The sequence below is a fragment of the Sorex araneus genome, chromosome X (assembly GCF_027595985.1).
Source record: "Sorex araneus isolate mSorAra2 chromosome X, mSorAra2.pri, whole genome shotgun sequence".
NCBI lineage: Eukaryota > Metazoa > Chordata > Mammalia > Eulipotyphla > Soricidae > Sorex > Sorex araneus.
In genome coordinates, this window is record NC_073313.1 from 58,952,295 (window position 1) to 59,088,658 (window position 136,364).

The window sequence follows — 136,364 nt, forward strand, 5'->3', positions numbered from 1 at the left end:
GAGTCCCGGGTGGCCGGCCGCGAAGGGGCGGGGCGGCGGAGCCGGCGCGCACGTGGGAGCCGCTGCTGCGCGCCCGCCTGGCCGCTGCTGCCTGCGGGACCCTGCTCGCACCTTGGAAGCCGCTGCCTTGGGGTGTGGGGTTGCCGTTTATAGGGGCGGGGCGGCGGGGGCGGGCTCAGGGGGCCCGGGAGCCAACGGGTGGCAGGGAAAGCGGTCGGGTACCCCCGCCCCCCCCGCAAGTGGCGCGCTGAGCTGGGGCTTCCACCCCGGCGGGACAGGGCCAGGGCAGAGGCCAAGGGCAGGTCAGGGGCCCGGCAGGGGGCCCAGCCGCAGCTCCCCTGGCCGGCGCCAGTCAGGCCCCTGGAGGCAGGGGGAGGGGAGGGGACGAGAGCCCAGGGCCCCCCCCCCCCCGGCCCCAGAGCGGCCTCCAGCCCAACGCACGGGCTCCCAGGCACCATCCTGCCCTCTGACAGGCCCGCGTGCCTCCAGCCCCACAAAGGGCCCCTCATCCCCTCGGCGCTGGACTCCCGCGAGGGCCCCCACTGAAATCAGGGAGGCGGGAAGAACGCAGCCACTGAGTCCCGCTGCCTTCCGGCCGGCTGGCAGCTCCGCACAGGCGGCTTGGGAGGCTGCAGGCAGACAGAGGTCTGACGCTGGGCACCCCAGGAGCCTCATTTGCACCAACCTCACAAAAGGCAGAGGAAGGGGGCTGGGAGTCGCTGCTCTCACTGCCTCGACTGCCCGGTTCCCCCTCCACTTCCCTTGAAACCTCTCACATCTGGACGCCCCCGCCGCCCACCAGCCTGTCTGCCTCCTCCGCCCGCTGCGCTACCCAGCCCTGCCAGGCCCGAGGCCTGCATACCTTCCATGGATACACGAGGCACAGACAGGGCGCCCGCTTGCTCGCACTCACAAGCGCGCAGGACAGGCCAGTAATAAAGAAAGAGAGCGCCCAGCTAATCCCCGGGTGATAAGGCTGAGCCAATGCAAGGAGGTGGGGGAGGTTCCTACACGCATGGCTCCATGGCCCTCCTCGGCTTCAGACCCATCGAGAGCAAATAGCAGAGTTGAAGGGAAATGTACAGCAGATAAGATAAAGCTCAGACAAATTGATCAAAAGGTTAAGCCTCTGATAGATAAATGGGCTAGGGACCAGAAGACAGAAGGAAACGCAGCCCGGATCAAACATTTGGGGGCAAGTCTGGGCAGGAGGATAGAGTGGGACATGGCAAGAGGGGCAAACAAGGTGAGGGCAGACACCCCGTCCCGCTTGTCACTCAAGACACGAGGAAAGTGTTCAGCTTGAGCCCCGCCCCCTCCGGCAGGGGCACTGCCAGCCTCTGCCACTTAACGGTGGGAGGATGAGCTGTCCGCCAGGGCCTTTGGGAAATTCGTTTGGCAACACACATTCAGACCTGAAAACAAATCTGCACCCTCTGGGGACCCAGGTCCAGGGACGGAGCAGCAGGCAGCGGCCAGAGAATCTGCCAGCACGGTGGGTGGGCATTCCAGCTGGGCAGGAGAGCAGGTCCCAGAGTGGGCAGCCTGAACACTCGGCCCTGTGGGATCCAGTGGGTCACCCGCTGGGACGTGGCAGCCTACAGCCTGCACCCCGGGTTGAGGAGCGCACTCTCAGCCCCCACCTCTTTCACATATTTTGACCCTTCATCGGCCCTCCCCCCATGTGGCCTCCGCCAGGCAGCCTTCCAGACTCCTGGGCCAGCCGGGAATCTTCTTCCCTGAGGCTCCAGGCAGGAGGGGGCCCTTGCCTGGGACAGAGCCCCTGGGCCGAAGCTCTGCTATCTTTTCTCTCAAAGGCAAGAAGTGGGCTGCTGCTTGGCCACGAACGATTTGGGGGACCCCCTTCAGACTGCTGCAGCTGTGGGGGCACCCTAAACTGGGCAGGGGCAAGGGACCTCAGTGGATGCGCCATGGATCAGCCCCGTCTGTACTCTGGCCAGCAGGAGTAGGGTGGTCCACAGACACTTGCCGCCCCAGCCCTGTCTGAAGAGGGCAGTGTGGCTGGAGAGAGTATCGCCAGCCCTGGGAGGACTGCCTGGAGGAGGTGACCAGAGAGGGATTGGGAAGCAGAGGGGACAGCGGCAGGCAGACGGAGCTGGGCGGCACCTCCTAGCCCAGCCGGTCAGCCCTTCCAGCAGGAGAGCCAGCGCAGAGGAGCCGGGTTTCCATCTCCAGAGGGAGCGCTTGGCGCCTCGTGCCAGAAGCGCCCGGCGCGCCAGCAGCAGGACAAACTCGAACCTGTTGCCACCTCCGCACTGCAGGGCTGAGCGCAGCCAAGCCCCCCTCCCCCGACCCTCCCGGGCGAGCGCTCCGGTACTCGGTCCCCCGTCGGCTGCTCCAGCGCCAGCCCCGCCCCGCCCGCTCCCAGGGCTAGGGGACCCAGGTTGCGTTCTCACCGGTCCACCCGCGCCGGGCGCCCCCATCCCTCCCTCCCCACCCCCGCGGCCAGACCGGTCTCCCAGAGGCCACGAGGTGGACAGGCTCCCGCGGCTGGCCGGACGCGTCCGGAAAGCGCGCCCCACCTCCACCGCCAGTCCTGCCATCTCCCCTCACCCCCCACTGTGGGCTCCCCGCCGGGCCAGGGGGGCAGGATTGGGGCTGTGGCGGCCAGGTCACGTGGCCATGAATACAACTCCTGGCGACAGCGTGCCTGTCACATCCCGAGTCTTTTCCACGCTCTGCTCCCGGCCCCGGCGCTTCTTCCTTCGTGCGCGGTCTCCTGGCGGGGCGGGGAGCTCCTCCGAGGCTGGGGCGGACGCGTGCCCGGCCCGCCGCTGGCCGCAGGCCCCCTCGACCGGTGCAGGGCCTGACACGCGCCGCTCAAGGAAGAAATGTGTGTGAACAAAGAAGGCACGAGTGAAAGAAACCAATTGTTGCGCGAGGGAGCCGCGGAGGCGCAGCGCTCCCGCACGCCCCCAGCCCATGCCACACAGGCCCGCTGCTCGCCTGGTCCCGCATCCCTCCAGTGGCCTGCTGGGCCTCCGACCCCCACTAGCTCCCAGAACACACCCCCACTTCAGGGCCAAGTTCCCCTCCCCCTTTCTCACCTAAAAGAACCTCCGGGCCCTAAATACCTTCCTCAGTCAGGGAAGCGGATAAGTCAGTGCTGGGGAGAGCCAAGGTCTGTTTAGAAAGGCACAGGGGCTGCGATGGCACTACTGCCTCGGGCAGAGATGCTCCCTAAAGCTGCAGCCTCCTGAGGTCTCCCCAGCCAGATGTGGGGGGGGGGCAGGGATGTGAGGGGAGGCAGGGGGAGGGAGACCGGAATCCAGCAGGTGTGAGCGGGTGCTGGGGTTCAGGGAAGCTCCTGCGAGGAGGCAGGAGGGGTGTGGCTAGGAGAGGCATAGTGGTCGGGCTGCTAGGTAGTTGGGGGGGGGGTGACTGCAGAGTCTTTGGGCTGGGCACGTGGGTGGGAAGCTGGGGCTGGGGGCCTGGAGCCGAGTGGGCAGGGCAAGGACCCGAGGCGAGTGTGTGCACACGACTGGGTGTGTCCTCCGCATGTTCGGTCTGCGATGATGCTAGCCCCACGTCCGAGGCTGCTGGGGCGCGCGTGGCTGTTCCCGCGTGAGGGGCAGGGAACGCGCGTGGCGGGGGCCACGGGAGCCATGTACTGGGACGCGCCCGAGCGGGTTTCTCCGGGGCCAGACTTTGGGGGCGCGGGGTGGAGGAGCGCACGTCGGAGGCGGCCAGGCCGCGTGGGGGTGGGGGTCTGCCGTGGGCTCGGCTCACCTCCGCTGCCCTCCGTTGGCCTCGGCTCCCCGCGCCGGCTCCGCGCCTCGCGGCGGGGAAGTTTCCGAAGCTCTGGCGACCGGAACGGACCGCGCAGCAGCCACCGGAGCCTCCGGCGGCGGCCTGGCCTGCAGCTGAGCGGCCGCCGCGCGTCCGCCGCCGCTGCCGAGCGCAACTCCGGATCCCGCCTCCGCCGCCGCCTCCCCGCCCCGGCCGCCGTCTTCTCCGCCCCCAGCCCAGGAGGGGCCGTGTCGCCCGTCGTGCGCGGGGAGCGGCGGGACGCAGAGGCGGGGACCCCGGCCCAGGCGGGGTCTGCACGCGGGGCGAGCTGCGCCACTGAGGTGGGGGCATGCGACCCGGACCCGGGCCCAAAGCCCCCCAGCTTTCTCCCCATCTCCCGGAGCCGACTCGGGGGTGTCGGTGCCAGGAAGGGGCGGCGCCAGCGATGGGGGCGCGGCCGCGAGGGGGCAGCCCCAGGCCCTGGCTGGCTTCGCTGGGTGCCCAGCAACGATCTCCTTTGCTCCCTGCGCCAGTCTGCTAGTCCCAAGAGACTCTGGCCGTGCTCTGGCGAGAGAAACTGAGGCAGCGCGTTGATAGTGCTCACGTGCTTGCGCGGTGGCAGAGCTGCTGGCTGCTGGCCTCAGCGGGTGCGAGCTGGTGCGCGGCTTCCGTCCTGGCTTCAGAGCCCGGAGGGAGCCCCAGCTGGGTAGGACGAAGGCTGCCAGGATGGGTGCTTTGGGGCTTCCCAGGGCTGGTGGGGCACTGGGGCGGGGTCGTCCCTTCTCCACCAGGCTGGCACGATCCCGACTGGGGCACGGTCGGATGCCAATTGCTCTGTGGCCGTGGGGCCGCCGGACTCCGGCGGGCGGCAGCGGAGAATTACCCCAAGTCATTTCCCTGAGGAGTGGAGGGGCCTTTCCCGGCTTGCTGCCTCTGTTTCCCACCCAGCACTTCCATGGCAGCGGGCGCACCACCTGGGCTCACACGGTCCCCATCTGTGGTGTGTCTGCCCCACGGACTCCAGCTCCAGAGCCTTTCAGGGACTGTGCCAGCTGGTGGCGGCATCTGCCGGGCAGACCTGGGATGCCCCGGACTTGCCTGCGCTTTTGCCTGCCATGAGGAGCAGAGCTGCGGGGGGGGTTCCGGCAGCCACAGGGGAGGCTCCCGAGCCTTGGTGAAAGCAAGCACATACTTAGTGGCAATGAAAGGCGGGTTGGCTATACCCTAGGCTCCGCCTGGCTCTGCTCAGGCCCTGCCAGCTTCTGATGAGATCTCTGAGTGAGGGGCTTGCAGCTCCTAAGGGCCCCCAGCCCATCACCTTGACCACCCAGCATGTCAAATGCTTGGTAGGATATCCTGGGTGCCCAGCATTGATGGTCTGCGGGCTGGATGAGGGCGTGCCTGTCTCTTGAGACTTCTGGAAGTGCTGGCCCTCAGATGCCCACTGCAGCTCCTGCCGGGGTCCTTATCCGGGCATGTTTAATCTCAAGATTCCATGGCAGTCCCCAAACCTGCCTGGTAGCTGAGGTCAAAAGCTGAGCATCCCCTCATGTAGGGACAGGAAGTGGGGGGCAGAAGCTGGAGGAGGGGCACAGAGAGAAACGAGCTTGCCAGCAGCGCTCGGTTCAGGCCCGGTAATCTGCTTCTAAGCCCCGTGGCCGGCACGAGGAAGCAGAGCATCTGGTGCATTACAGATGATATAATCTTCCGAGAAGCAAGACCGAAGGGGGTGAGCAGGCTGGAAGAGCCACCAAGTCAACGCGGGGCAGAACACCGGGAGCCCGTGAGGAGTCGCTTCTCTGCCCTGATGACCCCTTCCTGCTCTGCCATACCAGGAATGGCCCCCACACTCCCAGCAAGCTGCCTCCTGGGGTGCCAGGGGAAGGATCCCCTTCATCAGGACACCAGGTGGGGGGCAGGCTTCTCCCTCTGTCGCTACTCAGTAACCCCCACACTGCAAGCTTCAGCCCCAGCCCCACCTGCTCCCCTCTACCCAGATGGCCCCACAACAGACTGCTCCAGCTGCTATCGTGGGATGGGAGTGCTGAGAGAGGGGAGCCCTTAGCCCCCAGTCTGTAAGTGTCGCGGCAACCCCTCTGTGGGGCTTAAACTGAGGTAAATAGACCCCTCTAACAGTCACTTGTCCAAGGGTATGGCGGGGTTGTGAGGGCCCGATGGACAGGGCCCTCCGTGGGTTCGACATGCGGGAGAGCTGACTGCCCAGCACTGTGGCCATGCGGGACGTGACGGGACAGAGCACTCTCAAGAATTTCAGCCTTCCTTGAAGAAACTGAGGCCCCCACACACAGCCTCCATGGCCACATGGTGACCTCCATCCTGGCAGCCTGGGTCTGAGGGTGGAGATGGCAAACAGGCTTCATGGAGGACCCTGCCCATCTCGGAGTCCAGGTCCACCTGCCAGGGGGACTTCGTGTGAACTGGCCCAGTTGAACCCCTGCCAGTCCCCAGGCAGCACCCCATCCCCCTTTCCTGCCACAGTCTGCATGAGGGAGGAATGCTGGGGGCATTTCTGTCAGCTCTATAGGGGTTTCCGTCTGAATCTAGAGCTGTGCTTCCGACCACCGCCCTGTGTTACTTGCTTCCCATGCGGGTAACTGACTTGTGTCTCTGAGCTCCTGGTCAGCCAACAGGGCTGCACAGGTGCAGGGCAAGCCCCGGGCAGAGTGTGGCAGGATGAAGGGTGCCTCACGACACTGGGAACCCCTCCAGGGGACTGGGCTGGGTGGATTGTCAGGGTCATGTAACAGTGACCTGGGTGTTGCAGGTGGGAAGGCAGTCCCCTTGGGTAGCCGCTACGGCCCACTGCCTTCACAGTCACTGGGACCAAGTGCCTATCAGGCGTAGAGGCGCAGCCTTCAGCCAGCATCCTGAGGTCCCATTGGACTCTTCATGGGGGGAGCAGCTGAGCAGCTCAGAACTCCATCTGTCTCCTGCCACCAGGGAGAAAAGTTTTCAGAAGTAGTCATTAGGTATGGAGGCTCGGGGTGCAGTTAGCTCTTTTCTTCTGAGCAGGCCCCTGGGTCCCTCCTGCTAGTCCCTAGATGATCTCCAAGTTTCCAGGGATAGTGGGGGCCCCGGAAGTGGGGCCACCCCTGTGCTGGGCTCCCTTCACATTGTTCAGTATCTCCCTTGCTTTGGGCGAAGTTTGCCCAGTGGGCGTCAAGACTCCTTGGGGTTGCTCACATGGTTAGACAGGAATCCAGGTGCCCCCGCAGCTAATGGTCCTCCAATCCCGGCCTTCTGCCCAGGGCATGCCCCTGTCCTGTGTGGTGCTCTTGACTGCTCCCTGGGGCAATGGCCGTGCCACCAGGATTCCCTCAGGCCCCCCGTAGCTCTGGCCACTGGGACACCTCAGTGCCTCCAGATGGAGGGGCCCACTTTAGGAGCTGAACTGTCCCCTCCCCAGTGGCCAGGCCTGCCCCTCCTCCAGCTGCACATCTGGACATACACTTGTCCTGAGGCTGACAGTATTGGGCACCCCACCCTACAGCCCTCGTTGTGGTCTGAGCCTCTGACACGGTGTCTGTGCCACTTCTGCCCTGTAACTCCTGCTTTGGCCCAGGCACTGCCTCCTAAATCTTTCTGAGGGTTCCCCTGAGGCTCTGGCTGTTGAGCCTCTCCCCTGCATCCACCATCCCCTTCCCAGTTCAGCCTTGGGGGGACATCTAGTTAGGTCCCTCTGATGGCTGAGACGGGTGACAGGAACCCACATAGCTGCCACTGTCCCTGCACCCTGGGGTCATGCAGCCCCATGGGCACGCTCAGCGCACCTGCTCTGATCCTGGCCCTGAGTCAGGCCCCTGGGGTGCTGGCCTGAGGGATACCCTGTGCTCCAGGGACCCTTAAAATCATCTTGCTGTCCTGCTGCCTGCTATGGTGGTCCCGGGCCACCCTCTTTCTCCCACTGCCCCTCTACCAGAAGACTAGAGGTCCCTGGGGGGAGCCCCAGGAGCTGGTGCCCCCCAGCCTGCCCTCTTAGGAGGGGTGGGGAGGAGGACGAGCTGCCTATGGGGGGCATGAGGGGTGGGAGGACAGACCTGTTCCTTACCCAGGCAGCCCACCGGGAGCCCACAAGGTGACACATACACTCGCATCCCAGGGCAGGTGGCCCGAATGAGACTGGCCCGTGAGCTCATAGATCCACGCTCCCGCCCAGCCACGGGCCTCGCTGACAGCACTGGAAAGGTGCTTTTGTTTGGAGAGGGTCATTGCAGGTGGCAGGAAGATGAGCTTGCACTGGAACAGGGCGGGGGGGCTGGTGGAACTCAGATGGACCCGGAAAACCAGTGCCGAGGGGGCCACCAGTCTCTGGCACACCCCAGACTGGAAGGAGGTGAAGTCCTAAGGGTTCTGAGCCACCCGCTTGATGCACTGCATGCCTGCAGCTGTGCCTGTGCTCAGAGCCGCTTGATTCTCGTAGCCTGAACAATTCACTGCCCACACTCAAGAAGGAGGAGAGGAACATCCTGACCTCTGCAGGACTGGCTCTGAGAAACTCTTATTAGATTCTTGCTCTCAGCTAGAGGTAGACCCAGGCTCAGCTGCCGCTCTTGTGGTTGCTTGTGGTTTGAACCCAGGAGCGGGAGAAATTGACAAGAGCTGTGAGGTGTCCAGCTGGCCTCACTACTATTGTGAAGTGTTTCTCCCCCAGGCTTTGCACCAAATGTATAGCCCCGGCACTGCGGGTCCCCTAAGGACTGCCTGGGAAGTCCCCGGGCAATAGCAGGCAAACAAAGAAACAGGCTCTTTCCTTTTTCCCTTTTTAGTGCTGTTTTCCTTGCTGCTTACAAATTTCCTATTGTAGTTTAATTTTAATTAATTTCCATATATTTTAAAACGTATTCTTGGGGCTGGAGTGAAAGTAGAGCCTGTAGGGCATTTGCCTTGCACGTGGCTGACCCAGGTTCGAACCCCAGCATCCCATGTGGTACCCCAAGAACTGCCAGGAGTAATTCAGGAGTACAGAGCCAGGAGTAACCCCTGAGCATTACTGGGTGTGACCCAAAAATATATATATTCTTACAGTACTCTCTTCAGAGCCCATGCTAGCGTACAGCAGAGATGGCGGCAGTCAGGGTTCCCTTGCTGGTGATGCCAGAGCCTGGCAGCCCCTCTCGCCCCTTGGGAGTGATCCCTAAGTGCAAAATTGGGAGTAAGCCCTGAGCACTGATGGGTGTGGTCCCCAAGCACAAATAAACCAGAAATTAAAAATTTCCCTTTGATTGTATACAGGTGTGTTGATTGGTTTCCTACCGCTCAAATTTTTTTGGTGATTTTTTTCAGTGTCAGCTTCTACTTTGAGTCTATTCTACTCTGTGGGGATCCAGTTCTTTTCCATTTCTGGCCTGGGATAGAGTCTATATGCAGCGAAGGATCTCTGCTGTCTCTGGGTGGAGAGTCTCATCAACGTCCACTGAATCCTGGGAGTGGGCAACTTCTATATCCTTGGCCATTTCTCAGCAGTGGTTTCAGGGGTCGAGGAGTGCCTGTGTGTGAACAGGGCTTGTTCTCTTTGTCAGGGGTTTTGCAGCTCTCTCAGTACAGCACTGTGTGGCTTTCTTGGGGCATGGCCCATGGTCCTGCACTTTCTGATTTGGAGATAAAACTTTAGTGGAGTGTTGGAGGCAGAGAAGGCAGCTCAGAGCAGGCACTTTGGCTCGTTGGCTTTTCGAGTCCTGTTAGGGAAACGGATGGGTAGCCGCAACCCCGCCACGTATGCCTGCTTGGAGCACCAGAGCATCAGAGGCAATTTGGGAGGCTAGAGAACTTTGGCACTTCCTGAAGAGTTGCTGGCTTAGTTGACTCCCCTGCCCGGTGCAGACAAGCATGGTGCTCCATAGCCCACAGTTGATTCTTCAGGAATGACATTCGTTGAGACCCTGCTCCGTAGGGTGGCAGTCCCCATTGTGCATCCCAGCCAGGAAACTGATGGTGAGTTCCATGGACTGAGCTGCACCTCAGCTTTAGGGGGAAAGCGGGATTTTGTCACCCAAAGTCCGGACTGAGTGAATGTGTTCGATTGGTTCCCGGGGATCATCGACACTGGGCGCTGGGGGGCAGGGGGAGGAAGTTAGGGCATGGAGAGCAGAGAACCATCCCAAAGTGAACTGCCTTTACAGGTGACCCGTAAGAAGGCAGGAGAGGCACAAGCTGGGTTGCTGGGTGCCAGGGGGCACGATGCAGGTAATGATAGTCCAAAGCTGCTCTCCACAGGATCCCCACATGTCTGTTAACTTCAGGGTCTCTCTCAGTCCAGCCATGGAGCCCCATTTCCTGGACCCCCTAACTGACCCAGCGCCTGTCTGGCCTCTGCCTGCGGTCCCCCCGCCTTCCTGCTGCCTGGAACATGATGTCTAGTTCAGGGTCACTGGGCACCCCAAGAGCCCCACTTCAGCCTGAGCATCCCTGGGGTCTCCGGGTTCTGAGCTCTCTGGTAGCTTCCAGGCCCCCGGACCATGGTAAGGGAAGGAGGAGCAGGGATCTGGCCCCACTGGGTCCCCGGGAGACCTGTAGCCATCATGACCCCAGGAGAAGCTTCTGACTTAGTGGGGGAGCAGAGGGAGGTGCCCCCATCATGGCCCCTCACCCACTACTCTTGGCTCAGCTCCAGGAGGGCTAATGTGGCTGTGGGCATTCTGGGCCTTTCACAGCCACCCCTGCAACAGGGACAGGAGCTCTTGCAGGCTGCTCCAATCACCCCATCCCCTGCCCTCATGGCAGCTACGGAAGCTCAGTGAGCCTCTCTTCCCTTCTCACTCCTTTTCTCTCTCCTCTCTTCTCCCCTCCCTTCTTCCCTCCTCCCTCCTCCCATTCCCCCTTCCCTCCTCCCTCCTTCCTTTTCTCCCCCCTTCCATTTTGCCTCCTATCCTCCTTCCTTCCTCTCTCCTCCATCCTCCCTTCCTCCAAGCTTTATGGCCTACAGGCACCCCTCGCGCTGCATCCCCCTAATCTGTCTATCTTCCTGAGTGTCTTGGAAGGGTGCTGGGGTGGGCTGGGGTCCTCTCCAGGAGAGTCCCTTTGAAAAGACCCCTTGTCCCTTCACCGACTGTTCCCAGGTTCCAGGAAGTAGACACATCTTTCAGGAGTCACTATTCCCTGCCTCTCCATCATCATCCCACCGCCAGACACCTCCTGCCCCCAATTTACTTTGGGTTTTGGCCCACACCCATGATGCTGGGGGCTACTTCTGGATTGGTGCTCATGGCTGACTCCCAGAGGTGCCAGAATCAAACCCAGGGTTCCTTCATCCCTCTTTGAACCACAGCCCAGGCTCAGGCACCCATTTCTGGTTTTTAGGGGCCCCTAGCTAGAGCACAGCTCTCTGCGGAGGCTAAAGAATCTCTTTCTCAGAGGAGGGCTGACTGTCCCTCTCCTGGGAGTGGGCTGGACATGGCCATGACAGAGCGGTGCTCAGAGTGGCACCAAGAGGTCTGGTGAGTGCCCTCAGCACTGTCAGAGGACTGGCACAGCTCGGAAACCGGATGCCAGTCAAGTGGGGCTGGGTTGGGCAGGAGACAGGGGTCTAAGGCTAGAGGGTGTGTGTGTGTGTGTGTGTGTGTGTGTGTTTGGACCACACCCAGCGCTGCTTGAGGCTTACTCCTGATTCTGTGCTAAGGGATCACTTCTGGCAGGACTTGGGGGAACCATATGAGGGGCCAGAAATTGAACCCCTGTACTATCTCTCTGGCCCAGCCTGGAGTTTATGATTTGTTTGGGGGGGCTGGAGGGGGTGCCACACTCCACAGTATTTAGGGGTCGCTCCCTCTGCTGCCTGGATGGAACCCAGGCCTCACCCAGACAAAGCCATCTCCAAGAGTCTTCCAGAGCCTGCCCTCTCAGCTGGAGAAGCTTCTGGAAGGGATTGCTCTGTCCACCCTGGAGTGGGCCTGGGTGCTTAGCTCATCTCCCCCACCTTCCTCCCCCTGTCCGCTATAGCCGTCCTGCCTTCACAGCTCAGCCAGCGGGCGGCCGCTTACCTTTCTCCCTGCTATGGCCTTTGTTTTCCCAGGAGTTAATCATTGTCCTTTGCTTGCTGTTTGCTTAGCTTCCCATGCACTTATCACTAATTCAACCCTCAACTCGTCCCGGTGTGTAAATGTTCTCTCAAGACGTTCAAACACACCAGGCATTCGAGCGATCTCATGCACGAGAAACTCTCTGGTGGCCGAGCCCTCTGACCCTCACGGGCTGCTGGGCTCCCGCGCCATCTCCTGGGGAGCCCCTCCTTATGCACTCCCCCCATCCCTGCCCTCCCTCCCCCCGCCGCCGTCTGCCGGCAGCATGTGACTGCAGCGCTCATGTCCACTGGGAAAATGTATTCCAAAGGAGCAGGCTGGCACGCGGGGGCCTCGGCGCGGCCTTGAGCGGCGGCCCCCCTCCCACCCTCGGTCTTGCTGCCATTATCTGTAGGAGCCCAGGTTTGGACCGGGGTTATTCATTAATCCCTCACTTATTCATTCAACAGACACTGGTTTAGCAGTGACTCTTAGGAACTCTGTTTATCATGGAAAATGTCACCCAGAAACAAAGGAGAAGAGATGTTAATGAAGGCCAGGGTGTAAAGAGAGAGAAGAAAAGTGCCTGATATAGAGGCAGTCTGGAGCTGGGCGTGATGGGATGGAACCTGGGGACACTGGTGCCTGGAAATGTACACTGGTGGAGGGATGTTGTTGGAACACGGTATCACTGCACCCTAATCACGAACAGCTTTGTAAGGGTCTATCTCACAGTGATTCAATGATTAAATCTATTTTTTATAAAGGCAAGGGCGCTCTGGCCACTGTCAACAATTTGCACTCCCACTCCCCTCACCTTTTCTTTTGGAGAACCTCGTATTTGGAAGTAACGAGGTTCCTAGAAGTTGCAAAGACCCGTGTGCTTCTGCTACTCCCCTGCTCTATCTCCTCTCGGCGCTCAGGGATGACTGATGATCGCCCACATGTTAGAAATGGGACGTATTTTTTGGAAAGCAGCTTGCCCAAGGAGCGCGTGTGCGCTGGGTCTCAGATTGCCCACTCTTCCTGGAGGCTTTCCAGGACATTCCAGCTGGGTCCGTGCAGGGCTGCAGGCTGCTCCCAGTCTCTCCCAGCTTCTGGAGTTGCTTCCCCATTCTGCAAGGCCCTTTGCTGCTCACAGCTCTGGAGCTGGGCCCCTCTGGTGTGAGGCCACCCACCACTGGAACCTTCTGGAACATCTTGTTCCCTTTGTCCCCTGTCCTCTCCCCTTATGTTCTCTGGGTATTGGGGTTGCCATGATAGTGAGCCATGACAGCTGGGGTGGGGCGTCGGGGAGTCAGAAGGCTCTAGAGATGTGTGATCCCTAATGACATTGTGGAGTAGACACACAAAGCCTCTTGACTCCACAACAGCACGAGGCACATACATGTCTGCTTGGCTAAGCCTCCATTAGGGCTTCTCTTGCAGGATATGGGGAACCGGCTTTGAGATTTAATAGCACATGAGCCAATAGAGTCAGGCTTGAAGGCAAAAGGGACTAGCAAAGAGAACACTAGCAAAGAGAACACTGCCCTTCAGGGTCGAAGAACAGGGAAGGCCCAATCGAGTCCCCAAGCTCCTCTTTCTCAGTGGCCCCCTACGGTGCTGAGGGCAAGGGTCCCAGGTTCTAGAAACCTGCCAAGGCCACCAGAGGCCATGGATACAGCACAGAGCAGAGCCTCCAAGGCTGGCAGACTCAGGCCTATGGGGAAGCATTCCAACTGGCCGCTGCAGGAAGGGAAACATACATTTAGGTTATGTCATGGTCCCAACTGCAGGTGTGGACTTCACCTCTTTGCTCCCATACAAGCACCAGGGTGGGCTGGGACTTCTCCCAACTGGATTGTCCCCAAACGCTCAGACTCCGAAACACTTGGAAATGGTTGAAGCTTGGAGGGCACCCTGATTCATGACCACAACAAAACCTAGTGCAAAGCCCCACCTGACTTCCATCCAGGTTTCAAGGCATCACTGATCTGAGGTTCTAAGAAATCAATACATGCAGTCAGGAAATGAAGCACAAAGGATGTCTGATGCACCGCTAACAAAAGAAAATATAATAAAAGGCAGAGTTCTATGCAAATACCAGATATATAGGGAAAGAACCAAATAATACCCCCAAAATGAAAAAAATCAAGTAATTGCGGTAAAATCTACAATGAAAGGGAGGGACTAGAGAGATCATTCAGGGAGTACGGTGCTCTCCTGGCATGCGGCCCACCCTGGTTTGATCCCTGGCACCACATCAGAACCCTTAAGCACTCCAGGGTATTCAAAGCCAGGTGTAAGCCCTCAGTACTGCTAGGTATGCCCCCCAATTGAAAAACCTTTTTTAAAAACACGGAGTGAAATATTTCCATTTCCAGCCATGAGAAGTCCATTTGCTCCTGCCTTTCTCTGATGACACTTAAAAACGCTCCTGAAGTCACAAACAATGCAAAAATGGAGGGAGGCATTAGATCCTTGGTGTTGGCAAACATCAAAATAGGGGAGAGGGTTCTTTGAGATTGTAGGGGGCTATTCTACATGCCATCTGGCTGGCCAGACAGCAGGCTGTGGAGGAGGCACCCTGGTTAGTCCCATCATTGCACTTGAGCCCAGGAAGGATTAGCCCTAGAAAGAGGTGATCTGAGACAGGCCACCTGGGCACTAGCCAATTTTATTTGCTGCCACCCCAGAGATGGACTCAGCCTGTCTGAGATAGCCGGCGTTCTCACAACGCCAACTGCAATCTTCTCCCGAGTAAGATAACATCCTTACCCTCCAGTGACTGCTAGAAAAAAAAATGTTGCAATTATAGTGTTTAGCAAACAAGAACAACTAGGCCCAGGAGGAGAGAAGGCAGATTCATGAAAAAACACCCAAACTGACAATAGAAAATGACCCACAGCGATTGCAGGCATTGGACTTCCAATATGAACCTTGAAGTAAACAAGAACACAATGTCCGCAGAGCTGGGCTGAGAGCACGGCAGAAACCCACATTGTAAAAAAAGAACAGGCTGAGAATGCTCCAGCTAGAGATGATGGAAATAAATGGATGCGTATAATAGAACAGGCGCTGCTAGAGAGACGGCCAGTGGACAGAAAGACGAGCCTGATGAGACCACTGAGAATAGAGCACAGAGAGAATAGGGACAGAAGAGGGAAGCCAGGGAGAGAGAAAGAGACAGTGAGGCAATCGCTAGGGTGAGTGTGGAATCGTGCTCTCAGAAGCTGTGCAGAGAAAGACACAGCAGAAGCAATACCAAAAGCCAGAATGCTCCAGAACATTCCCGAATGCAGGGCAAGCCCTCCAACTGTGCGTTCAAGCTGCTTAGGAAGGCCACACAAAACAAGAAAGACAAGAAAGAGAAATATCCAACCAGGCACATGAGGTTCAATCACTAACAACAGAATTGCTAAATTGTGAAATGTCGAGAGCTTTCTGCTTGAGGCTGGGTACAAGATAAGGTTACGGGCTAACACTGACTCACATTTACATTGTGCTGAAGAGCTGGGCTGGCGCAGTAAGGCAAGGCCTCCACAGGGGAAAACAGCAGCTTGTGGGCTGTAGGAGAGTTTATGTAAACAACTTGAAGACTCTATAGATAAGTTGACACGAATACAAACTTTTAGCACAATTTCTGATTCAAAATCAATATATAAAAATAAATAGACAACCCTGCGTTTGATCCTCAGCACTAAAAAAATAAAATAAAGAAATGGACAGATTTTGTAAATAAAAGAAAGATAATATCTGCAATAGCATAAAAGATGTAGTCTCCTGAGAAGAATATTGTGAGAAACAGGCAAGATAATTATGTAGACATTTATAATGGTTGGAAAGACATTGGAGGGAATATAAGAAACACACTGTGCTCTGTGCATGGGTTGGGGAATCTCATTCTCTCCTTCTCACTTTCTCACACATTATTTCAAATTTGTAGAGAGATCAGGAAAAGAGTAGGAACAGTGAAAGGGAGTATGTTGGGCCGAGAAAGGGCATGGCTGACCCTTGGCATACAGAGACCTCAGGATGAAAGACAGAAACCCTCCCCGATGATCAGGAAGGAGGCAAAGTCATCTGGTCTCACCATGTCTAGCTGCATCGAATTAACAGAGCTTCTCACCAGGGAATTAGGCAAAAGGCAGGGAAAAATACATCAGATCAAGAATAAATACATGAAGCCATCTCTACTCACAGATGACATGCTCTTAGAGGGAGAAAATCCCGAGGAAGCCACCAAGACTAGTAGAAAGAACAAACCAGGTGAGTGATGATACCTGGTCAAGGTACAGAAATCAGTGGTATCTCTCTGCACAGCAACGAGCACTCCAGAGATGGAGGAAACAGCTCTACATACAATGGTATCGGAAAGAATACATACTTAGGAATAAATTAAATAGAAGGACAAGGCTTATACAATAGTATAGTGTTGAAATGCATTAAAGAACATCTAGAGAAATACAAAGATGTCCCACGTTCATAGATCACAGAATTGTTAAGAGGGTAGCACTCTCAAAATCTGTTTAGAGGTTCCATGCAATACCTGGCAAAGTTCCGGCTGGCATTTTCCAGGAATTGACAGACTGATCCTTAACTTAATGGAAATGGAGTGGAAATGCAAGGGACTCAGAGTAGCCAAAACTATCCTGAGAAAGGAAGAACACAATCAGAAGACTCACATTCCTTGTGATGAAATTTAACTCTAAGCCATGTGAATCAAGACTGAGTGGTTCTGGAAAAAGGAGACACATCCAGAAATGTAACAGAACCAAGGGTCCAGAGATAAGCCCTTCCATTTAGGGTTAATTTTCAATCAGGGTTCCAAGGCATTTAAATTCGAGAAAGATTGGGGCTAGGGCAACTGGAGAGCAACGTGCAGAAACCCTGAAGTTAAACTCCTTTCTATATGATGCCATAGACAAAGTATAGCAGGTCAGATACTAAAAAAAAAATCAGAGACTACATTGAAGAGCTAAAACTTATAAAACTCCTAGAAGAAAACATGGGCGTCAATCTTCATGACCTTGGACCAGGCAGTGGTTTCTTAGATAAATTGGACTTCACCAAAATAATTCGGTGCTACAAGTGACCCCCCAGGAAAGCAAAAACTCAATCCAAAGAATGAGGGGCTATATTTGTAGAGCAGAACTCAGATAAGGAACTTTCATTGAAGATCTATATAAAGAACCTTTGCAACACCACAATCAGAAGCAAATGATTCCGTTCTAAAAGTGGACAAAGAGTTAAAATAGATCATTCTCCAAGGAAGATGTACAGGTGGCCCAGGGGAACACAGGCATCACTCGTTCTTAGGGACATGCCAGTCCGGTCACCAGAAGCGATGAAAGCTGGAAGGAAAACTACAGATAAAACCTGTGCTGGTGAGGATGTAGAGAAAGAGACCCCTCGTACACTGCTGATGGAAATTAAAATGGTGCAGCTGGCTTTGAAAAAGTTTGGCAGTTTCTCAAAATGTTAAACAGAGTCAGCATCGACATTGTACTATGTGCCTTTCTGTATACACACACGCGCATTTTTATTTTTCTGAATCTTTTGAATCAACCGAGTCATTATACTCCTTTATCTCGAAATACTTCTGTATATATTCCCTAAAAACAAGGAACATTCTCTTATCTAAGAACAGTTCTCAAAATCAGGAAATGAAAAGTGATGCTGGCTAGAAAGATCTAGAGACAATCGAGGGTTTTCCATTTCCCCCAATCACATCCTTTCTACATGTTCTCTCTAGAAAAGGGTCACGTCTGAGTGACTGTTTGGTCCCAGTGTAATATATTTTTATATCTGTTAGTCTGTGGTGATTTGGTGGGTATTTGTGCTTATAATGTTGAGATCTTTGTTTGTTTGAGGGGGTGGGTGATGCGCTTCAGTGCTTGTGGCTATTCTCAGCTCTGATTGGGCCGTGCTCAGGGGGCACTGGAGATGAGATTGGGGTAGACCATGTGCCAGACATGCACCTTAGCCCTGTCCTGTGTCTCTGGTATTTTCTGTGTCTCTGTCCTCCACTAGCATTTTGCAAAGGTTAATTGTTTTGTAGGGCATCCTGGGTGGGTGGGGGGGAGGCTGAGGTGGGCAGCCAAGTCTGCCCTGAGTTGTTGTCCTGACAGCTTTGGCCAGTGCATGGTTAATAGTGTCTGCCAGGGCCCCCCTACTGGCAAGTTTCTTTTTCTTTCATCCATAGGGGAGGCTTTCAGGTTTCCCTACATACGCCCTAGTCCTCACCAAACTCTCACCCATTAGGGTTCTCATCTGTGAGAAGTGTTGCCAAATGATGGTCTGCCACTGCCATTGTTTCATTTCTTCCTCTCCCCATTTACTAATTTCTTCCTCTCAGCCTGGGAGTAGAGTTTCCTTACTCTCTGGAAGCACAGGACATTCTAGGTTGATTCAGACTTTTCCTCCTTGATCCCTAATTCATTCTGAAAGGGAAGGGGCATTTTGAAAACCACTGGGAGGGGAAATTGCATGCAACAACATACACATGTGCAAATATACACATCTGTGCAACTGCATATCAGTATGATGTCATATCTGCTCTTTATAGCCATCTGTCCTCTCTCATCTTTCTGTCACCTGCTTCTGCACCATCCGCTCTCCATCTCCATGCTTCACCTAAACAGACACCTTCCCACTCCTTCATTCTGCCCCTGACTGACTTATTGTTGACTTGTTGCCTTTCAACTGGCCACAAAAATGTATGCATTTGCGCAACTCTGGAATGCTTGGAAAATACTTTCAGGACGGACAGCTCATGCCTCTGCCCAGAGAGACCTGCCCGCCGGAGTCCAGTATCTGTCTCTAGCTTGAGGGCGTCATCGGGGAGTGCATTCAAAGGTTACCGGGGCTGCTTCTCTTTGCATTTCACTGCGCTTTCCCCCTTATGCTGCGACTTTTTGGACTTCGCCTGTCTTCTGCCCCCTCGTTAGGCAGAGGGCCCGAGTTTGGGAGGGTTTCGCTTATTCTTGCTTTTGGAGATTGACTGTGCTTTGGAAGTTAGTTTGGACATTTTTTTTTTTTTTGCTTTTGGGTCACACCCGGTGATGCACAGGGGTCACTCCTGGCTCTGCACTCAGGAATTACCCCTGGCTGAGCTCAGGAGACCATATGGGATGCTGGGACTCGAACCCGGGTCGGCTGTGTGCAAGGCAAATGCGCTACCCACTGAGCTATCACTCCAGCCCCAGTTTGGACATTTTTGATGTCCATAACTGTCCTGATCTCCACTAGTCAGACTCACTCCAGAAAGCCCACTTGTGAGCAGGTCAATGTCCCACTGGGTTTACAGTTTGAGTGCGAGTGTGGCGCAGGTGCCGCCCTTTCAAGGGCGTTTGGCAAGTGGGCTCAGAAGTGCATGTGACAGCAAGTGGCCAAGAAGATTCTCCAGGAGGGCCGGTATGTGGCTCAAGGTGGGAGAGAACATCCCGTGCATGTGTGAGGCCTTCAGTTCAAGTGCTGGTGCCACACACATTGCCCAGCGCAGGCTCCCAATGGTCAGCTAATGTGACTGGAAGTAGGTCTGCCCCATCCCTGCACCACTATTCTAGGGCATGATTCTACAATGAAGAAGGGGGCTGAGGGAAGTGTGTCAGCAGGAATGGGCCAGACAGAATGATCTTCCTCATTGCAGGGACTAACTGGTCACCAAAGGTAACAGAAATTGAGAGTTGATCTTTGTAGGACGCTGGGGTTGAAGACGGACAGAGGGCAATGGTGGTGGGAGGCAGGCATTGTGAAGACACATACATGAAACTCTATCATAAACGGTACAGGAAATATGGGTGCCTCACATCAAAGAACATTTTATAAAAGAAGGGAAGAAGGAGCCGCTTTCCCTGCTCTGGGTTTATCTGCTGGGCACTGCATTTAAGACAGTGTGCTCCTGGGGCTGGCCAGATAGTTCAGGGTTTGCAGCACTAGCTTTGCACAAGCTTCGATCCCCGGCATCCCATATAGTCCCCTGGGCCCACCAGGAGTGATCCCTAAACACAGAGCCAGGGTAAGCCCTGAGCACCGCTGGGTGTGGTCTGACCCAAAAGATGGACAAAGGGTCCAAGGGACAGAGCAGACGAGGCCCTGTAGAAACCAGGGTTATGGCAAAGCTGGTACTGCAGGTCAGAGCTGGGCGGAGGTAGATTTTGAGAAAGGGTACATTTGGGGATCTGTGTGGAAAGCAGGTGGACAAGGCTTGGTGCTGTGTAGGATAACATAGCCTCAGGTAGTTTAGGTTTATTGGGTTACTCCCATCACAGTGCTCCCATTCCTCTGTGTTTATTTGTAGCTTCTTTCTAGTGTTCTGTTGACTTATAAATATTGTTTTTCTTTTCTCCTTGAGTCCTTTGCATAGTTTATTCAGAGCCATGTCCTTTTTGTATGAACACAGGAAAATTTAGCAAATGCTATGCTTTTGTAACCTGGGAGTCATTTGACTCTACATGATATTTTCCTCCTGGGCATCTGTTCTCTTAGCTAAGCTTCAGCTGCCCTTACTTCCTAGCACCCCCAAAAGCAGGGTCCCGCCGAGGGACGAGACAGACCCAGGGCAAGCTGTGAGTTGTGTGCTACCCTGGCATAGAGATGGGCCTGGCCAAAGTGCCTAATGCTTAACTATAAGTTAAGAGCTTGGTCATGGACAAATGCTATCATGATCCAAATAGTAATAACTAGATTTGGACCCTGCTAGGATAAGAAATGGTTAATCTGGCCTGAGTGCTGTAGTCTGAGTCTGTGGCAAGATGTTCCCAGGAGAGCTGCCTTGCAAGCCTCAATGTATCTCTTGCTATGTCCGTACAAATAACTAGTATTAAGATGTTAATGAGTGTTTGGACTAAGGAAAGGAGAAAAACACCTTAGGAGTCAGGAAGGGCTTTGGAAAGCACCTAGGTTGTGTTCCCTTTGAACTTGATAGCCCTCAGGAAGGGCTTTCTTATGATGATTTTGCTACCTTGCTGTGTGTAGCCTAGGGCCAAGGGGGAGAGAGAAAGGGAGGAGAGAGACAGATAATCCGGGCTGCAGTAGATCCAGAGAGAGGACGGAGCTAAGAGTGCGGGAGATGAGAAACATGGAAGATTGAATAAGTGGTAACTAATCAGCAACCATCTTGGTCCTTGTTCTTCCTTCGCCTGTCCTTGGCCAATGGCCGTCCCGATCCAGCCCATACACAGCAGTTCCAGAGCACCGAACTCAGGCAGTGGGACAAAGCCGCCCAGAGAGCCCGCGAGTGCACACGTCCCTTGACGTGCTTTAGTTTTATACAGTGCTGCAACAGGGGAGCCCCAGAGTAGGGGAGAGTCTGCAGAGAGGCTGGGAACTGGCTCCACTGCTGGGGAGAGCATCTGTACTTTCCTGGGGTGCACTAGTGGGTGGCAGCTGGGTCCCCGGATGCAAGCCTGTCAGAGAGCAGGATGAGTGGAGGCAGAGGGGCAGTGACCCCAGGAGTGCGAGGACGGGGTGGGAGGGTAAGTCGAGGACGGGGTGGGAGGGTAAGTCGCAAGCCTCCTTCAGGGGCAGCTGCACCTTCCTTTCCTCTCAGCTGGTGGATGGGTAATGGGGGTGGTGCATTCTCACACCCACAGGACCTTTTGACCCTCTTTGACCTCAAGATTAGCTGAAGCAAATGGTAGGGGTCAGAGTTCCTGGGAACTACATATGGGGCCCTCTGGATCGGGCCAGGGTCCAGGGACCCTACCCCCACCCCACCCCAAAGGGACAGGCCTGAGGCTGGAACCATAGCACAGAGGGGAGGGCATTTGCACTGCACGCAGCCGGCCCAGGTTTGATCCCTGGCATCCCACAGGGTCTCTCGAGCACTCCCGGGAGTAATTCCTGAACATTGCCGGGTGTGGTCCCCAAACAGAAAAGATAAAGAAAACAAAACCCAATGGTATATTCTGCCCACTGCAGCAGGTACCCATAGCAGCTGCCCCCCCGCCTACTGCTGCCCGGCTTCCCCCCTCCGCCCTGCTGGGGAACCGGTCCACAGTGGCTGGGGCCGGCACAGCAAGACTCTAGAGCCCCTGCCTTAGCCCCTGAGCGGCCTCCCACCTGGGCCACCCGGGGGTCAAGGCTGGGCCTCCTGCCTGAGAAGCCTCAAGGTTACGGCTGCCCACCGCCTGCTCGCCCCTTCCGCCTGCAGCCGGTTTGCCTGGTGCCCAGGCCGCTAATTACCCGGTCACCTCCAAGCCTGAATTTGGAATTCAAATGAAGCAGTTGATTTTCACCTTTTATTCTAACAGTGGTTCCAGCTCCATCAGCTCTCTAATGATCAATTTGCCTAATTAAAAAAAAATTGAGCATTTGGAAACCAATTCACCAAAGCCTCTTCCGGCTTGGTGTCTTTCCCGGGCTCACTCCTCGGCTGGGTTAGAGGTGACCTCTCTCTGGGGGCTCTTTTTCTTCTTTCCCCCATGGGAGATATGCCCATCTGTGAGCACTTCTCCTAGTGTGGATTTCCTGTTTCCTCACCCCAGACTTAGCCATTGTGGCGGCTCTCGGGAAGGTGGGGGAGGCTCTGAGCAATGCATGCTCTTTCCTGGAGCAAAGCTGGCTTAGGAAGGGAGCTCTCCAGCTAGGTAGAAAGGCCGTGGAATATTCTCGAAGAGAGGAAATGGAGCAGGAAAAGTGGAGGTGGCCTCCTGGCTCCTCTTGGCATCTGGCCCTTGTCCCTGGGAAGGTCACCCCACCTCCTCCGGTGAAAAATAGGGCAAGAGAGCGTGAGCTGCAGCCAGGTGAGGGCCGGCACGTTGATCCTGCTGTTTACTAGCTGTGGCCTGAGCTGAGCTGTCAGGCCGCAGAAGCTGCCCCCTGAGATGCTGTGTTTGCTCTAGAAAAACCCTCCACATTGCAAAGCTGGAAGAAAACAAGCCCCCACCCCCAGCTTTCTGGACCCAGTCCTCTGCGCCCAGGGATCCCTGATGCTTGCTCCTAGCAAGGCCCCAGCACTTACTTACCTGGCTTTCCGGATTCTTCTTTCCTTTCAGGACCTCCCTTATGCCCCCCACCCTCTGACGCCACTGGTTCCCTGGTGCTTCCCTGGCTCTTCCAGAGAAGATGGTAATGGTTTAATGGGGTCACCCCCACCTGTGAGGAACACAGCTCCTACTGGGGGAGGGGGCCTGGCTCTCTCTTAGCAGCCCAGATCTGCACTGCTCATCCGGCTGGAAGCAAAGTGGAGGGAACAGGTCCTGGGGAGAGCTGGGTGTGTGACCCCAAACTGTGTCAGGGTGAATGGATGAACACTGGCAGCATCGGCCCATAAGGCACCCTGAGAGTGGGGCACTGGTCTGCAGAGTCGCCTCATGGGGCCAGCATCAGCTGAGGTTGCGCTCCAGGTAGAAAGGGTGGGGTCTCTGGACCTCAGCTTCTCTCCACCATGGAGCTGAAAGTGGGGGGCTGGGCTGTGGGAAGCGGCCCCAAGGGGCTCAGAGGGATTGGGACTGGCCTGCTCCAAAGAATCCTTTGCTGGGAGGGGCTGAAGCCCCTCTGGGAAAGGGGTGACCCTTCAGTACCAGCCCACAGGCAGCATAAAAGGCGGCAAAAATGGAGCACCCTCCCCCCTGGACCTTGGGCCTGCCGGCCCCCGCCAGAGAGGAGAGAAGGGAGGTCAGTGCACCCTGGGTCCAGTCCAGTCCATTCCAGTCCATTCCAGTCCCGGGGTGGGGAGGGGAAGCTTCAAGTGGGATGTGAGTCTGGACTGAATTTTAATCACCCGAAAGGACCAGAGAAGTTAATGGTTGGGGGTGAGGGGTGGGGGAGGTGCGAGACAAGCCGTGACCGGCATAAACAAACCGTATCTTGAGTTACACCAGCGGAAAGGTCTGGAATGGCCAGGGAGCCCCAGGAAGTGGGGACCAGGCCTTCGGGTGGCCTCCTCACCCCTCCCTTCCAGATGTGGCCAGTTGGGGGTGTGAGCAGGCTGGGGGCTGAGCTGCCTGGAGGGCAACACAGGGGTGAGGGGCCTTCCCAAGAGAGCTGCCAGGAATGGGGGAGAACAAAGCCTTGGCAGAAAGCACCCCAAAAGAGCCTCCTGCTTCCCCAAAGCCAGGCTTGGTTGCCCTGAGCCTCATAGCTGCCCTGGAGACAGGCCTCACAACAGATTCTGCTGCAGAGGGTCGGGGTGCAAGGGTTTCAGGTTGGTGGGGACCAAATGGGCTCAGAAGGGGCTCAAATGAGCTCAGGAGGAGGGTGGCTGCCCATGGATCTCCGTCCTTCTAGCAATTTCCTCAGAGTCTGTGGTGCTGCACGGTGCGGCACTCTCCAAGGCACTCCTGTATGAGAAGCCTGGCTGATGGCCTATGCCCCCCGTGCCAGCTGGGCCCCAAGTCTCTAATGGGCTGGGGGATCTGGAGGAGCAGGTATTCTGCCTCCCCCACCACTTTTGGCTGCCACCAGCTGCACAGCAGCCGGCGGGCACCGCATCCCATTTCGGGAAATGGCCGCACACTGGCTGCCAGCATGCGCAACCATGGCAACCGGAAGCGGGGAGCCTCTTCCCGTCACCCCGCAGAAAGGGCAGCCTATTTCTGGGACCTGAGCCCAGTTATTTGCTAGTTCTGTATTTTGCTGAGAATTTCAATTTGGGAGAGTAGCTTTCAGGGTGCTGGCCCCAATCTGGGGGGCTCAGACGCATCTCCCAGGCCATGTGTGTGCCCCAGTGTTAGTCTCCAGTGCTCCACAGGTCTTTTCTGCTAGTACAGGAGAGGACAGGTGCTGGGAGGGGGTGCTTTCCCGGGGTGGGGTAGGGACCTGCCTCTACTCTGAGCTCCACAGATAGAGAAGGTCCTCTGAGCTAGCCCAAGGTAGGGGGAGGCTCTGTCATGGCGGGAGGGGGGCTGTCTAGTCCTGTTCGCCAGGTGAATGCGCCCCCAGGACTGCACACGTGGGTGCCGGTGCAGGCTACTCTGCCCCCTAGTGACAGGCTCCAGCCAGTGTGCTGGGCACAGAGCACTGGGTTTTGGCGCTTCGCATGGGCAGTGAGGACGCAGCTGGCTCCTTGGACTCAGTATAATGTTTCCCCAGCTCATCCTTGTCTTAGCATAGATCAGGATTTGCGGTGTCCAGCTTAAGGCAGATAAGCAGGCCACATTATGCTTGTCTATGCATCTGTTGGAGGACTTGAAGTCCATTTCCACTTTGGCGCTTAGGAATAAATGTAGGCACATTCGGGCCCCTCGCTTGGTACGGCCCTGCTTTCATTTCATTGGGGCAGACACAGCCTGGATTTGGGGGGCAGACAGAAGGGTAGAATTTTCTGGGAAACCTGGCAACTCTGTTTAACCTCTGCAGGGCCAGTCAGACTGTTCTCTGCAGTGACGGCACCATCTTCCAGTCCCCCTGCTGGGGCTGACTGGTCCACTTTCCAAACATCCTGCCCATGGCTCTTTAATGCAGACCCCTGGTGGGTATAAAGTGGCATCTCAGCGGTTTCCACTTTCATTCCCTGATTGCTAGTGATGGCGAACATCTTTCAAAAGCTTATGACACATTGTAGATGGTCTTCAGAGAATGATGCAGGCTTAGAATCCTGGTGGTGGCTCACAGTAATGCACGTAATTCATCACATTTGCAGCCCTGGGGTCAACATCTCTCTCTCTCTCTGTGTTTTTTTTTTTGTGGGGCACAATGGCTGTGCTCAGAGATGACTCAAATCTTTGCTTTTAGAGATCACTCCTAATGGTACTTGGGGGACTATGTGGGGTGCTGGGGATTGAGCCCAGGTTGGCTGATTGCAAGGCAAACCCCCTACCTGCTGGACTATCTCTCTGGACTCTGGTCCAGAGTCATTAGGTCCTCTGTAGTGGAGTGTGTCTTCAGATTCTGCCCCCCCATCTGGCAGTCCTAGGGGGCTATTCTTGACTGTATACTCAAGGGCCACTGCCCCTTGTGCCCAGGCGACTATGTGGTGCTGCTGATGAGCCAGTTCTCCCGCATGCAGAGCCAACAGCAGCCCATTGGACACCCTTTCTTTACCTTTTTATTGGTGAATTTATTGCTTGGGAGCCACACCTGGAGTTGTTCAGGCCTTACACCTGGCTCTGTGCTCAGGGATCACTTCTGCCAGGGCTCCGGGATCATATGCGATGCTGGGGATGGAACCTGGGTCGGCCACATGCAAGGCAGGTGTCCTGACTGGTGAGCGCAGTTTTTCAGCCCCATGTAAGGCTATTTCCAGACTCTGGGCTCTGTTCTATTCTATTGATCTATATCTGTCATCATAACAGTATCTCATTGTTTTAATTCTGTTGTTTTGTGGTAAGTTGGGTTTTGAGGCTTTTATTTTTTGCAGTGCTGGAAATTGAACCCAGAGCCTTGCAGAGAGGAGGTGAATGTTCTGCTGCCAGCTACATCCTTGGCAGTGGTTTCTTTGATTGTTTGAGGGCCGCATCTGGTGGTGCTCGGGGCTTCCTTCTGGCTCTGTGTTCAGGGCTCATCCCCTGGGGAACAGTATGCAGTGCCGGGTATTGAGCTAGGGTCAGCCGTCTCTTTCTGTGCATGGTACGGTAAGTTTTAAAGCCAGAAAGTCTTAAATGCTTAAACGTGGTTCTTTTTCTAGAGACCTTTGCTTATTTTGGCTCTATTGCAATTGTGCATGATTTGATCAGCCTGTCAATTTCTGCAAGGAAAAAAGTTGGAATTTGGTATTATCTTGAATTTAAGAGCACAGTTATGAGAGCGTGGCCTTTCTCAACACCATCAAGCCTTGTTTGCTTTGTATTTGGGGCCACATCCCCTGTAGTGTCTGGAGACTTCTCCCAGCTGTTGTGCTCAGGGGTTGCTCCTGATGGTGCCATGGGGCCATGTGCTTCCAGGGATTAAAATTGAGCCTCCCCTACCCCAGAAAAGCCTCCCTTGGAGCTCTCTCTCTCTCTCTCTCTCACTCTCTCTTGAATCACTGTGAGACACACAGTTACAAAGTTATTCACAGTTGAGTTTCAGTCACACAATGTTGCAACACTCCGCCATTCACCAGTGGATGTTTCTCCCCACTGCCAACTACTTTCCCTCCGCCTGCCTGCAACTATGTATCTCTTGGGCCCAACAACACAGAATTCTGCACTCAGGAATTACTCTTCCAGTGCTTGGGGCCATACGGGATGCCAGGATCCATGTGCAAGACCAGCGGAATCCAGTTTGCTCTCTGCCTTGGCATCTGCATGGGCTTAGCTGTTCCCTCCTGTGCTTCCCTTGCTCCATTCTGCCAGTCTCCCGGCCGTTGCGCTCACTTCGCCGGATACTGGCCTCCGCGCTTATTTGCTCACCCAGCAACTTGGACCTCTATCGACTGCCTGCCAAGAGAAAAGAGAAAACTTGATCCTTGGCCAGTGAGTAAATAGCCAACTCAGGGTCGCCAATGCGCTCGGGACCGAGTCCTTTCCTGCTTGTGTGTGTATGTGGGGGGGGGTCTCAAACTGTGAAATTTGCGGCAGTCGACTGGGTGCCCTGAGGGGACATCTCTGGTTGCCTGCGCCAGCCCTACCCCACAGCAGCAGGTTTCATCGAGTCACTAGTTTCAGAGGGACGCCTATGTCCCTGAACTGGCCCAGTGAATTCTCCCTGGGAGTTCAATAGTGTCGGGGATGAAGCCTGGGGTCAAAGATACAAATGTGGACGGGCAGGAGGAAAGGCAGGTAGCTTCTCTGGTATGCCCCCACAGACAGGGGAGAGGGAGGACAGAGCCCAGGAGATGGGGATGGGCGAGGACCGTGAAGCCATTGAGGAAAGGGGGAGCACTGGACTGGGATAGAATCCACCACTGCAGGCTTGGTACACTCAGGGGAGCCTCGGGGGCCAGCTGTCCTGCCCCCCCATCTGTTTAGACACCCACTGATCCCTGCATTGGAGGCCACATCAGCATCTGTCCAGAGCAAGTGTAAGCCTGTTTTGCTCCCACTGCCGCCGGTGACACACGGGCTCCATCCTGATGTTGTGAGAGCAGCGGGTCACCCCAGGAGAGTCCTTCCTGCCTCGCTAGCTTCTGGGACTCTGGTGTCTCTTGGCTGGTGATCGCACCCTCTTTCCTGCGTCTGTCTCTATGCTGAGCAGGGTCACTCCCCGACTTGGGCTGGTCGCCCCATATGTGTGAGAGATCATGGGGGGGGCTCTCGTCCTGGCCCCAGGCCTGGGAGTCCCCTACCCCCTATCCACAAAAGGCCCAACTGTGGGGTGCTTAAGCAGAAGCTGTGTTTGTGAACTGCCATTCACCCCATTGCAGGAGGGGAGGGTAGCTCTGGACAGTGGCTGCTCTGGCTGCTTCTCCCTGGGGACCCCTTTTCCCCACACAGTGCTTTATCCTGGATCACATAACTATTGGTGTGGTTTTTCATTTTATTTCAACGCATGAAATTTCTATTGAGGAAGTATTGTTTCCGGTACTATTGAAGTCATTGTTTTCCCACTGCACAACGTGGTCATGTTTAAAGCCTCAACCTCGTGGAGACCCAGTCTATCTCCCATCAAATACACTAGTCAGTAGTTTTAGATGTCTTCACCGGCTTGTGCATCTGTCACCACCGTATAATTCCAGAACATTCCACAACCCCTCAAACCTGCATGGCATCAGCGGTCCCCCTCCTCATTCCCCTAGTCCCCTGAGCCCTCCTTCCTGTCTTTGGCTTTGTAGCAGCTGCATGTGCATCTCGATCTGGGGTGACTTTCCTGGCCCCCTGCCCAGCCCTTAGCCCATCCCCTAGGGTTCAGATTCTCACCAAAGCTCTCACAGGTGCACAGAAATCTCCCGTTTGGCTCTACTGAGTCTGTTTCTGCTCAGATCTCTGAGAAAGGATGGAACCCCAACACAGCAGATTAGCTAAGGGGTCTTCTGCCAACTGTGTCCTGGCTGAGGAGGTTTCTACTTTCTCCCTCGAGTGTACCCCAACTCCCCAGGGGTAAGGCCTCTCTGGAGTCTGGGGGCGGAAGTGGGGGAAGTGTGTGGGGCACGAGGGGTGGATGGTCACTGTCAAAGTAGGGTAGACCCCACCGGTTTGGTTTGGAGCTGGTGACTGACAGCACCACACCCAGGATAGGAAAGGGGGGGGGGGAATCCAAGCTATTGGAAAATGGCTCGAGAGGGCACAGGAAGGAGACTGTGGGGGGTCTTGTCATGTTGGAGCCCGGGAAGGTGGGGTGAGAGGTCAAAAGGGGGACCTCCAAGTGCCAGGAGTGCTGTGTGGCTTTAATGTGCCCCCTGCTTCCATACAGCCAAGGAAATCCCTGGCCAAGGTGACACCTCTGGGGGGTGCCTTGGGGCAGAGTGTCTTCAGTGGATCCTCCACAAAAAACCCTGGGAGCACTGGCTTGCTCCTCCCCTGGAAGAAGGGGTCACTGCCTCCTACTCTGCTCTGGGCCTCTCAGCCCCCAGCAGCATGGGGCCGTGCAATGGAGTGCTCTGACTCAAGCCCGAGGGATGGGCCTGTCCCAGGCAATGACAGGTAGAGTCTGAGGGGGAGCCAAGGGCAGGCTAGGCACAAGTGGCTTCTGGGGGTGGAGGCGGAAAGGGAAGTCAGGTCTAGGGGGGCTGCTGGGCTGGCCAAGGCCCAAGAACACCATGGGAGGGCACGGAAGGGAGACCAGAAGACTCGAAGGACATCTGGCAGGACCTTACCAATTGTGGAGGCCCCCCACCCTGCCTGCTCCTCTGAGCTTCAGGAGGCTGTGGTGTTCTGGGCACAGAGGCCCCGGGTTTGTGGCCTAGGTGGGGAGTCCTGGTAGTGCCCGCCCCCATTTGAGTGACAGGTGGCAGGGAAGGTATACCCCACTTGGGGAGGCTGATGAAAGTGGCGTGCAGGAGGTATCCCATGACGTCCCCAGGCTCAAACAATCCTGTATCTGCTGAATCAGTCTGTCCATTCATCAGGCTCAACTTCCTTCTCTTCACCCCACACAAGGGTCTGGAGAGCAGGCCACCGGCAGGTGGGGAGGGGGCAGTGGAGGCAGGGGACATGTGGGGGAGAGCAGAGGGCAGGTGGGCTAGGCGGGAGGGACAGAACCCTGAGAAGCAGGTGCTCTGGGCTTCAGCGTTGGCCATGGATGGAAGCTGGGGGACAGTGAGCAGTGACCGCGCGGAAGGCATGACAAGGGCCAGCAGCACCTGGCCACAGACTGAGGGAGCTGGGAAGGATGAGAAGCAGAGACCCCTGGCGGCAGAGCGAGGGAGACCCCAGCTGGGCGACCAGAAGCTTCACGAAGCCTGTCGCAGAGGAGAGAGGCGCTGGCTGGCCCTATCATGTGTCCCTCTGTGACTGTGGGACCTTGGGGTTGGGTGATGTGCTGAAGTTAGGAGCTTCCAGTTGCAATCATCCTGGTGGGCCCAGAAGAGAAGAGGGGCGCAGAAAGGGAGACCTCAGGCGCTGTGGCCAGAGGATGGGGATGACAAGGACGGAGAGCCTGAAGCAGGGCTGTGGGGGTGGGGAGCAGACACTGGGGCGAAGGCTTTCTGCCCTCTCCAATCACAGTCCTGAATCATCAGCTCCCCTATCGTCTGGCGGCAGCTGCGTGTCCCTTTTGTCCTCTAGGTCCCTCAACTGGGTTTGGCGCACGGCTCGTGGAAGACCGCAATCTTGGCCGCCAGCGGGAGCCGCGTTTTCGGCACCGCGCTGTGACAGGCTGCCCGGGTGGGCGCTGGAGAACCCAAGCCCCCTGCGTGCTCAGCGGCTCCTTGTGGGCCGAGGCTCCGGCACGGCCGGATTCGGAAAGCGGCCCTGGCCAGTGCCTGGGCTTTCCCGCGAGTTCGAAAGCCCAGCAGGGGCCCAGCCTTGTTCTGCGGCGTTGCACTCACACTCCCGGGAGCCAGGGACCTTGGCGCGCCAGAGGCGGGGCGGAGGGGACGGCGCCAGTTCTCCGGGGCGGGACAGGTGACGTCTGGGCGCTGGCCACGGGACCGGTCTGTGCGCCTGCGCCCTTGCCCGCGCTTGCGCGCTCTCGGGTGGCAGCTCCGGCGCGGCAACCCGCGCCCCCTCCCCCCGCGCGCTGCGGGCCGGGAGGGGCCGGGCGGGTGGGGCCCGGTGGCCGCTCCGGCCTGGAGACCCCCAGAGCGGGCCTCGGCGCGCTGGGGGGAGCCTCTGGAGGCGCTGGGGGTGGGGGGTCCCTCGTTCCGCGGGAGGTGCCTCATGGAGGCTGTTGTCCCGGAGGGCAGCGGAGCAGGGGACACCCTCCGGGGCGCCGAGGGGCGGCCGCCACCCGAGGCCAGGGTGCACTTCCGAGTGACAAGGTTCATCATGGAGGCAGGTAACTGCAGCCGGGAAGAGGGCGGGCCCTGCACGGACGGGACCCCGGAGGCCAGGGCTGCGGGGCTCCGCTTGCACCGACTGGCTCCGGCTTCCCGGAGGAGCGGCCCGGCGCCCGGGAGCCCCGGCTCCGGCTCCTGCCTTTCCGCCGCGCCCCGTGCATCGGCCCTGAGCGGGGGAAGCCAGTTCTCGGACCCGAACAGTCCCAAGAGATGAGGAGGGAAGCGACTAGCACGGCTCGGAGCGGCCAAGCCCGGGAGCGCCCCGCACCTACTGCACGCCCCGTGTCCCTGCACGCGGAGACACTGCGGAGCGCTCGGTACCACCGAGCCCGTGGGAGCACACCCGGGGAGCCTGCTGCGGGCACCCCGAGCTCCTAGAGTGCCCGGCAACCTCGCTCAAGCGGTCAGGCAGTGAAACCGCCGCGCGGGCAATTTGCACGTTTCCCTGTCAAAAGTATCTCTTAGTCGCCACGTTATTTCCGACCTCTGCTACTTTGTGGCTACAATGTGTGCGGCACGCTGGGCGATCTGTCCCGAGAGATTACGTGGGGTTTGTTCTGTTGGAGTCCGACTCAGCCGAGACCGGGAACGGCCGCCCCAGCCGCCATCCCGGTGACTTGTACATTGCTCGGCCACGTGGCTGAGCAAGCCTGGCCCTGTCCCCTGGTGCCACCCGCCATCTGCTCAGCGCTCCGTGGAAAGCATGACGCCCCCTTGAGAACTTGCTGCCAACTCAAGATCACCAGCAGGACACCTTGGGGAAGGAGGGGGTCCATGTTGGGACAGTTGGGGTGACTGAACTTTAAAATCTGCAATGTTCCAAGCACTTTAGGAGGTCAGGAGCTGGGGTGGGGGTGGGGAATCAGCTCTTTACATCTTTTCACTGTTGTTCAGGCTACATGCTTATACTTGTTTCGGGCTTGGATGAATACATTTGCTGCTCCACATACGGTCCTGCTGTGGAGTTCTTTATAAAACACCGTCTGGGCTGGCAGGGTGGGGGGTGGGGGGAGGACCCCCAGGCACCTCCAGGAGTGATCACTGAACACTGCTGAGTGTGCTCTTCCCAAACTAAACTGAAGCCAAGTGATTGTGCATCTTCTCTTGCACAATCTGTGTGACCCCAAGTATTGGGCTTCCCTTTCCCCCTATACCACAACCACCTGTACTGGGACCTCAGCTAGCAAAAAGGATTTTATTTATTTAATTTGGTTTGGGGGCCACACCTGACAGGGCTTAGGGCTTCCTCCTGGCTCTGCACTCAGGGATCACTCCTAGAGGGCCTTAGGGGATCCTGTGGAGGACAAAGGATTAAACCCAGGTGGGCTAAATGCAAGACAAGTGCCCTATCCAATTGGACATTCTGGTCCCAGCAAAAGGGATTTTATTGAAGGATTCGGCATCCTTCATTTGGTTTTTGGACCACCCAGCAGTGCTCAGAGCTAACTTCCAGCTCAACACTTAGGTATCACTCCTAGCAGGGCTTGGGGGGACCGTGTGTGGTGCTGGGAATTAAACCCAGGTCGGCTGCGTGCAAGGCCAGTGCTCTCCCCGCTGTCCTGTCCAGGCCTGGGATTTAGCATTTGATGTAGGCAGTACCCCCCATCCCCAAGATGAGGTGGTGAGCCTGTTGCCTCACCCTTGCTCTCAGCCAAAGAAGAAAGAAGGCCCTGAGGTGACTGGAGCCAAGGGAGCCCACCAGGAGGCCACGGGTGATGGGGAAGGACAGAAAATCTCAGCCCTGGGAACCTGTGGAAGAGCAAGGGACACTTTGAGCTGAGCCCCCAGAGCCTTGTGACTAGCTCGGTGCTGAGTTTGGGGTCATCCAGCCTGGTGACCCCCAGGAATGCTGCATGCACCTTTCATGTCCTAGCTGACCTGTCTTAAGGGTTGCCCAAGGACCATTTGACCTGCCCGCGTACACCCTGCTCAGTGGGAACTTATTTGGTTTGGGTTTGGGGGCAGAAAACCAACACTAGTAAGTGCCCAGGGGTCACTCCTGGTGAGCTCAGGGGCCCCAGTAGGATCCTGGGATCAAACCCATCTGGGGCCGCCTGCAAAGCATCTCTCTTGCTGTGGCGAAAATTTGCTGGTTCTGGTCCTGTGGCCCCCAGCAGGAGCTGGGCATGGGCTTGAGCCCCTTATTGTGGGCACCATAATCAAGGCGGGGTGCTCTGCCCTGCCCAGCGGCTGTACTGTCCCTGTGCTTGTCAGAATCTGGAACTCACCTCAGGGCTCTGGCACCTGCCTCATGCTCCCAGCCCTTCTTGCTCCGGTTGCCTCATGAGCCGTGGGGGAAAGGCCACCTCAAAAGTGCTCGCTCAGTGGGAAGCAGGCACATACAGGGTGCATGACTGGCTGGAGTGGAGCCTGGCTTCGTGTCTGCGCTGCAGGTCGGTAACTTGGCGGACCCCGAAGCTTGCAGAGAACAGCACAGTCCACTGCAGGGGCTGTTGCATTGAGCAGGAGCCCCAGGGGCTGTGGGCCCATGGGGTCTGCGCAGGTTGGTGGCCCACCATGCGGGTGGAGGATACTGTGACTCCCAGAAGGCCGGATGTTGTGTGTGGGCAGGCAGGCCCGGCCCAGCAGCATTGTCCCAGCAGCCTGAGCGCCCCACCTGCTTCCCGCCTGCAGGTATCAAACTCGGGATGCGCTCCATTCCCATCGCCACTGCCTGCACCATTTACCACAAGTTCTTCGGCGAGACCCATGTGGACGCCTATGACCCCTACTTGGTCGCCATGTCTTCCCTTTATCTGGCTGGCAAGGTGGAGGAGCAGCACTTGCGGACCCGGGATATCATCAACGTGGCCAACAGGTAACAGCACAGCAGCCCCAGTGCCTGCCCGCTCGGATCCATGGTGGAGCTCCCAAAGAAGTGTCTGGGCCGGGGACTTGCCTTTGCAGCCAGGAGGCCCAGATCCTGAGCACCGGTCCTAGAGGAGTCCCCTGCAGAACCGCAGCGGTGAGGGCTCCGTGCAAGGGCAGTTTGGGCTGGGTAAGCCAGAGTGGTACAAAGAGCGGTGGGGAGTCCTGCTGTTCCCACTGAGAACATCATGGAGTCAATGATTTGTTCAGATGGGGCCAGAGCGATAGGACGGTGGGTAAATTGCTTGCCTTGCATGTGGCCCACCTGGGTTCAATCCCTGGCACTGCATATGGTCTCCCAAGCACTGCCAGGAGTGACCCCTGAGCACAGAACCAGGAAATAACCCTGAGCATCACCAGATGTGGCCCATAAAACAAAGAACAGCAGCAAAATGATTTGTCCAGAGTGAGATTCATCCATGAGTGACTGGGGGCAGAAAAGCACCAGAGAGAAGCATCCCCCAACTACCCACATACTCCCCAGCTGGGTTCTGTAGATCCACAGGCCAGAGAAGGAGTTGCCTGACATAGATAGTTCTGGAAGCAGTCAAACTTGTTCACCTGGTGTGGACATGGGGAGACCTGTGCTGGCACCCCTGCTCCCAAGCCATGGTGTACGTGTTTGGGACAGACGTGAGTTGAGGCCCGGGGAAGCCGAGAAAAAGTGACTTATGGAAAGTTACTAAGTGGCTATGCGTCACAGCCTTCCAGGAACTCTGATCGTTAGGAGAGAAAGCTCTGTGGTGGCTTTGCTTTTAATAAACAGGTAACAGGAACTGTACTCCCCACGGCCCACGGTCTGACAGGTTCACGATGTACCGCCAAAGGCGAGGATCAAAGCGGGCGAGCGATCGAGGGAGGGCGGCTGGAGTCCACTCATAATTGCCAGAGCCACAGCAGGGAGGCCCTGCGGAAGGGGAAATTGCTAATTAGACGTGGGTACAGGGTGGAGTTGGGAAGCGGGAGGTGGGGGAATTGAAGAGTGAGTGATGCGCCAAGGCATCGTGAGATGCAGCGGGAAATTTTGGTCACTGAAGTGTCAGTCCTGTGTAGGCGGGGCTGTTGTGGGTGCGGAGGGTGTAGGAAAGGAAATCATTCCTCTTCTGCATCCGTCTGCTGCTGCCTCGGTTGGATGCTTCCTGGGGGCCCCAGGTAAAAAACCTTTATCCCCGCAGGTGATGTGTAATGTCTCCGAGGTCAGGCAGCACAAGTGACTTGGTGCTAGAATGCCTGGCTGCTCCCTGGTGATCCCAAAGGTCCTCTTGGTGGTGCCATTTTACCGAGTGAGCCAGGTGAGCCCTTTGGGGCTCCCAGTTGGCCTCATCAGTTTTATTTTGCTCCCAGGAGCAGAGAGAAGAATCAGTTCCTCCCCTGGCCCAGGCCACGCGCTTGGTGTTTGCAGCACATGTGGCCTTGGTGGAACTTGGTGGCGCTGCGTGCCAGGGTGCACAGTGTCTTTTGATACTGCTCACACATGCACCACAAAGGTAGAGGCTCTGCAGCCTCCGGGGCCACAGGTGAGGCCCATGTACTTCCTGGATATCTGAAAACTCGTGGAGCAGTGGAACCCAGGGGTTTGTAGCTCGTGTGGGTCCAGGGGCGCATTGACTTGAGGGTGTCCCGCTGCCTCCCACACAGGTACCTCCACCCCGGAAGTGAGCCCCTGGAACTGGATGCCCGCTTCTGGGAGATGCGGGACAGCATCGTGCAGTGCGAGCTCCTGGTGCTCAGAGTCCTGCGCTTCCAGGTATCTTTCCAGCACCCGCACAAGGTACGTGCTGGGTCCCACTGCCACCTGCGGCCAGCCTGCCACTCTCACTCAGGCCTTAGCCCCTGACCTGGTCTCCCCCCACAGCCACTTCCAGTTTCTGCCTTTCCGTCTACTTGGCTTGGCTGTGGCCCCAAGCTGGGGGGTGTGTGAACTCCTGGCCTGGACGACCCATCTGCCGTGTGTGCCATGGTCAAACAAGGGTGGATTTGGGCCCTGCTGGGGTCCCTCTTCCCGGAGGTCAGTCCCCGTGGCGGTGCAGGCATCCAGCTCGCTGGGTGTGGCAATGTCCAGACAAATGTGTGGCTGGGGCCAGGCATGCACATTCTACTCTGGACTGCCAGGAGCATATTGGCCCCTAAAAGAGAGCCTCAGTAAACAGTGAAAGAATGGGAGAGACACTCCCCCCATCTTCAGGGTGAGCTCCTCGGGGAGGCTTGGAGAGGATCTGCAGAGACGAGTGGCGTGTAGCTCTGCGCATGTGCACTCTGCGTGCTCTTGCATTTGAATGGAAGTTTATTTGAGCCACTGGGGGTGCACCAGCAGCTGGAGGAAAGAACCCAGAGGACCTTCTGGAGATGAGCAATTATCTAGTTCCCAAGGGGAACATTGGAAGCTCACATGCCATGTCAGCCAGTGGTTTCTTGCTGCTTGGATGCCGATACTGTTGGGTGTGGTTTGGGGGACTTGCACGTTTGCCCCTGCAGTACCTAGGAAATAGCTCTGTCTGGGGAGAACTGGGGGCTTTTGTCTTGATGCTGAAATAGTTGTTAACAAACCTTGTGGCAATGGCCAAGTGCCAAATTGGTGGGTGCAGTGCTGTGTGGGCTCTGGGTGACCACAGGGTGGTTGGTAGTGTGTCGGATCCAGGCAAGCAGCAGTCTCTGGTTGAGCTGGCACGTGCTCTGGCAACCCCCATGGTTAGTGGCTCTTTCCCTGTCTCTTGAGAGTACACCACCTGTCCCTGCCACCCCCTGGTCTTGGGCACGGCCCAGGGCATGCTGGAAGAAAGTGGGGTCCCCTCGGGACAGAAGGGCTCTCAAGTGGCACGCACTGAAGTGGCAGGTTCCACCTGTGCAGGATGCGGTGTGGTGGCCTGGGTAGTGTGGGGTGGGTCACGGCAGAGTCAGGGGGTAAACAATGAGTCCCCAGGTCTCGGAGCTGACTGGCGTGTCTTTGCAGTACCTGCTCCACTACCTGCTCTCTCTCAAGAACTGGCTGAACCGCTACAGCTGGCAGCGGACCCCCATCTCTGTCACTGCCTGGGCACTGCTGCGGGACAGCTACCACGGAGGGCTGTGCCTCCGCTTCCGGGCTCAGCATGTAGCCGTGGCAGTGCTCCACCTGGCTCTGCGGGCATACGGGGTGGAGGTACCTGCCGAGGCCCAGGCCGAAAAGCCATGGTGGCAGGTGAGGCGACTGCTCAGAATCCCGATGGGGCACCCTTCCTTTCCCTAAGGCTGTTGAATCCCCCAAGGGACTGGCTGGGCTGTGCCCTATGCATCCAGGAACTCATGTCCGCTTCTTGTGCTGGGAAACTGCCATGAACTTGGTGGGGGCACTCCCTGGCTGAGATGTATGGAGCTCAGCCCAGCCCTTCCCCAAGCTGGGGAGAGTTTGCCAGACATCAAAGGGGTAGGTCCTCTCAGACATCACACAGGGGGACAGGGACATAGGGGTGGGTCAGAGCATGGTGGGCACATCGGTGAATCGAAAGGCCAGTGGGCAGCTGAAAGGGTAGATGGTGAGTGGCTGGTGGACACATGAGATGGATAGGTGGGTGACTGGGCACTGGATGCACAGCTGGGTAAATGGGTGGGTGAGTAGGGTAGATGAGTTGGGTAGGTAAGTAGATGTGTAGGTAGGTGAGGATGAAATTAGATGGGTAGGTTGGTAGAAGGGTAGGTGGCTTAGTTGGGTCTAAGGGTAGACGAGTCTGTGAATATGTGGAGAGATGGGTATATGTCTGGACGATGACAGTCATAGGGTAGGTGGGAAGGTGGATAGAGGAATAGGTAGGTGGATGGGTTGTTAGGTGAAGGGTGATGGTAGGAAGATAGAACAGTAAGTGGGTAGATGGGTAGGTGGTCAGATAGGCATATTGGTAGATGTGTAGATGAGTAATGTGTAGGTGAGTTGGTGGGTAGATAAGTAGGTAGATGGGTGGGTGGGTGGGTGGATGATGGTAGGTGGGCAATGGGTAGATCAGTAGGTGGGTAGAAGGGCAGGTTGGTAGGTAGGTAGAAGGGTAGGTGGGCAGACAGGTAGATGGGTAGGTAGTTGGAGAGTGATGGTAAATGGGTAGAGAGCTAGGTGGGTTGCTTGGTAGATTGGTGGATAGGTAGGTAGATGGTAGATAAGTAGATAGGTAAATGTATAGATGGGTAGGTATCTGGGTACCTGGGCAGATGAGTTGTGTAGATGGGTATATGGTTGGAGGGTGATGGTATGTGGGTAGGTGGTTAAATTGGCAAGTCAGTGGATAAATAGGTCTGTGAGTAGGTGAGTAGATTTGTTTGGCTAGGTGGGTAGGCTAGTGGATGGGTCTCTGGTTGGAAGATGATTGTAGGTAGGTAGTTGGCTAGATGGGTAGGTCGGTAGCTAGCTAAATGAATAGGTAGGTGAGTAGATGGGTTGTTGGGTAGATTGTTATGTGGTAGGTGGGTAATTATGTGGTCAGTATGTGAGTTGGTGGGAAGACAGGTAAGTGGATAAATTGGTAAATGGGTAGATGGGTAGGTGGTTAGATCTGTCGGTGGGTGAGTAGATTAGTAGGTGGGTATATGTATGGGTTGGTTATATATGGGTTGTTTGGTATATAGATTAGTATATTGGATAGATAGGGAGGTGGTTGAAGGGTGATGGTAGTTGGGTAGAGGGATAGGTGGGAAAGTTGTTAGGTAAGTGGATATGTGGGTATGTGTGTAGGTTGTTAGGTAGGTGGATAGGTGGATAGATGTATAGGCTGTTAGGTGGATAGGTGGGTAGATAGATATATAGGTAGGTAGATGGGTAGGTAGGTGAGGGTAATGGTAGATGAGTAGGTTGGTAGATAAAAGGTGGGTATATGGCTAGATGTGTCACTTGGTAGATGGTTAGGTTAGTCTAAGGTGATGCTAGGTGGGTAGATGGGTAGGTTTGCAGAAATGTAGGTGGATAGATGTGTGTGTGTTGATAGATGGGGAGGCGGTTGGAAGATGATGGTAGGTGGGTAGTTGGGTAGATAGTACGTGGGTAGATAGGTGGGTGAATAGGTAGGTAGATGGGTAGGTGAGTATATGGAAAGGTTGGTATATGGGTAGGTACGTAGATGATTTTTGGTGAGTAGATGAGTAGGTATGTAGATGATATTAGGGGGGTAGATTAGTAGGTGTGTGGAAGGTTATGGTTGGTGGGCAAATGGGAAGGTGAATAGGTGGGTAGATGGATAGGTTAATAGTGGTTAGGTGGTTATATCAGTAGGTAGATAAGTGGGTAGTTGGGTAAGTTTGCAAGTGGGTAGATGGGTAAATGGGTAAGTAGATGGGTATATGGGTAAGTGAGTAGCTGGGTAGTGTAGGTGTGTAGATCGTAGGTAGATGGGTGGGTAAGTAGGTAGATGTGCAGGTGTGTAGATGGGTAATTTGGTATGTGGGTAGTTGAGTGCATGGGTAAATGGGTAGGTGGGTGCATAGGTAGAGGGGTAGGTGGGTAAATGGGTAAGTGGGTAGATGGGTAGGTGGGTCATGTAGGTGAATAGCTGAGTTGATGATGTATTGGGTAGATGGATCAGTAGGTAGATAGGTAGGTGAGTAGGTGGGTAGATGGGTAGGCATGTAGATGGATAAATGGATGAATGGTAAAGGTGGGTAGATGGTAGATAGATAAATGAGTGGATGCTTAGGTGAGTCGGTGGGTAGATGGGTGAGTGGGAAGGTATAGACGGGTAGGTGGGTAGATCAGTAGGTGGGTATTGGTAGATGGGTATAGCAGTAGGTAGCTAGTTGGGGGGATGAGTAGGTGAGTAGCTGGGTAGTGTGGGTTTATAGATCGGTAGGTAGATGGGTAGGTGGCTAGATGGGTAGGAGGTTAGTTAGGTGAGTGCATGAGTAGGTGGGTAGGTGGGTTGATTGGTAGGTAGGTAGATGGTCATGTGGGTTGATGTGTTGATGGGTTGGTGGGTAGGAATATAGGTGGTTAGACGGGTACTTGGGTAAGTGGTGGGTGATTCGGTGGGTGGATGGGTAGGTGGGTAAGTGGGTAGGTTTGTAGATGGGTAGGTGGGTAGGTTGGTAGGTTAATAGGTTGGTAGATGGGAAGGTGGGTTGGTGAGTCAGTGAGTAGATGGGTGTATGAGTTGATGGTTGGGTGGGTAGATGGGTAGGTGTGTAGATATGTGTGTGGGCTGGTGAGTCAGTTGGTAAATGAGTAGATAGCTGGAGGGTAGATGGACACATGGGTATCTGTGTCAATGGGAGAGTGGGTATTTTGTTAGGATGCTAAATGGGTAGGTAGCTCGGTGGGTGGATAGGTGGATAGGTTAATGGGTTGGTGGGTAGATGGGTAGGTGAGTACATTGGTAAGTAGGTAGTTGGGTACGAGGTTAGGTCGGTAGATGGGCATGTAGGTTGATTTGTCGATGGGTAAGTGGATAGAATGGCAGGTGGAAAGATGGGTAGGTGGTTTGGTGGGTCAGTGGGTAGATGGGTGGATGGGTTGATTGGTGGGTGGTTAGGTGGGTATATGGGTAGGTGGTTAGTTGGTTGGGTAGATAGATGGGTAGATGGATAGGTCGGTAGATGGGTGGGTGGGAAGGTGTGTAGCTTGGTAGGTAAATTCTTGGGTTGTTGGGTAGATGGGTAGGTGGTTAGTTGGGTAAATGGGTAAGTGGGTAATTGGGTCAGTGGGTGCATTGGTTGTTGGGTGGGTTGGTAGATGGGTAGGTGGGTATGTTGGTAGATAGTTAGGTGTGTAGAGGTGTTGGTGGTAAATGGGTAGGTGCCTAGATGGATAGGTGGGTAGGTGGGTAGATGGGACGGTGCTAGACTGTAGGTGAGTAAATGGCTAGGTGGTTAAATGGGCAGGTGGGTAGATTGTTGGAAGTAGGTGGTGGCAGATGGTTTGAAGACCTCAATGACATCACTTATGCCTTCCCCCTTCTCAGCTGGTGGCAAGTAGGTGGAACCTCCCCCGGGCCACGCAGTTCTGGGGTCCGTCTGGGTAGGGTATCATGTCTGAGCCTTTTGTGTCAAGGTCTCCTAGATTCTCTGCATCTGGGGATCTGCACCCTTGCTTCTTCCTGCTCATTGTCTTACCCTGTTCTTGAATGAGCGTCTGTAGAAGCACTTCTCTGGCCAACCCCCAGTGGCCTCAGATCTTGATAGTGTCTACTGCTTCCTGAACTGAGGGGTGTCCCCATGGTGCCCTTCCTGGCCTGCTCCACCCTTCCTGGTGAGCTGACTGACCCGCCTCTGCACAGTTGAGCTCTAGATTCTGAATCTGGTCTGTTTTCTTTGCTTTTTCTGGGATACAGCCTTCCCAGAAAAGTCTGGAGACCCGGAAATTCCTAGCAATCCTCAGCCCAGCTGCGTGAGCCTGATGGTTCAGCACTCGTCCCAGTAGTGCTTGGGGTGCTGTTCAGCACTGGGGATCTGAGTTGGTGTCGGAGCCCCATGCACCGTCTCCGACCCTGGCCCAGGCTTGGCACCTTTGCTCCTTGGAGTGCAGAAGACATGTGTGACTGCAGTGTTCCTGTGGGTGGGGACAAGGGGTGGCACAAGGGCTGCATTTTTGTCCTCGGAGGGCATCTGGTGACTGTGTGGCCCCATGCTTCTAAACTTGGAATGCTCATGACTGTTGTGCCACCAGCTTGCTTCTGGGAAGCAGCACCCCTTTGGAGACGTGAGGGGCTGGTCAGGGGTCCTGGGTACAGGATGGCACTCTTGGTCTGTGGTGGGGGGCTTCAGCTCCCTGACAGATACTGTGTGTGGGCAGCCCAGCTCTGCAGCCTCAGGGCTCCCTGTTTCACACACGTGCATATCCCCTGCCCTTTGGCTGCCATTTGGGAAGAAGTGGTGATTGTCTTCCTGTGGAGGCTGTAACTGGGCAGGGAAATCTTCAGTCTCTGTTCCAGGGCCCAGGTTGTCACTTGTTCCATTGTAGACATGGGCTGGGGTGCTCAGCACATGCCATGCTCTATCCTGATCCCAGCAGAACTCTGCATCTCCCCAGGCCGTCTGCAATGTGGCTGCGTCAAGGATCCCGGAAAGGGGCCTGTGTGACTTTGTCCCTGGTCACCCCTGTGGAAGTGGCACTCCAAGAGTCCTTGCTTCCCCGTGGACCCTGGGTACCCTCATACTGGGCCACTTCTTGGCCCTGGGGGACCCCCAGGAATCAACCCTGATCTGCACCTCCAGGCCCGTGCGGAATCTTGGTTTCCCAGCAGCCCTCTGGCTCACCATTGGACTCTCCTCAGCATGTGGAGTCCCCAGCTTCCTGGAAGGTGGCTTGGGAATGTGCTTCCCATGGGGCAGGGCACAACCCGGTACCACGGCTGAACATAGTCCTCTCGATATAGGCGCACACATAATGCTTCCCCCAGGGTTACCCACCAGGCTGCCCGCCCTGAGATTAAGGACCACCCCCCCACCACCACTGAACTCATGCTGCCAGCCAAGACTGCTAGAGCAAGGCACCCCCTCCAGAAGCCATCCAGGGCTAGACCTGTGTTTGTAAGGGAAGTAGCTGCCGAGCGCTCTTGCTGGGGCTCCATGGGAATCCTTGACCACCTCCCAGAGGTCTGCTGTAGGCTGTGGAGTAGTCCCACGGGGACCACCTTCTTGCTCTCCCCAGATCCCCAGAGCCCCAGGGGAAGCAGCAGCCTATGTGGGCCTTCTGACCTCTGGAAAGTTCTATGCAGAAAGCCTGCGGTGGGTGGCTGGTGTGGCCCAGAGCGAGTCTAACCAGAGCTTGTTTTCCTTCTTCTTTCCAGGTGTTTAGTGAGGACATAACCAAGCCAATCATTGATAACATTGTGTCTGATCTCATTCAGATTTATACCATGGACACAGAGATCCCCTAAGGCCCTGCCCGGGACGCCTGGTTCCCCGAGGACTGGTGGGGACACTGGCTCTGTGCCACGGGAGACCATCACAACTGTTGCTTGCACTCTCCGGGTAGCCCCCGCCCCACGCGTGTGGTAGCTGTGCCTCCAGCAGGCAGGCTTTGAGCAGGCGGGGCTGGACCCCAGGCGGCGAGGCTGCTTTTGTCCTGTGAGAGGACCTGTGATCACATTTGGGACAATACATCATTGGAATGAGAATCTAAGAAACAGGCGGGCATGGCCCCCTTATGAATTTTTTTTAAAGAGCCAGATTTATAGAGAATGAAATATGCAGTAGATAAATTCTATTTTTGTCTAATAAAAGATGATCCAAAACTCATCTAAGATGCCTTGACTTTGTTCTTTGCTGCCCTGTCTTTGCTCTGAAGTGCCCTGTCTTTGTTCTGAGGTGCCCCACCTTTCTTCTGAGGAGCCCTGTCTTTGTTCTGTACTTGGGTGGCCTTGGGGGGTAATTTTTGGTTTTCTTTTATTTAGAGTCACATCTGACAATGCTCAGGGCTTAATCCTGGCTCTGCACTCAGGAATCACTCCTGTGGTGGTTAGGGGACCATATGGGATGGCAGGGATTGAACCCAGGTCCTCAGTGTGCAAGGCAATATACTACCTCTCCAGTTCCGGTTTTTGTGTGTCTTTGGGACTCAGTCTACCTGTTAAGTCCTCTGGGGTGCAGAGCTGCTTTCAGGCTGGGCTTAGTCCCTTCCAGAGGACGGCATGCACGTTGCGCCATTGGCCTGGAGGTGTGCCCTCTGTCTTGTTCCACTGCTCCATTCTCTGGACTTGGGGACTGCCCTGTTTGGCGAGTGAGCCTTGTTTTGGAAAGATGGGCAGATCTGACCAAGGTGGACAGGGGACATGGGGGCTGTCCTCAGACATTCGGAACCGTCACACCACCACTGCCAGGACACTAAAAGCTGAAGCTCCATGTTGCTCTTACATCCGAGAAGCAACCTGTCCAGGATCCCAGGCTGTGGGGGGACTGTGGTATTGTCACCAGCCCCCACATGCCCACACCCTCCATCTCCCCAGGTGCCGCCACTGGCACACACGGGGCCCAGACTGGTGAGAGTGATTCACATTTCTTAGGTGGCTGTCTGCACGCTGGCTGAATGGACTTGGTGTCAGGGGAGTGTCCCGGGGCACTAGTCTGTGGTTCACTCCTGTGGCCAGTGAGTCTCTACTTTCCTTCTGTGGATCACTGCTCCACATCTGGGCCACCTTCTCGGGCTGCTTTCAGGTTTCTGTATTGTACACGGTGCCTCTGCCATGACCTCTGGGCCCCAGAGGCACTGTGAGAGCTGTGGGTTTCTCCCTCAGCACCTTTCTGACCAACCTCCAGTGGCCCCAAATCTAGAAAGTGCCCTGCTGCTTCCTGAGCTGAGGTTGTTCATGGGGTTCCCTGCCTGGCCTGCTCCTCCCGTCCTGATGGGCTGACTGGGCTCCAGGTCAGGTCTGCTTGCTTTTATTTCCTCTGGGGTGCAGCCTTCCCGGAATATTTTGGAAACCCGGAGACTCCTAGCAATACTCAGCTTGGCTATGTGGGCTTGATGGCTTGGTGCTTGGTCCCAGTAGTGCTTGGAGGTACTGTAAGCATTGGGGATATAACCTGGACCCCCGGCTTGGCACCTTCGCAACCGCGGAGTGGACTGGAGAGGCCGTGTGTGACTGCAGTGTCCCTGTGGGTGGTGATGAGGGGTGGCAGAGGGGCTGCATTTCTGCTGTCTGAGGGCAGCTGGTAGCCTTGTATGCTTGTGTTTCTTCTAAACTCATGGTGCCACAGTGGACCTGTTTGCTTGGTGGTGGTGGAACCTTCCAGACCTGTCACTAACTGCACTTCTTCCAGGCTGTCCACTCCCCACCCCATGCCCTGGAGTTTTCAGAAAGTGGAAATACTAGTTTGGTAGACCCTCTTGGTGCTTGGGTTTCTCCATTCAGAAAGTTCTGAGTCACTTGTGTTAACAGACATGCCCCGCACCCTGGAGATTTGGGGTCTTCTATCTCTTTTCATGATCACGGATGCCAGGCTGAGTTCCTTCTTTGGATGAGCCTCAGTTTTCTGCTTTATAGGCTGAGTGGTTGGGACCCTGCTATCTCAGGGGGTGACCGCTTCTTGCCCCCCCTCTACCCATTGGGGTGCCAGTCCATGGCTCTGGGGACTATGATACCCATCTTCCCAAAACCTAGGGGCTAAAAGGTCCTGTGTCACTTGTCTGGCCACCAAGAGAAGATGTGGGATAGCCATGGGCTCCATCAGTGTAGACAAGGTGGGAAGTGGGTGGCTCTGGGTGGGTTAGGTTCATCTGATTTCTCTCAGTGCCCCCCCCATCCCCAAGATAGGGACACTCCGCCTCCTTCTATCTCCATTATTACAGGTTTCACAAGATCAGTGATGAGCAATTACTGAGAAAAGATGTCCTAGAAGCTTCTGAGCGTCATGTGGCCTGCCCAGCCCACGAGAAGGCACCCTTTCTCATGCCCACCCTCCAGATCTGGAACTGGCTCTTGATAGGTATCGGGTTAGGCTGAGGTCCTGGTGCCATGTGACTGGCATCCTGACCAGGAGGCCCTGACGGAAGGCTGGAGCCCCAATGCCTTCATTTCATAAATCGGGCCCCCTGATGGGTACCTTGTTACGGAGTCACCCCAGGCTTTTCCATGGGCCTGTGAGGTGGGCTGAGGCAGGATCCTGGGCAGGCCGTGATCAAGAGGATTCACCTAGGGCAGGCAGTGGCCACAGATGGAAGGAGCCTGGACGCAGCTGAGCCCGCACAGTACTGGAGACAGGATTCCAAGGAGAGCCAGCCAGCTGCCAAGCCACGGGCCTATAGGGTAACTCCCCTGTTTGTAGGGCCTGGGGTGCCGGTGCAGAGAGAGGGGAGAGGGAGGGCTCAAGAATTGGGGCCTGGGACATTGGTTTTTCATGGGACCAGAGTGGAATAGGGGTGATAAGGAGGGGGAGGGGGAGAAGGATGGTCCCTGAACCTGGCACAGAGTGGCCATGGCAGGTGCTGCTGCCAGACCGCCTGAGAGTGAGAGGGCCTACTGGGACTGAGGCTGGAGTGGCGATGAAGGCAGCAACTCTGTCTCCAGCAAGAGTGCCCCAAAGAACAAGTCACACGCATCGTGCAGAGCGGGACTTGAGGGACCTTTCATTGGGGTTTTATACACATAAATGTGGGTGTAGGCTTTAAGTTAGGAAGGCGCACTACACACTTGTACATTAGTTTGCATCTGTGAGCTTCCCCACGAAGATAGTTTTTGTGCATCTTTATAACAGGCAGATAAAAATGTAAAACAGATTTAATAACTGAACACAGTTGCCTAAGCCATTCCGGATAATATAATGCTTGAGAGAGAGAGAGAGAGAGAGAGAGAGAGAGAGAGAGAGAGAGAGAGAGAAAGAGAGAGGGGCTCCCACTGAGTCTGGGCTCTCAGGAATGGCCCAGGCCAAAACGAAACCCGAGCTTGCGTCGCCCCTTTCCTGACCCCAGCCCCCTGCAGAAAGGCCACCTGGGGACGAGACAGTTGCAAGGAGGCGCATTGGCGAGCAGCTTGGGAGCGCGGTAAGCAGCTGCGGCCGCCCTGTGGCCAGAGTGTGGCGGCTGGGAGAGAACGAAGAGAAGCTGGTCAGTGGCTCATCCCAGGGCAGCCTGAGCCACGCAGCGTGGGGTCAACCCAGCGACCTGCCCTATTTGTCGGGGCTGACACGAGGACATTGGGAACAATTTACAAATGGTAACATTCTCCATGTGCCTTTGGAAACAAGGATGGCTTGGAGTCATCTGCAGCATTTGAAAGGGGGAGGGGCTCTTTCTCTACCGAAACTCCCGTGCCGAGATGGGACAGCACAGCTCAGTGGATGGGCCACACCACCTGGACGCTCACGAGCGTGGGTGGAGACCAGCCCCAGGGACAATCCCGAGCACACCCACACCCCGTCTTTCTCTTGGCTCCCACATATCTCTCCGTGGCGACAGGCGCTGGTCCCAGCCACGAGGAGCCCACAGCGGCCTCCCTGAACCATGGGGTGTGTTCAAACAGTGAGAGGGAAGCTGGTGTGGCTGCAGACCCACAGTGGGCCCATTCCTCTTGGCTTCTGAGAGGAGCTCTGGGAGCTGGGGCGGTCTGGGTACCCCTCAGGGGAACCTGGGTGCTCACAAGGCCAGGACAGGCTTCTGCAGAAATTGCTGGCACTCTTGGCCTTCCTGTCCCGAGACCTTGGGACACACAAGGCCCACATAAGGACTTCTGCTGGCCTGTGTTGGGGAAGGGCGAGGCCGGGGTCGGGAGAGGGTGCAGGCACATTTCCCGGAGCCCCCAGAGCCGCCCCACCCAGACACCTCAGCTCCCCAAGGAAAAAGTGGGGAGCAGTGGGAGGTGCCCAGGGGCTGGGATCTACATGGCAGGCACATCAGCTCCTCTTGGGTTTGGGGGACCCCTCTTCCCCCTCTCCCGCATCCTGGTTATGGTTGGCACTTTCCCAGGCCATGGGGCCTGGCTCTGCACTGGAAGGTAGGGACGTGGACAAAGCAGCCCAGCAGTGGAACCCTGGGTTCGGGTTCGGAGGGAAGCGAAGGCAGCTGTAAGCGGAACTTCCCTGGCCCCAGCCCCTCGGGTGCAGCAACACTTCTCGGTTTCCCTAGAAGTGAGAAAAATGGTGCCGGTGCCGGCCGGCCGTGTCCTCTGGAGGCCGGTTTCAAAGCACCCGCGCCCCTCTGGCACATGACTCTGCAGGGGGCAGGGAGCAGCAGGAGCAGGGCTGGGATTGGAACCCCGAAGTTATTCACCCAAAGATCCTCTGGCTGTCCAGGTTCCTAGGGGAGCCGTGCCACAAGCCACAGACGCCTGAGAAGAGGGAGGGAAAGAGCATGCTGCGTGCTGGCACCCTCTGGCCACCGACTCTGGGTGACTGTCCATGTCGGTGGCACCACGAGGCTGGTGAGCAGCCGGGGGAGAGTTCGTGTAAAAAAAGCTTCCACAGAGAAAAGGGGGTACAGCTCTTCTCACGATCTCGTTTCTCCTCCTCGGGCCCCCTGGAAGAAGCCTTGATGGCCAGGCTTCACGCCAGGGTCTCAGAGCAAGGCCGGAGCCTACCCCCCACCAAGTGCGCGTGTCGGGGTGCGCGTGCCCCAAGCAGAGCTGCTCAGAGGGACGTTTCCACACTGTGAAGTGAGCTCCCGGCTCCGGAAGCAAACACCGACGAGGTAGCTGACTTGGTGGCACGCGTGGTCAGGTAGAGGCCACTGTCTATGGCGTTGTTGTTTCGGTTGGGGGATGGGGGTGGGGGGGCCCGCAGGCGCTCCTCGTTCTCGTCCACATCTGTGTCGTCGATGAGAGGGATGTTGTGGGTGTAGTCATTGATTAGAAACTCGGGCTGCGCCATGAAGTTGTGGATGGAGGTCTTGGATTGGGGTTTCTCCAGACCTTCGTAGAGGGAGCTACGGAACGCTTTCACCACCCGAATCTGCCAGGGAGTGGGACAGGCAAGGGGGCAGGGAGAAGGGACAGTCGAGAAGGAGGGAGGGAGGGAGGGAGGGAGGGAGAAAAGGAAGGAGGGAGGGGGAGGGGGAGGGAGGGCCAAGGGAGGAGGATGGGAAGAGAACGGAAGGAGGGAGACTCCATCAGTGTCTGGCCGTTGTGGGCAACTCCACCTGCATCCCCAGTCAAGAGCGCCCCTGGGTATCATCCGGCTGTCACGTGGTTTCTGCTTTGGGCCTCAGTTTCTGAGGTTTCCCCTGGCAAGGCAGGGGTTCCCAAGGCTGATCTGGGTGGATACTGGTGCTCAGTGATGGTCGGGGTGCAGGGACTCCCCACTCTGCTCTTCCCTTCTCTCCTGGAAAGTGCCTAGGCTAAGGGTACCTGGTGGCCCCTCCAGGGCTCAGCCAGGCCCCGCTGTGCACACTCCCATCTGGATACCAGTCTCCCTGGCCCCTAAACCTGGCAGCCATGTCTGTATCACATGGGGCCCTGCAGAGGCCCTGGACACAACCATTATTTCTGGAAACTTCTGCCTGGCTGTGCTGCTTCCCCAACTCCTTTCTCCTGTGTGATTCTTGCCAGAGACCATGAGCACTGGCACAAGAGTCCTCCCCACACCCCCATCGGAAAGTCGCCTGGCTCCGGAGTATACTCCCAAAGCCAGTACCCTCATGTCCTGGCCCACTGCCTCCTGCCTCAGTATCAACGTCTTCTCTCTCGCTCTCTGGCCATGGCCTGACCTTCCACCTGCTTCTAGATGCCAGTCATGGGGGAGCTGCTCCTGTTCCTCAGCCTGGGGGTGCGGGGAGCGGGACTAGGGGACTGGCAGCTGCCCTACCTGCTCTGAGTGCTGGGCCAGGTGCTCCATTTTTCCGGAAGGATTTTATCATTTCCTGTCTTAAGCATGGGGAGAATTTTCTCTGAACTTGGGGCTGCTCTTCTGTGGTGTGAGTGACTGGCGGGTCCCCCAGACTGTCCCCTATATAGCCAGAGTGTTTGGCCTTTGTAATGAGTTCTTTGCAGATGTTGTAAGGCTGTCTCGTCATTTGGGTCAGAAACCTGGGGGAGTCCCTAGACATCCCCTTCCAAGCCCAGGATTAAGACAGGCTGCTCCAGCTCCTGTCCTGGGCGTAGCCCTCACCCAGCTGGCTCTCTGCTTTGCATGTGGGGCACATCTTTGGGCCAGGTGAGCTGAATTCCCTACGTCCAGGCCTGGAAAGTTCCTTCAGGACCTCATGCAGGGTTGGGTGCATCAAGGTTCATCTGTCCACATACTCATCATCCACCCACCCGCTCACCTGCCCACCTTCTCACCCGCTCACTGGCCGCTCACCTGCTCACTACTCACCTGCCCACCTGCTGACCACCACCCACTCACCTGCCTACCCACTTAGCAGCTCACCGCTTACCTGCTCACTGCCCACCTCCCACTGCTCACTACTCACCGCCTACCTGCTCACCCACCAACCTGCTCACCGCTCACCCCTCACCCATCCACTTACCCATCCCCTCACCCACTCACCACCCACCACCCACCCACTCACTGCCCACTGCCCACCCTCTCACCTGTTCATCTCCCAGTGCTCACCGCCCACTGCCCATTCTCTCACCTGCTCACCTCCCAGTACTCGCCGCCCACAACCTACCGACTCACCACCCACCATCCACCCTCTCACCCGCTCACCTCTCACTGCTCACCACCCGCCCGCTCACTTGTTGTGTCTCCCCTCTGCCTCCAGTGTGGGTTCTGAGTTCGCCTGGTTACCGCACAAAGTAGGGGGCATGCAAGGAAGGAGCTCCCCTTTAGTTGTCTGTTGCTGGGGCTCTCAAGGTTCTGCTTGGGGGCTGGAGCGATAGCACAGCGGGTAGGGCGTTTGCCTTGCACGCGGTCGACCCGGGTTCAATTCCCAGCATCCCATATGGTCCCCTGAGCACCGCCAGGAGTAATTCCCGAGTGCAGAGCCAGGAGTAACCCCTGAGCATCACTGGGTGTGACTCAAAAAGGAAAAAAAAAGGTGCTGCTTGTCATCTTGGGTCACAAGTGAAGGTGACCCAGCCTGCAGCAAGTCATGTGTGTGAAACATGGGCCTCAGTCCCCAGAGGCCCGGGCGTGAGGACAGGGCTCAGGGTCTGCTCTTAGGGAACTCTGACGGTTCACAGCAGGAAGTCTGCGGCAGGGCCAGCTCGGGCCCCAGTCCTAACAGGGAACACTGAAGAGCCATCCAGGCCCAGCTTTTCCCAGCGCCTGCCCCCTCTCCCCACCTCAGGACTCAGCAAACCGATGACGCAGGCTTCTTCCAGATGATCCCTGTACAGATGGGAGGCAAAGGCCAGCAGGGCTCTTCCTTATCCCCAGGGCCCATCTGTTGACATTTTACACTGGGGCCCTCCTTGCCTGTCCCAGGGCCTCGAGATGCACAACCCCCTGGACAGAGTCCAGGAGAATGTGCCAGCAGTCTGTGCTCGTGCAGCTTCCTGAGGCAGCCTCTGAGTCCGCTGGTGGCCTATGGCAGGTGGGCACTGGGGAGGCTGTCTGAAGGCCCTAAACTCCCATCCTGCTCTCCTCCACTGTGTGGCCCTGCAGCTCCTCATTGTTTTCCACTCATGGGGCCTGTGCGCACCCCTTCCTCTCTCCTGTTCTCCATGTCCTGCTGACCCCCACACCTTCTGTCCAGCCACTCCCATGCCACCTCCTGACCCTCCTCAGCCCTGACAGATGTTTGCTATCACCCTTCACATGCGCCTCCCTGGCCCCTGCTCTCAGCATAGCATCCTGAGTAACCCCTGTGAACAAAACCCAGGCCGCCTTGTGTCCCCTCCACCCACACTGTGCCTCCCCCACTCCTCTTTCCCTTGACGTCATTCTCTTGGCCCTCTCTGCACCTTAGGACCTTTGCACCGGCTATTCCTCTGCTGAACCAGCCTTGATAGTGTCTCCTCTAGCACTCCAAATCTCCGCAACACATGTCACCTCCACCCCTAACCTGTCTATTCCCTTTCACTGTCCCACAGAAGGCCCCTGATGGGTCCCTGGGGCTCTCAGACAACTTGACAGATGGCTAGCAGAAAGGTGCCACCCACAAGGCCCACCCACACTGCCTGGGCTCCCTTTTACCCACTCCCTGTTTCAGGCCCTGAGTTCTATGCAAGTAGTGCCCATTCCCAGGGTACCTATGGCCCTGCCCTCTTATCTTCTGGGGAGTCTGGTCTCAGCTCACCTCCCTGCTGCCGCCAGGTCAGCCCAGGCCTGCCTTCGCCTATACCCTGACTCCAGACCCCCAAGAGCCAACAATCCCAAATTTGGGATGGCAGGGCTGGCATTGGGCCCCTGGGCAATGATAGAGGGCCCACAGAAGGGTGAAGGGTGTGGCCAATAGTGCAGTGCTCTGCACTTTCCCTGGCCTTTATCACTCAAGTCTGCGAGGCAGGTGGGGTGAAGAAGGGCCAGGACAGGGAGGGAAGCGGGGCCAGAGGTAGAGCCCCCTAGAAGGCAGAGAAGAGTGCGGGCAAGTAGAGCAGAGCAAACAAAGCGAAGGCTCCGGAACACCACGCGGCCAGAACCCCACCAAATCCTCCTTGCACCTCTATCTCGCTGCAGATTCAGAACACCAAAGCAGTCACCCCCTTTGCCCCCCTTGGAGCTCCACAGCCTCCGGCCTAGCCCCAACCCCAGCCCAGGCATCACTCTAACACGTTCTCAAGACAGCGGCCCAGGGGACCCTTGGGGTATGACTCCTGATCTGAAAGGGCCACAAGGTGTTTCCAAGGGCTCGAAGGTGCCTGAAAACTGGGGCAATGAACGAGGTTCCCTCTTCTCATCATGGGACTGGTTGGCAGCCGTGACAGATCTGCTGTGTGCAGTGGGACATGGCAGGACTCTGCCCTGCCCAGCGGGCCTTTTGGTGCTCTGAGACTAAAGAGGATCCGGGTGGGGTGATCCCACCTGAGGCCTGGGCTCTCCTCCAGGTTGTAGGTGCCTCCAGGGTGTCCTGCTTCTGCTTCAGGGCCAGGCCTATGGCCACTGTCCAAGTGTGTGCAGGGTCAGAGTCCCCCCAAATGGCCAGTGCTGCTGAGAACCGAGAAAGGCGCCTCACCCGCCATGGGCTGAAAGGCCGGAACAGCAGCATCACGTACAGGGCCACAGAGCCCGCCTGACCCAGTTCGGCCATGGTGGATGCAAGGACTTCGCATTGCCAGTGAAGCGCCCCACCCCACCCCACCTGCGCCACCCCTTTGGCCGGCAGCTCAGCGCCTGCCCAGTGCATATTGGTGAACTGAACAGAAGCCTGTGGCTGGCTGCATCCTGGGGTCCCGACACCCAGCTGGGAGGAGGGAAGCTGAGTTCATAATTTTTGTGTATGCGGTTCGAACCCAGGCTGGCTGACACACCAGTCGGGGGCGGGACTTCTCATGTCCCCAAACCCAGGAAGTTAGGTGGTGACCAGGGGCGGGGACCAGGCAGAGTGATGGAAGAAAGCCCGAAACTGGGTACAGTGGTGGGAATGGCAAAGGCACATGCATGGACATGGCAGAGGAGGCCTGGGGGTTCAGAGTCGCCATGAAAGGTGGGGCACACACACATGTGGCCCGTGGAGCCTCAGAGCACTGTGTCACGGTGCCCGCTGGGCTCCGTTCTCCCCACAAGCCAATGTCCTGGCATTAAGGCTTTGTGGGTCTCTGGCCTAGAGAGGTGAGGTTCTCAGCAGGACCCAGGTGGGACTAGGAGCACTGGCTCACCAGCTCCCGGGCACACAGGGCTTTCACCTAGGGCAGTATCAAGGGGTCATGGTGCCTCCATTTCCAGCTGCTTCTGCACAATGCTGGGCACTCTGCCCTGACCTTCTCCCTGCAGGGGGCAGGCCAGGGGTGAGCCCAGCCTCCCCAATTTGTCCGTGCAAATGGGGGCGCCAGTGACTGCTCAGGGTTCTCGCAGCTCTGAGTGGCTACTCCCTGGGAACCCTGATTTCACGGCTGGGTCCTGGCGAGGCTCGGGACATGTGCCCTGGTACTTACCGCACCACTTGCTCCTGGAGGTGCAGGGACAGATGGCTAGGAAGCGAGGAAGGAGAGAGAGGCTTCCCAGAGTGGGACATAGGGGGTGTGGGGGAAGAATGCAGCCAACAAGACCTTTGTTGGTCCTGGACAGGACACGTCAGAGCTGGGGGGGATCAGGCAGAGTGGGGGCTGTGTCAGCCACCTTTTCCCCAAGTCACTGAATGGTCAGATGGAGAGACAGACAGACAGGAAGTGCAGAGAGACAGATGGCAAAGAAAAGGAGGAGGGGTAGATCCACGTCCCTCATTTTTCTTTGTTCCTGGGGTGGGGGTGCTTGGGACATTCTTGACTGGGACCTCCTGCAGACCTCTGCGGTGCTGTGACCCAAAGCTGGGGGACACCCAGTGAGTGTACGGTGGGCTGGTGGGGGAATGGCCTGGGGTGAAGGCGCAGGGGACACGGCAGCCTCACCCCTTCCCTAAAGGACCGCTTAAACCAAGAGGGAGGGGCACGCCCTACTGGGGACCTCTCACCAGTTCCTAAAAAAAAAAAAAAAAAAACAAGAAGACGACGAATAAGAAGACAAGATGAAAAGAAAAAGGGGGAAGAAGAAATCACACAAAAAGCACTTGGCAGAGTCCAGGGCGGGGCCTTCTCGGAGATGGGAGCTGCCAGCTCACTGAAAGGAAAGGAAAGAGGTAGAAGCAGGGCCGTGGGCAGCTGTCCATGTGCTCTCTGGATCCCTCGCTCTGGGGCAGCCTATAACTTTCCCCTTGGTCTTCGTGAAGAGATGGGGGGGCAGTAGGGAAGCTTCTAGATCTCTGGGACAGCCCCCAGGCTTTCTTGACAAAGTCACCTTGCTCCCAACCCAGGGCAGAGGGGCCAGCCCCTGCCCCACTTCTTGGAGAAGGAGAAAGCGGTGTGGGACAGGTCAGGTGCAGACCTTCGGTCCTGAGACCTGTTTGGAAAGAGCGGAGGAAGTGGCGTAGTGCCAGCAGGGGCCCCAGGAACATGCACCGTGCTCTGCGTTCAGCCCAGGAGGATGGGTCCCCTCTAACGCCCTGTCTTGGGACAACACACACCCTGGGGACCTGCTGACTTTGGGAGCCACCTCAGGGCAAGTTTCAGAAGCTGCTGGAATTCCCCAGTGGACGGCGGCCGCGTTTCTCTGCTGCAAAGGATGGAGATCAGGCACTTGCCTCCCCTTCTGCCCCCCGAAGGCGCCCTGAACCCACGCACACCTGGTTGCCCGCCTGCACACACCCGGTTCCGGCCCCAGGCAGCACCGGAAGAACCCTTGGAACGGCACACAAGGTGAAGGAAAGAACCCCAGCGACAGGCGTGCTCAGTGAGCACGACACAGGATAGAGAGCAGGATGGGAGCCGTGCTGGCGAGGGGACAACATGTCATCGGAGACTATGGCTTTGGAGAGACACACCATCTGGGAGGGGGCTGCACAGGGCCACGAGCGAGCGGAGGGAGCGAGACTGGAAAAAAGAGAAGGAAGATTCGGGCGGGGGCGACTCTTCCCCACCCAGAGGCCATTTAAGAGCAAAGGGAAGTCAAGACTCACTGCCAGCGGCACTGGTGGGATTGGCAGCAGAGAGAATTACGGGAGGAGGGCTAGAAAGATTGGTTACGTCATGGAGCTGGCTGAGGACCGAGGACCGGCGGCGCACAGCGCCCTGAAATGAACCGCTTCTCTTGAAGGTACTCACTACCTCCATCTGTGGGAGAGAAAATGAGATAAAGGTTGGCTTGCACAGCTGTCCCCTCGAGGGGCCATCCTGGGTGCAGGTGGGCAGCGCCAGCAGCCTCGGGCCACCCCAACGCTCTCTGGGCAGCGTGGGGCTGGGCATGGCCGTTGAGGGCGGCAGCAGGGGTTAGCTGGGGTACACGGCACACAGTTAGCAATGTCCCCGCACTGCCCTGCATGGTGTGGCCCATGGCGGGGCACTCAGACAAATACCTGAGTTGGGTCAGGACTGGTCAACCTGTTGGCTGCCCTGGCACGCCTGAGGGACAGGACACGCCCCCGTTAGAAAGATGGACGGAGACTCTGCTCCTTGGTGGTCCCCTCCCCCAGCTCATCCATCCCAATGCAGCCCATGAGACTCCTCATCGAGGGGGAAGGGGTCCCCCAAAGCACCTCCCACAGCCCTGTGGGGTACAGGGGCAGCAGACATTCTTGATTTTTGCCTTATGGGCCACACCCAGTGGCCCTTGGGGCTATTCATGGCTCTGTGCTTGGGAGTAGGCCCTGCTGGTGCTCAGGGGACCATATGGGATGCCGGGGATCAAACAGGGTTCAGCTGCATGCAAGGCAAGCATGTCATCCCCTGTCCTCCTTCCCTCCCTCTTTATGTCTCTCTCTCTGTCTTTCAATGCTACGCCTGGCACTGGTCAGGACTTACTCCTAATTCTGCGCTTGAGATCATTCCTGGAGGTGCTTAGGGACCCAAATGTAGTGCTGAGATAGAATTGGGCTTGCCCTTGACCTCTGTACTGACTCTCTGGCCTGGCGGTCGCTTTTGGGACCCCTATCCCATTTGAAGGGGGTCAAAGGGGAAGTGGATCCTCAGGAGACAAGAACGCGAAGAGAGCCCCAAACACCTCCTGAGGCCACCACTGGCATAAGAGGCCAGGATAAGGGGATGAATCAGACCCAAGGAACTGGGCAGAGACTCTGGTGGCCGCCTGCTGTGGGAGCCAGTGGTCCTCTTTGAGGTTTCCTCTAAGAAGGCATTATTGGCCATGGGGGTCTCAGCAGGAAGCAGGAGCCACATGCTGTTCCTGCTCTGGGGCCTGGTTCCTTGGAGTGTTCAGAGCCCCCAAACCAAGATGAAGATGGACGGCATTGCCAGGCCAGGCTCTAGCCCCTTTCAGCCCCCACACCTCGCCTGAGCTCTGCCGCGTTACAGGGACGGCCCTGGCCATGATGTCCCAGATGGACATCCTCCAGCTCGTGGGTGACAAAGGAAGGGAAGAGCTTTCCTGGCCTTGAGGGACACCTGCATACAACGCTTGACACCCCCTCCCCAGACGCCCCCAAGCCCAGTGGCCGAAGCCATACGGATGGGACGGCCGCGCAGCAGGGACGTGGGTTTGCCGACAGCGTGGGCAGCAGTGACGAACTGGTTACTAGTCTGTGGGGTGGGGTTGCCTCCACAGGTACCCCATCAGCAGTGTCTGTGACCCAGGGGACTAGGTGCTGGCCTGAGGAGCGAGAAGTCTAGGGCGCTGCCTAGAGACCAAATATTTCTCTAGAAGGGGGCGGGGTGCACAGATAATGTGGGAGCCTTTGGGGGCTTTATTTGCCCTTTTCAAGTCCGTGTTTTGATTGGAAAGGAACATATGCTCAGAAAACCCTCGCGTTCAGACAGGTTCAGTGTTCCTGACTTTTGTTGTGAAGCCGATGGGACACTGTCACTGTCCCAGAGATGGGGCATTCAGAGAGGACATGTGAGCCCTGAGCGGGGGTGGGAGGCGGGCCCCATGTCCTCGAATCCATGTGGGCAGTGGAAGTGGTGGGGAATCCAGTGTCCCTGTGAGCACACAGGGGTGCTCCATCACCAGAGGTGGGCAGGGATACTAGAACAGCTCCCTCCACCTTAGGGTGCACCCCTGGAAGCAAACAGGCCAGCAGAGGGATAAAGCCCTGCCCCCCAGCCTTCCAAGAGGAGCAACAAAAGACAAAGTTTAGTTTTCTGGGGGCAGCCTGGTGGGACTCCAAGCTCCTCGTGCAGCTTGGGAGTGTCCCTGGTCTTCCTGCTCCACCTGAGGCTAAGAGCACAGACTTGGGATGTGGGTATCAGGCTGATAGGGACCAGGAATGCTTCTTCTGCATGGAGACAGGTGACATGGGTACCTCAAGGGACCAAACTGGACAAAGGCTTTGGGGTAGGTGGGAACATGGGGGCTGGCGCCTGGGGCTGTGGCTGGGGAGGTCTGAAGGGCGTCCCAAAGCCCTGGCCGCAGACTTCTCAGGCATCCCGGGGCGGGGGGGGGGGGTTGGGGGGGGAAGAAGCACTGGTAACCCTGAGCCGAGCCATACCACAAGCAGGCTGCAGGGGGCAGCAGTGAGCTGAGGCAGCGGCACCTGGATAGGGCTGTGAGGGGAGCCCATGTGGGCATGTGGCTGTGTCAGGTGCGTAGGGACACAGGGAATGGCCTGGGCTGGCTCCCAGCTACTGTTTGGGCAGTGACAGCGCAGGAGTCGGGGTTCCTTGCCAGGTGCAGGAGGTGGGAAGGATGGAGGGACTTGAAGCTGGTGGCCATCACTGGCTCCCCTGCCCAGCTAGGCCCAGCACCCTGGCCACTATGGGCTCTTTACCGGAGCAGAAAGGGTGTGGAGGGAGGGCAGGACGCCAGGCAAGCAAAGGGGAGCCGCAGGCCGTGAGCTGGGAGGGAACAGCAGAGCCGCCCGCACGTGAGGAAGCAGAGGGACGTGCGGGGTTGGCCCAGCCTAGCAGCGAACAGGACAGGCCCAAAGGCATACGGAGAGTGAGGATGGAATGTTCTGGCAAGGCAGTGGGCTGAGAAGAATTGGGGGCAGAGAGTGAAGCCAGGAGGTGCTCTGGCAGGGGGGCCGTGGCCCCTGGCTGCACTGCCGGAAGCCAGAGGTTTAGACGGTGAGAAGGACTGACCCTAGCACTTGAATCCATTTCCCAAGCAAAATCTTGCCACAGCAGCCACTGGAGCACCCCATGATCGGGAGCTCACCAGAGCCAGTAGAAACGGGCAAGGAGTCCCGAGGGCCACTTCCTGCCACTGGGTCAGGAGGCCCAGCAGGAGGAGGCCAGCAGAGGGCCCTGCACCTGACCCTCTGCCGCTCCTGTTCAGAGGCACCTCCCCGTGAGGGGTGGGGGTGGGGATTGGGGTGTCTCCGTATAGGCAGCCTACCTGCGTCTGGATGCGGTTGAGGCCCCGGAACCAGAGGATCTGGCCTCTGCGCAGCTCGCGCTCAGCATGGTCAATCTCCTCCTCGCCCTCCGCCAGCTCCTCATCCAGCATGTCGTCCTTGCCTGGCCCATGCCCCGCTTCCTTCAGGCACTTGATCTGGCTGCTGGGGATGGTGGCAATGACCTGGGCAGAGGCACAGGATGTGGGTAGAGTCAGGAGAGGCTCATCCCCACCACCCGTCATGGCCATGGTCCCTAGGTGCTGGCACACAGAATGCAGTGGCCATTCCTCTCTGTGTTTCAGGGCTACATGGGCCCTGGGCAGTGATGATGTGGGCCCGTAGGACCCAGATGGTGTGCAGGACATGCCTGGCCTAGGAGCACTCTCAGTGGACAGATGAATTTTTGGGGGGCCTTCCATAGCCCTTGATCTGAGGACTGTGGATGGTGTCACCAATAGGGACGCATGTGACTGGGGCAGCTGTCTAGATCCCGCCCTTCCTCAGGCCACCCCCACCCCAATTCTCCCAGAGCAATAGCACAGCCTGCAGTGTGCGTGCTTTGCACAAAGCAAACCCCAGTTCAATCCCTGGTATCCCGTATAGTCCCCCAACCCCCACCAGGAGTGACCCCTGAGCACAGAGCCAGGAGGAAGCATCAGGTATGGCCCCAAAACCAAATAAAAATAAATACAGTCCTTGTTTGGCTGTCCCAAACTGCGAGTGTGAGTAGAGCAATTTTCAGTGAGTCTAGAAAGGTCTTCGTGATGTTGTCTGGAGGGAGCAGGGGGGGAGGCTGGATAATGCAGGGTGAAGTGGGGTGGAGGGATCAGCCATGGATAAAAGTTGGGGGACGCTTTCTGTTTGTTGGCTTACAGAAGGGGGATTTCCAGGGCCTTGAGGCTGAGTTTGGAAAGGGAGCAAGGGGCCAGATAGGGCCCAGACAGGGGAAGTTGTCTTGTAGACCTGTAATCCTTCGCACAGAAGAGAGGGGCTTGCACGGCCATTCCACGTAGGTTCTCAGGCCCCCCACTGCCAGTATCGGGCACATGAGCTGACCCGTAAGCGAGGGCCTGACGTCTGGAGAGTGTCAGTGGCCCAGGGCACCCGGAAACAACGCACAAACTATCGTCAAAGATACTTTATTGCTACACACAGGAAGCGGCCAGGCGAGGCTGAACTCGATGGGTGACAGGGTGCACCTACGGCAATGCGGTGATGAGCTGGAAGGGAAGGTGGATCTGTATGTCCCATTCCCACAAGGCCCTTTTCCTAGGGCAGCCCCCGAAGTTCCGTCTGGTGCAGGCTGAGGCCACCTGGCTCACGGGCAGCAGGTCGCAGCCTGGAGGGCTCGTGGGTAAAGCCTGGCCGGGCTGGGCTGGGCTGCCGGTGCCTATTAGCAGAGGCAGGGCTGTGGCCGGCTGGCTGAGGGCTAGGCTGTGCAGCCTGCTGTCAGCACGGGAGGGACAGGATGAGAGGTGACAGCACATGTGCTGTCCCAGGTGCCTGAGAGAAGAAAGCTTCCAGAAGGACATTCAGGGACAGAGTGAGATGGGAGTGATTGGGAGGGAAGGACAGGAGGATATCGCCAGAGTCATGGCTAAATTCCCGAAGCACCAGAAGGAACTTGGAGCAAAGCACCCTGGGAGTTGGGGATAAGCCATGGAGCCCATAGGGGGCGCCAAGGAAAGAGACTGCGGGAGTCCCGGCAGTGGCCAGCAGGGGGCAGTCAGAACATCAGAGGTTCATCAGTAGCCTCGCCTAGCCAAGGGCCACGTATTGTGACCTGGGAGGCAAGAAGTAATGATGGGAGGGTGACAGCTGGAGGAGAAACGGCCATGCGGGGACCAAGACAGATATGGCTGTGAAGCTAGTCAAGGATCAAGCTCATGGTCCCTGGCAGGTGACCACAGACAGCACGTGGCTGTGCCTCAGAGGGAAGATGGAGTATTGGTGGATTCTGACTGGGGGCAGTTCAGTGCAGGCTGGGCTGGAAAGATCTAGAAGGATACAATGGAAGTGGCAGAAAGGGGTGATGAGTTATTGATGGTTCCGGAGCAGGACATCCAAGGGGATTTCAGTGGAGACAAAAAAGGATGAAGACTTCATCCTGCTCACATGGCTTAAGCTGGCTCTGCCACTGATGTCACAACTCAAAGAGCTGTGCATGGACACCATGAAAGTACAGGGACTCCAGGCGACAACCAGGGTGGGGGTGACAACTGTCAGTTGGAGCCTTGCGCCTGGCATGTCCACAGAGCTGTCACAAGGCCAACACTCACCTGACCCCAGAGCAGCTCCCCAATACCAACGAACAGACACCAGAGCCACTGCTCCGTGGACAGCGGGGAGCAGCTGAAAGGCTTCCCGCCAAACTGGACGATGATGATCTGTGGGGGGAGGGGAAGGACCCACAGCCTGAGCCCCTTCTCCTTGGCTCAGTGCACCCGACCTCCAGGCCACTGTCCCCAGCCCTGGAACTCTCCAGCCTCACAAGCCCTCGGCCTGCCTCGCAGTCCTCACTGAAGCCCCCCTGTCTCCAATGCCACCTGCCATGTGCTTCTTGGTACCCCATGTCCTAGCAGCCCCCCTCTGGGAACTGAGAGGAACAGGGGCAGCACGGTAACGGGACATCTCCAGAGAAGCTTTGGGAGCATGGGCAGCCCACCTGGATGGCAAAGGTGCCCAGAACAATGCCGCAGAAGATGGGGTTGCTGAAGACGCCACGGAAGACGTTGCGCTCTCCATGGATCTTGCGTGCATTGATCTCGTTGAAGAGCTGCATCAGCACGAAGGTGTTGAAGATGATGGTGTAATGCTCGGATGGCGGCGAATGCAGCGGTGCATTCCTCCCACTGTCGATGTCAAAGAACAGCTCCCCTGCAAGCCCGGGGCATCAGGCTGCGGCCACCATCTCGCCAGGCCGCCACCAGTGCCCCCAGTCCAAGGGCGGGGAAAGCAAGGAGGTCAGCTGGTTCTGGGCACCTGAGTGGCCTGGCTGGGCCAGCAGTCCCAGTGGCTGGCAATGGCACCCCGTGCCTCCTGCAGTCCAAGGGTGCCCACAACAGGGGCCACAAACCCACACACCTGCAACTCAGAAGCCCAGAATCAAGGAACAGTCCTCAGAGGCTAGGCAGGACACAGAAGGCTCTCCAGAAGCAAGGGGCCTGCTCACTGGCCTCCCCCAGCCCCTCTTCTCTGCCTTCCCTTCACCCTTTTCTGTCCCCCCACTTCTGGCTGAGCATTGTGCTCAGTGTCTCCTGGAGAAATGTGGGGTGTAACTCGATGGATGGGGCTGCAGACACACAGAGAGAGGGCCTTGGGGAGGGAGGGCGGGGTCCTCGAAGGGTTGGGCTCCTGAAGCCGGTGTCTGGGACATACCCACGAAGAGCAGCGTGAAGATGATGGTGAGCTGGTAGGCGGCATGGCCCACAATGTTCTTCATCATGGTGCGGGAGATGAGCGGCTGGTCCCGCCCGTATGGCTTTCGCAGCAGCAGCGCCTCGGTGGGCGGCTCGGTGGCCAGGGCCAGTGAGGCGAACGTGTCCATGATGAGGTTCACCCACAGCATCTGCACAGCTTTGAGAGGCGAGTCCTACAGGGTGTGGAGCCCGCGCTGTCAGGAACGGGGCTGGCCAGCCTCGGGGCACACATGGCCAGGGTCACCCCCAGGAACCCAAGCGCCCTGTGGGCGACTGTCTCCAACCCCAGGCAGGGCGCACCAGATGTGGATCAGCTCTGTTGCTTCGGAGGTGGGGCTGGGGCTGGCTTTCCAGTTGGGGAGATGGAAATGCCCTGGAACTCGGGTGAGGCCACGCCCTGATGGCGCTCTCGCAAGGTGGGGGACATGCAGAGCGGACACCCTACTCTCATTCTGGCCCTCGGGAGAGCCCCTCAGCCCCAGCTTTGGACTCCCCCCAGAGCTTCCCACTCACTCCAAACTGGGAGGCAGCCCGGAGTTGACCTCACGGCGGCCACCGCGCCCACCTGCGTGATGCAGGCGCCTGTGAAGGCCACGATCACAGCCACCACGTTGACCGTCAGCTGGAACTGCAGGAACTTGGAGATGCTGTCGTAGACGTTGCGGCCCCACATCACTGCTTTGACGATGCTGCTGAAGTTGTCATCGGTGAGGATGATGTCCGAGGCCTCCTTGGCCACGTCGGTGCCCGCGATGCCCTGGGGAATGCACACATGCCTGGAGACCCCTTCCCTGGCTTCCTGCCACCCCTCCATCCCAGTCTTAGTCACACTCTCCACTCCTGTCTGCTGTCAGAGGGAGGGGACTTTGCAGCAAAGACCCACCCGTGCCCCATGGCCACTGCCTGTCTCAGCCCTGGGTTTGGAGCACCCTGTCTTTGCTCTTTGCAGCCTCTCCCTACCCCACTGTGTTCGGTTCTGGAAAGGACTGGCTGCGTTAAACAAGGCTGAGTGAAAGGCGCCCCATTTCAGTCCATGGGGAGCAGAGCAGGCTGTTTCCCCCTTCAGCAGCTGAGCACAGTGCCCTACAGAGTGCCAGGGCTGGACGACCAAACCAGCTCCGTGGTGGTCAGAGATGTGACTCAAGTCATGGAGCACATGCTCGGCATGGGCCAGGCTGTGAGTTTAGCCCTGGAACATCCCCGCCCCACACGGCCAGGCGTGGTCCTGAGCAATTATCCAAGATAACCAGGAACTGCTTCTGTGCACAGCAGAGCGGTCAGAGGTGAATTGATTTGGGGCATCACCTGTCCCACTTGGGGTGACAATACTTCAACTGCACTAGGCTGGGGTGAGGCAACCGCAAAGGGACCAGCCCCAATGGCACCCAAAATATATTTTGAATTTGGGGGTCACACTCACTGGTGCTCAGGTCTTACTCTTGGTTCTGTGCTCAGGAATGACTCCTCATGGTTATCAGGGGATTCTGTGGTGTCAGGGATCAAAGCAGGGTCGGCGACATGCCAGGCAACTGCTGTACCCTGTCCTACTGCTCCAACCACTGTGTTTGGTTGCAGTTTTGAGCAGTGCCAGGATTGAACCCAGGGCGTCAGCATGAGCTACAAGTTCTCAGTCCTCTCCCAACCTCTGAGCATCTTGGACTGCCTGGCAGAGCCCAGGAAGGGAGCCCTGGAGAGGAAGGTACTTGGCTGCCAGGGATGTAACTCCCCATGCCCCTTACCATGGCGAAGCCCACGTCTGCCTTCTTGAGGGCAGGCCCATCATTCGTGCCATCCCCGGTTACGGCCACCACCTGTCGCTGGTCACCACTGGTGCTGTCGATGATGCCTGGGGTACAGAGTGGGGCTGCCAGTTGCCCTGTGGCTGGTCGGGGCGCTACTGGGGGCAACTCTGGCCCCTCTACCCACACCCACCCCAGAGCTTCCACACAGGTGGGGTTTGCATGGAGGCCCCAGGCCCAGGAGTGTGCGCTGGGGCTCAGGTTTCTGCTCAGAGGAGACCACAGCCTCTACCAAGCAATGCCAACCGTTTGTTATCAGGGAAGGCTGGCCTGGCATGTTGGCCTCTGACACCCATTTTCCTGTTGGAAAAACTGAGGCATAGGAAGGGAGTAGTCTGTGGCAGCAGCTGGTCATGAGCAGAGGCCCTTGAGTCCGAGGTAGACCCTGAGCCCTCTGGCTGCACTGTGTGCAGGCCTGAGGTTCCATTACCTTTGACCAGAGTGTGCTTGTCGGTGGGGGACGATCGGGCCAGGACCCTCAGCTTGGGCCACACCTTATCCAGACGCTCCTGTTCAATCTAAGAAGGAAGAGCAAGTAGCTCAGAGCCCCAGGTAGGTGGCAGCCGGCCAGAGGGAGGGCTAGCAGCAGTGAGTGTGGGCGGGCAGAGTTGGGCGGTGGGAGGGTGGGCAGTGGGTGTGGCGGAGCTGGACGGCCAGCAAGTGGAGTGGGCCCTCAGGCGGGTGGCAGGGCTGCCGCTTGCGCACTGGCAGGCAGTGTGGGCGGGCAGAGCGGGGCCGTGGGCAAGAGGAGGGGAGCGGCGGGGTAGTTGGCTATGGGCATCGGGCGGCGGTGGGCAGTACCTCGCCCTTCTCGTTGCGGATGCGCCGGTTGAACTCCTTGCCCTCCAGGCACAGGAAGTCCTCTCCAGGGTGGATGATGCCACACTTGGCGGCGATGGCCCGGGCCGTGTTGATGTTGTCGCCAGTGACCATGCGCACGGTGATGCCTGCACGCTGGCATTTGCGGATCGCTTCCGGAACCTGGGAGAGACCAAGGGTGGTTGGGGCGAGTGCAGGGCCGGAAGGGCTGGAGGGGAAATCTGCATCTGAAGGACCCCCAGAAGGCTACAAGATCCTCACGAAGGCCTGTATGCGATAACAGTAGGTCCAACAGGCAGCGGGGGAGCATCTCCATCACCTCTCAGGGGCCTGGCTCCCGCCCTAATGTCATCGCCCAAGCTGAGAGAAGGGGCCTGGGAGCACCCGGATCTTCCACCTCATGTCCAGCTAGCAAGTGGAGACTCAGAGGTGCTGAGTGGGGCGCCTGTTGAGACTAGACGTCCTGGGGCCCTGAGGATACCTCCCTGGGACCGGGAGTTTGACCCAAGACCTCTCCTTTGCCTTCTCAAAAGGTTGGGTCTAAGTGCCAGAGATCTGAAAGCCACTGCAAGGTGGGTACAACAGCCCAGCAAGAGGAGGAGGTGTCCCCAATGATAAAAGGGTGACTGCACCCCAAGTTCAGTGCAGTGGGGATGGAGCCAGATAGTGCCTGAGAGGTTGGAGGGTAGAGAAGGGGGGGCTCAGTGCGCAGGCATGGTGTGCCCTAGCACTTCCGGTTCCTGCTCTGTGCCTGGGCCCTCAGCAAGACAACAGGGGCCTGCCTCCATGGGGGGCGGTGAAGTGAGGGCCAGGAGTCAGGCAGTGGGGGGTCGTCCAGGCTGGGCAGGTGGGGTGCAGATACACATGGGAGTCCAGGCATGCTGAGGGTCCTCGGACTATGGAGGGAGGGAGTGCACAGGAACAGAAGAGATGGCACCATGAGGATCCAACCACAGGCCCCCTGATACCAGCAGCAGGTACTGGGGACTTGGATCCTGAGCCCCTAAAAATGTGTTCTGACTCTCCAGCTCTGCAAATCTCAGGTGTGCAGGCTTCCGAGCAGGGGAGAACTCTGAGTCCCGCAGCAGCCGAAGCTGCCTTGGTGCTGCCACCATGTGGCCACCATGCGCCTGGCACCAGCTCTGGGCTAGGGCTGTGGTTTAGGGCCCCCGAGGAGCTCCCCCAGGCTGGTGCTGCTAGGCCAAGAGCAGGAAGCACTGCCTGACCTCGGGCCGTACAGGGTCTTCGATGCCCACGACGGCGATGCAGGTGAGCTCGCCAACCACCTCGTTCTCGTTGTCCCAGTCAGGCTCCTGGGTGGCCGCAAAGTCCCGGTAAGCGATGCAGATGGTGCGCAGGCCGTCACACGCCATGGGCTCAATGATCTTCTTCACCATGTCTTCCCGGTCTCGCGGCCGGAAGCCACGCAACTCCCCATTGCTGTTTAAGATGTTGGTGCACCTGCAGAGGAGCCAGGCCAGAGAGGGGTCCCTGAGCCCAGGGGAAACCGCGCTGCCCTACAAGAGGCAAAGGGCTTTCTGTGGGGGTAGAGATGCTCCACTTGTTGTGGCCTGTGAGTGGACCCCCTGTTTCTGCTCTTCCCACAGCACCTCAGCGTGTGACCTGGTTCGCAACTCAGGTGCCTACCAAGTGAAGATGAGGTGATAGCGTGGAAGTGGCCCTCAAGGCCCTGACTGACACCTTCATTCAGAGCAGACCACACGCCTGGCAGCCGGCGACCATCAAGGACAGGGCTACCCAGGGCAGAAATGATATCCTGAAGCACCTTCCCTTTGCATTTCTGGGCTTGAAAGGCGCCAGTGCCAAGCACGGGTCAGGCACCCTCAGAAGAATGGGGGGTCCCTGCATCCCTGGGAGCAGCTAGTGCAGTTCCTTGTGGCCTTGGAGCTGTGAGCTCTGCTGAGCCTCAAAGTTGCCACGAGAGGTGGGCTGGGTGGGCAGAGGGAGCAAAGGGCTGCAGACCCCAGCAAAGAACGGGGCAAGGGGCTGGCTACAGAGGACAGGCAGGGAATGCCCAGGGAGCTCTTCCTGAGCATGAAGGTGTGTACCGTGGCCGTGGCTCAGGCAAAGGGGAAACTGAGGACCATGGGCGGGGAGAAACTGCTTCCAGTTCTTGCAGCCGGAGAAGAGTTGAGCCTGGCTGAGACCCAGAGCCCAGTTGCAGAATTTGGAGAGATAGCAGGTGCTTGCCTGGCATGTGGCCAGGCCAGGTTCAATTCCTGGCACTACCTATGGTCTTTCAAACCTGCCAGGAGGGATCCCTGAGCATAAAGCCAGGAGTCAGCCCTGAGCGGTGCCAAGTGTGGCCCTCTAAAAATAAAGTCAATAGAAGTTGGGCTTTTGGGGGGACCCGGGGGGCACATTGGAGATGCCCAGCCATGGGCACCCAGCAGAAGGCTTGGGGAGGAAGATCTCTTGCCCCTCGGCCCCCAGCAGGTAGCTCTGGAGAGAGGCACCCAGGGGCTGGGACACTGGGAAATGGGCAGGCCACCTCTCCTGGCTCTTTTACTGGGGTGTAATTAAGTCCAACCAGTTCAGAAACCCACAAGGAAGAACAGATCCCCCTGTACACCTTAGCACCGAGAGGTGTGGGCACCCTTCGCTGGTGGGTGAGGATCCCCAGAACCAACTCAAGACAAACAATTGAAAAGATGGCAAAGGACTTGCATCGCCCTTACTGAGGCCAGCCGGTGGCATGGGGTATGGGTTGGGGGGGCACTCCATAAGCGACTGTCAGATGTGCAAGTGGCAGAGCATTGGCCTGACTCTCTCTTGGCACTGCAAGGGCCCCTGAGCATGCTGGGTGGCCCTGGTAGCCCCCCAGATGTCACCAGGCTTTGCAGCTCTGGGTATTATCTCTATAGAAACCGCAGTGTGACATCTCCCGTAGGGCCCTGGATGGCTGTGATAATGATGGTGGGAAGCAGCAAGTGACACATGCGGGTAATGTAGAATGGGGCCGCACCTCCCTAGGACAGCCTCGCTCTCCCAAAGCCCCATATGTTGCCCCACATACCCCAACCCCTTCCCTTGTAAACTGTGGCTGTGAACACTGAGAAGTGCTCTGAGTTCAGAGATATGCTTCTCATCACCCTGCGCTCCTGACAACAGAGTGGCACTGTCCCAAGGAAGGGTGGTCAACAGGGCTGGCCGCGGCATGGAATATTATGCAGTCAGGAAAAGGCCCACCAGCTGGATGACCCGCAAATGGGCCCTGTGAACTGAGTCCACTGGGTCCTGCGTGCACTCATGGCTAGGAAGTCTGGCAGTGGCAAAGCCGGAGTGGAAGCACTCGTATTGCCAGGGGCAGGGGAGAGGGGCTTCCATGGGGGAGGGTGATGCCAATGTCTGGGATGGGAGAGATGGCGATGGGCAGGGAGGCTGACACTAACTTTTTCAGCAGGATCTCCGAGGCACCCTTGCTGAAGAGGCGGAAGCCACCACGGGGCGTGCGGATGACGGTGCTCATGGACTTGCGCACTGAGTTGAAGGTGTACACCTTGTACAGCTTGTCTTCGGGCATCTGCTCCCGCACGGGCTGGGAGTCACACTGCAGGTCGAGGACGAAGCCCAGCAGGGCACACTCGGTCTTGTTGCCCACTTGGCGCGGAAGGCCACCTTCCTTCTCTGGAGGCTGGGGACGAGAAGCAGTGCTGCGAGGGGCTCCCCATGGTGCATGGTCGAGTCCGCCCCCACACCCTGGGGCTCGAACAGTGCGTCCACAACCAACTGGTTTGCACCCTGGAATCTAGTCTGGTTCTACTTGACAGTTTTTTTTTAATTTCTTTCTTTATTTTGGTTTGGGGGCCACACTTGGAAGTGCTCAGAGCTGACTCCTGGCTCCGTGCTCAGGGATTACTCCTGGCAGGGTTTGGAGGAGGCAGCAATGCCTTAGACCCTTTGCTCTCTGTCCAGCCCCCATAATTCTTTCTTTCACATGGGGCTCCCCTTAGCACTGACCCTGGGATGTGCCCAGGGGCTACTCCAAATGGTACTCAGGAGTGCTCCCAGCAGTGCTCAGTGCACAGTACTCCTCAGGGGCCACTCACGTGAGGGGCCCATGAGCCTCTTCACCAGCTCTGAGAGCCCCGCGGGGCAGCCCCGCACCAGCCCGGGGCCACGCGCCCTGCTCACTAGGATTTTCGTGGTGTAGGCACTGTTGATGGAGATAGCGTGGACCAGGAGCTCGAGAATGTTGGGGTTCAGGGCGCTGGGTGCCGGAACCTCTTTGTAGTGGGTGTCCCCGAGATAGGCCTGAACCACGGTCATGCGGTTGGTGGTGAGCGTGCCTGTCTTGTCGGAGCAGATGGCTGTGGCATTGCCCATGGTCTCACAGGCGTCCAGGTGCCGGACCAGGTTGTTGTCCTTCATCATTTTCTGTGAGGAGCACAGAAGGGCTTCCTGGGAGGGGGCTGAGGAGCCACTGGGGACCCGGTGTGTGGCATCTGGACTCTTGCAAGCTGCTGATGGGCAGACTGGACATGCCCCCTTGTGGACCCCTCCTCACTCCTCTGTCTCCAGCATCCCTGGCCTCCATCGGTCTCTGCCTCTCCTGCCCCTGGTGTCCCCCACATTCTTGTGCTCTTGTTGCTGTTCCCCGGGTACCGATGAGCCCTCCCCTGCTGGAACCCCGGGTTTCTCCCAGACCGTTCCTAGCTCCATGCCCCCTATGCGCCGGGTGCACTGCTGGTACCTTGACAGAATACGCTAAGGAAATGGTGACTGCTAGCGGCAGGCCCTCGGGAACAGCCACCACCAGCACAGTGACTCCGATGATGAAGAACTTCACAAAGTACTGCACGTAAACAGGGGTGCACTCCGCCAGCCACACCCGGTCCTCGACGACGAAGGTCTTGATGACGAAGTACAGGACCAGGATGATGACAGTGATGGCGGACATCACCAGCCCTGCATGCCGGGCAGGAGGGACAGACACGGTCAGGGCTGTGGGAGGGGGACAGCCCAGGAAGCAGTCCCTGATCGGTGCTGTGCCTACCTGCTTTCCCAATCTGCACGGCCAGCTTGGTGAGCTTGCCCTGCAGCACGGACTTCTCCTTCCTGGGCACGTTGGCCTTCTTCTTCTCCCGCTCCTCCAGCTCGCCGCCCTCGGCACTCTTCAGGGGCTGCATCTCCATGGCTGCCGCACCCGCCTGCTTCTTCGCTGTACACACAGGAGGCATGGCGTGGGTCAGGGCGGCAGCATCTCCCCCCTCTGTCGCAAGCTCGGCCCCTCCAGAGATGCCCAGACTAGCCCGCACGGTCACGGGAGCATCCAGGGGAAGGACAGACAGACAGACGTACACAGAGAGGAGGTCGCCCTGGACCCGAGAATGTTTCACAACCCAGAGCAGACTCATTGACCAAAGGGTGTCCAGCACTCTCCCCCGAACCCCATGTGCCCCTGACACCCCACTATGACCACACCTTGGGCCGCTCTCCTCCCCCTACTCCAGCTGCCTTTGTCACCTCTGTCACCTCACATGTTCTGTGTCAGCAGCACTGGCCCACGAGGTCCCGTCCATCCCCACCCAAGAGAGAAAAGGACAGCCTGGTTGCCAGTGGCTCGGCTGCCCGTCCCTCTGGCCCCTCCTACCCAGTAGTGTCCCCTACCCTGGTGGCCCTGGGTCCCCTGTGGTGCATGTGACTGCCCAGGTTCATGACTCTGGATGAGAGCTTTAATGGCCCACACTCCCAGCGCCTGGAAGTGACCTTCCACCCACAGCTTTTGCTTTGTTCCCACCCCGCGCCCCATGCTGGGCCCAGCCATTTTATGCCTCACTGCCTTCCCCAGTGCGCCCCAGGGGAGGCGCCCCCACTCAGGAGCTGGTGTGGGAGGCACAGGCCACTCACCTGCTATCTAAGAGCTGCTCCTTGTGGCACCCCTACCCTGCCCCCCATGCATGGACCATTACCTTTGCTCTGGCCACTGTCCACGGCCCCATCCTGCTGCTTGCCTACAATGGAAGAGGAGCAACAGACACAGAGACATAAGGACACCCATGGGCACGGAGCAGTGTGGAGGGCTCACGAGCACACCCTGTGACTGGAAGGGGAGTTTCCAGCTGTCTGCTCCCAGCAACATGGTTTGCAGGGTCCTCCCTCCAGAGCCAGCGCCAGGGGAGCCTAGGGATTCGGCAGCAGGAGGCAGCAGCGGGTGGCCAGAGGGCAGCAGCAAGGCACTTGGGCTAGGGGGGCTCTGGGGACAAATGCAGGCATGCGTGCGGCGCGGTGGGAGGCAGGGACCCAGGCCTGTCCGTTGGGGAACCCCAACGGAGGATGAAGGTGCTCCCAGAAGGTACAGCTGCTCTCGCTTCCGGTTTCTGAGGGCCCCCGAGTCCGCCGGCACAGGACTCTGGGCCAGGAAGCAGCAGGTGGCACAGCGGTTTGATTGTTGTCCTGGGGGCCACGTCTGCTGGCGGATCCACAGCCAGATCTGCCGCCACCCCGAAGCGGCATGGGCCACTGGGCCCCAGGAACAGAGGAGGCAGCTCCGGGCAGCGCCGTCTGGTCTGGGGCCCCCGTGGGGGTGCAGAGTGGGGTGCAGGGTGGAGACAGCCAGAGGGAAGGGGTGGGACAGCACAGAGAAAAGGCACAGTCCCGGGGACCCCCGGAAAGAGGGTGGAGGGGCCGGCTCAGCAGGATGGGAAGAGTGGAAGGAGGGTGCCCCAGGTTGGAGGGAGACTCAGGGTCAAAGCCACCAGGCAGGAGGGCGGGCATGGGGCGGGAGACAGAGGGAGGGTGGGGGCATGGGGCCTGGTGCAGAGGTGGGCACCCCTTTATAAACCCTCCCAAAGCCCGCTGAGCACTAGGCAGCACATTCTGGGCAGGGGAGGGGACGGGGAGCTGGGAGGAGGGGCCTGGGGGCAGTTGGGGTGGGCCTGACTTAAGGGAAGGGGGTGAGTCCACAAAGGTGTCCCGCAACCCCAGGAGCGAGCCTGGAGGGTCCCCTGCTAACCGGCCGTCGGGGTGTCGGTGGAGGGCCGCGCGGCCAGATCAGCCGGACTTCCGGGGGGAGGGGGCCGGGGTTCGCCTACCCACCCCTCGCCCTCCTGCGGGCCGAGTCCTGCAGGAGAGGGGGATGGTGTGGCCAAGGTGCAGCAGGGGGTCCGGGGCGGCTGGCACAGTTCCCAGACCCAGACTGCCCGAGACAGGGGTCCCCCCTTGATACGTGCAGAAGAGCCAGCCCGTCATCTCTCACTGACCTGGGGCACCCCGCACCCTCCCAGCGTGCTCTGGCTCTGTGGCCGGCCTGATGTCCCGGACAGGCAGCACCCCATCCCCACTGAGGTCTCAGACATCCTTTAGGGAGTCCAGTTAGGCATGCCCAGGAGTCCCCCTCCAGGCTCCACCTATTCTTGGCTGCTGGGATGACTTCTCCCGCCCCAGGGGCACTGACCCTGAAAGAGGGGCCCCCACCATGATGGCCGGCTCTCGGGAGCCGGGAGCAGGCCAGGTCTAACCTTTCTTCTCCTTCTTGTCCTCCTCCTCTCCACCGGCCCCGAGCAAGGTGAAGATGATCCCTGTCTGGGAGTTCACACCAACGGCAGTCACCACCATTCTTCCAGAACCTTCCATGACATGGGTGCCTGGCACAGCAACATCAAAAGCTGGAGACTGAGGCTTGCATCGCCAGGATTTCTCCCAGAGTGCCCAGAGGCATGGACAGTGCGCTCAGAGGCCCTCAAATGCCACATCTGAAATCACATCCTGCTGGGCCTTTCCATCTATTTTCCTGCAGGCCCGCACATGGCCAATCCGGAACATTCTGGAAATACTAAGCAAGGGAGACACTCTGCTACCCCCAGGCCCTTTTGGGGTGTCACTGCCCCTCACCTGAGAGCAGCATGGGGTCCTTGTCAGCTGCCTTGCGCACGTGGTCAGACTCCCCAGTCAGCGAGCTCTCGTCGATCTTCAGGTCGTTGCCTTGGATAAGCACGCCGTCGGCTGGCAGCAGGTCCCCTACGGCAGGCGCATCATGGGGTGACCCGCGTCATCGCCACCTCTTGCCCCAGGCCCAGGGGAGAGCACACTGTGCACACTCACCGTACTTGACCTGCGCGATGTCCCCCACCACCAGGGCAGCCACAGGGATCTGGAGAAGCTGTCCATTGCGGATGACGGTGAATTTCTGCTCCTGCTCAATGCGGCTCTGGAGCCCTCGGAACTGCTTCTCCTTGCTCCAGTCGTTGAAGGCCGTAACCAGCACCACACAGATGACACTGAGCAGGATGGCTGCCCCCTCGATCCAGCCGGCCTCCGCCTCACCCTCGTCCTCTGCCCCGGCTGACACGTTGCCGCACGCTGAGCAGGACAGGAGGGACCGGCAGCGGGGCGATGGCAGAGATGCCCCACCAGCGACCCCTCCCGGCCCGCCAGCTCCCTCGTGCTCACCTTCGCTCTCCTCCCCTGGCGGTGCATAAAAGGAGAGTCCCAGGGACACGATGGCCGCCACCTCCAGAATGATGAGGGTCACATCCTGCAGGGCCTCCCACACCAGCTGCAGGAAGGTCTTGGGCTGCTTGGGGGGGATGAAGTTCTGCCCGTAGATCTGCCTGCGCTTCTCCAAGTCGTTGGCATTGTCTGCCAGACCTGGCGTGGACACGTGGGTCAGAAGGCAGCAGCACCAACGGCTGGCCACCCCCACACCTCGCTATCCCCAGGAGCCCCTCATCCCAATGGCCTGTGCCTTGCTGCAGATCCGGGAAGGGGAACGCCAGAGGAGGGGGCCTCGAATGCAGGGAGAAACCCTGAGGCAGCAGCAGAGGAGACCGGGAAGGCAGGTGCCCCCTGCCATGCCCTCATGGCTGCCCCGTGAGACAGCTGCCAGCCCCCCACACCTGCCGTGACTTGTGGAGGCGCCAGCTCTGAGCAGCGTCAGCTGCTGCCCGTCTCTATGGTGACTGGAATGACACGCACAGCCATGCTGCCAACTCTCGAGCAGCTGAGGGGCTTGAGCGTTGGGGATCAGTGCCCCCCACACAGCCCAGCAAGCTGAGGGCCAGGCCTCAGGCCCTGGAGAGAAGCATAGGTGAAGGGGCCCCCACCCAGCCCACAAGCTTCCCAGGGAGCCTGCTGCCCGGACCCCGTCTCCGAGGGGATGCGTGGCAGCTCACACTGTGCTCTTGGTGCTGTGTAGGGGAGCTGCTGGGCAGGAGGAGCCGAGCAGAGGGAGCCCAGAGCACCGTCCTCCCCCCGAGGCCCCAGCTGTGCCTGTCCTTCTCAGGCTCAGAGGTTCCGCTCCCGAGGGCCGGGGACTCAGCTGTCTGTACTGGGCTATTCACTGAGCCTCTTGAGAGCACCCACAGCACTGTGGGCTGCCACTGCCCAAGCCAGCCTGGGCCCTCTGGTTGGCATGGACACAGAGGCCAGATGCCATTAGAATGGGATTAGGACCACACTGCGTAGCTCCCAGCTAATTCAGCCCCCTTTCCAGGCCAGAGGAGAAGGGATGGGGCCCAGGGGTCCACAGGGCCTGCCAGTAAACTTGGTCTGAGAGTCGCTCTGAGAGTCCTCCAATGGCAGTGCCCAGAGCTGAGCACCACTCTGCATGGTCAGCTTGGGCCATGGGGAGCTCAGGCTGCTGGGGGCCAGATGAGGGAGAGAAGTCAAGGCCAAAGCTGCAGGTTTCCTGGGCAGGGGGCAGTGCTCTGGCGCTCCCAGGGGGCCCACCCAGCCCCTGTCTGCCCTTCACCAGGCCGCTCTCCAGAGGCCTTGACATTTCAGATGCTAACGAGGCCAGACTAAGCCACCGCCCCCAGCTCAATCTGCTGCTTCCTTTTATTTGGGGAAGGCTGGAACCTTGACCATAACTAGTCCTTGGCTCCCATGGACCCCCACCCCCTGGGCCTCAAATCCTAGGGGACAGGGCCACGAGGAGGGAAGGCGAGACATCATTTGCTGGGCAGCACCCTTTACCTGGCCTTGCTTGTAGACAGCGAGAAGCCGGCCAAGGCCCAGGGGACAAAGGAGCTGAGATCAATCAGTGCTGGCTGAGAACAGCCTTTCCAGGGAGGTGCCAGCTGGACCCAGGCACCTTCTAGAGAACCTGCCCTCAGCTCCTCATGCGCTCAGGATGGGCAGGGGCTGTGCCACCTCCGCTCAGTACCCTGGGTGCCCAGGGCCCACCATTCCGAGCCACCCACTTCCTCCCCCTCATCCCCCTGCTTTCGAGCCTGTGGAAGGCTCACGCGGCCTTTCTCCACCAGCACATTTCTTGCAAGAGCTGCGTGGGAAGGGATCGGGAGCCCAGCGGCCAGCACACACTCATCGCCCCCCTCTCTAGTCCACCCCAAGAAGGAACACACTTCTCGGCTCAGGGAAAATGGCAGGGGGGGTGGAACGCAGAGTGGGGGCTCGCAGCTCCCACTTACCCTCGGTGGGCGAGGTCTTTAGCCGTCGGCAGAGTCCGTTGACGTCACCATAGGCTTCTTCAATCTTCTGCAGGGCCTCAGCCCCACGGAGCTCCATGAGCGAGCGCAGCTCAGCTAGGGTACACCCGAAGCCCCCAGGTTGGGGGGCCTTGGGGTGGGACTCGATGGAACTGTTGGCCATTTCGTCCATCCTGCCCAGCCTCTCAGCTAGGAACAGGAGGCCACTGAGGTCCCAGCACCCCAACTGGTACGAGAGTGGCGGGGGAGTGGGGCCGTGACCAGCCGCAGACACCTGGTGGGGGGGAGGAAGGCAAGAAGCCAGGCGCACAGTTGAGGTGGCAATTGAGAACATGCCCTGCCAAGTGGCCCTGAGGTGCACTTCACTGCCCAGGCAGGGCCAAGTGCCTCAGGCCTGCCCCCTCGGTCCTGGCCAGCAGGAGCACTGTGTCCAAAGCAAAGGTCTGCTGTGGCAGGAAGAATTGTTGGCGCATGCTGGTGAGCTCTGGAGGCCCTCGGGGCCCCCCAAATCCATTGGGGAAGCCACACTAAGGCAGGGTGACAGGTGGAGACGGAGCAGCAGCAGCCTTGTCCTGGCCCTGCTGCCACCAGCTCTTGCCTGATTAAGACCCACCCAGGCAGCAAGCACTGCCAGAGATGCCAGGCGCTGGCTTCCAGCAGCCTCCTGCCCTCTTCGGCTTGGGGCTGTGCAGGGTTGTAGAGAGCCAGGTCTCGGCAGGATGGAGGGGGCCAGGAAGCCAGAGCAGGGAGCAAGAGAGTGGGGGAAGGAAGAGAGGGTCTCAAGAGAGAGTCCACGGTCACTTGGTGACTCGGCCACACACAGCCTGCAGCCCCCACCCCCAACCCCCATCACCTCTCGCAACCCTGGAACTCAGCACCTTCCCTCTCCTGCAGGGATGGATAGGTACTGTCGCTCACCACACACCAACATGCCCACAGCCTTCTCAGTGTCCAAGGAGAGCAGATGGGGCAATCTGAGTGTGTCCCGTGGCACTTCCCTCATGCAGGAGGGGAAGAGCCCCAAGGCCACGGCCTTAGCCTGCACACGAGCCAGCTGCTGGAGCCCTCCCTGCCAAGCTCATCTCGAGTCCAACAGCCCCTGTGGCACTCCCTGCGGCGCTGCACTGTCAGGAGAGGCCGGTTTGCACACCTGACTCCCAACGGTTTTGTGCAGCTCCCCTTTTGCCAGCGCCCTCCACCATCTCATTTGTGGAGCCCCGCATCCCCACGCAGGCCCCTGGTGTGGGATAGGCATGGGGAAACGGGCTCCCACTGCCCGCTGCTGCGGGGATGGGGGCATCATTGTGAGATAGATGCACAGTGCAGACGGGGGCTCCTTGCCCACGCTGGCAAGGTTGGCAGCAGCCTCCCACTTCATGGTCACTGCCGTTTCCATGGCACCCCTGCCCTGGCTTTCTCTGCCACCCCCACAGCCCTTCCCTTCCTCACTAAGAAAGGTGGTCTGGGGTGCACCCCCCTTTTTCTGCCTCCAAGACCCAGGCCACCAGCCCTATGCCTTCCCGGAGCTCAGAGCTGCCAGAAGGGGTCCCCCAAAGGGTTATGGGCATGTGGGGGTGACACTCAAGCAGCCCAGAGTGAACGGTTCCCCAGCATCTGGACCTGGGGGTCCAGGCTCCACTGGGGGAAGGGTGTAGAAGCAGAGGCTAGTGGCCCGTGGAGAGCCCTCCCCCCCATGGTGGCTGGTTGGGGCCAGGCAGGAGTGACTGCCAGAGGCCAACAGCGAGGCTGGGGAAGGCTGCTTTCCCAGGGTATAGGAATTTAGGGGGCTCTTCTGTGACCTGCTTAGTTCTCAAGGTGATTGCCTGGCTGCAGATATTCATGACTACAGGGGGAGGGGAGAGGCAGGCGGCAAACCCTGGGGAGTCCTATAGGTGTCCCCCACCTCCCTGTCTCCCAGCATTGCTGGCAGGGGTGCAGGAAATCTATGGGGCCGAAAGGGGCAGCAGCCAACCACTGTGTGGACGCTGGGCTCCCTCTCATCACTCACACCTTGATTGCCATCATTTAATGATAAACCTCATGGGCAGGACCCCGGGCCTCTGGCCCTCACTCCTGTCTGGCCCCAACTGGCCAACACGGTAAGCTTCCACACCCTTTCCCCAGCGGAGCCTGGACCCCCAGGCCCAGTGACTTGTTACACCCCCACCTCAAAGCCAGGATACCCCCTTCCTGTCGCCAGAACCTGCCACGTGGCCTCCTGACATCTCTCCCTCCAGGCCCAGGGCAGCATGAAGCTTCCTGAATGTGGTAGGATCCCCCTGCTCTCTTACAACCCCACTCTTAGAGACACCCCATAAGAGCAAGAGGTATCTCCTCTCCATTTTCCAGATAGGTAAACTGAGGCCAGGGGATGTTCACGAGGTCCCACCTTCCACATTCCAAGAAGACGTGGCAGGTGGCAGGAGAGAGGCACCCCAGCCCCCTGCTTGACTTCACCAACATCCCACCTGCTACCGGCCTCACCTTTATAGGAATGCGACCCCGAAACCTAGGGTGCAGCTGAGCCTTTGCCACATCCATTTTACCCAAGTCCCATTCAGAGCAAGCTGGGGTACTGCCCACATATGTCAGTGAGGTCTGGGCACAGCTGAGCTGCCACTCAAGTGCCAGCACCCAAGTGGCGGCAGGGAGCCCAGGCTGTCCTTTCTGCTCTCCTGCCTTACAGCTGGTGACGAGGACAAGCCCCCAGGGCCCCAGTGAGACAACACGTGAGGAAGAGGGGTGGGGTGCCCAAGCCTCAGGGGTACCCCACCTGTGGAGAACCATCTGTCCATCAGTCTTGGGACCCCCACTCAGCCTGTGGGGAATCCTTTACACCACAGGCCACTGCTCAACTGGCTCGGACCTCTGAAAGTCTGGCCGGGTCAACACACGGGGCCACGCAGCACCCCCCTCTCTAGGGCCAACGGCAGCCCACCGTCTTTAACCCCCTCCTACCCACACCTGCTTTCCTGACCCTGAGCTGCGCTGGCAGCAGGAAGGAGCGGACACCTAGACCAGCCTCATTAATATTTCACAGACACTGTCACTGCAGCGCCTGGCCTCATGGCTCCAGCAGGGAGGAGGATGGGGAAAAAGGAGAGAAAAAGGAGAAAACAGACTTAAAAGGCTAGCCCCCCTTTTGCCCCCCTTCCCGTTGCTCCTGGTACAATCTGTGCACACTCCAAGTGGCTGGTGAGGGGAGCAGCTTTGGGCAAAAACAATAACAATAGGCCAGGAACCTGCAACCCTCGAGCACACCCCCTCCTCTGCCCTGTGAACCTCCACCCACGTGGCAAGATGGTGGGCATCATAAAGCCCTGCTCTTCAGCATCAGTCTAGGGAGGATTCTAGAACCTGGAAGTGGCCAGACCCAGAGCCTGACCAGATTCAACCCCCGCCTCTGGGTGGGTGACCTTGGGTGCTATCCCTCCTGGGCCCTGGCCACCTCCAGGAAACTGGAGGTGGCCTCTCTGGATTACGGACTCTTAAGTTGATCTTTGGTTCTGGCCACGAGACATGCTGGTCAGGACCTCCCAGCCAGAGGCAGCACCCCCCTTCCCCAAGGCCGCAGGCACAGCTGCACTTGAGCCCACACATCTGGCTGCCTTCAGGGGCTCTTGAGAGGGCCCCGGGTCCTCCAGTTCCAACAAGCTCCAACAGAGAAAGTAATGTGGCACCTCCGTGTGAAGAGCATTTTCTGCCAAGCCATCCGCAGATGACGCGGGAGCCAGCAAGCCGGGTTCTAGGTGGGGGCTCACACATTAGAAGCTGGAGCCGGAAGAGAGCTTGGCAGCCCGCCCGCGTTCATAGGAGCCAGGAGGGGGCCGCGGACCCAGAGGCCCCGGACTGCAAGGAGCTAAGTCAGGGCGGCACACGTACCCACACACTGCAGGTGGCATCCCCTTGGTGAAGGGGAGGCAATTCTGTCCAGCGGTGCCTGGATGAGAACACGGTGAGGAGGGAGGCGGCCGGGTGCTTTGCAGGGTTTCCTGGAGTAGCTAGAGGCAGAGATGGCAGCGGGGCACTGGGGAGTGTGGCAGGAGGGTGGGAGATGAGGTTCCCTGGGGATGGAGCTCTGTGGGGGACCAGGCCAGGTTCTGGACATGGCTGGTGGCTGTAATATTTCTCTGAAGGCCCCAAACTCGATGCCCCAAATGATGTAGCCAACCTGTCGTGTGCCACCTGACTACGACCATGATTATAGTCCCAAACAGGTTCAGACACTGGCCACACTGTGGTCACAGCTGCTGCAATGACAAGTGTCACTGCCAGGCACAACTTCACAGAACCCACGCACACCCAGGGCCAAGGGACCTTTGCCAGCACCTTCATCCTGCTTAGCTGATAGCTGCCCCATGTAACGACAGAGAAGAGTCGAGGCAGAGAATGATGGGCTTGCTGATGCCTATCACCACAGTTCATGCCCTGTGCCTGGAGCCTCCCCCACCCCCACCCCTACCACCACCATAGAAGGTTCCAGAAGGACAGGCAGGACTGGAGGCCTACTGAGTGGCCTTCCTTTAGGTTTTGCTTTGGTGTATAGTCATCAGCTGGTAGTGATGTTGCTCCCAGTGTTACCAGGAGGGCCAGGGACATCTTCCAGAGATAGCTTGTTCTTGGACAGCCCCAGGGACTAAAGGGAAGGGACAGTTCACTCTTGGCCCTATGTCCTCACTGCTGGCTATGATGCCCCGTGAAGACAAGAGTACCAGCAACTTCCTTGGGCCAGCTTCTGGCCCCGTGTGTGGCGAATGATTTGGAGCCCTGGGGACCAAACAGCTGCATCCCTGCCCTAGGAGGTCTGCCAGTGTTCTTCAAATGGCTGCTTCCCTGAGTGGGGTGTCTGTGACCCGCTCTCCCCTGGGGTATCTCCTTGCACATCCGAAATCAGCTCGGCCTCTCACTGCCTGGGACTTAGGAGCCCCATGCCCACCTCTCTGGCACCCCAGAGGTCAACTGTCGACTCCAAGGCCATAAGGTTGACTGCAGATGGAGAACTGCACTGGCCGGGAAAGTAGCTAGCTGGTGGCATGGGGCACGCTTTCATCCTCTTGAGAGCTGGGGTCATTCGGGAGCTCAGTCAAGGTTCCAGCCTGTATCGAGTCTGTCTCAGGCTGTGGATCCACCTCCACTCAGTGCCTCCAGATCAACAACAGTGGGTCTGGGGACTCAGGCCTTTCCCTCCACATCTCAGGGCCTCCCTTTCCCGATCCCCATCCTTCTTCCTCCTGGCAAGCTTGCCACGGGCTCTAAGAATGCCCTGCCGTGCCCTGGAGGCTCTTTGCACCCATCAGGCTACTTTAACTCCCCAACCCCCTACTGAGCACCCCGCATTCCTCCTGGTCCACAGAGTACCTGGCCAGCCTTCTGCAGGGCAGTTTACATTCCCCTGGAGCCCTTCCCAGTTCCCCCTTCTGGCCCTTGGAATGTTCCAGGGGTCACGGCAGTGCCCTGGGAGGGCTGTCACTTGTTTCTTGCCAAGAGCCAGGCACGATGACACTAATTATCCAATTAGAGCGAGCTGCACAGGCTCAGGATGTAGAGAGCAAGGCGGGGGGGGGGTTGCACGCTTCCGGGCACGCCTGCATTGCAGCAGGCCCCCCCAGGTCACCTCTTTCCACCTCCACCACTGGCTGCTTCCTCCCCATAGGAGCAGCTTCTGAGGGCCTGGGGCCTGCCTGGCCGAGCAGTGACATGGAAGGGGGCCCTGAGGTCCCTGGCTAGGCCTGGAGGCATGCTTTGGGGCCCAAAGGGGCAGAAAACAGGAGCTTGGGCGGGTTATTGTGGGTCCCCTGGGTCCCTGTCCTCCGGCTCAGTCTCCCCAGTTCTGCGTGAGGTACCACACTCTCTGTTCCTGCCAGTTGCCAATCCCGGACCCAGCTACCAGCCACCGGAAGCAGCCAAGGCCGAGAGGGATAATTAAGGAAATTACAGACAGCTGGAGGCTGAGGGGAGCAAAGAGCAGACGGGCAGGACACAAGTGTGTCTCCTGGCCACAGACCCCACGGGCCCCATCATGGGTCCTAGAGGAATGAGGGGACCCTTAGAGAAGGCTCCCCACTTTGGTGTGACAGACTACACCTGGGGCCTGGCTAAGAGACAAAGGTAGTGACCCGGAAGACCCCCCCATGAGCAACCCCCCAGTCAAGCAACCACCCAGCACCCAGCTGTATCCTTCCCAGGAGCCTCTGGCAAAGGCTAAGGAGAGGCCCAGGGAACTGCACAATGGCAGCAGGCCCAGCAGGCTGGGAGAGGGGGTTCAGACGGTTCAGAGGGTCACCACATCCCGACCATCCAGCTGCCGAGCCCAGGTGCTTGGCAGGCAATCCCGACTGATGGGGTCCTTCAGGATGAGTCTGACCCAGGGCGTCACTCCCTGCTTTCGACTCCAGGCCTCTGTCACGTGGGGCGCCTCCCCCCTCACCCCCAAGCACCTGCTGAAACAGAGCCTGGGAGGGGGATGGCTGGGGCCCGGTCCCTGTGGGTGACACCAGGGAAGGTGCTCCTACTGCCTGTGAGGGCTCTGAGACCTTTCGCCAGGCTGGTCCTCCTTGAAGATGCCCCTCCTGGGTCCTCATGCAGGCTGACAGTCCCACACAGGGTGACTAGACAGGGGCCAAAGGCTTCGCTGCAAATCGGCAGCCAGGAAAAGGTTGCGTCCAAGCTCCACATCATCTTCTTCCCCAAGACAAATGCCCCCTGGATTAAACAGGTCCAGCAAATGGCATCCCCCAGAGAGCACGTTTAGCAACCAAGTGTTGCTGCAAATCAAGTTTGATTGGTGTGTGTATGTGTGCGCTCACACATGTCACCATGCCCCCACGCAGCCCAGAGGAGAAAATATTGACTCTGATCATTTCGCGAAAACCTTTGTCCGTCTCTGGATTAAAGGGTTAACTGCTAAGAATGAACCCCCCAGCCCTGCTTTCTGGCAGACACCCGCCACCCTGGAAACAGTGCTGTGGCCCTGCAGGCCCAGAGGTAATGGAGGCTGCTGGATCCAAAGTGTTTACCAAGCACATAAAAAGAATGGAATGGCAAAGAACAAAGAGATGTTCAAGTCATTTGCAACAAGTCTGGAAATTGTCTCCATCTTTCATGTCTAACCTTCAGTTCCAATCCCCAAGAGAAAGCCGGGACCTCGGCGGCGGAGCGAGGTCGGGATGAGACAAGTCGCTGGGCGCAGGAGCGCAGGGATGCGATTAATAAGGTGGCGGAGCAGTGCACACGCCCACGAGCCATTAAATGGAGAGAGAGCAAAGGCCAGGGTTCCGACTTGATTTTTTTTCTCTGCTGAAGACTGGCAAGGCCGCCAGAGCAGCCATCAGATGCACCCCAGAAGCCCTTGGGCGGACCGTTTGGCAGGAGGCACATCTGTCTGGGCACTGCCTCCTCGGACAGGCCTGGCTTTACCACGCCCGCCCCCCAAGATGCTCGGCAGAGCCCCGCGTCAGCCAAACGGTCCCGGCAGCCTGGATCTCCACAAATAGCCAAATAATTAAGTGAATTACAATCTCTTGAGAGAATATTGTGCAGCCATTAAAAATTGTAATTACAGCCCATGAGTGCCTCGCTCCGCTGCAGTGGCCGCTGCGTAGCGCGCGCGCGCGCGCTTCACCCGGTCCTCACGAAGGAAGCCTCTCACAACAAAATTCAACTAGAGCCATTTTGAAAAAAGCATTCATTTCGGAAGGGATTACATTAATACAGAAAATGCTTATGTGAAGTGGAAAGCAGATTACACAATTGGGCCGTGGCATAATTACAGCCGTGGCAATAAACACCCGATGCAGAGACCACAGAGCAGAAGCAAATGCAATAACGTGGACACTCGGCCATGGGGGCCGCTATGGGTGTCCAGGGAGGGGCCAGACACAGTCTAGAGCAGCAGGCGCAGCCATCGGACACGCCCCCTCCCATTATTCCTCTCTTGCCCCCTTGCCCACGGACCCCTCCACAGAAGGGCTATTTGCCTGAATGCCTCCACTGGAAGGAACTCTTGGGGAGGAGGGGTCACTCGGGAGTGTCCCCAGGGTCTGTGTTTGACTTGGGCATACGCTGGTCCTAAAGCTGCTACAGGCAACACACTGAGTCTTCTGGAAGGAGAGAAACATTCATAGTCCTCACAGTCCTGTACAATGGCCACCAGCCACTGGAGAAGTAGCGGGTACCCCTGACAAGCAACCTTGCGTTTTTCCTTCACTGTCATGACATTGCCTCACACGCAAAGTTCTGGAAAGTGCCAGGGACTGCGACCCAAGAAAGAACAAATTTGAGTCTGAGAGACACCACAACAGAATGACCAGGCAGCTCTGGGTACCAAATGCCCCCCCCCCCAACCATGGCACAGCTCTGATCTGATTAGGACACCTCTCGTGCACCAAGCCTTTCTGCCACACGGGCCTTGCGTTCAGCTCCTATCCCCTTCTCAATCATGTGACCTTGCCTCGGTCCCCTTCCCCACCTTGAGCTACCCAGGGCGTGCATGGCCACCGGTTCAAGCTTTCCCGCTGTCCCACCCCATGGGGGCTGGGTGGCTTCCGGAGCCTCCCACCCAGCAGAAGGTGTGCCTGCAGGGGCGGGCCCAGCTGGGCCAGGCTAGGGCAGTGGCCTCTGGGAAGGGAGAAGGGACGGGGTGGGTCCCAGGTGTCGGCCGCTGCATCCTGCCTGCGCCCACCTCAGAGATGACATTGCTGAGGCTCCTGGGAAGCGGATTCCAGGCCCAGTCTATGCCACCTCTCTTCACTGGCCATGGTTCTAGCCCCTATTTGGTCACAGCTGAGTCCACACCAGGCCCACAGAGTCTTCCCAGGACCAGAAGTGTCATGGCGTCCCACAACGACAGACCCAGGCGCTGGGTGCACACCAGATGTGGGAGCCCGACGGCCTGGGTGGCAGTCCAGGTGTCACTTCCTACTGGCTGTGTGGCCTTGGGCAAGTGACCTTTCTTAGTCTCAGTCGCCTCATGCGTAAAATGGATGAAATCTCCTGAGTGGTCCTGGCTGCTGCCAGGGGTTCCCGGAACGGAGCAAGTGTTTCTGAGCCCTGGAAGTGGGCCTCGGCACAGGCCGAGTGTTAATGCCATTATCACAGTCCTGCTGGCCGGTGGAGGCCGACAGAGACTGCAGCCCTCAGCTAACCAGCTACGCGCTGAGTTCAAAGGGCAGAGGTGGCCAGGTGCCGGTTTCAGCTCTCAGAAAGCCCCAGGGACCCTGGCCAGCGCCCCTCCCACAGCACAGAGGCCCACGCCTGACCCCAGACCCCCTGACCACTCTTCTTCTGTGATAGCAAGTGCACGCAGACTCAGCCGCCGGCCTCTCCCCGCTCTGGGGCTGACAAATGATTCAGCCTTAGAAGCTCCACTCCAGCTCAGAGCCTGAAATGTCAGCAGCAGACGCAGTCCAAAGCCGCCTCGACCCTCCCAGGCCACGAACAGGAAAGGGACTTGGCCAAGGTCACGAATGTCAGCAGGCCTAGAGGCGCCATGGAAATTGTGCCATCCCACTTCTTAGGCCCGGGCAACCCCCACAGCCTCCTCTCTCCCTGCCATCCTGTCACCCCAGATCTTAGCTCTTAGTCTCTGGGGCTTCCTTCCCCAAAGGACAGGCTCTCCTTCTGGCTCTTTGTAATTCCCTTCCCACACTGCCCCATGTCCATCTGACTGTGTTACCCCCGCAGCCTAGCAATGAGGGCACAATGCAGGTGGGCCTAGTGAAGACCAGCTGTGTCTTTGGCCCTTCGCCTCCTCCAGGATGGCCACAGGGCCCAGAGAGCAGCCCCACATCAGCCTGGCCCTGGCCTCTCTCTGGTCCAAGCTCCAGGGCCCGGCTCCACCCTTGGCCCTAGGCTGCCCTGGGCAGCGCCCCCTGCTGGCCAGGGAAGGCGGGACTCCTACTGCCTTGCAGACCTGGGGCCGCATGTTCCCGGCAGGGCAAGTGCGGATGTTAGCGACGATGGCTCCTGGCCTTGATGGAGAGGCTCAGCTAGGGTGTATAAACTGGCTCCGGTGTGTGTGTGGGGGGGCGGATTTCAGGCCCCAGGGCGGTGGGGTGCGACAATCTCCAGCCATCCACCCATCCCGGGATCCAAGGGCTAAGCCCCTTCCCTTCATGGGGCCTCAACGTACCTACCCACCTGAGAAACGGGGACAAAACCCAGGCCTGGCGCTCCTCAGCAGGTGATTAGTCAAGGTCGGGAGTGTGCCAGTCAAAGGGACTCTCAGTGGGGGAGCTGGGGGTACCTAGGGGGAACCTAGCTGGGGGTGGGGGAGACAGGACCCTGGCAGATGCGTCAGTGCACTTAGGTACGAGACCCCCCAAAACCTGCTTTTGGGAACTGAGGGGCTCCACTGCCCCCGGCCTGGCTGGGAAGTGTCCGGTGTCATGCTGAGGGGCCCTGGAACTGCAGGTTGAAGCAGGACAGAGTCTGGGGGAGCCCAGGGCTCTCCAGATTCCAGCAGCCTCAGCCCCACAAGTTAAGAAGACTGAGGCCAAGGTCGCGCAGGGGGTGGTGGGGGGCAGCTGTCCCCAGGGCTGGCTGCAGTAACGGCAGCGCCCTGGGCTCGCCCCTGCAGCGCTCCGTTGCGCGGGCGTGTGGGCACGCGGAGGACCCCGTGGGAACGTGCCTGTGAGGGCCACTCAGCGCGCGCCTGGCCCGGGGGAGGGTGGCACTGGGGGAGGCCGCCGGGGGGGACGGCGTGCGCATGGCCTCCGGGAGTCCGAGCTGCGCCCTCCCGCGACCCGGCCCACAGCCCCCCGCGGCCATTGCCCCGCCGGAGATGCGCGTGCGCGCGGGATGCAGAGCTCTGGGTGCGGGTGCGGGTGCGGGGCAAACCCCAGGCCGGCCCGGGCCCCCCGGGGTGACGCTCTGCCGCGGCGCCGCAAGGACACGCAGGCCCGGAGCGGAGCGCAGGTGCCACTAACGGGGACCCGCGTCCCCCCCCACCTGCCGCCCTCGGCACCTGCCGGCCCTGGCCTCCCGCCCCCGCTCGCGCCCGCGCCCACCCGCGAGGCACCCGTGCGCCCTGGGCACCACTTACCCGGTCATGGGCACGGCCGCCGCGGCGGCCTCAGCTCCGGCGGGCGCTGGCGCTGCGGCGAGCGCCGGGCGGGCACCGATCCGCTCCCAGCCACCCAAAGGCCCGCGGCTCAGGGCGCCTGGGCCGGGGCGCAGGGCGCGACCCTCCGCGACCCTCTGAGGCGAGAGCCGCGGCGAGCGCTCCCCACGCTCTGCACCGGCGGTGGCGGGCGACGCGGCGCGCTCGGCTCCAGCCGCAGCTCTGAGAGCCGGAGGGAGGAGGCGAGAGGGAGTGAGCGCAGAGGGGGGAGGCGCAGGGAGGAGGGAGCGGGCGCGGGGGGCGGTGCGCGGTGCGGGGGCCGCGGGGCTCCTGAGCCGCGCACCCGGCCGCGCCCTTCAGGCCGCCAAGTCGCCCCCGTGGGTGCTGCTCAGCAGGTTGCTAGGTGCGACTGTGAGGCTGGGGGTCCTGGCGACACCGGTGGAGCCCTGGCCTGTGCAGTCCTCGGACCGTGCCTCGGCCTAGGCTGTCCCTGGGCCCTGCTGTAGCAGGAAACCTTGGCGGTCAGGTGGCCTCACCTGAAACTGTCCCCCAACTGCGACATCTAAACGTTTCCAAGAAGGGTGCTGGAACTTGGGTCATTCCTCAAAGTCAGTGCCCCCCGAAAGGTTATCACACCACACTGTGGCACACGGGCACCCCCTGACCCCCCAAGGGTCCCGACAAGTGTGTGTCCCCGAGCCCACTGGTAGGCCCCACCCAGGGCTCTGCAAAATCTGCATGCATGAGGGCAGCCAGGAGAGGGGGCGGAGTGCCATCGGAGGGACCCCCAGTGAGAAGGTGGCATCAGGCAGATGCAGGGCACTGGGCACCACAGAGCAGGCAGGCACGGAGAGTGCCCCAGGCGAGCATTCAGGGACCAGCGGTGGTGTAAGGGGTGGGATCTTCGGAGTGGCCACAAGGAGAGGGACCTAAAGGACACAAAGGTGCTGCAAGGGCCACACCCCAGCCGGGCACTGTCAGGAAGCAGATGGACATCTGTGAGCTCTGGCACTGTCCAGTGCAGATGAGGACACTAGCACACACACATTCTCACATGCACCTGCACACAGCACACATACACGCACACACAGAGTGCCCCATGCTCTGAGTCATAAGCACACGCAAGTGCATGCACACCCTCAGCCTCATACACTCACACATCGTCAAGTGCACACACATCCTCTCCCCACACACTCTCACACAGGCACATGCACGCACACCCTGAGTCATATACACTCAGACTCATGCACTCACACTGTCATTCGATACACTCTCACATGTTACATGCATTCATGCCATCAGACATACACTCAGACATATGCACTCATGCTGTCAGACATATACACTCTTACACAGTTACATGCATTCACACCCTCAGTTACATACACTCATACACATGCACACACACCCTCGGTCTTATACATTCACAGACATGCACTCATGTTGTCAGTCATATACATTCAGACACATGCATGTGCATGCAAATCCTCAGTCCTATACATTCACACACAGGCACATTCACATGCACCCTCAGTCATATATACTCACACCCTCAGTCATATGCACAAACATCCTCAGCCCTGCACACTTACACACACAGGCACATACTCAGACCCTCATTCATATACTCTCACACAGTTATATGCACATTCATATTCAGTCATAAAAACACCATCACATGCACACGCCACCACAGTCCTGTACACTCACACACAGTCAGTTATGCATACCCGCAATCATATACATTCAAGCAAAACACATTCATGCAAAACTTCGGCCCTGCACATACACTCACAGGAGCACATGCACATCAGTCCTTCACACACACAGGCACCTGTTCTCATACCCTCAGTCATCTACACTCACACACAGTCACATGCACACACAACCTGAGATATACACTCACACACATAGTTCCATGTACTCAGACTCTCAGTCATACACTCATACATACAAAGTGCATGCACTCACACACTGAGTTGTATACACTCAGATACATGCATTCACACCCCCAGACATACACACACTCACACAATCACTTGCACTCAAACCTTTAGTCATATACACTCAGTCATATGCATGCACACCCTCAGTATATACACTCTCCGCAATCACTGTCATGCACACCGCCCGCCCTACACACTCACATAGTCACACAGATATGTATCTTCAGCCCTACACTGAGATTCATACAATCACATTCATGCACACACATTCACACGTGAGGTCACACTCAAGCACAGCCTAAGGGATTATGGTAGAGCCCCCATCTGTATGAGCAGAACAGAAACCTCAGGCACGTTGTGCCCTGGCTGGTGACACACCTCTCTGCTAGGGGACAGCGGGGTGGGGTGGGGCGAAGGGTGGGGGTGGAGGCTGAGCATGGAGGAGACACGTGTGCCTCTCCAGGAAGTGATGGAGGAGCCTGAGAATGTCCGTAGAGCTCACATTCCCTTCTCTTCCGCACTCGGTGACACCTGGTGGCCTCAGGGAGTGTGCTCACTCCCCTCCCAGTTGGGCAGCAGCTTCCCTACTCTGAGCAGAGGAAGCCCAAGGCTGGAGTCGCCCATGGAGTGCCCCCACCTCTCTCTCACCAAGGGGCTTTGGCGTGCGGGGAAAGCGCTGGCACCAGCAAGCAGTACCCCCCCCCCCGTGCTTTTTTTCTACCTAGGGATTAAAAAAGGCCTGGGAGTAGGGACTCCTGCTGTGTCCTGTCACAGGGGCCATCCTCTCCGGTTCTCTCCATCTTTGCTAGAAGTTTCTTCCAGAAGCGAGACCTTATTTTTTGCATGGATCAGGGCTGCCTGGGATGGCACCCCAATGGCCTCATCTCGCCCTCACCCTGTGCCCTTTCTCCTATCCTTGGTCCCTGCTCCTGGCACCCACATGTATAGAGACTCCCTGCTAACTCACACTTCTGGCACCCCTCCAAGGCACTCAGCCTAAGCCTCAAGCAGAAGCTTCCCTAGCCGCACACTGGCAGCACCCCCTTGTCCCTTCCTCATTCTCTCTATCCACCAACCAGGCACTGTAGCAGCCTCACACAGCCCTGCCCAGACCCTGAGTCCTGAGCCCTGCCTAGCGGGTCCCCTGCACCCTGGTGGTCCCCACTCCCGGGTTCCCTAGTGCTCTCGGCCCAGTCTTCATATGGGGACCTCTGACTGGCCCCTCCCCCGCCCTGGCTCAGATCCCAAGGCTCTGGGCCACCAGCGTGCCTGGTCTCCAGGCCAGGTTCACAGCAGCCCCGCGGCAGGCGGCGGTTCTCTCAGAGAAATGTGTGTGTCCTGACCCCTAGAGCCCGCTTAAGTCCGTATTTGGAAATAGGCACAGCGAAGAGAGGGAAGACTCTGCACGGAGGGCACCCCTGCTCATCCAGGCGACGTAGCATCAGCGTGCACAGACTGGGTGACAGCACCCTGGGCCAGGGACACCAGGAAGCCCCTGAAGGTGGAGAGGCAGGATGGATGCCCCTGAATTCTAGGCCTGCAGATGGGGGCCCAGAGCAGACTTCTGGCACTCCCGGTGGGGAGAGAACCTGGTGGATGCCACAAGTCGTTCCAGCCCCCAGTTCCCTGAGAATTCCTGAGAGAAATCCACCTCAGGGAGCCCAGTCTGCCCATGGCCCTTTGAGCTGCACCCCTCGTGACTGCCAGCCTCTTGACTCCAGGACCAGATTAGCCCAACAGTACCCCTGCCCTGGCAGTCTTGTTGCATGGGCAAAAACAGCTGTCCTAAGCTCTCCAGGGCTGTGTTGTCTGTGCCTCTTCCTCTAGAACCAGCTGTGGAAGGAACTGGAGTTCCAAGCTTCTAGGGAGACTGGGGAGCCCACAGGGGAGGGACCTGGAGTCACAAAACAGGGGCCTGGAGTTACGGGGGAGGGGTCTAGAGCCCACAGGGGAGGGGCCTACTTAAAGCCCACAGGGGAGGGGCCTACTTAAAGCCCACAGGGGAGGGGCCTAGAACCCACTGGGGAAGGGCCTAGAGCCCAAATGGGAGGGGCCTGGAGTCACAGGGGAGGGGCCAGGAGCCCATAGGGGAGGGGCCTGGAGTCAGACCCACTGAGGAAGGGCCTAGAGCCCAAATGGGAGGGGCCTGGAGTCATAGGGGAGGGGCCAGGAGCCCATAGGGGAGGGGCCTGGAGTCACAGGGAAAGGGCCTGTAGCCCAATGGGGCGGGGCCTGAGCCCACAGGGGAGGGGCCTGGAGCCCTCAGGGGAGGGGTTTGGAGTCACAGGGGAGGGGCCTGGAGCTCATAAAACAAGGGTCTGGAGCCCACAGGGGAGAAACTAAATCCCCAGTGAAGGCTGAAGGTCTCAGTACAAGCTCTCAGAGCAGCCCCCCGTCCCTGCCAACAATGCATGACCTGTGGCCGCCCTGGCTAGCTGCCCCTCCAACAAGCCCTGACTAGTCTAAACCCAAGCCGTGGATTTGGCTTAGGCTCCAGCTGAGCTGCCACATTCAGGAGGCACCTGACTGGGAGTAAGTCCTGGGGGATGCCCCCACCTGGCCACTCCTGCACCTTCCAGGGGCCATAACTGAGGTTGGTGAGCACCTGTGGGTGAGCTTGTCCTCCAACTCAGACACTCGGACGGTACTCCCCACCTTGCAGGGGCTTCAAGCCGAGGTGTCACAGCCCAGGGGCTCCCACTCCACCCTTACCCTTCTTGTCCCCAGTGTTGAGGTGTTCCCTGCACCCCAAGGCCATCCACCTGCCTCAGACGGAGCTGCCCACCAGCGCTCTGTGCTTTTGAGCAGCTGGCACAGAGCCACACAGGGCCACGTTGCCTAGCAGAGAGTACATGTGAAATGGCACAGCGGAGGGGCCGTGGTCACCCTGGGTAACCCTGTGCTGCCTCGGGTTTGTTAAGAGCTCAATCAGTCTCAACTGCTGGATTATCATCATCACCATCAGCATCAGCATTACCATCCAGAGACTTTTGACAGGCTTGATAGCAGAGCCTGCTGAGTAACTCGCCTTTGATGAGTGCTCCAGGGAGGGGCTGCCTTTCATCCCTGAGACACAGCCTGTGGCAGTGTGGCCCCGTCATCTCCGGAGGCGCATGCCTCGGGCTCGAAGTGACACCTGGGATGACCCCGGCTTCTGTGTTGGACAAAGGGGGGCACTTCAGTCGGATACCACCCCCCTAACCAGTGGTGATGAACCGGAAAGAGTCTCTGGGCCCCCCTGGGTGGGCGAGAGCACAAGGTGGGTGGGGGGGGGGAAGGAGGGCAAGAGCACGAAGTGGCACTGAGGGGCTGTGCTCGAGCAGAATGAGGGCCTGTGCTCTGAGCCCTGCGCCCGGCCCTGCTCGGCCTCGGCAGGACTCTTGGCAGGCCAGTGCCCTTGCGCTGCCTGCCAGCTCAGCAGAGATAGCTGGGCCGTGGACACATGGCCCAGAATAGTGCTATGACATTCTATCGCTGGCCACCACGCTGAGTGGTGCCTCCCATCCCCAAAGGCAGGAACTTGGGGACGCCCGGGGCCCCAGTGTCAGGCTAGGGAGAAGGGCACTAATGGTGTGCAGCTTTCCTGTGCCCAGGCACAGGACCAGGAAGTACACTCGGCTTGCCATCCTGGGGCCACTGTGCCCTCACCCCACGGTGCCCAGCTCACTGCCTTCCCATTCGTGGCTTAGGTTCTGAGTTTGGTCCTCATGTTGTCACCCAGGCTTGCTTGTCACAGTGTCACTCTGCCCTGCTGTGTGGGGGCTGCACTGGGACCTAAGGAGTTCCAGACCAGCTGTGCCCAACACTGTCGGCAGGCTCTGGTGGGGTACGCCCCCTGGTGGTGACATGAAGCCCTGCACTGCCCACAGCTCTGTTCTATCTGGAATGGCATCAGGCTGGGCAGTCAGGTGCCTTCCCAGGTTGGGGACCGGCCTGGTGCTGCATGATGGCGTAAGCTTGGCAAAAACTCTGCTCGGGATTGATAGAGGCCGCCTTGGGCTAAGCATTCTGTGGAGCCCAGTCTAGGGACTGCTGGGGCAAGGAAGTGTCTGGAAGGGAGCGAAGGGGAAGGGGCCAGCCTCAGCGTCTCTCCTCTGGTATGCAGGACCCCCTTGTCCAGTCCTGTGGGCTTGTGGCGTGAAGAAGCAGTGCCTAGAAGCGGGCCCCTGGTGGGGATGTTGGCCTCCTGGCACCCCTTTCTGCTTGATCCCTAGTGTCCCCAGCTCAGTGGCACACACAGTCGTACTGCACAGTGTTTTTTAATTGAAAAACAACTGACGTCAGAAGCAGCCCCGACTCAAGCTGGGTGTGATTGCCTTGACCCCACCCCCCGCATACACTGAGACTGGCAGGTGACAGGTGGGGGTCCCCATGGGGGCAAGGGTGGTACAGAGCTATGCTGGGGACTCACAGACCCCTCCCGACTGTGGACTGGGAGCCCTGGGGCTGTGTAGCTTCTCTGGGATCACCTAGTCTTGGGGTAAGGCCTGGGTAGAGAAGAGTTGGGGAGCAACTGCCCCCCCTTGCTTGACTGGAAAGGGGCCGGGCAGACCCTGCACCCTGCTCCTAAAAATGTGAGAGAAGAAAGGGACGGTGGAGGGAAGAAGAGTCCCAGACTGGGGGACACCCAAGGAGAACAAGGTAGTGCCGCTGGATAGGGGCACCCTCACAGGCTCTGGAGTGCCAGGAACCAAGAGGGCACAAGACCAGCAAGTGGGGTGCACTCAACTGGGTCCTCTATCTCCACCCCACTGTCACAGCCTTCTCCCCCATCCTAGGCCCAGGGATCATTTCCAGTGATCAAGCCTCGGGCAGTTTGGTTTCAGGGTGAATGTAAAGAAAACTTGGTCAGGGCACCTCTGAGTGGCTAGGATGGGTGGCCAGAGACAGCTGGGATGGGGGCCAGGCTCCACGCGCATGCTCAGGAGCCAGGGCGAGGGGGTCATAGGGCAATTAGTGGGGGCTGCGGGTCAAAGGAGGGGCCAGGGTTTCTCCCTCTGTGCCCCACTTCAGGCCAGCCACTGGGCTCCCCGGGACCCTGTCCAGGTCACCAGGCTGCAGCTGAGGCCTCTACTTCTTATAGTTGCCAAACTGGATGGCCAGGCGGTCGGTGACGCAGCGGAAGGTGGCCGGCTGCACCTCCCAGTAGGGCACAGGGTTGTTGAAAAGGCTGATGCCGTTGTAGTAGGCCCGCTTCACCCCAAAGCCCACGGGGCAGAAGTCGTTGACACCCACCGTTGTGATGTTGTTAGTGTGCAGGTATACCACCTGGGGGCAGAGGGAACGCCTGTCATTCTCCCTGCATGCGCCGGGAGGCAGGAGAGGGAGTGGGCCGAGACCCTGGGATGTGAGCAGGGCCAGGAATGCCTTGTGTGGTGAGTGGGCATGTCCCTGCAAGGAACTGGGCACCTTTGGGATCTCTGGTCCTCCTTTCTGGGTCCCCAGTCCTGGATCTGTCCCTAGGGGAGAACTCCAGAGACTAGAGGCCGTGTGGCAGCGTGGGGCACAGGAGGAAGGCAGAAGAGAGCGCAGCACAGAAACGGTCAGTCTGCCGCTGCGCCCTCTAGAGGCAAAGAGGACACTAGTCGCTAGAGGGCGCCCTCTGCTGGCAGCACCCACCACCACAAGCAGCAGCAGCAGCAGCAGCCAAGGGGTCCCTCTGACCCACAGCACCTCTGGGAGGTGTGAACGGGGTCCAGAAAGAGATCTGAGTTCACAGAAGGGCAGGGCAAGGCCAAGTTTGCCCTCAACACTGCAGAGAAGTGAAGCAAGTCCCCCCACTTGCACTCCTCCCCAGTAGGGCCATCTGCCTGGGACTCAGTCTTGGGGTGAACCCAGACTGTTCCGTTACCATACTGATCCGGCCCAGGCTTTCCGGAGTCCCTTCTCCAGGCCTGCCTGGCTGACTCCTGTACATCCCACCGCCCCAACAAGATTGCTCCCTCACACAAGTGGAGGGGGGAGGTAGGCAGGGCTGCTCCCTCACCTGCAGGAGCTTGAGGTCAGGGAGCCCGGCGGGCACCCGAGCCAGCTTGTTGTTGTCCAGGTGGAGCTCCCGGAGGCTGGGCAGGAAGCTCAGGCTCCCATTCTCAATCATGCGGATCTGGTTGTGGCCTAGGCCCAGCCTGCAGCAGGAGGGAGCGGAGCCAAGTGAGGTGGGGTGTGCAGAGGCGAGGCGAGTGGGGAGACGGGGGACCCAGGACCATACCTGTACAGCTTGGAGTAGCGGAGCAGGTCCTCCAGCTCGATGGCTTGGATCTTGTTGTGGTCCAGATGGAGTTCGTTCAGGGTCTCTGGGAGGTCTGCCGGGGAGATGTGCTGAGCCGAGTGCGGCTAGGTGGTGGCTCAGAGCTGGGGCGGGCCCCCCTTTCCCCACCCCCCCGCTGGGGTCCCTGGCCCCTGCAGGGCTGTCTTCCTACCTTTGGGGATGCCTGTGAGCTTCGCCTCAGAGATGCGTAGGTAGTTGAGCTTCAGGCCATCGAAGGCTCCAGGCTCAAAGCCGCTGTTTTCCAGGGGGTTCCCTCCCATCTCTAGGAAATAGCCCTCTCAGCATGGGGCTAATTGCACCCCCACACCCCTCAGCATCTGCCTGCCAGGCCCTCCTCATCATCCACTCTCCCAGCAGGCTGTTGGGAGCCCCAGGAAGGAACTTGGAGATCCAAACTGGGCCCTCCAGAACACTCCAGAATTTTCCACGAGCCACACTAGACTTGCCCAGTGGCGCCGCACCCGGCTCACCGATGCAGTTCATGTTGCGCAGGCCACTGAACACGCCCTTGGGCACCTTGCGGATCCTGTTGTCATGGATTCGCAGCTCCACCAGTGAGCTGGGCAGGTTGGGCGGGATCTCCACCAGGTGGTTCTTGGAGATATACAGCTTCTGCAGCCTGCGCAGCGGGCTGAAGGCCTTCTCATGGATCTTGGAGATCTTGTTGTTCACCAGGACCAGAGCCTGCAGCAGGGAGTCCTGAAGACACGCCCTCTTCCTCTCCCCCCCCACGAGAGCTGTCTGCCTTTGCCATTCTGTGCCTTAGTTTACCACCTGACTTCCTCCTCCTTTGCTGACAGAAGTCGATCAGGTGAAGTGTTGGGTGTGGGGTCCACAGTCAGCTGAGCTCAGGGGCTATTCCCAGCTCTGTGCTCAGGGCACCATACACAATTCTGGGTATCGAACCAGGTGAGCCACACTCAGGGCTCTCGCCTCCCCTCCCCGCCCCCACTATGCTGTGTGTGAGATTCTTGAAGTTGTTTGTTGTGCCCTGCTGGCAGCTGAGCACCCTCCCCCTCCCCGCCTTGGTGCTACCCTCTTGCCGGCTGATGCACACGCGGGGGGCGCAGGGGCGGCTTACGTAGAGGTGCTGGAGGCCCTTGAAGTCGTCCTTGCGGAGCTCGGCGATGTCATTGTTCTGCAGGTCCAGCAGCGTGGTGTCCGGGGAGATGTCCTTGGGGACCGCCTTCAGACCTGTGGGCGGGCGGCAGTGGGCGGGGGGAAGTCAAGGCTCCCTGCGCGGTTGCTAGGAGCCTCCTCTGTGCCGAGCCTCTGCAGAGAGCCACGCACGTGTGCAGCACATGTGCTGCAATCGGGGACCCCAACCCCACCTCAGCTGGGCCCCTCTGCCCCCCGCAGGGACTGACCTAGATCAGAGCACTGGACCACACGCAGGTGGCAGTGGCAGCCGAAGGGGCACATGGCACTGAAGGTGGGGGTGATGGAGTCCAGGTCCGGGGCACCCGACGTGCTGTCGGCCCCTGAAGCCTCCTCAGCGTCATTCAGCATGGGAAGCCCGTCGTCCAGGGTAAAGTCCCAAAAACCTCTCTGCTCGAACGGCAGGGCCTGGCCCAAGGCCAGCAGTGCCGCGAGGAGCCACAGGGGCCACATGGTCAGGTGCCTGGGGGCAGAGCAGGGCGGGCTGTCAGAAGGGCTGCGCAGCTGCCCCGGGGCCCAGTCCAACACCTCCCATGCCAGCTCCTGCGGCAGGACACAACCTCTTCCCCATCACATTCACGAACACACATGCACAGAGGCATGCACAGGCATACATGCAAATTTACAAGTGCGCAGCTGCACACATATGTACAGAACACCCGCACAGGTCACGTTGACACACACACAAACACGAGTGTGAATGAATGGGTACATGAATACATAGCCACCCATATGCACGCACATGAAGGCAGGCCCACGTGCACACTCACAGCTTATGCACACACGCGCACACACGTAGACTCATGGGCACAGAGATGAGACGCACCTGCACAGAGACACCCACATGAAGGCATGCACACTCATGAATACACACTTATACATGCCTGCACACACATGCTTGGACATGTGCATGAAGGCATGTCTGTGGATGCACACACATGCAGACACACATGTGCACTCATGAGCATGCATAGGCCCCCTGGATGCACTGAGGTCAGCATGGGGGGCTGGGGGCCAGGAGCCACTCCCTGAAGGCTCTGAGAACCCAGACTTGAACAGCCACGTGGGACAGAGCATTTCTTTGGAGCCAGAGGCCTATGCACCAGCTCCCCACTGGGGGTGGGGAGGGAAAGGAGCCGGATTGCCCTGGGGCAGCACAGTCCTCCCTGGCTCCTGACTGCAGCCCATCCCCCCAGAGGCCTGCCCAGGGGAGGGGTGGTGGGCAGGGCAGAGGCAGACTTGCCAGAGGCCCCCTGGGCCGGGCAGCCCTGCCCAAGCCTGCCTTGTGCCCACATGTGCCATGGAGACAGCCCCTAAACTCACTGGCAGGGCAGGCCCAGGACAGGAAAGGGGGACCCCTGCTTCTCCCTGCCGTTTCCGGGGAAAATCCTGGCAAGGAGGCCAACCTGTGGGTAAGAGCCCCGCTGGCCACCAGGCCCAGCCCATCTGGACAGGGGAGGGGCATGCTGAGTGTGGTGGGGTGCCCTATCCCGCACCCTTACCTCCATCCCCACCCCTCATAGTGCGGTGCTATGGTGGGCTTACGGGAGCAGGAAGATGCTGGCCCCCAAGAAAGTCCCCCAACCCCCACCAGGCCTTCAAGGGCACTCCCAGGAGGGACGCGTGGGGGTACCGGCCCCTTCCCAGGTTATGGGCAAGAAGCGAGGGGCACTCGGTCTGGCAGTATTCTGGAGGGATGTCGAGGCCCGCCTGCCTGCTCCCCACTTCATTTCCCTCGCAGCTGGGGTGCGGTGGCAGTGGGGAGACACCGGGGCCTCCTTGTGCAGCCCCTGAAAGCCTGTGCAGTGCTCCAGGCAGGGCTGCCCGGCCAAACAAGCCACATTGGCAGCCTCTGAGAACATGGTTGGGCCGTGCCAGGCATTCAGGCCAGGCCAAGGGCGGTGGGAGCAGGACCTGAGGCTGGCAGGCCGGAGTGTGGCAGATGTGTGGCCTGGGGCTGCCAAGTAGCCTTGGCCCAGGGCACCGCCCGGCTGCCACCTTCCAGCCAGGCTTCAGAGGCCCCCCGCGCCCCGCCCTCTGCACCCAATGCCAGAGGCAGGCCCTCTGCCTCAGTTCTGCTCCCTGGCTGCTCTCACTGTCCTTCGGCACTGGGGGCCAACCCACAAGAGGGGACCTAGGTGTCTGTCTGTGGGGTGACCGTGGCAAAGGCTGTTGGCTGGAATGTCATGAAGTCCTGGGCTCCTACTTTCCAGGTTCTTTCTAGAAGCTTCCAGGAAGAGGAAGATGGCTCTCACTTCCCAGGAGCAGGGCTGGGGCTGGGTACTCTCTTACCACAAAGAAGCGCCACTTGCTAATTGGGTAAACTGAGGCTCCCAGTATGCCTCAGCAGCCCCTCTGGCCAGCTATTGTTCCCAGAGCCTGGCTCGGTGTTCCTTCTCCCCTTCCTGGGCCCCACACCCCCACACCAGCCCCACTCAGCTTCCTTCGCCTGGGCAAGCCAGGGAGGTTCCCGAGCGAGCATTCTAGACCCCCCAGGCTGAGACACTCTGCTGGGCTCCCCAGAGCCGCCCTCCCCCGCCCATCCTGGAGTCAAGCCAAGGCGAGGGGCTTGGCTCCGAGCCCCAGGAGGGGCCTCCCAGCCCGGGGCTCCCCACAGCCCTTCCCCAGCCCCAGTCCTGCTCGGGTTGGCTTCAGCGCCCCCCTAAGCCCTCAAGGTGTGTCAGTGCAAGGAGGGGATGGCGAGCGGTCCTCCAGGAGGAGTGGGGGCTCCGGATGGGGGAAGGGCCTAACCTCAGGACCTCCCCGCTGGAAAGTGGGGGGATGAACCCTAGGTCTCTCTTCAGCAGGGGAGTGCTGGGAAATTCCTTCTAGAAGGTCGGGGAGAGGCTCTGGTAGCTCCCCGCCGCCCTTCTGGGACAGCCAGTGCTGGGGGTGGGAGGGTCACCGACCTCCCGGGGGATCCCCGGGGGTGGGGGGGACACTCCGCCAAGGTAGTAGGGGGTAACAGGGTCATGAAGGGTGTGGGGAGACGGGGTGTGAGGATTGGAGGAGGGGGCCCCAGGAAATCCAGGAGTGGGGGAAGGAGGCAGTCACCAGCAGGTCCACGACACAGAGAGGGCTCTTTTATCCTGTCACCCCCTAGCCACCGCCCTGAACAGAACCGCCAGCACACCCATCACAGAAGGGCCCCTGGGCTGTGGCTGCTGCCTGGCCCTGTGGCAGGGTTGAGGGGGGCTCTGGAGGCCCTCCAGGCCAGAGCTAGGGGTTCTAGGGCTGAGCCTGGTCCTCCCTTGGAGCGCTGGACCTCACCCCACTGGAGAGAGCACGCCTAATCCTGGCCCAGAGTTGATCCCCTCTCTGCAGCAGGGGACAAGCGACCCCCAGGGAGCCGTTCAGATGGGGGCCATGTAGAAGCTGGGGAGAGGGCCGGGGGGCTCCCATCTGGCAGGGTTCCAGTTGGCCAGGGCTGTATGGCACTGTGGCCAGGCTTCCTCTCCCTGTCTCGCAGTCTGGAGGGACAGGACAGAACTGCCCAGCAGCCATGCACAGGAACCCCAGCTGGTCCAGGAGCTGGAGTCAAGGGATGCCCTGTGGGTTAGTGGAGAGTCTGAGCAGGGTTCTGGGCCAGCCTGGGAAAGAACAGCATCGGCACCCAACTCTGAGCTGGTCGCACATGGTGTCCTCTGATCCAGGGGACCAGCGAGGCTACCAGACAGGGCTTGTCCACGGCTTGCCCCAAGAGCTTTTTTGGTGGAGCTGGGCTTGCCCGGCTGCCCTCCCATGCCTTGGCGGTGCTCTGTGGCATGGCAGCAGGGGGCCAGAACCCCAGGGGAGCTTGACTGACTCCTGAGGTCAGAGGGGAGAGGGGTGTGGGAAGGGCAGAAAGGGCCCGGCAGGCGGCAGGCGGGAGGAGCCCAGGGCGGAGGGCAGGGATGCGCCGGCAGCCCGGTCGGGCCGACGTGGGGCCGAGTGCGGGAGCCTGCGGGGTGGCACGCAGCCCTACCTGGGGCGGGACGGAGGCTGTCTAGTTGGCAGCGTGGGTGTCGCGCAGTCTCGTCCCGGCCGTCTGGCGCAGCTGCTCGCTCCCGGACTGGCGGCAGAGAGAGGGAGCCGGAGGGGCGGGAGGGCGGCTAAAGGCTGGGCGGGCGGGGCTGGGCGGAGGGGCGCGGAGGGGGCTGGGCGGGACGAGGCTGGTGGGAGGGGGCAGGCTTCCCGGCCCCCCTGACGGCTTCAAAGGAGCAATTTTCTAGTAGACGGTGGGGCTAGCTCCCCCCTCCTCCTGGCTCGCGCACCCCATCCCGCCCCCGCGTGCACACAGCTCATTCCCTCACCCCGGGACCCCAGGCCTTACACAAACTTTCCACTGCCAGCATGGGGCCACTGAGGCCTAGAGCGGGATCTGATGGCGCCCTTGGCGAGACGCAGGAAGGGAAGAAAAAAGGGGAGGCGGCCTACGGGTGCTGCTCCAGCCAGTGGCCCCCCAGAAGTCTCTCCTGAGACCACCCAGAACTTGCAGCCCCCGCCCGGCCCAGCAAAAAAGGGGTTCCCAGTCCGGCAGGCAGGCACCACAGGCAGCCTATGGCCCCTAAAGCAGAGGAACAGGTCCTGTCCTAGTGTTTGGGGCCTGACTCAGCACGAAGTGCCAGCCCCGAGGCTGAGAGGCCAGCGCATCTTGCTCAACCCATGCAGGTCCCCCAGGGGATGACGGCTCAGACACTTGCAGAGAAGGGCCACCAATGGGTGAGACCCCCGAGATCTTGCAGGCCTGGCACACGGCAGCGGGGTGCGGGTAGAAAGCAGCCAAGGCTGAGGCCGGCACCAGGAGAGGCCCCAAGCGCTGTGGTGGCCCGCTGCCCTGTTTGTGGTAGCAGGACATGGGACAGAGCGCTCGCTCCACTTCAGCCTGTTCCCCAGCACTTCCCTGGTCCCTCAGTCCGGAGCACTGGATGTGCCCAGACAGCAGTCAAGCGCCTCATCAATGGTAGCACCTACATAGTAGCAGGCGTGGCGGGAGGAAGAGGGCAAACACGGTCCAAAGCACGTCTGCAGACCCCTGGCTGCTCACCAGACCACGTCCAGTGGAAGGAGGGTGGGGTCAGTGGGCAGAAGAGTCCTGGCCAGGCCCACAGAGGCTGGACAGGACCACGGAAAGGTTGGGCTTGGCCTTGGGGGTGCTGAGAATATTCTGTAGTTAATTGAGACAGCCAAATAACTCTGCATCACGTGTTTAGAACTGGACACGCAGGCTACAAAGGTTGCTCAAAGGGCTGGTGTGTGTGCTTATGTGCACATTCCCGCACCCCACGACCCCTAAAGCCACTGAAGATAGCACTGGTGACCCCCAGGACTGCTGGGGAGTTTCAAAAAATAAAACCCCTCAAATAAACAAAAAAAATACAACTAGGTGAAGTGTAGGGTGTGCGTAATGGAGTCTTGTACCAACCCAGGGGTGACACTCCAATGGCCCAAGGATTTAGTCCTTTGGACACTCCAGGAGCCACTGGAGCAGGGTCTCTTTCCATGCAGGCTTGGGGGTCTTCCTGGAGGACGCCTTGGAGAAGGTAGGAACGAAAGGACAGAACCAAGTGGCAAGGGTCATTACGTGGCTGCCATGAGGGGAGCCCCTGAGGGGTGTGTTCTTCACACGTGGGGGGTGCAGGGGGTGCGGAAATCGAACCTGCGTACATCTGGCTTCTGTGCTTGGAAAGCTCTGGGTCTGTGGTTTGCAATCCGCAGTGAGCCTCGCCCGGCCCCCTGAGTCACTTGCCTGGCCCTCTAATTTGGGGGCTGCTCCCAGGCAGCACCTAGTCCGGGACCTTCCCCTGCGCCTCCTGTAGTCCATCTCTCTCTCCCAGTGGCACGAGACTTGGTGGCTGGGGGCAAGGCTGAAGGAGGGCCTGGACTGCAGGTGGGGGCATTCATGGAGAGCTGCAGGGGAGTGGGGGCACGAGCTGGCTCCCAGCAGTCCCTTCCCGCTGGGATATCCCCAGACCGGCCCCAGGCAGGAAGACCCAGGAATGGCCTTCCCCCTGCTAGCTGCATGTCCGCCCTGCTCCCCCACCAGTCCCAGCGGGAGCCACACTGTGAGGGTAGGCCTAGAGCAGCTGCAGCCCCTGAGTGAGCACTGGCCATCGGCCTCCGAGGAGGCTCCCTGGAGTGGCTTCTGCGCCTTCCTGGCCTCTCCTGCAAAGTGTCCACCCCCTCCCTTCTCGCTCATGCCTCCTCAGGTTCTCGCTCATGCCTTCTGGCTCATGCCTTCTCACTCTGCCTCTCTGTCCCTCCCGGGTCCTCTCCTCAACCCAGCTCACGTGCAGGGTGAGGACGGCATGGAGGTCAGGTGGTGGTGCCTGGAGGGCTTCTGGGAAGCAGTGGCTTGTCCCATTCAGGCGCACAGGAACCATCCTGGAGCACACGATCTGGCGAGAGCAGGCAGAGGCCGCATCCTGCGGGGACTCCCGGCGTGGCTGTCTGTGGGTTCGCCGGTCCAGCTTCAATCTGGCCTGTCCTTAGAGACCGGGCAGGTGGGGTCTGCAGTGGCCATAGGAGCCCAGCTGCAGGGAATGTTTGGGGGGACCGTCGTGCATGGGGCCCCAGAGAGTGTGCGGCTGTTGCGTGGGCAAGGCGAGGCTGGCGAAAGTTGGCACCCCGCACTCTTGCCCAGAGCTTTTTCTGACCTTGCCCGGGGCCATAATCACACAGCAGCTCCCCGCTGGGCGCCAGGGTTGTAATTTCAGGGCCCGGAGGGGTTCCATGGAGGCCGGCCTGAGCCCTGCTATCTTTAGAGAGAGAAGCCGCCTGGGGTGTGCCCACACAGGGAAGGTGCAGTCTGGGCTGTGGCAGGTGGGATTCCGGGGTGCCCGCTTCCACCCAGGGCACCCCGGGCTGTTAATCTCCAGGCCGCCCTCCTGGTCCTTCCCTCAGGCCCAGGTCACTCAGTCTCAACTTGGGCACTTCCCCTCTCGCTCCCTGCTGGGAACACCCGACTTGGGCCTCCCCAGCTCCGTGCAGCATGAACCCAGGCCAGGGCGCAGGGTTCTGTACCGGCTTTTCCTGCCTTCCTCCTCCCCCGCCCCCCCCCCCCCCCGCTTCGCTCTCTGTCCCACACAGTCGAAGGCATGGGTTCCCCCTCTCGAAGCTGGCTTCTGGGGAACCCCAGAAGGGTTCGACCAGCACCCCCACCTGGCCATAGCTCCCAGCTCTCTGTGAAGTGCCTCCAACTCCCCTCCCTGGGGACCTCTGGAGCCCCACATTTCCTGTGCTCCTAAGCCTGACCTCAAAGGGGCTGCAGAGGGCCAGGAGAGACGGGGAAGCAGGGTGGGGGGAGGGCAGGGGGGGCTCACCACTGCCGAGCCTCCAGGCTGCTGACCTCTGACCCAGCCCAAACAGGAAGTGCCCTATCTGCGGGCTGGAGGGAGCCGAAGGAATGCGGGGAGGAATCCAAAGCAAACAGTCCACCAGCTTCCCAGGCCCGGAATGGGGGGCGGGGGACAGGCTACAGAAGCAAAACTGCTCAGGGCTCCCAGTTCCCAGACACCACCCCCCAGTCTGACCCTCAGTGACCCTGAGCTCCCCATTCCCCCCTCTGAGCTCCCTGCCCTGCGTCCATCCTGAGCACTGTGGCATCGTGAGCCGCCCAGGCGGGCCCAAGCATCATCCTTCACATAGACGGGGTCACAGTTCCGGGAACCTCAGGGCTCCAAAGACCAGCAGGCAACAGCAGTGCAGCCCTCGGGGCACCCTGGGGTCTCCTCAGGCTACACCTGCTCCACTGGGACCACGTGTTGGGGACTGGGTGCTTCTCCCCGCTTTCCCTTAGAACCAGGTGAAAGAAAACGCTTGTGGGTCCCACATCCCCGAGCAAGCCACCTTAGCTGCTCCTGCCTGGCTTCCGCCTGCCTCTGAGATCCCTGCCATGGGCATCCCAGGATGACCTGGGGTGAGAGAGGCCCTGACACCTGGATGGGGCTGAGGGGACTGGGGCAGGTAGGACCCAGCAGTCTTCGCCCACGCACAGCTTCCGGGTGGCGTTCGAGAGCGAGGGCGCGTGCCTTCTCATAGACGGAACCCAGAAGGAGATGACAAGACCTCAGAGAGGGTCCCCGTGGGGAAGTTCGAGGCCCAGAGAAGGAACCCTTCGGGAATGCACCCTGCCTGTCCTGGGCCCTCTGTCGCCCCTTCCTGCCCTCCTGGGGTGGCCATGGGGAAGGGGCAGCAGGGGCGACAGGCAGTGGCCCTGTCTCATCTGATCTCATAGCTCACGAGGGTCCCATGGCCCAGAGGGGGGCCCGCGGCTGCTGCTGGGCTGGGCACCCCCCACAGCCAGGAGAGCACGCATACCTTGGTAGTGGCCGGAACTGCACCCCAGAGCAGATACTTCAAGCCAGGGGACCCTGGGGTCCAGCGAGGCCAGTGTGAAGTGGGAGGGGAGAGCAGGAGCAGAGGGCAGGGAGTCTTCTAAAACGAGTCTGAGCAGGGCCAGGGGCTCGTTTGCCAGGCATCCCCTCTCCGCCTGCAGCGGGGCTTAACCGGCCACCAGCCCCCTGCCCAGGCCCATGGCGGGAGTGGGGCGCAGCCGGCCCCTCCCAGGCGCTGCCTGCTTTCCTTTGCCCCCCTTGCCAAGAGGGGCAGAGGAAAAAGGAATAATTAAACCCAAACGTCCTGGTAACTTTTTCCTGGAACGAGAGGGTGCAGGGCGGGAGGTTCCAGTCCACTGGCTGCGGGTTGACCCCGGCTTTCTTACCCCTGTTCCCCCCCTTCCCCAGAACTGCCTGGGGATGGTCGATGGTCGGAGCCCGACGGTCACATGCCCGGTCCTCCTCCTGCTCCTGAACCACGTCCTAAGTCCGTGGGGCCCCATCTGGGTGGGCCGGAGCGCCTCCGCTCCCGTAGGCTCCGGCCCTTATTTGGCAAAAGGGTCTCTGGCGATGAGAGTACGGAAAGGCTGCGGTATGAGCTCATCTGGGAAGACAGTGGCTCCCCGCCAATGCAGGTGTCCTTAGCAGTTGGAGAGGGGGACGCCACGGAGATCCCTGTGAGCACCCGAGAGCCCCAAGGGGGCGCAGCAAAGCCTAAAGGTCTCCGTGGCCTGCTGCCCCTCAGTAACCCCTTCCTGCCCCCAGGACTGGCGTGGGGTTCCCATCTGTGACCTCGGCCCCTCGGGCCAAGGCGGGTGAAGGGAAGGCCTGAGAAGTTCTTTGATGCTTGGCCAGAGCGATTGAGGTGCTGGCCTTGCACGGGGCGAATCCCGGTTGACTGCCAACACTTCAGAGTTCCCCAAGCCCCTCCAGGAGTGCTCCCTGAGTGTAGAGCCAGGACTCAGCCCTGAGCACTGCTGGGTGTGGCCTAAAGAACAAAACCAAGCCCTGCCGGGTTTCTTTCTCTTTTTGCAGAGCCAGGAATCAAACCCAGGACCTTAGGCACACTCCCCCCTGGCCACACCCCTGGCCCTGAGGCCAAAATCTTGGAGGAAGGGATGAATGACGGCTGCAGAAGCTGGCCTCTGCTCCATAGCCTCCCCTCTGTCATCTCCTCACCCCTTTCCACGAGCCCTGCCTCAGGACACAGGGCCCCCTGAGTCTGGGGTCCTGGGAACACCTGCCAGCCTCAAAAAACAGCCCTGGACAGCATGGCCAAGTACCGTGGGTTTCTGTCCAACTCCCCCAGCTTGCTACCTCACAGTGTCTGTGTCCTGCCCCGGGACTTGCTCCCTGCAAGGCCAGCGGGGATGGGTTCCCATGCGGCACTAGGCAGTGGGTGGGCACATCCGGAGGGTGTGGAGGGTCGCATGGTGGCTCATTGCCTTGGGTCGGGTCGCCACAGGGTGGAAGGAGGAGGGTGCTGGGGACCAGGGGCACCAGAGTGCTGGGCCCTGCATGGCAATTTGGAGGTGGCACCCTACATTTCCCAGTGACCACTGCCCCAGAATCTGCATGTACCACTCTCCCCACTCCCTGCGATGGCTGACATCAACGAGACCCCCTCAAGCCTTCCCCAGGCAGGGAGGAGCCACAGGCTTGGGAATGCTTCGGGGAGCACTGTGGGCTATCTTGGGGGCACTCACCCCTCCCCTCTGCTGCCGTGGAGCTCAGAGCTGGCTGTGAGATTCACGGGGAGGGGGGTGTCAGGCCATCCCTCCTGCACTGGTCTGCGCACCCATGCACAGACCCACCTGATCCTGACCTCCCCACTGTGCTGTCTCCACCGCAGTCTGGCTTCGCACCTTCACCACAGGGCTCGGTCCCTCAGGCACCCATGAAGGGTTCAGCCTCTTAACCACAGGGGCCTCCGAAGGACTCTCTTCCGTCAGCACGCTCCCCCCCCTGCGCCCCCATGAACCCCACAGGGCTTCCTGGTGGGGAAGGGGGGAAGGTAGGGACCAGTTTGGCAGGTGAAGGTCCCCAGGCCTGCTAAATGGGAGGTGGCTGGTGCGAGGCAAGGGGGGATGGCGGGTGTGAGCCTGAATGAGGGGGGTCAGATTCCCAGCTAGACTCCGGCTTCTCTCCCCTCTCTGCCCACTGCACCCCCACCCAGAAGTGTGAGGGTGCCCTCAGCGTCCAGGGAGGGTTTCTGCAGCCTGGGTACCAAAGGTGGGCTCCAGGGAGGGGTTAGGTGTCGAGGCTTGCAGTACCCCTCCCTGCCCAGGCCATGTCATCACGGTGTGTGGGGGGGTGTGGGGGTGGGGGGCTTGCCCTTCTTGACCAGGGTAGCCGCAGGACAGCACTGCGGCCCCACTCCCCTCCACGGCTCCCGTGCTGGGCATCTGGGGGTGTGGGCAGGGGTCGTGGAGGGGAACACTGGGCATCCAGCAGCGGCAGGCAGGGGTCGGGGGGCCTGGGCAGCGGGGCGGTGGCAGGCAGGGTCCAGGAGGGACCCGGCTCACACATCCAGGGAGCTTGCCATCTCGCCCTGTCCAGCGCGGACTTACGTTTGGAAGCAATCTTAGAAATGAGTTAATTGTGGGCAAGGCTGGGGCGGTGAGGGGGCGGGGAGTGGGGAGGGGATGCAGGGACGGGGTTTCCAGGTCCGCTCCGCTCCCTGCGGGAGTGAGTGCGCCTCGGAGGGTTTGAGGGTTTAAGAGACAGCGGAGACCCAGCACCTCTGGCTCCAGGGCAGCCCTGGGTGGCCCAGGGCGGGGGTGGGGGCTGGCTCGGAGGCTCTTGGGGGCGGGGAGCTCACGGATGCTGGAAGCCAAGCTGGGAGCACCACCTTCCCCACCCCCACATCATCCGCCCGGAGGAGAAAGGGGGGGGGGACCCCAGAGGCCAGCTCGGCTGGAATCCTGCCCCCCAACCCTCTCCCCCAGGGCTGGCCAAACATCCTGCCAGCTGCTTCCCATTAGCTGCGGGGGGCGGGGCGCCTGCCCCCAGGTCTCCCTGGCTCGGCCCACCTAGGCAGGAAGGGGCCAGGGGGTGCCGGCCTCGCTCTCTGGGGGGGAAGGGCAGTGGCCACTTGAAACCTAGCTGGTCGGTCTTGGGGCTCCTCCAGGGAAGGGCTTCCCCAGCAGAGGCCCCTCCCCCCACAGAGCTGATTCAGGAGCACTGAGGCTGAGCACGGAGCGGACTGCCCGGACCCAGAGCTTCTGTGATGGCAGGAATGAGGCTCCCGGCTCAGGGTGAACCTGGGCTCCTTGGAAAGTTCTAGAGTCCAAGAGCTGGAAGGTGACTAGAGACACTGCCTCAGAGGATCCTGGTGGCTTGTGCGAGAAAGGGTTCCTGGTGCCAACCCCCAAGTTGTCATCCCCTCTCTGCTCCCCTCCCTCCTGCACCCCTCCCCTCTCCCCCTCTCCTCTCCCTTCCCGAACTCCCCTTCCCTCTCCCAACCCCTCCTGCAATCCCTACCCTCCCCTCTCCACCCACATACTCCCCTCCCCTCTCTGCTCCCCTCCCTTCCCGTCCCTGTTCCCCTCCTCTCTCCCTCCCCTCTCCACTTCTGTACTCCCATCTCCTATCTCCCCTCCCCTCATCTCTCTCCACTTCCCTCTTTCCCCTTTCCCCTCCCACACCCCCCTTTATTCCCCACTCTGCTCTCACCTCTCTCCTCTACTGCTCCTCTCTCCCCTCTCCCAGCCCCTCCCCCATCCCCTCCTCTCTCCCTCCTCCCTCCCCTCCTGTCTCTCCCCTCCCACATCTCTCTCCACTCCCCCATCTGCTCCCTGCCCTCCTCTCTCCCCTCCCATACTTCCCTCTCCTCTCTCCCTCCCCTTATCTCCCCATCCTCCTCTCCCCCTTCATCTCACCCCTTCCCTTTCTTCTCCCTCTCCTGCCTCCACACTTCCCTCTCCCGCCCCTTTCCCCCCTCTTTGCCCTCTCCTCTCCTCTACCTTCTCCCCTCCTACAGTTCCCTCTATCCTCTCTGCTCTGCCCTTTTCCTCTCTTCCCCCCATCCTATCCCCCTCCTCCACCTCTCTCCTCTCTCCCTATTCCCCTTTCGCCCTTCCCATCTCCCCTCCCCTCCCCTCTCCCACACCCTCCTCCCTCTCTCCTTCCCCTCTTCTCTCTTCCTCCCCTCTCTTCCCCCTCCCTTTTCCTCTCTCCCTCCCCTCTCCTCCCCTCCCTTTTCCTCTCTCCCTCCCCTCTCCTCTCTCCCTCCCCTTTCCTCTCTCCCTCCCCTCTCCTCTCTCTCTCCCCTCTCTTCTATCCTTCTGCTCTCTCCCCTTTCCATTCCTGCACTCCCCTCTCCTCTCCCCCTCTTTTCTATCGCCACTCCTCTCCACTTCCTTTTCTCCTCCCCTCCCCCCACCCCCTCTCCCTTCTACTCTCCCACTGTCCATAGTGTGGAGCTGCCACTGTGGAGGGTCAGAGGATGCTAGCAACCCCTGCTGGGTGCGGGTTCTGCAGGGTGACGTCACAGGGCTGGTTGTCCAGTGGGGCGCACAGGGAAGCTCCTGGTGTGACCCATGTCCTAAAAAGAGCCCTTGGGCAGCGAGGTAGAGCACAAACGTGGGGCGGCTGTGGGCAGAGCACCTTCGGGGAGGGGGCAGGCGAGACTGTGGGTGTGAGCTGGAGCGTCCGTGTGTGCTCTCCCCAGGGGTCTGGGAGAAGCCCTGGAGTAGAACGCCCCCAAAGGTCCCACGACGATGGCTGCGGATGGGGTGGTGGGCAGCCCCAGGAGAAGGAGTTTCAGGGGGTGGGGTGCAGCCAGGGTAATCTCAAAACCCAAAACGGGGGGCGGGGGGGGGCCCGGATGCGGTCGCGGGGCCAGCTCCCTCCTCCCTCCCAGCCTGGCGTGCCAGCGTGTTCTTAACAGTCCCGCGAGCCCTCCGGGAACGGACCCGTCGAGGGGTCCCTGGCCAGAGCCAGAGGCACGTGGAAAGGCGGCGCGGCCCCCCTCCCCGCTGGCCCTCCAAGCGGGCACGTTTGCGCTCCAGGGCTGGCGCTCGTGTCTCCGGCTCCAGACACATGTGACTCAGCCCCCGGCGGCCTTGCCAAGCCGTCTAGACCCGAGCGTCTACCCGCGGAGGGGGCCGTCCCCCACCATTTCCTCTCTCGCGCCGCCCGGCCAGCTGCGCCCTGCGCTCGCTCCAGCCGCCCCCGCCTCCCCCGAGGACCCGTGCACGCGCCCCGCCCGCCTTCAGGGCTGCGGACACGCGCCACTCTCCACCCCCATGCCACGTCCCCGCACCCCCCTGCACTGGCCGCGCTCACGTGCACGCGCAGGCCCTGGCTCCCCCTCCCCCCAGCGTGCAAACCTCTCAGCCCGCTGTCAGCCCGCTGCTCCCCGCGGGCGCGGCAAGGGCAGGAAAAGCTGGCTGTCCCCCCCCCCCAGCCCCAACTCGGGGCTCCCACCGAGGTTTCGGGACAGCAGGACAGGGCTGGGGGGAGGGTGTTCAGGACACGGGGCCCCACTGCCCCTGCCCGGGCTGGTCTAGGGAGCAGCTGGGCGGGCCTGTGCATGCAGATACAGATGCAGAGGGAACATTCTAGAACTGACAGCCAGAGGCCCTTCCGGGGCCCTTCTCTCCAGAGCGGGGAGGATGTGACCACTGCCACCGGGCCCCAGGGCCACCGTCCCAGAAACTTCTAGTCTCATTACCCTTCTCAAAATGGGGTGCGGGGGCTTGGCAGTCTTGAGGCTCTTCTTGGTGGCCTTGGCCAGCTCCCTCCCCTTGCTACAGGCTGCAGCCCTTGTGCCACCTGTATGGAACTAGTTGGTTCCTCAGTGGGCCCCGGGCACGTGGGAGAGGGGCGAGACCGGAGCACAGTGCCCTCTCCCCAGGGCACAGTACTGACCTCATTCCCCTACCTGAATGCTCTGGCCGGGTGCAGTTCTACTTGGGACCCGAAGTTGCCCCCAGGCCAGCATTGTGTGTGGGAAGCTACCCACTGGACCCAGTGCTTATGTTCCCACTGCCGAGCCAGGTGCCCCCACCTCTGCCAGCCCATTTCTGGCGCTTGTCGACCTCTCATTTTCCAAGCAGTCTTCCAAGGACTGACACAGAGCTGGGGGGCTGCTGGGCTGCGCGGTTCGTGTCCCTCCTGGGAGGTGGCTACCTGCTTCTTCAGCCCCCCCTTCAGCTCCTGATTGCCCATTTCCTCTACCCCCCCCCGCCACTCCCCCCCCACCAGGCAAGCCTTTCTGCAAGTTCGCCCCCAGCCCCTTCTTCCTGGTCCCCGAGACTCCCAGGGCTGTGCCCCTCCCAGCCTGCAGTGTCCCCAGTGAGGGTGTCAAGGAGGCGTCAGGATTCTGGGGTGGGGGTGTAGACTGGGCACATCTTCAGCAGCCATGCCCACGAGCAGAGGCTGGAGGCCACAGCCTCAACCACGTCCTCCTCCAGACCTCCACCCCCACCCCCGCAGGTCCCTACAGAGCTGCTGAGTTGAGCATCCTGGCTCCAGCGGACTGGGTGGAGAAGGGGAATTTTCTTCCAGAACACACAGGGGCTGGTTTCTTCCCACTCCCCCAGAGTAGAGGACACGCCAGGGTGGGGGAGGCCCGAAACTGCCGTGGTTTCTCCCGCCAAATTCCCCAGTCCTAGGAAAGATCCACAGCAAAACCCACAAGAATTTGAACGTCTGAGCTGGGGCCATGATGGAAATGAGATCTTTAAGAAAGAAGGAAGAAAAACAAAAACAAAGAGGGAAAGGAAAGATGAGGGGGAAAGCCCGGGTGCAGAGTCCTTCGCTGCCAGCAGGGCTTGGGGCAAGGGGACAGAACTGTCCCCCCAGTGGGATTCCCGGACTCCCTGTCCCAAGGATAATTTGGATTCCAGAGCCAGCAGCCGCCTTGCCTCCTCTCGGGGTGCTCAGAGAGCACAGTGCCAATCTGCTCCAGACTTTAGCCCGACCCTCCAGAGAGAGCCTAGAGGGGCTCGGACCTTCCGGCTCCTTCCCACCTCACCTCATTCCATCAGAGGTGGGGGAGGGCGTGGCACGCTGAGTTTCAGAGGGCTGGGACAGGGCCCTAGGATTTCGGTCCAGACTCCTTGAGTTTGGGGAGACTGCGAGGTGCAGAAAAGAGCCACAGAACCTTCCAAAGATACAGACGGGGGTGGGGAGGGGGGAGGAAGAGAAAGCCTCCCGGCGGGATGACAGTGAAGCGTGGTCCCAGGCACTGTCCTACGTGTTTCCTAGGAATCCTGACTCATCCCGTTCTTCCAAGCGCCGACCCCAGGAGATGCGCGCTTTGGCTGACCTCATTGAGAGTCAGGCGGCACAGAGGAGTTAAGTCATCGGCCTAATGTCACACAGCTAATGACGTGGCACTGGATTCAAACTCAAGAAATTGTGAGTGTGGGAAAGCAGAGATCTAGCACCCCATGGGGAACGGAGTCAGAAATCCCCCATCCTGCCTTTCACCGGCCGGGCAAGCCGCTCGAGGCAGGAGCGCCCTCTGCTGGTGGAATCGGGCCTCGACCGCTGCTCCCCCGGAGAGCCCCTCCTTCCGCCCGCCCCCTGGTTCCCAGCCCGCCCCGTTCCCAGCCCGCCCCGTTCCCGGCCCTCCTGCCGTCAGTCCCGCCCCCAGACGCCTGACGCCCTCCGCGCTCCGCCCTTCTTCCCACCCTCGAGCTTTCAATTCCGCTTCCGCTCCGCTCCGCTCCGGTCTCGCCCCATTCCGTTCCATTCCGTTCCGGTTTCACCCCGTCCCCTTCCGGTCCTAGCCGTTTCCGTTCCGGTTCCGTCCCATCTGCCCGCTCCGCCCCATTGCTCTGTTCCTTTCCTTTTTCCGCTCCACTCCTCTGTGGGCGGGTTCCTGGGGGGCCGCGGCCCAATGAGAAGGCGTGGTGGGTGGGGCGAAGGGGCCGTGGGAAACGCCCTTGGGCAGAAGTCCCGCCCCAACCCGAGGGTGTGCGGAAGAAGCTCGGAGCTGGCCCGTGATTGATAGGTGGACTGGCCAGTTAGCCCGGGGCATGGGTGGGGCGCTGCCGGGAGCGCGAAACATGGCCGGGCTAGGCACGGGGGGCGGCAGCGGCGGCGGGGACAAGAACGAGAGCAGCATTTTCGATGCAGCCGTGGAGGTGTACGGAAAGCTGAAGGTACCCAGGGTCCGGGCCGGCCAGAGCGTATTTGGGAAGTTGGAGGCACACGGGCCCCAGCGCAGTCCCGGATGCAGCTTGTGCCCGCGTTGTGGGGGACTCCCGGGGGGTTGTGGGTCCCTGTCTCTTGGGTTGCCCGCATGATCAGTGTCCGGTAGTGCAGAATGCGAAGCAAGTGCCACCAGGGCTGGACACAGGCCAGGCCTCCAGGAGCTTGTGGGGTCCCATGGGACACCAACAGGTCGAATCCCCTCCCCTATGTCACTGGCTTCCGTGGCCAGTGCCGGCAGGTGTGAGGAAGCTACTGTCCAGCTCAGGCCTCTGTCCTCTCCTCCTTGGAGCCTGAGTCAGGTGGGGTGGCGCGCCTGGGACAGATCGTTGAGGGGAGCAGAGGGTGCGTGGGGGATGTGTGCGAGGGTCGAAGGAAGACGAGCCTGTGGTACTGGCCTTCTCTTGCCCTTCTCCACCCTAGGACCTCAAGTGCCCCTTCCTCCAGGGGCTCTACATCACTGAGCCTGCCACCATCCAGGAGCTGCTGTGTACCCCCTCCAAGTACCGCCTGGAAATCCTGGAGTGGATGTATATCCGGTGAGGGCACCCTGTTGGCCCGCCGCCCGCAGCCCCCACCTCCCCTCTGGGGGAGCAGGGCAGCTGTGAAGCTCGCACAGGGGAGGAGCCCTCCACTCCATGTCTCAGCTGTGCACAGTGGCCTCTGTGCCTCTGACCTGTTGCCGCCCACCCTAAGGGTGGCGGAAGACAGTTGCCGGGCTGGACTCCTGCTCCAACAAGCCCATTCCTTACTCCTATGGGTCCAGTGCGTCTGTGTGTGACCAACCTGTAACAGGGCAGCAGCTTGCCCAGATGGCCAGGGAAGACCCCAAATGTACAGAGGGGTGGGCTGCTCTGGGGAGCAGGAGCCCCAGAATTGTGTACTGGGGGTTTGTTTTTTGGTTTGGGGGCCACATCTGACAGGGCTTCGGGCTGACTCCTGGACCTGCTCAGGAATCACTCTTGGTTGCGTTCTGGGAACTATTTGTGGCACTGGGCATTGAACATGGGCTGCCTACATGCAAGGCACGTGCCTTCCCCACTATACTATCTCCCCAGCCCTCTTGTTTTGTTTATTTATTGGTTTATAGGCCACATCCTGCTGTGCTCAGGGCTGACTCCTGACTCTGCACTCCGGGATCACGCCGGTGGGCTCGGGGGACACCGTGAGGTGCCGGGGATGGGACCCGGGTCCATGCATGCTCTCTCTGGCCCTGTTTCGCACCCTCTTGTGCATTGGTTGGAAAGCTGTAGTGGGGGTGGACTGGGGAGATAGTCCGGGAATTAGAGCACTGGCCCTGCTTCTATCCCCAGCACCTCCTGAGGTCCCTGAGCACTGCCAGGAGTAGTCCCTGGGCACAGAGCCAGGAGTAACCTGGTTAGAGCTGGGGGTGCTCTAACCTCCATTGGAAGAAAAAAGAGCCGGAGCGTGGAAGACTGTTCCCCACCTTGGGTGCAGCCCAGGTTCTTGGACGGCTGGGCTTGACCGATTGATTGCAGCTCAGGAGGACAGGAGCCAGCGTCAGAGCAGTGGGCAGACAGTCTCCGTGCAACGGGCACACATGCCAAGAAGCACGATGGGACCTGGGGGGGGGCAGGGAGGAGGGAGAGGCTCTGCCTTCCCAGCAGGTTGTTGTCCCTCAGCATATCTTGGATCTGAAGCTTGGCTGGTGTTTGTCCCTGGCCCGGAGCCTCGCTTCACACCTCTGCATGTCACACGTACTCCTCCACGGCATTCAAAGCCCATGTCACCTTTCTCATCTCTTTGCAAGTCTTCAGTTCCTGAGATGAAGCCTGCGCCTTCAGCCGCTGTGCCATTTGGCTCCCCCGGGCCTCCATGTGGTCTGGCGCGGTCCTGGATCAGCTCACGGCCATGACCGGGACCTGGGCCCCCACTGGGCACCCCTAGGCAGATGGGCCGGGACACAGACCCCAGTGCCGGGTGCACTTCTGCCAGCTTGTCGCAGCCTGTTGCAGGGAGGAGGTGCTGTTGGCTCTGGGAGGGTCTCAGGCAGCAGCTTTGGGCTGCGTGGGGCAGCTTGGTGGTGCCTGTAAACCATGCCAGGGTCTTTGACCTTGATGCGCTGGGCAGGGCCAGTGTGCGACTAGGGGGCAAGTGACCCCTGGCACTTTGGCAGAATACCTCAGGGGTCTGATTGGGTAGATTTCACGTGGAGAGGCTGAAGGCAAGGGAGACTGGTGGGAGGCTTTGGCAGGTGCCAGGCTCAGCCCTGGCCCAGTGAGAGGGCTTGGAGCACCAGAAGGAGTGTCGCGAAGCCACATCTCGAAGAGGACATTGTGGGAGAGAGCACTGGGAAGGGTAATGGCCAGAGAGGCACAGGTGGGAGGCCCTGGCTGAGATCCTCAAAGGCTTTTAGTGCTGTTTCAAAGGCAAATTGGGCTGCGGAGGCCGCCAGGGAGATTCTGGGCAGCCTCCCGGGCTGGCCAAAGGGCCCAGCCTGGACACAGTTCAGGTCCCAGCTTTGTAGCTGGCTCTGCTGGGAATTGGCTGGTGGGCCGCATGCTGCTTACACGCCTCCTGCCACCCGCTCCAGCCCAGCCTGTGTGGGCTGCACAGTGCACTCCAGCAGCCGAGAGCTGAGATGCAGTGTGGGAATGGGCGCCCAGCACCAGCCCCCCTGGGCAGCGGATTTCCGGCCCTCAGTTCTCCTTGGTGACTGCCAGGAGCTGCACTCACTGTCCCTGCCTTTGTCCCTGCACTCTCCCAGCAGCCGCAGGAAGATGCTTGTAAAAGCCCTTTCTGGGCGAGGTCAGCCCGGCCTTTGTGTGTCTGCTTTTCTGCGTCTCGGCCGGGGTACGCTCTGGCCTCAGAGCCTGGTGGGCAGCCAGGCCCAGGCTGGCCTCCTGGCAGTGCCCCAGGTCAGTGTGCCTTGGGACTCTCCGTCCCGGCAGAGCAACGACCTGGGTGGTCATGCACATTGGGGGGCAGGGAGAGGGCGCAGACAGGCTTCCTTCTAGTGCAGTTCAGGTCTGGAAACCGCTCAGTCGTCAGGGGCAGGATGTGGTCTCTGCCACGATTCTCCATGGGTGTCAATCCCTGGGCTGAGGGGGGACAGTGGGGCTTGCCGAGGTGGCCGTCCCACATGGGTGCTGACAAAGGGCCTAAAGATAGCAGTGGGGAAGCCCTGCTAGGATGCCTGCCATGGGAGGGGTGCTCTGCAGACCCCATGGCAGAGCACCATGCGGGGCGGGGTGGGGGGAGGTAAGCTTGAATCCACCTCCTGTGACATCGGCCCTCATTGGAGAGCCTCTTTTGGGGGGCTCCCAGGGGTGTCCTTTGCATTGATTCTGACCTAGTGACTCAGTGCTTAGGCTGCTCTGAGTGCCCTGGGCCCAGTGGTGGCGGGGGGGGGGGATGATGGGATGCAGCCCTGCTCATGCACACATCAGGACAAGCATGAGCAGCGGTGCTCAGGGGTCACTCTTGGCAGGGCTCGGGAATGGAACTGGTCTTGGCTGCGTCTTTCTGCTGGCCTCTCGCAGGTCTGCACCCCCCAAAGGGAGCTGACGGGCTGTGCTCTCCTCGCAGAGTGTACCCCTTCTGGAAGGACAAGCTCACCGTGCTCAAGGGGGTCCCTGTGGAGGTGAAGATCCAAGGTGGGTATTCTCAGCGGGGGCCCGAGGCCTTGCCCTTGCCGGTGTGTGAGTGACGACCCTTCTTCTCTTGCAGAGATGGTGAAGCTGGGCTCGGACCTGCTGCTCTGTGGCCCACGGGATGATGAGCTACTGCAGGTAGGCTGGGATGCGGGCCCATGAGGGCGTCAAGAGCAGCTGGCTCCTTCAAGATGTGGCCAGGCTGGTGGCTAGGGGGTGCAACTGAGGAGACAGAACAGTGTGCCCAGCCCCTGGCCTGTGGCATCGTCACCCCTGCCCTGCGGCATCTGCCAGCATCCCCCCAGGGCAGTAGGAGTCCTCCTTCCCCACTTGGGCGGCACTGTCTCCCCACATCTTTCATGGACAGGTAGCTGTGTCCCCACATCTGGGCTCTCCTCCTGGGGATGGTTGGAACTCATCGGGGTCCAAAGCAAGGAGTGAGCTGGGTCCTAGGGTAACGAACTTTCCAGGAAGTGCCAGAATATTCCATGGTGCACATTTTCCTGCGGGTCACCTGGTCTCCTGGCCTCAGTGCCTGTCATGTGAATGCCCGCCCTCCTGCTCTGTGTCGTGTGGCTGCTGGGTTTTGGTGGTCATGGCCGGGAGCTGAAAAGTGGCCACGTTGTGTCCCCATGAGAGATGGCTGTCTTCAGATGGCACACTTGGTCTCTGGACCAGTGGGTACCCAGTGTACCTCCCACTGGTCCCCGTGTGCAGGTCCTGCCCATGGGAGTACCTGGCAGGCTTTGAGCTGATCAGAAGCATTTGGTGGGGGCGAAGTTCCATGTGCCTCCTTATCCCCAGCTCCAAGCTCATGAGAAGGGGCATCCGCAGTTTCTTCTAAGGGTCACCCTCAGGTTCCACATTTGTACGTGGAATCAAGTTAGCAGGCGCTGCCGTGTGGTTGGCCCAATCCCATGTTTGGCAGAACTGTGGAGTCATCGAAAGAATGGTCAGGTGACAGCACTACATGTGGCTGCTCGCCCTCAGCTGGGACCAGGACAGGGCTGCACTCTGCCCCATCTCATCTCTCACTTGGGGCCTTGTTGGTGTGGACATGCTTAAGGACATGCCCTGGGGGCTCAGTCCCACAGGGACAGGTGTGACCGTGGCAGGAAGGTGGTGACTGGTGGCATGGGATGTTGACTCTGCACCCTGGCTCTGCAGGTGGCAGGATGGCCTGGTAGCCTGGGAAGGCATTCTGACCACAAAGGGGCCCAGAGGCACATGGACTTCCCTGTGGTCCTTCCAAACTCCCTGTCGCCTTCACCCCATTCTGAGGAGCAGAGCGATGGCTGGGCTGGCCTGTGCCTGCAAGTGTGCCAGGGAGGGCTGGCAGCAAGGAAGTGGCGAGGTTCTGGTTCGGTTCTGGGGAGCTCTGGGGGATGACACTAGCCAAGACCACCTGTCGGTGCTGAGGAGGGGAGAGCAGGCAGCGCTCCCAGCTCTGGCACTGCTCAGGGCTCCAGGAGGCCCCAGGGGCTCAGTGGCTCTTCTGATTCTGCGGGGGTTTGGGGGGGGCGGCTATCAAAAAGATGCCCTCATCCCATCCTGCTCCCTGGGCCCCCGCTCAAGTGAGTCACTGGGGTTGATGTGGAAAATGAGTCATCAGGAGGAACTGAGCAGGCGCACGGTGATGCTGCTGGAATGCCAGAAGCTTCCAGAGACTGGGGCTTCTGAGGATTGCCCTGGAGACAGTGACCAGGCCCCAGCCATCAGGGCAGAGCGCCCCCACCCGGGCGCACTCCACCTCCCTAGGGATCCTACACTGTGCCTGTGTAGCCAGTGTGGCCGGCGCTTCCTCCTTTCCAGCAGGGACCAGGCCTTGGGTCCTGAGCATCCCAGAGCAGGACAGAACGGCCTTTCAGGCTGGAACTCGGGAAGCCCCAGGGACTCTGACTTCTCCTGAGGTCAGAAGGAGCCAGTGGGTTCGAGCTGTCGACACCCAGGCCTGCTCCCGGGCAGTTTCTGTGGGGTCAGGGGCTGCTGTGACTTGACCCTACCTATGGCCTTCCCTCTGCAGGGCCGGGATTGTGCCCAGAAGCAGCTGCACTTCATGGACCAGCTGCTGACCGTGGGCCAGAGCCTGGCCAGCACAGGTGCCAGCTGCCCCAGGTAAAGGCGCCCGGTGGGTGTCCTGGGGGCCTGCCTCTGTAGCTGACGAGACTTCCTGTCAGGGAGGCCTCAGTAGGGGTTCGTCTCCCGCTTCCCTGGCCCGGGGGACTTCTCTGGGCTGTGCCCTTTGTGACCAGGTGCCCCTCTGCAGTGCCGAGGAGCACTTGGAGGACATCAGTGAGAAGAACGAGGTCCTGCTGGGCAGCGTCCTTTCCCCCAGCTACCTGCCATGGCTCCTGAGCCCCAGCTGCGATCCCTGGCCTCTGGACGTGCAGCCCCTCCTCTGCGGGCTCTATGACTCTGGCCAAGAGCTGCCGCAGCTGCACTCCCCACCCCTGCCTGGCCCTGGGGCAGATGTGTCTGTGCAGCTGGAGCAGGACGAGGTGGAGAAGCTGGCCACGCAGCTGCATGGGAGGGTGCTCATGCTGGAGGTTCTCCGTACCCAGGTGAGGGCACCAGGCCAGGGCTGTGGGCCGGGAAGTGCCAGGCAGGTGGACCGTGGCTAGCTCTGAGCCCACCCTGGCACAACACTCTCACAGTGGTTCTGGCCTGGCTGCCAGATCTCCTGGGGCCCGAGTGCTGGACGTGGGGTCAAGGTGTTGCTCTGTTCACTCCCAGTCTCCTTTCGGTGTTGGTCTCCTGGCTCTGGCTGGGAGGTCGGATGGGCCTGGCTGGGCACGCCTGCTATGCTTTGGTTTGGCAGTGCCTGGAGCAGCACCAGCTGGACGAGTGTGTGACCTGGACCAACGCCAACACCCTGGACCAGACTCTGCACCTGGTCACATCCGACTTCTACCAACTTGTCCTGGCCTTCCTTCAAGTGTGTGAGCATGAGCTGGCCGAGTGCTCTCAGCGCCCCCGGCCCCTGCTTCACCCCTGTGGACCCATCATCCAGGCTGTGGACCAGGTCCTTACCTTGTACGGCCAGGTGAGCATCACAGGCTCACTGCACATCAGGGAGGCCGCTTGCTTGATTCCCGCGGCCCAGCCTCCATGTTCCTTCCTGTGCAGGATCAGCGTCTCTGCCCTCTGCTTGCTCTTGCCTGTAACAAGAGCTGGGGCCTGCCTGCAGCGATCCTTCACCTACCCACTTTCCAAGCCTGATGCTTGGGTGCTGGTGTGTTTGCAGTTTGGGGTACAGCTTCATATGTGTGGCTTGGATTTTTGAAGCCGAGACCTTTTGAGGGGTGGGCGATTTGGGCCCATCCCTGTGGTGCTCAGTATTTCCTCCTGGCTCTGTGCTCGGGGATCACTCCTGCCAGGGCTAGGGGGACAAGACATGGTGGCGGGGATCAAACCCCGCTTGCCTGGGTGTAAGGCAGGCGCCCTACCAGCCATGAAAACAAGACTTCTGATGGGGCTGGTCTTGGGTTTTTGTTGGGGTGACCCACAGTCTGCGGTGTGCAGGGCAGTCCCTTAACCCCTGCACTCCCACCACCCATCTTGCCTTTTTTCTAACTGAGTGTCAGACATCCAGTGTGAACAGTTGGTCCTTGGCGATCCCTGCTCCTGTGACCCTCCTTTCCTGCGGTGCCTTGGCCCTGGCTTGCTGCCCTGCTCCCCGGGTTGGGGGGGAGCGGAGGGGAGGTTGTGGGTGCACGCAGGGGCCACCACAAGCATGGGCACCTTTTGCCTCTCCCCAGCTCTTGAAGGTGGTTGTGGAGGTCACTTCCACGTCAGGCCAAACCACAGAGCCACTCTGCCAGGCCAGCAACAGCCCTGTGGTGAGTCTTGGTAAGTGGCTGGATGGAGGTGCCCAAGGGACAGGGGCGTGCTATGGTGGGGACGGCCTGGGGAGCATGAGGGTCGGCCCTTGCTCCAATCTGGAACACGGGCACCTTTGACACCTGACAAAGGAAACCATGGAGAAAAATGTGGTCTGAGCAATAGCACAGTGGGAGGGAACTTGCCTCACACGTGGCCAGGTTGGGTTGGACGCCTGGCATCCCATATGGTCCCCTGAGCCTGCCTGAAGTGATTCCTGAGCACAGAACCAGGAGTAAACCAAGTATCACCGGGTGTGGCTCAAAGCCAAAAAGGGGAAAAGAAAACCCCAAACACCGTGGCTGCCACTCCCTGGCTGCTCTGCTTGCCACAACGCTTGCTGAGTTAGGTGTGACCTCGAGGCTGTGCCTGGCACTGTGGCTGCCAAGTGACACTGGTCATTGTCACATGCTCTCCAACACGCACTGGCTAGAATCCGTTCCTGAGTGGAGGCCCGGGAGATGTGCAGTAGAGGTGCTCAGCCGTGATGCGCAGGCTGGGGCCTTTCATTGGCCTGGCCGGCTCGGGGCCCTTGAGTGTTTCCTCCCGTCTTCCTAGTTCATCTCTAGCATCTCAGGTTTCCAAAGGATGCAGTGAGGAGCAGGGACGTGGACCGGAAGCTGGAGTTCCCCATGCTCACAGCTGCCAGGGGGTGGCCCTGTTACGAAGAAAGGACTGGTGGGTATGTTGAGGCACAGGGCACCCCTATGATGGCTGCGTGGTTCCCATGGTGTACTCCGGGAATCTCAGCAGCTGCTGTGCCTTCGACACTGAGGCGGCATGGAGCCCACAGCCCGAACCTTGCCCCAGGAGACCTCTGTTGCACTCAGTTTCCGCTCTTTCCATTGTGTGACCATGCTTCTGCTTTGGGTCTGTGAGAGTCAGAAACACAGGCTGGCCTGGCACCATATATCCCCTGGGCACTGCCAGTAGTGGCCCTCGAGCACTACCAAGTATGACCCCTGTAAAACAAAGTAGCGGGGAGGGCTTTAGCTGAATCTCAGTTTCTAAAAAATATTCCAATAAGAGTTTGGTATTTTCCTTAGGCAGCTTCCAACTCAGGTGATTGGTGTTTGGGGGGTTCAGGGGGAATGTCCGGCAGTGCTTGGCAGCTACTCTCAGCTCTGAGCTCAGGAATCCCATAGGTGTGCATGCGTGTGACCTTCCTGTTGGCCCGTCACGGGGGTGTCCCATGCTTGCCAGTCATCGGCTGCTGCTCAGAGTGCGCTACAGGACGAGCCACAGCTCTAAACCTGCTGCTGCCACCCCCCACCCCATGGCTTCTCATTCCTTCCACATGCTCTGCCATGAAATCTTTGCATCAGAAAGAGGTTATGTGCAGCTGCTCGGGCTGGTGCTACCATGTTCCCTGGGAGAAATGTGGCCCCATTTTAACCTTCTGGTGCAGAGCGCTGCGTTCATCTCCCCACACATCGTCCCTTATTCACCCTTCTTTTGCTTTCCCGAGTTGCTTGTGTGTGGTGTGAGTGTGGGGAGTCCCGGGTCATGTTTGTCATGTTGAGTAGGTTTTATTGGACCATCTCTGGCGATGCGCAGAGGCTACTCCCTGAGGTGCATGAGGGATGATGTGGGGCCAGGAATCGAACTTGGGCCTATGATGGGCAGAGGCTTGGCTCAGCGCCCCCACACCATGTCACTCAGCCTGTACCCAATCGCAGATCCCCTCTCAGAGAGTTGCGCATCTGTGGGGAGCTGGCTTCTGCAGTCTGTTTCCCTTTTGCTTTGGGGGGCAGGCCCGGCAGCGCTCAGGGCTTACTCCAGGCTCTGTACTCAGGAATTATTCCTGGTGGTATGGGGGGAAAGAGGAGATGCCGAGGATTGAACCTGCATTGGCCACATCCAAGGCAAGTGCCCTGCCCACTGTGCTATTACTAGAGCCTTGCTGTTTGCCTTTTCCTCCCTGCATCACTTCTGCACTGCACGTCAGCCTGTCAGCAAAGAAGTCTGGTCCTGTCTCTGCCCCTCTCTCCACAGTGGCTCCGTGGAGCTGAGGCAGGCCACACAGGGTTCTAGAGTGTTAGCAGATTTGTGCAACTATCATCTCTCTGTCCCAGAGGCCGCCCCCAGTGCAGACCACCCTTGAGGCCTATTAGCCCTTCTTTCAGCCTCCCGATGCCCCCACTGCCTGCCTGTCACCCCTCTCGGGCCACATACCCACCACTCTCCCACAATTCCACGTCTGTGGCCACACACATTTGGGTTGGTCCCACTTTGCAGCTCTCATGAGTCCTACTGTATGTCCCACTGTAGCATGTAAATGTGTTAGGAACACAGGCTGGAAATAGGTAGAATGAGAACAAGGGCAGGACAGGCGGTTTCTGGGACCTCTCTTTCTGGAATGTCAGAGCCGAGGTGGGCTCCTAGAACTGGCTCTTTGCTCTTTCTCCAGAAGAATCTCCCCGTGGGTGAGCCCGTTACGAAGGTATCTGTCTCAGTATACCAGTATACCAGTATCCCAGCCTTTAGATGTGTAAAAGTTCCACCCGGGCAAATTAAGATAGTCATCTGATTCAAGAATGTTCTTCTGATGATGACTGCTTCTAAGCAGTGAAGATTGTACATGAATGTTTATATGAGAGCCCCCTGGCCCTGCGCTTTTCCTTGTATTTCTGTCTCTTAGTCTTGTGCAGCTCCCCTGCTTCCACACTGTTCCCCTGGGTCGGGTCCCCAGCCTGTATGTTGAGAGATTTGGTGGTGGGGGGGAGGCTTGTAGCACTCCTGGCTCCGTGCTCACCTGAGAGGACATGTGATGCTTGGATTTGAACCAGGGCCAGCAGTGCAAGCACCCTGCTTCCTTGCAGTCCACCTCTCAACTGCCTCTTTCTCTCTCCCCCCCTCTGCGCGGGTGTGAGATCGTGGCTTCTGCAGCGCTCCCCAAGACTCCGCTCTCTCCTTCACTGTGCTTTAGTTCTCAGCTGGACTGACTACTGGCCTGTTACTCTTTATCATTATCATTATTTCTTTTGGTTTTGGAACCACAGTTGGTGGTACTCAGGGGTTACTCCTGGTTCTGCGAGGATCACTTCTGGTGGGCTCAGGGCACCATAGAGGGTGCCAGGGATGGAATCCAGGTCAGACGCATACAAGGCAGATGCTCTCCCCACTGTCCTAAGGCTCCAGTCCCATGTGTCTCTCCATTCTGAAGGGCTTTTGTGGGTGATTCTGAGTTGTCTTGCAGCTGTCAGCTTCCCACAGAACCACCTTCAACCTTCTTCCTTGTTTTCAAGGTTCTCTTGGACTTGGGCTTGGGACAGTTTGATGATATCTTGGTGGCATTGCTCTGAGTTGCCCTCACCTGGAGGTTTCGAGCCACTTTGAGTGGGGGGCGGTACCCACCTGGTGGTGTTCAGGAACCATGTGGTCCTTAGGTCCCTGCATGCAAAGCCTGCGCTCCAGCTTTTGGAGCCATGTCCCCGGCTCTGTTCTGCCTTTCCTGGCAGAGCAGCTTGATGTTTCCCACACTTGGCCGGAAGCAGAATGTGCATCATTTCCTCCTCCTCCATAGCATGCTTGCTCAGCCCTCATACACACATGTCCCTGCCTTCCTGCCCTGCTCGCCCCAACTTTCATTCCCTCTGCCTGTGGCTGCTGGTGGGAGGCCTGTGGTCTCTGCATGCCCTGTGACCGTGTGTCTGTCCGCCAGCCTACCTTTTGCATTTCAGTATCTGGGCTGTGCCCAAGCTCTGGAGCAGGCCCTGGTGCTGTCTTGAATCTTAGCAGGCAGTAGGGTTCTGTGTGGAGGCCCCCCTACCCCCCGGCACTAAATCCCAGATGCCCCAGCTCTGCCCTGGCACAGGGTGCTGACTGTTGCCTCCGGAGAGGCCTCCTGCTTTCCCACTCACCATAAGGGACCTGGCTCTGCAAAGTGAGGCAGGCACAGGAGGAGACCCCCCCAGAGAACCTGGAAGGAGGAAGCCCTGGGTCATCACCCGAGCCTGGTGCCAGAGGAGCCAGACAGCAGGCCCTGAGCACCTCCCTGATCTACCGAACGCTGGGCCCTCAGAATGAGACTCGTCCAGCCTTGCTCTGGGGGGCCGTTTAGCCTGCCTACCACAGCATGTCTGGGTCACCATTGGGCTCAACCTGCCAGGGGCCAGCCCTGGACGGGGACAGCAGTAAGTCCAGGAGCACTGCCCTCACTCACCACCCTCGCCTCTGTCTTTGCTCCACAGCCTCCAAGATGGAAGAGTTCCTGGAGAAATGCAAGGTCTTTGGAGACACTCTGGACAGACACACAGACAACTGGGGCCAGGCTTTTCAGGGCCTGGGGAAGGCGGGCACAGAGCGGGGCACAGCTGCGGGGAAATAAAGGGCTGGTTTCAGTGCTTCATCTGCTGTGACAGCTTGGGCTTCTATCCCCCCTCACCCCCCCTCAGCACCCATCACTCCTGCTCCCTCACCTCCTCGGTTCTGCTGGCCGTGTCCGGCCAGGGTCACCACCTCACTGTGGCCTCTTCCCTGCTATCCAGATCTCCTACAGGGGACCCCTTGCCATCCCACCCACCTAGTCGGGCGTCTCCTGCTTCCTCTCCGAGGTGCCCGCCTGGCACGGCCCAGGAAGTGTTGCCGGTGGCCTGACTGGTTGTCCAGGAAGCTGTTCCTGAGGTTTCCTGGGATGACCCAGCATCTCCCGGTGTGGCCTACACCCTCCCCAGAGCCCAAACCTGGTGTGACTGCCTGGCCTTGGCAGTGGGTGGAAGGGGGGGACAGGCTTCGGCTCTGCTCCTGCACCTCCTTTTCTCGGGCTTTCCATGGGGTCCCTGTTCTGCCCAGACCGCCATAGACCAGGCGCACTATGGGAGGTGGGAGGACCGCAAGGATGTGAGTCTATGAGCCCTGGAAAGTTAGGGTGCGAGTGATCTCACTCCCTCTGGCCTTCCAGGGCGGCCTCCACCATGGTGCTGCCTTTCCAATCCCCTCTGCTGGAGACTGGGCAGCAACCCTGTCTCTGAGCCCTCTGCGGCCCGTCCTGGACCACAGTCTTCCCAGGTGTGCCTGTGACCAGCTCGGTGGGCCTGTGGCAACAGTCTGGGCCCTCGGGAGCCTGCGTGCAGCCAGGCGCCTGCCTCCCTGTCTGTAAACACGGGGCGTGTGTCCCTGCGGCTGTGAGCGAGTGAGCGAGGGGGCGGTGAGCCGGCCCCGCAGGTCCTGCGGCCTCGGGCCGCCCTGTTGCCCAACAGGCGGCTGGGGGCGGGCCGGGCACTGATTAAAGGGCGCCTGGAGCAGCCTGCGTGGAGACAGGTGACCAGCAGCGCAGAGAGCCGGTCAGCGCCCGCCCCAGGTAAGCTGCCGAGCGAGGGGCCAGGGCCGCCCGGAGCCCCAAGGCAGGCTGGGCCAGGTGGGGGCCAGACCCGAGTGCCAGAAACAAGGCTGGGGCGCTGGAGCCTGGGAACAAGGTACAGGTGCAGAGGGGGGCAGCTATGGCAAGGCTCCCAGGCCAGGTGTCGGGTAAGGTGCCGCCCTGGAGTCCAGTGACCGGGACCTGCTTCGTGTCTGGGCATCAGCTGCCCTTGGAGGCTTTGTGCGGGGCAGAAGGAACAGACCACTGGGGCTGGCTGCCCCCTGGGCTGTAAGTGCCCTGAGAAGGGGTGGTGATGGTGTCGGGCAGGGCAGCCGCGGTGACCTCAGCCTCATGTCTCTTGTCCCAGGAGCGTTCGCTTCCCCATCCTGTGAGCGCATCACCATGTCTGAGGCATGCCGGGCCGAGACCTTTGTCTTCCTGGACCTGGAAGCCACCGGGCTCCCCAATGTGGACCCTGAGATTGCCGAGCTCTCGCTCTTTGCTGTCCACCGCTCTTCCCTGGAGAGCCCGGAGCGGGATGAGTCTGGCACCCCAGTGCTGCCCCGCGTCCTGGACAAGCTCACGCTGTGCATGAGCCCGCAGCGCCCCTTCACAGCCAAGGCCAGCGAGATCACGGGCCTGAGCAGCGAGGGCTTGGCGCAGTGCCGGAAGGCGGGCTTCGACACCGCCGTGGTGTGCACGCTGCGGGCCTTCCTCAGCCGCCAGGAGGGCCCCATCTGCCTGGTGGCCCACAACGGCTTCGACTACGACTTCCCACTGCTGTGCACAGAGCTGCAGCGCCTGGGTGCCTGCCTGCCTTCAGACACCGTGTGCTTGGACACACTGCCCGCGCTGCGGGGCCTGGACCGTGCCCACAGCCACGGCACCCGAGCCCAGAGCTGCAAGGGGTACAGCCTGGGCAGCCTCTTCCGCCGCTACTTCCAGGCCGAGCCAAGCGCGGCCCATTCAGCTGAGGGTGACGTCCACACACTGCTCCTGGTCTTCCTGCACCGCGCTGCTGAGTTGCTGGCATGGGCCGACGAGCAGGCTCTGAGCTGGGCTCACATCAAGCCCATGTATGCTCCGCCCGAGGGTCTGAGTCTGGAGAACTGAGCGTGCTGGGCCCGGGCCACGGCCTGAAACCTGGGAATCCCAGCTGTAGCCTCCCGACAGGCTCCGACTGGGCCCTGGGCCTCACTGCCCGCTTTCCCTCTCGGGGTGCCCGGAGTCCATGTACTTGCCGTACCTGGCCCCACAGCCCTGGAACCTTCTCGGGTGCCCGCCACCAGCTGTCACTCAGTGAAGTTGGCTGCAGGGGGGTTGGCCCCCATACCCTGTCTGCCAATAAACATGACCAGCTGCCTTTGCTGTGGGCCCCCATGCTTGAGTTCTTCCTATATGATGCCCCCTTCTCTTTATTGTCATCACAGAGATCAAAAAAACCTGCAGGGAGGGGAGCCTGGGAGGATGACGGGGGTGGGGAGCCGACCCTGTCTTTGGGTGCTGCGCCTGCCCCCATCCTGGGGCTTCTGTCTGCCTCTGGTGCAGGTAGCACCGGAGAGATGGAGGCCACCTTGAAAAACACACACCCGAAGGGTCTGGCAAGGACCAGCCAAGTGACAGGAAGGCCTACTGAGGCTTGTGGGGTGCTGCGGGGCTCCAGGCTGGCCTGAGGGTGACACCTAGGCAGGACTTCCAGGTCTGTGTCCCCTATGCTCTGTTTCAGGGAACTGCCTCACCTCCCTCAGAGGCCCCACCTGAGGCTCCAAGTGATGGGGCCAGCTGGGCTGGGCCGGATGTTGAGCACAAGCGCAGGTGAGAAGGGGCGGGTGGGGCAGGATGCCACGCCCAGGAATGACTCAGAGGAGCCACGCCTTGCACCTGGAGCCAGCTGGGCCCGTTCCGGGACCCCGAAGTAGGTCAGCGTGACTGGAGACACTCTAGGGAGCAAGGTGGCCCACGGCAGGGCCTACACGCTGCTACCTCAGGCCACGTCCACGGCAGCGAGTAGGAGGGATTTGGAGTTGATCTGGCATTTACAATTCCTCTCGGGACTAGAGCCAGCCTGCGGGACATGATGGTGGGCCAGGAAGGCACATCGGTGGGTCATGTGGGTCCCTAAGCCAACACCCCTGCTCTAGAAAGAGGCTGGGCCCCAGCCCTGGAGTGGAGGGGGGGAGGGTACAGGAAACATGGGATTCCCCGGGTGGCTCAGGCAGGTTCTGGCTCACTGTCTGGCAGGGACTCAAGCCCAGGAGTTGGGGTGGCAGGTTGACAGTGCCACAGTGGTCTCTAGTCTCCTGCCGCGCACTGGCCTCATGACAGCGGGGCCTGGGGTATCCTCTCTGAGCTCCTAGTAGGACTGGTGCCTGGTGAGCTGCACAGACAGGCCCAGGCCTGCCCTCTTGCCTGGAAGTTGCATTGCTCTGAGAGGCAGGCGACAACGGTCTTTCCAGGAAAGGATGGAACCCCAAGTCTACCTACGTCCCCTCCCCCGTGCAGACACACATTGCTTTATTACACATTCGACACGAGCACACAATTAACAAACAATAGAAGCTACCACATACACAAAATTACAGTGAGAAGCTGGAATCAAGTTGACACGTGGCTAAGCCCGGTTTCATCTCGTCCCCTCATGGGGTCCCCAGCCCTGCAAAGTGTGGTCCCCAAAAAAGAATAGATAATCAACCCCGCACCCCCCCAAAAAAAGACAGGTTCACAAGGCACCATTTTTAAGAGGCTCTTCGTACGTATGGCCCACTGATTCTCACGGTTCCTTCATTGAGTTTGGTTTCCCATGCTACCCTTATGTGGGGAGAGTGTCAGTGATCTCAAGGAGTGAAACAAAGGCTGAGCAGCTGAGATGTGCGTCACAATCCCCCGGGGCAACTGGAAACCTTACAAAAACATTTCCTCTGGGGGGCTTGCCAGTGTGAAGGCTCCACTCATCAGAACCCCGGGGTGGGGCACACACCCGTTCCCACGGTGGCATTCCCCATGGGGCCCATTTCCAGTTCCCTGCACCCAGCATAGCACATTGGAGTGGGAGCAGAGGATACACACCATCTGGACACTGCCACCAAGTGTCCCCAGAAGGTGCCATGGCATCCTGAGTGGAAAGGGTGGTGAAGGCGCGGAGAAGCCCCGAGCTTTGAACAGCTCTGTGAGGCTGTAAGCTGGTGGTTCAGATCAAGTAGGGTGGCCTGGAAGAGACTGCAGCTGGCTGTCCCCGCAGTGACAAGATGGGGCAATCCAGAGGGCTTGGGTATGGCTGGGGGCACTGTACGTGGCACAACCGCTAAGGCTCCTGCTTTGCATGGGGCCCACCACTTGGATGACCTGCACCACATAGGGTGTCCTAAGCACTGGCAGAAGTGATCTCGAGAGCCAGGAATAAGTTCTGTGCACAGCCTTGAGCGCACGCAACTGACCTGGATTCAGTCCCTGGCATTCCATATGGTCCCCTGAGCACCACTAGGAGTGATTCCTGAGCGCAGATCTAGGAGTAACCCGTGAGCATTGCAGGGTGTGACCAAAAGGCAAAAAAAGAAAAGATATGGAGTTGGATTTAACCCTTCTCTCCCCTCTCCTGCCTCATTTGTTGTAGCTCTTCCCTTTATTAATTCCATCTATTTTCTTGTTTATTTTTTGTTCTGAGTTTTTGGGTCACACCCAGTGATGCTCAGGAGGGACCCCTGGCATTGCTCTGTGGAGCCAGGGATTGAAGTCTAGTCAGCCACATGCAAGGCTTCTTTGGTGCAAGATTTTGTTCTTTTTCTAGTTTCCTAACATGAAGCTGAACCTCCTTTGTCATCTTAGAGTAGCTAATGCTTAAAGGCAGCATTTCCTTCCGCCACCACCCCCAAGTTCTCAGTGTCCCCACAGGTTTGCAAATAATCTGTTTTCTGATTTGGCTTCTCACTTTCTTACCCCTCAACCACATGGCAGACAGTAGCTGAAGCTCTGAGTTGGTGAGGCCTGGAGGCATCTTTCCATGTTTCTGAAACTGTCTGGGAGCAATATTAGAGCAAGAGTGTCCACAGCACCCCAGCTGGCAAGGCCCTGCCCACTGCAGCTTTTCCCTTCTCCTTACCCCAAGATTCTATCGCTGTTCTGCATTTCTTTTTTTTTTTTTTTTTGCTTTTTGGGTCACACCCGGCAATGCACAGGGGTCACTCCTGGCTCTGCACCCAGGGATTACCCCTGGCAGTGCTCAGGGGACCATAGGATGCTGGGAATAGAACCCGGGTCAGCCACGTGCAAGGCAAACGCCCTACCCGCTGTGTTACTGCTCCAGCCCCATATCCCTGCATTTCTATCAGGGGAGTCAGCTGGCTTCTGAATTCTCTTTCCCCATCCAGCCAACAATAGGAACTTCAGGCAGTTCTCTGGCTGGCAGATATTTCCCCACCTTCTGCACCCCCTGAGCCCATTTGGCTGTGGGCTGCTACGTCTGATCGCTCAGCAGCTTTAAGATGCTCCTGCTGCAGGCGGCTTCAGGAGCCGACGCCAACAAGCTGCTGCTAGGACAGGGGCCTGGCCTCCAGGTTCCTGCTCTGGCCTTGCTCCTTCCAGTCGAGCTCCTGGTCACTCCGCCCTGGAGGCCTCTTTTTGCACATTTTCTTTATTTTACCTGTATGTTTGATTTTAAGATACCTTCCAGCACATTATTAAGGTCTAATGGGCACACCCCAAGTTTCACTTAACTTACACAACTCCGGGCTATGGGTGTAGTATACAAAGGCCCCACTTTGCATATTCGCTTGGAGTTGCCCTATGAACCCAGGCCTGGCTGTTGGATCCCAGGCAGTCTTTAAAGGGGCACAGCGGAGCTGTCACCACAGTGGCCGTGGGGGATTAGACCCTACTACCTTCTGGACCCTACCGAACCCAGGGTCCAAGCTCAATGTGCACATTAGGAAGGAGAAGAGGCTATTGAACAGACAGAAAAGCCGGCTGCAAGAATGTCAGTGTGGCAGGGGCTGGAGTCAGGGAGGTTCCTACAGTCAGGGGCTGGGGATCGATCCGTTTCAGAGTGCCAAGGTGCCCCATCCATTACCAAGGGGAAGATCCTCTGGATCGCGCTCAGTGGCCCGGAAGGTCTTTCAAAAGCGAAAACCCGAACTCTGCCTCCTGGGCGCTCCTGCTCTCCCACGGTCCCACCTCTCTGCTCCCCACGTCCCCCAGCCCCGTGTTCCCACGACCTTTGCTCCCAGGGTTCCGCTTGCTTGGTTCTACACTTTCCCAAGACCCCGCCTCCTCACGAACCCCCAGCTCCCACAGTCCCGATTCCTGGCCGCCCGCACCTACTGCTGCGCCCAGCGTTCCCACGGTCACACATCCTCGGCAGCACGCTCACAGGGGCCGTCCCGGGGCCATGCGCTAACAGGTTCCCACCTCCTACCCGTTCCCCCCCCTCCCCGCGCCCAATGTTAACAGGGTCTCTACCGCTCCCCACACCAGCGCCACATGCTCCCAGGACCGCGCCCCCGGGGCCGCACTAAGAGGGTCGCACCCCCACCCCCTTGTGATAACAGGGTCCCATGCCCCCACCAGCTCCCCGCGCCATGTGCTAACAGGGTCGTCCCCCTCCCAGTCATGAGCGCCGCGTGCTTCCAGAACCCCGCCCCCAGAGCTGAGAGCTCCCAGGACACTATCCCCGGGAGAGCGCTTCCAGAGTCCCAAGCCTGGCCCTGACTCTGGAGCTCGAAAGACCCAAACCCCACCCGCGTCCATCCACATTCTTTGTTCCAAGGTCCGGGACCCGGGTCAGGCACCCCTTTCTGTACTTTGCTCCCGGCGCCCTGCCCCGCCCCCGGCGTCCCTTGCGCCAAGGCCCCGCCCCCAGTACCAGCCCCGCCCCCTCGGAATCCTTTGCTTCGGTACCCCATCCCTAGCCCCGCCCCCTCGGCATCCTTTGCTCTCGGTGCCCTATCCCCGGCGCCGACCCCTGGGAATCCTTTGCTGCCGGTTCCCCATCCCTGGCGCTGAGCCCTCGGCATCTGTTGCTTCCGGTGCCCAGTGTTGGCCCCGCCCTCGGCATCCTTTACTCTCTGTACCTCATCCCTAGAATCGGTGCCGACCCCTCGGCATCCGTTGCTTCCGGTCCGCAGCGCCGGCACCGCCCCCTGTGTATCCTTTGCTCCAGGTGCCGGCACCGCCCCTCGGCGTTCTTTGCTCCCGGTTTCACAGTCACTGGCGCTGGCCACAACCCCCTTGGCATCTTTTGCTCCCGGTGCCCCGTGGTTCGGCGCCGGTGCCGAACCCTTAGCATCCCTTGCTCGCGGTGCCCGGCGCCGGCTCTGACCCCGCGACATCCTTTGCTTCCGGGACCTCCGCTCCCTCGGCATCTTTTGCTCCCGGTGCCCCGTGGTTCGGCAACGGCGCCAACGCATCGACAACTTTTGTTTCCAGGGCCCGGCACCAGCCCTACCCCGTGGTATCCTTTGTTCCCGGTGCACAGTGACGGCCCGCCCCCTCGACATCCTTTGCTTCCAGGGTCCGGCACCATTCCCGTCCCTCCGCATCCTTTGCTCCCGGTACCCTAGCACCGGTCCCGCCCCCTTGGCATTCTCTGCTCCTGGTGCCTAGCGCCGGCCCCGCCCCCTCGCCATCCTTTACTTCCAGAGCCTGAACCGGCCCCGCCTCTCCGCATCCTTTGCTCCCGGTACCCTAGCACCGGCCACGCTCCCTCGGCGTCCTCTGCTCCTGGTGCCCGGAGCTGGCTTCGCCCCCACGGCATCCTTTACTTCTAGGGTCCAGTACCGGCCTGCCTCTCCGCATCCTTTGCTCCTGATGTCCCGTCCCTGCCCCCGGCACGAAGCCCTCAGTAGCCTTTGCTCCCGGTGCCCTGGCGCCGGACCCGCCCTTCTCATGGTTTGCACCCAGGACCCGGCGCCGACCCCGTTTCCTCGGCATCCTTTGCTCACGGTGCCTTGTCCCTGGCGCTGGCCCTGATCCCTCGGCATCCTTTGCTCCCAATGCCCGGTCCCTGACTCCGGTCGCGCCCCCTTGGCATTCTTTGTTCCCGGTTCCCTGTCCCCATTGCCGCTGCCGACCCCTCGGCATCAGTTGCTTCCTGTGCCCGGCGCGGGCCCCGCCCCTCGGCAGCCTTTGCTCCGGGTTCTCTGTCCCCGGTGCTGGCCACGCCCCCTGGCATCCTTTGCTTCCGGGTCCTCCGCTCCCTCCGGATCCTTTGCACCGGGTGCCCTGTCCCCGGCGCCGGCTCCGACCCTCGGCATTCTTTGCTCCGGGTTCCACGTCCCTGGCGCTGGCGCCGACCTTTCAGCATCCTTCATTCTTGGTGTCCGGCTCCGGCCCCGCCCCCTCGGCATCCTTTGCTCTGGGTTCCCTGTCCCCACGTTGGTGCGGACCCCTCGGTACCCGTTACTTCCGGTGTCCGGCGCCGGGCCCACCCCCTCGCACCCTTTGCTCCCGGTTCCACGTTTCCGGCGCCGGCCACGCCACCTCGGCATCCTTTGCTTCCGGTGCCCGGCGCCGGTCCCGCCCCATCACATCCTTTGCTCCCGGGGTCCCGGCCCCGGCTTCGCCCCTGAGCATCCTTTGCTCCTAGTCCACGTCTCCAGCGTCGACCTCTCGGCATTCTTTGTTCCCGGTTCCCTGTCCTCTGCGCTGGTGCCGACCCCTTGGCATCCTTTGCTCCGGGTTCCATGTCCCTGGCACCGGCCTCATCCCCTCGTCATCCTTTTCTTCTGGTGCCTCATTTTCGGCTACGGTGCCGACCCCTTGGCATTCTTTGCTCCAGGTGCCGGGCGCCGGCCCCGCCCCTTCGCATCCTTTGCTCCTTGTGGTCCGCCCCCGCCGCCGGCCCCGCCTCCTGACGCCTGGATCGTCCAAAGCCCCTCCCCCGACGCGCCCCTGGTGCCAGGAGTTCCGAGGTCCCTCAGGTCCTAGGGTCCCTTTTCCTCCACCACTGACACCTCCCCGGACCCCTCCTCTCAGTCCTGCACTCTCCTGCCCCGCCTCCTCGCGCCCCGTGCTCCCAAGGATGAGCGGTAGGCCCCGTTAGCCTACCAGTTCCTTCCCTGGGAACTCCTGCCCGGGGAGGCTCTTTCAGGGGGCTGCATCCCAGGGCTCACATCTCTAGGGATGCTCAGCTCTCGCCGGGAAAGCGTTCTGTTGAGACAGACACACTGAGAACCGTGTCCTGAGCCTGGGAGGCCCCTCTGGCAGGCTTCTTGCCTTAGGTCCTCCAACCCAGGACACGTGCCACCCCTCTTGGGAGGCCTTCCTGACCTGGCTCTCTCTAGTTTGGGAATGATGACCTCCCCTCAGCTCCTTGCCTCTGCAGGAGGTTGGTCGTCCTGCTCACAAGGCTCTTCTGCCCCCTGGAGTCAGGGCCTTAAGACAGTATGGGGGCCTGAGGGACTTTGCAGTTGGCGGGAAGCCTCTGGTCTTGATGATCAGCGGGGTCTTTGGCCTGCTGGGCCCTGTCTCTCCCCATGCCCCCATTCACCAACTCTGTGCCTGCAAAAGTTATCCAACAGTGTGGTCTCAGTTTACCCACCTGTGAAATGGCAGTGGTCTGGGGATGCTGGGAGGCATGGCCTAGAGCAGTTGGATGGAAAGATCCTCCAGGAGTCCAGGCCTGAACTAGACCCCACTCGATCCCTCCTGCCCCCAGGCACACTTCCACACACACCAGCGGTGTTTCTGTCTTTTGTAGTGGGCAGAATGCTCCTATACACACACACACAAACACAAGCCCTGCCCACACCCTGTGAGTGTGACGATACTTGGAAGTCTCTGGGTGAAAATGTGCTGTTTGAGATCTCGAGACAAGCTCACCCCACCTCAGTGGCTACAGTCAGTGACGGTCCTTAGATGGGCAAAGTTTGGAGTGATGTGACTGCAAGCCAAGGGACACCTGGACCCTCCACGAAGGGGCCGCCCCCCAAGCCTGCTGACACTGGAATTTGTACCAGCCTCTACCCTCTTTGGCCAGGGTGCCCTTGGCTCTGCTGTTCCCTGCCCAGTGCCCGCTGAAAGGAGGAGTGCCTTTTCATCTTTCTTATAAGGAAAGGATCAGGCCTGGCCTGCTCCCAGCCCCCAGCCCTGGGAACGCCCCAAGGCCTTCCAAGTTCCCAAGGCAGCTGAGCCAGCCTTGGCTCCCCGATTCCATCTAGGACAATGAAGTCCACTTGAGTGGGACTTTATCATTGGCTCTGGACAAAGAGAGCCCCCCTCTCTTCCCCCCGGCCACATTTGGAATGCAGGAAGGCCAGCAAGCTGGACTGCCCTTAGTTTTAGGGGGCAGGGGGAAAGAATCCCATGCTGGGGTTCTGGAACCTGGGCATGAATCTGTCACTTCCCGATGTCAAGGCATGGGGCAGTTTCTGTTCATCTCAAACCGTGGCTTCCTAGCCTGTAAATGGGTCAGGAGGGTGTCCACCCCATGGGAGATCCCGCTTGTGACTTGGCAGAGTGCCAGTCAGGGGGCAGTGACATCTACACTCCCTAACTTTGCGCGGAAGTGCAGACCACTGGCTGAAAGCCAGGGAACCCGGGATACGCTCCCTCGAAGCTCTAGGGGAGGGCACCTCCTGCCTCTCTATTTGAAGTGGGTTGGAGCCACATGTGGCAGTGCTCAGGGATTACTCCTGGCAGGGCTCAGAAGATCTTCTGCGATGCCAGGGATGGAACTGGGCTGAGCCAGAGGTCAGGCAAGCACCTTACCCTGTGCCATCTCTATGACGCCTCCTGCCTCTTGTAGCTCTTGGGATTGCACCGCAGATGTTGCCTTGGTCTTTGTGCCACTGCTTTTCCCCATGTCATATCTTCACCTCATGTAAAAAGACCCCTGTCCTATTGGACAAAGAACCCATCCTCCTCCACCGCCACCTCTTTGAACCCTTCACAGCTGCAAGAACCCTATTTCCAAACCAGGTCACAAGCTGAAGCGGGTGAGAGGGACCGGTAACCACCAGCATTCTCAGTCGGAACACCCAGCATTCCTTTCAACCTACTTTGGGCTCAGCCTCAGGTGACAGGTTAGAAAAATTCTAGCCCTTGCTTTCCCAAGCCCATATTCCAACGAAGAATAGCCACATCATCCATTTTTGACTGAGACTTGAGAGGAAGTCCGCTGATTCAGTTTCTGGGCAAGTTGTTGCTTTCTTGATAAAAGGGGCAGATAGAGTTGTCTTTGCCCCTCCTTCTGTTCCTGAAGAAGCATGTGATAACTGGAGTTTCCTCAGATATTTTGTGGTTATGAGGTAAAATGGATTCAAATAGACACACTGGGCTCTGCTAGTTCTTCACTACAGACCAGCACCATCCAGCTTCCCCAGATTCCTCCTGTGAGACTATCAAACCTCTAAGTGTTTAATTTGCCAGAATCAGGTGTGCTATGACTTGTGGTACTTTCCTAACTCATGTGTTTTTTCCCACTCCACCACCATAATCGGAGGAGACAACCCACATGCCTTGCACCCAAGTGTTATGTCATGCTGTCTCCCTCAGTCCCCTCTGAAGATAGGTGAAAGCACATTGCTCAGGGCAGGCTATTGCCATTGCAACTGCCCCCCCCAATTGACTTCTTTTGGTTTGGGGGCCATAGATGATGGGATTAAGGGCTTATTACTGGCTATTCATTAAGGATTCACACCTGGCAGGGATCAAGGGGTTGTATGGAATGCTTGAGAATCAAACCCAGGTTGGTCACCTCGTGCAAGGCAAGCATCCTACTCACTCTACTATCCCTCTGCCCCCAGCCAAATCCTTGGGGTTTCTTTTTGATTTGTTTTTGGCCTACACCCAGTGATACTCAGGGGTGATTCCTGGGTTTGGACTCGTGAATTGGTCTGGGTAGTACTTGGGGGACCATATGAAATGCAGGGGATAGAATCTGTGTCAGCCGCGTGCAGGGCAAGCACCCTGCCTGTTGTTCTATCATCTCCATAGCACCAAAATTGGCTTCATTGTCATGTCCTTATTTGGATTTCCCTTAGGGAAGCCTTTACAGAATTTTTTTTAAAAAGCTCAAAACTATAATATCTCATCTGTTTGATAGTTTGGGAGCCATCCCCAATGGTGCCGCAGGGCTTTCTCCAGCCTCTGTGCTCAGGGGTCAATTCTGGTAGTTCTTGGGGAGGCTCTATGCTTGCAAGGCTTAACCCTGTCCTCCCTCCCTGGCTCCAAGGCTAACTCCATGTGCATTGGACAACCCCCTTGAACCCCCTCCTAGACCAAACACTGGTACTGAATGTGGCCAAATGCTTGCTCCTCCTCAGATGCCCTCGTGGTCTGCCCTCGTGGTCCCCAGAACCTCTGTAACAAATGGTCCTATGAGAGGACAGCCACCACCTTCAAATCACTTCCTGTGTGCAGGGGGGGTTTCACTTTTTTTTTTTTGCTTTTTTGCTTTTTGGGTCACACCTGGCAATGCTCAGGGGTCACTCCTGGCTCTGCACTCAGGAATTACCCCTGGCGGTGCTCAGGGGACCATATGGGATGCTGGGAATCGAACCCGGGTCGGCTGAGTGCAAAGCAAATGCCCTACCCGCTGTGCTATCACTCCAGCCCCGGTTTCACCTTTTTTTCTCTGTGTGTGTTTGGGCCCCACGGGTCTCACCTTTGCTGTCAGGGATCACTCCTGGCAGGATTTGGGGAATCATACGGGTGCCAGGCAAACAACCTATTTGATATACTATCATTCTGAGCCCCCCTGGCCCTACCATGTGCAGGGATGGCTGGGTAAGACCCCTCCCCAGTGAAGACAGATACCCTCGGGGCTGTTTTCAGATGCGTCCTGCCCAGAGGGCTCCTAGCCCCAGCGTGCTCCCAGCCCAATTCTTGGCTTTAGTTTGTGGACATAGGCAACATCTTTGACAACAGAATTGAGGTGATTAAAGGAGCTTGAGAGATGGGGAGGGGTGTGTCAGACTAGAAGTGACACTAGGACTGTGGTGGTGGGGGTAATCTTTGGAACTCTGGAAATGGTGGGATGGCAGGAAGTGCATTGAAAGCATCAGTGTGGGGGTCTGAGCAATAGTACACTGGGGAGGACACTTGGGTTGCATGTGGCCAACCTGGATTCGATCCCCACCATCCCATATGGTACCGCGAGTACCACCAGGAGTAATTC

The 136,364-nt window shown here is 59.3% G+C and overlaps 6 protein-coding genes across 14 annotated transcripts in view; 3 read left to right on the plus strand and 3 right to left on the minus strand.

The window, feature by feature from the left end:
- Positions 1-3,938, minus strand: part of DUSP9 (dual specificity phosphatase 9) — an 8,359-nt gene extending 4,421 nt beyond the window's left edge. For both annotated transcript variants that reach the window (XM_055121983.1, XM_055121984.1), the window contains exon 1: positions 3,751-3,938. The gene's annotated coding sequence lies outside the window, so the exon portion shown is untranslated. The remainder of the gene's footprint in view (positions 1-3,750) is intronic.
- A 26,729-nt stretch (positions 3,939-30,667) lies between these two features.
- On the plus strand, positions 30,668-43,047 carry CCNQ (cyclin Q). 3 transcript variants are annotated; one of them, XM_004606516.2, is made up of 5 exons: positions 30,668-30,989; positions 33,625-33,808; positions 35,497-35,629; positions 36,809-37,036; positions 42,597-43,047. In XM_004606516.2, exons 1-5 carry the CDS (start codon positions 30,872-30,874, stop codon positions 42,684-42,686), a joined length of 753 nt encoding a protein of 250 aa, XP_004606573.1. In that variant the 5' UTR covers positions 30,668-30,871; the 3' UTR covers positions 42,687-43,047. The 3 variants fall into 3 exon arrangements, with proteins under 3 accessions (XP_004606573.1, XP_004606574.1, XP_054978898.1); XM_004606517.2 differs by having other exon boundaries at positions 42,657-43,047; XM_055122923.1 differs by having other exon boundaries at positions 35,497-35,605.
- A 2,960-nt stretch (positions 43,048-46,007) lies between these two features.
- Positions 46,008-85,830, minus strand: ATP2B3 (ATPase plasma membrane Ca2+ transporting 3). 5 transcript variants are annotated; one of them, XM_055120115.1, is made up of 23 exons: positions 85,590-85,829; positions 74,531-74,822; positions 72,552-72,749; positions 72,204-72,461; positions 71,994-72,119; positions 71,621-71,746; positions 71,116-71,223; positions 70,073-70,114; positions 69,157-69,321; positions 68,854-69,068; positions 68,295-68,537; positions 67,553-67,794; positions 65,366-65,600; positions 64,122-64,301; positions 63,751-63,838; positions 63,261-63,367; positions 62,087-62,278; positions 61,481-61,694; positions 60,768-60,979; positions 60,382-60,489; positions 58,102-58,284; positions 54,773-54,926; positions 48,025-48,189 (listed from the first exon to the last, which is right to left on the minus strand). In XM_055120115.1, exons 2-23 carry the CDS (start codon positions 74,718-74,720, stop codon positions 48,164-48,166), a joined length of 3,612 nt encoding a protein of 1,203 aa, XP_054976090.1. In that variant the 5' UTR covers positions 74,721-74,822; positions 85,590-85,829; the 3' UTR covers positions 48,025-48,163. The 5 variants fall into 5 exon arrangements, with proteins under 5 accessions (XP_054976088.1, XP_054976089.1, XP_054976090.1 ...); XM_055120113.1 differs by lacking the exon at positions 54,773-54,926 and having other exon boundaries at positions 46,008-48,189; XM_055120116.1 differs by lacking the exon at positions 71,116-71,223.
- Positions 85,831-91,796: 5,966 nt separating this feature from the next.
- On the minus strand, positions 91,797-99,071 carry BGN (biglycan). Its single transcript, XM_004606520.2, has 8 exons — positions 98,944-99,071; positions 95,189-95,442; positions 94,903-95,015; positions 94,292-94,505; positions 93,973-94,083; positions 93,762-93,855; positions 93,540-93,678; positions 91,797-92,821 (listed from the first exon to the last, which is right to left on the minus strand). The coding sequence occupies exons 2-8, from the start codon at positions 95,430-95,432 to the stop codon at positions 92,624-92,626; spliced, it is 1,113 nt and encodes a 370-aa protein (XP_004606577.1). The 5' UTR covers positions 95,433-95,442; positions 98,944-99,071; the 3' UTR covers positions 91,797-92,623.
- Positions 99,072-111,256: 12,185 nt separating this feature from the next.
- HAUS7 (HAUS augmin like complex subunit 7) lies at positions 111,257-123,304 on the plus strand. Of its 2 annotated transcripts, none has more exons than XM_004606607.2 (9): positions 111,257-111,411; positions 111,884-111,999; positions 115,010-115,077; positions 115,151-115,212; positions 117,098-117,189; positions 117,341-117,635; positions 117,893-118,117; positions 118,833-118,923; positions 123,147-123,304. In XM_004606607.2, the coding sequence occupies exons 1-9, from the start codon at positions 111,286-111,288 to the stop codon at positions 123,281-123,283; spliced, it is 1,212 nt and encodes a 403-aa protein (XP_004606664.2). In that variant the 5' UTR covers positions 111,257-111,285; the 3' UTR covers positions 123,284-123,304. The 2 variants fall into 2 exon arrangements, with proteins under 2 accessions (XP_004606664.2, XP_054978835.1); XM_055122860.1 differs by having other exon boundaries at positions 111,393-111,411; positions 114,912-115,077.
- A 148-nt stretch (positions 123,305-123,452) lies between these two features.
- On the plus strand, positions 123,453-125,611 carry TREX2 (three prime repair exonuclease 2). Its single transcript, XM_004606521.2, has 2 exons — positions 123,453-124,255; positions 124,623-125,611. Exon 2 carries the CDS (start codon positions 124,658-124,660, stop codon positions 125,366-125,368), a length of 711 nt encoding a protein of 236 aa, XP_004606578.1. The 5' UTR covers positions 123,453-124,255; positions 124,623-124,657; the 3' UTR covers positions 125,369-125,611.
- The last annotated feature ends 10,753 nt before the right edge of the window (positions 125,612-136,364 follow it).

Bases quoted from the DNA above. Each gene is read 5' to 3' on its own strand.
- CCNQ (XM_004606516.2), top strand. From the start codon at position 30,872: ATGGAGGCTGTTGTCCCGGAGGGCAGCGGAGCAGGGGACACCCTCCGG. The intron at 33,809-35,496 runs GTAACAGCACAG...CCTCCCACACAG, and splicing joins ATCATCAACGTGGCCAACAG to GTACCTCCACCCCGGAAGTG. The intron at 37,037-42,596 runs GTGAGGCGACTG...TCTTCTTTCCAG, and splicing joins CCGAAAAGCCATGGTGGCAG to GTGTTTAGTGAGGACATAAC.
- ATP2B3 (XM_055120113.1), bottom strand. From the start codon at position 74,720: ATGGACGAAATGGCCAACAGTTCCATCGAGTCCCACCCCAAGGCCCCC. The intron at 72,120-72,203 runs GTGAGTGTGCAC...CGCCTGCCGTAG, and splicing joins CATCGCGCAGGTCAAGTACG to GGGACCTGCTGCCAGCCGAC. The intron at 69,069-69,156 runs GTAGGCACAGCA...CCCGGCATGCAG, and splicing joins CGTGCAGATTGGGAAAGCAG to GGCTGGTGATGTCCGCCATC.
- BGN (XM_004606520.2), bottom strand. From the start codon at position 95,432: ATGTGGCCCCTGTGGCTCCTCGCGGCACTGCTGGCCTTGGGCCAGGCC. The intron at 95,016-95,188 runs GTCAGTCCCTGC...GCCCGCCCACAG, and splicing joins GGTCCAGTGCTCTGATCTAG to GTCTGAAGGCGGTCCCCAAG. The intron at 94,506-94,902 runs GTAAGCCGCCCC...TCCCTGCTGCAG, and splicing joins AGGGCCTCCAGCACCTCTAC to GCTCTGGTCCTGGTGAACAA.
- HAUS7 (XM_004606607.2), top strand. From the start codon at position 111,286: ATGGGTGGGGCGCTGCCGGGAGCGCGAAACATGGCCGGGCTAGGCACG. The intron at 115,213-117,097 runs GTAGGCTGGGAT...TTCCCTCTGCAG, and splicing joins GGGATGATGAGCTACTGCAG to GGCCGGGATTGTGCCCAGAA. The intron at 118,118-118,832 runs GTGAGCATCACA...GCCTCTCCCCAG, and splicing joins TCCTTACCTTGTACGGCCAG to CTCTTGAAGGTGGTTGTGGA.
- TREX2 (XM_004606521.2), top strand. From the start codon at position 124,658: ATGTCTGAGGCATGCCGGGCCGAGACCTTTGTCTTCCTGGACCTGGAA.